General features: G+C 43.0%; 2 protein-coding genes and 2 long non-coding RNA genes across 14 annotated transcripts; 3 read left to right on the top strand and 1 right to left on the bottom strand.

The window, feature by feature from the left end:
* Positions 1-221: 221 nt before the first annotated feature.
* KIF5C (kinesin family member 5C) lies at positions 222-62,754 on the top strand. The gene is made up of 26 exons (XM_068687011.1): positions 222-573; positions 8,737-8,827; positions 12,112-12,185; positions 16,561-16,665; positions 19,086-19,134; positions 20,027-20,082; positions 21,014-21,101; positions 22,538-22,662; positions 23,450-23,554; positions 23,903-24,051; positions 28,155-28,303; positions 31,580-31,755; positions 33,967-34,035; positions 37,751-37,957; positions 39,179-39,325; positions 41,343-41,531; positions 44,420-44,537; positions 45,036-45,112; positions 46,444-46,553; positions 47,336-47,437; positions 48,063-48,123; positions 49,258-49,329; positions 50,123-50,227; positions 52,529-52,745; positions 53,414-53,527; positions 58,991-62,754. The coding sequence occupies exons 1-25, from the start codon at positions 448-450 to the stop codon at positions 53,518-53,520; spliced, it is 2,874 nt and encodes a 957-aa protein (XP_068543112.1). The 5' UTR covers positions 222-447; the 3' UTR covers positions 53,521-53,527; positions 58,991-62,754.
* Positions 62,755-63,958: 1,204 nt separating this feature from the next.
* Positions 63,959-106,094, top strand: LYPD6B (LY6/PLAUR domain containing 6B). 11 transcript variants are annotated; one of them, XM_068687010.1, is made up of 9 exons: positions 63,959-64,159; positions 69,517-69,613; positions 83,808-83,955; positions 92,388-92,488; positions 97,456-97,552; positions 98,856-99,009; positions 100,160-100,258; positions 101,093-101,187; positions 102,684-106,094. In XM_068687010.1, exons 6-9 carry the CDS (start codon positions 98,895-98,897, stop codon positions 102,846-102,848), a joined length of 474 nt encoding a protein of 157 aa, XP_068543111.1. In that variant the 5' UTR covers positions 63,959-64,159; positions 69,517-69,613; positions 83,808-83,955; positions 92,388-92,488; positions 97,456-97,552; positions 98,856-98,894; the 3' UTR covers positions 102,849-106,094. The 11 variants fall into 11 exon arrangements, with proteins under 11 accessions (XP_068543111.1, XP_068543108.1, XP_068543100.1 ...); XM_068686999.1 differs by having other exon boundaries at positions 63,975-64,159; positions 101,057-101,187; XM_068687003.1 differs by having other exon boundaries at positions 63,975-64,159; positions 69,517-69,617; positions 83,812-83,955; positions 101,057-101,187.
* A 1,759-nt stretch (positions 106,095-107,853) lies between these two features.
* On the bottom strand, positions 107,854-110,150 carry LOC137858781 (uncharacterized). Its single transcript, XR_011097993.1, has 2 exons — positions 108,577-110,150; positions 107,854-108,508 (listed from the first exon to the last, which is right to left on the bottom strand). It is a non-coding gene; the product is annotated as an uncharacterized lncRNA (long non-coding RNA).
* Positions 110,151-113,223: 3,073 nt separating this feature from the next.
* On the top strand, positions 113,224-115,247 carry LOC137858778 (uncharacterized). Its single transcript, XR_011097992.1, has 2 exons — positions 113,224-113,883; positions 113,995-115,247. It is a non-coding gene; the product is annotated as an uncharacterized lncRNA (long non-coding RNA).
* The last annotated feature ends 6,649 nt before the right edge of the window (positions 115,248-121,896 follow it).

Here is a 121,896-nt window from a genome sequence, read left to right as displayed (position 1 = left end):
TCAGGTGCAGCTTTAGAGTTATGAGGACAACGGTGGGGGGGCAGATTACCGCCCTACCCTTAGCGAGGACAAAAGGCTAAACCTCCCCCAAAAGAGGGGGGGGGGGCGGTTGTGGGGGTCGATGGGAGCACTTTTGGGGTCGATTTGGGCCGTTTTGGGGCTCCTGACAGACTACACGTCCCGGCGTGCCCAGCGCTGGGCGGGGCCGCGGGACTGCGGCGCGGCCACAAAGCCCGGGGGGCGCTGAGGGGGCGGCGGCTCCGCGCCCGCCGCTCGCCCGCTGCCCTCAGCCCTCGGCAGCCGCAGCCGAGCCGGGGGGCGAGCGGGGTCCGCGGCCCCTCATCGGGCTCCTCTCGGCCCCTCTCAGCCCCCTCACGGCCCTTTTGAGGCCGTCGGTAGCGGGGAGGCTGCGGCAGCGGCACCTGCCCGCCGGGGCGCTGCCCCGCCATGGCGGACCCGGCGGAGTGCAGCATCAAGGTGATGTGCCGCTTTCGGCCCCTCAACGAGGCCGAGGTGCTGCGGGGCGACAGGTTCATCCCCAAGTTCAAGGGCGAGGACACGGTGCTCGTCGGGGTGAGTGCGGCACGGCTCGGGGGGGGGTCCCGGGGAGGGGTCTGAGGGGTCCTGAGGGGATCCTGAGGGGTCTTGGTGGGATCCTGGGGGGGTTCTCAGGGGCTCCTGAGGGATCCTCAGGGGTCCTGGGAGGCTCCCAAGGGGTCCTGGGGGGGCTTTGGGGGGTCTTGGGGGGCTCTTGGGGGGTCCCAGTGGGGTTGCAGTGGAGCCTGGCAAAGGGCGACACAAAGCCGGGGGCCGAGGCTTGCCTCGCGCATCGCTGCCTCACGAAGCGTTTGGGCACGAAGGCGCTTATCAAAGCAGACAGTTTGGTGCAAAATTCAAAAAAAACACCGTCTGAAGTAATTATGGGGAAATGAGGGCAAAACGGAGCCGCTTGCGGAATGGCTCCCCGGTCCCTCGCCTCACGCTCGTGCCTCAGCTCCGGGATCGCCTCCTCCATCCATCCCTACCACCAGCTGCCTCCTGGGCTGCTTCAGGAGCCAGCTCATCCTTTTTTTTTTCCCCTAATTCAAGCCCTCATATGCATCAAAAGTAGATTAAAACGCACCCTGGGATCATTAAGGTTGGAAAAGACCACGATCCTCGGGTCCCAGCATCCCGGTGTTCAGCCATCAGCCCCGGATCCCTCTGACAACGTCATTTTTTCAGACAGGAGAACCCACGATCCCTTTTTTTCCCTGCCTGTGCGAAGGCGCAGGTACAAAATGCATCTTTGTGGATATCGTGCTGCTGCCTGGGAGGACGGCAACCGCGATGCTTTGTGATTGTCTTGCGGGCAGGAGGTAGCGCCTTTAGTAAAGGTAAAAAGGAAATAAAAAAAAGCAGCAGCCGGCAATTTCCTGCCGTGGGAGCGTAGAAAAATCCCTAACGAGAAGCCAGAAAGCGTGTTTGTTTGTTTGTTTGTGTAAGCACATGTACAGCTTTATTTTTATGGGGGTTCAGTTTGGCAGGAGCAGTCCTGAGGTTGCTTGCCATCTTGAAAATCTGTCCTGGAGCTCGGGGTGCGCCTTTCCCCGCATCCACAGAGCGAAAGACGGGTCTGGTGTAGGTGTGCATCGCAGTCCTAAAACACGTCCTCAAAGCCCTGCTCGTTTTTCAGCAGGAATCCACCCGGCTGGGGATGTGGGGACGTTTGTAGCTCCCTGCAGTTCTGCCCGTGTCAGCGAAGGTAGAAATTTTTCCGTGTTCTTTGTCATCTTGGCTGCCGGGGCTGTGCTGTAACTTGAGCTAGGCTGCAAGCACTGCAGTGTGGCAGCGGCAGGCAGCGCGGGTGGCGTTATCTGCTGCTGATCTGCTGCCTCGCAGTGACTGCCTAGCGCCGGCAAGAGCGGCGGAGGGAGGGGGAAGGAGTCCTGGGGCTGTGCAGGATCCTACCAGAGCAGACTTCCTTCCAGAAAAGCAGTGTTTGAGTCTCCAGAAGCATCACAGAAAGCAAAAATAACCCAGAACCGAACGGGTTTGGTTTGTTTGTTTTCCTATAGCATTGGGAAAACACTGCAATGCAGCTTCTGTTTTTGTTGCGTAAAGTATTGGAGAGAAAGGGGTGCTGTTGGAATTAAAACAGGCAAACATAAAACCTCACAGGAGTTCTGTCATCGCATCAGAAAAAAATAAAATCCTAATTACTGAAAGGAAACGTCTATTCTTTTCTGGCATGTGAGCGTGAATACATTTACTTCTTCTTCCTAAGAGATGATCATGGGGAAATGCTTGGTTTCTGAACCTCCCACCATCCTTTCCCATTAGCCTACTTTATGCTTTGAGCAATTTTTGCAACAAGAATTGAAGATCAGAACTTGAAAACGAGCAGCAATGAAGGAAGTTTAACAGCAGCCTTGAGTTTCTCTTTAACGTCACGGATGAAGCTGCATCTCTGCAAGGCCCGTGGTCGTGGCTTTCAGAGCTCTTCAGCAGGAAAGTCCCGGGGCAGCATCCTAACTGCGTCCAAACCAGTTAAACACCTCGGAGTTGGGATGTGACCCACTGCTTTACATCCTCACCTCTTTTATGTGCTTCACACATGCAACGGAGGGAAGCAGGGGTAATCTGAGTAGAGCAAGAAGATGAAAATGCCTTACCTATGTTGGTCTGTGGCTCAGAAGATAAACAGAAAAAAAAACACCGGTGTGTTTTGATTCTACTTCAAGGTTCTCAATGCAGAAGCCTATGATCTGTATCTGATCTTCTTTATCATGGCAGAGAAAGGCGGCAGTGGCAAATCCATCGCTTGTTGCGGTTAGCTCCACCAGCCTCCCCAGCCTGCCGCTTCGTTTTATGTTCCTGCCGCTCCGCAGCCTCAAGGTGACTTTCTGATTGATCCTGCTGGCTGCCGTACCCAGGAGTGCGTTTTTCCTGCTGGCTTCCTTCTCACAGCCTTGTTGGGCTGTACCCAACACCACTTGCAGCCGTCCCTAACCTGCTGCATTTTCTTCTTCCGTGGATAGCTGCACCCGGCGTGTGGGGCTCCTTCCCCTGGGACTCTGGGCTCTGTTGCTTCCAGGTCAGGCTATTTCCAGAGAAACAGCACAGGACTGACAGATCTGGCACCTGGGGTTATTTTTGGGGTGATTTCTTGCAGCACCTTGAGCCTCTCGGTGTCTCAGGAAGAAGAGGAAGCCGATAGATCAGATGAGGTAGCTGGTGGAGAAGTTCTCTGCTTTTTTTACGGCGTGTTGGCTGGAGAATGAAACGCTTCTGTATCTAATTATCAACAAACAAAGTAGGTTTATGTCTTGACACAGCAATGCTTCCACAAAGCACTGAAGCAAGCGCTGTTTGTGTGTTCCTCCTGAAATTTCCTCTGCCTCACCTCTTGAGGGAAGGATGTTTGTTGAATCTTGCCCCCAGGTGCTGGATTTGGGGAAGATTATTCAACGCAGATAATTGTGGACTTCTTGGATGAAGTTGTACGCGCTTTTCTGTTTTCTAAATGGTGAGAAATCGGGTGTGAAAATGCTGGGGAGCCTCGTGTCGCTGTCTCCATGCCGTGTTTTTTCCTTGGGCAGATCCAGCATGGCTGCAGCCCCCGGGACACACTGCGTGGCCACTGCTGTTGGGATTTGTCTCCAGGAATGCCCTCCTGGTCTGATACACGCGGATTTAGCGGTGTTTGGGGCAGCCTGGGAGCTTTGTGTCCTGCCTCGTTGGGGATGCTTTCACCTCAAAGCATCCTAAATGGACTCCTTCAGAGCCCCAGAGGCGTGGAGGTGCGGGTATGGTGTTGCTGATGGGTTCCTGTCCTTCTCTGTCCATGGGAAAGAGCCAGGCCGTCTGTATATATATATTTATATATTTATGGCCTCTTTGGATCTTGACTTCTTATGGGAAGTTCTGGAAATGCATGTGACTGTTGCCAAATTCCTGTTACAATACCGATAATTGCTCCCCTGACAGCCTCGGAAAATGCACGTTTTCAAGCCATGCATTGGAGCCGAAGTGAAAACAGGAGCGCTGGATTTTCCCCTCCTGAGAAAGGAGTATTAAGAGATGAAGGCTTAAATATTTAATAGTGGTCCTCTTGGATGTCTGTGCAAAAAAAAAAGGGATTCGTTCTTTCAGTGCTTCGCTCCCCGCTGGCTGAAACCTCACGCCACCACCTCTCACGGGGCCAGAAGGGTCTCCCGGACACTGTGATCCCAAATCCATCTCCCACTTGCACTCACAACTGAATTGCCCTTGTGGCAGCCTGTGAGGTAAGAACACCTCTCATTTTGGGGCTGAGAGTTGGTTTTTGAGGTCAGCCTCCAGAGAAATCAAGTCCCTGGTGCCCAGGCGTGGCTGTGGCTGCCGGGTCGTGCTTCCAGCCGGTGCGGGACGTGCGGGGCCCAGGGTCTGAATCGGGGTAACTGGGTTAGGGAATATTTATAGCAGTGCTGCTGGCAGAACTCTGCTTTTTTCAGCAGTTGTAATCTCTTGTCTCAGCTGCACGGCTCTGAATTGCTCGAATCTCTGCATTTAGGCCAGCAGAGAGCTGTGGTAACGCTTAAAGGGCTCTGAGGTTTTGTTACCGCCTCGTTTTTGGGAACAGATCATTGCTGCTAAGGAGAGTTGGGGGCTGATTTTGGATAGGTTGCTCTGGAATAGGTGCTTGATTATTTCCCACTTTATGGTACCTTAAATGATGTAACATCAAAGGAAAGCAGTTCGGTGACACAAGCAGACCTAAAAGCCAAGAGCATCTTGCTGTACTGAAGCACAATTGCTTTCTGCTTGAGCAAGACGCCCGCTCCTCCTGGTCACAGGGGATTCATTCTGTCCCTTGCTTTCTCTGTGTGCAGCCCAGATTTTCCAAGTATTATAAAATAACTGTAGCCATTAGCCTCAAACAAAGCCCTTGCCAGCGTAAACAATTTATTTTACCAGTGCCATCTGCGGCTGCTGGGTTTGTGAAGCACCACGCGAGCTCAGAGATGGCTCCTGAGGAGGGAGCAAGGTAGGGCATGGTCTTAAACCTTTTTTTTTGTCTGCTGCTCTTCACGTGCTCCGTCCCCAAAGTGTTGCAGCACTGTGGTGCTGTGTGGGTTTAGGAGGTTTGGGGACCTCGGGGTTATCAGCTGGATACCCACTGGAGCTGGGGAGGCGGGCACCTCTGTGGCTTCAGTAATAGGGATGTGGTTTTTGGGGAAATGGTGCCAAATGGTGAGTGTGAGGGACTGCACAGGAGGAGCAACAGCCACTGTGGGTGCAAAGAAGAGGCTGTATGGGTTGTGGTCCCCGTCCTGACTTGCTGCCACTTGACAGTCCTACGTCTCACAGGTTTTGTGTCTTTCTGCTGGAGAGAACAGGAGCGTGAATCATGATTTATGTGAGAGGTATGGGTGCTGGATTTACAGGACGTGCTTTGGAGGCTGTGGCACCTCCATCTCCGGTGCCACACTGGGTCCAGAAGCAGCTAAGGAACAACGTACCCACCCTGGGGCTGCTCTGATCTCCGTGCTGTGCTGTAGGAAGGGGTGTGTGGTTCAGGTGTGCTGTCAGGACGTTTTTAGCCACAGGAAGGGTGACGTGCCAGGAGATGTGTCCCGTGCTTAAAGAGCAAAAATGGCAGAAGGTCCAAGCAGCACATTTCAGGATGAAATTAAAATCTTTGTTCCTGTGTGTTAGCCAGCTCGGTGATGTCCTTTTCCTTCACGTTCTCTGGAGCTGATGGAGCTGTTTCATCTCCACGTAATGAGATGAGATCTACGAGGAAATTAGTCTAATAAGCAACAAGAGCACCAGGGCCTGGCGCTCGGCAGGGGCTGGGTGGCTTTGTTCCTCCCAGAGGGCTGCTGCCTCCTCTGGCCTCCACCTGTGGCAGGAAACGGGGCAAAATGGGGTAAGAAAGGATGAAAGAATTGAACAGAAGTGACAGGGGGCTGGAGGTTTGGGACTGGGAATGGAAGGCCAAAAGAAACACTGCAGTCTCCCTCCACCTTCCCAGCTAACCAGCTTTTAGACGTGCCTTTCGTTTGCAAAGCCAGGGCCTCGTGTAGCAGCGTGCCATGCCAGGAGCCATTCCCTGCCCCAGGTGCGGTGACAGTGGTGGGGGAGAGACAGCGAGGGGCAGGAGCTCCTCAAAACGGCTGTGCTCAGGCACAGGATCACACCTCGGTGAGGCTGTGCTGCTCTCCGTCCCCATCTGAAGAGGTTTGTTGCCAGCAGCAACTTGTCTGCATGACTGGTGACAGGGTAATTGCTCTGCCTGCCTCGCGCTCGGAGCTCCTGCGAAGGCTGCTCCACGCTCGGGCTGTGGGGCTGGCTGTGGGTGCCGAGCTGCAGACCCGAGCGTTTCCAACACGCGACACAAATGGAGCTGCAGCCAGCCTGTCTGTGAAGCAGGAGGTGATGCCAGCACTGCTGCACAACGCATTGCTCTGTAGCTCTAACTCGTAACACTCCGCGCTGTGTGCTGCCCCTTCCGTTCCTCTTCTAGCACCGCTTTGCGCTGGAGAAGGTGGAGGGAAGCACGAGGTAGTTGGGCTGGGATTCTCCATGAATTCGCTGGTTTGGGTTGTGCCTTTTGAATGGCATTCCCTGAAGGGAGGCCGGGGCAGCGAGGGGTAATGTCTCTGTCATATTGCATGCTTACTGTCCTCAAACGTCAGCGCTGTAAACCTCCAGCGTCCCAGCACTGCTGCAATTTGGTGTCTGCATTTGGGATGAGGAGGCAGGTCTACGTTGCTGGTCTCCCAGGGATCAGGAACACGGTCGACCAGAAAGCACCCGGGGTAAGGTTTATTTTCTGGTCTCTGGGAGTGCGGTCACTCCAGCAGGTGCTGGGCACTGCTACCTTCTTCTCTCAGCTCTTCTCTCGTCTCTTTTTGACCTGTCCCGACCTGAGGTGGATTTGAATCCACGACTGACCGCGCTCAGTATCCCATTACTGATCTCCTGAGCCCTGCAGCTCCCCGCAGATCTGTCAGTGATCCGTTTAACAGGGGAAGATGAACACCACGCTGCATGGAGGGGTGAAGGTGGAGCTGTGTCTTCAGCTGGGGCTGTTTTACGTCGCACCTCTCTTCTCTGGCTGGAACCGAGCATCTTACAGCATCCTACCTGGGACTTCTGCACCAAAACCGCTTTGTTTCACATTTTGAGACATCTTTTGACCCATTTTGTGCTTTGAGTGGTGTTAGAAATGCCCACGATAAGCAGAGGTGCTGGCCAGCTGGTTGTTTGCTCCTGTAACCCCTCGCCCAGGAGATGTCACTGCCAGAGTCCTCTTCCAGCGCTGCTCTAGGAGCTGCCTCGGGATATCTTTGATTGCATTAGTTTTTAGTTGCATTTTTATTTTTTAAAGAAAATCAGTGCATTGTTTAAATAACATAAAATCTGTGCTTCTAAACAACTTTGGAGTGGATGAAATCTTGCGTTGCATTTTCACAAAACACCCAATGCGTCGCTCTCTGGGTTCCCAGCTGCTACTGAAACAACCAGGCTTTGAGTTAGAGGGGGCTGTCTTCTAGAATCACCGTGCCCTTCTTTCTGTTTTTTTCTACAAAAGGAGTATTTGTTGGTCTTTTCTTTCTGAACTGTCCCTTTACATAGTTTTATATACGAAAAATAATATAATTATATACTCGAGTTCTCTTACCCTGTTGATGTAAGGGGGTGCTGTAGATTAGCAGACATGCTGCAGCCTGATAAAACTAGAGAGATTTGGGGTAATTTGCATCCAGCTTGCCTCCAAACCCGAGTGCCTTTCTCCTAGGAGGTGGCTGTGCAGGTAAGTGATGCTGATGATGTGGAAGGGGTCGTTAGGCCCTGTTGTGCTGCAGTGGCTTGGCCATCGTGTGCCAGAGATCTCTAGCTGCGACGTGGATGGCAGCGTATGAAAGTTAATTTAATTAAGCTTGTCAGTGCTTTGCCGAAGGAAAATGAGTGGATTATGAAGGTAGCTCTGAACGATCTTGGAAAGGTCCATTAAAATAGTTAGAGAGGGCTGGCGGCAGGGAACGGCTCAGCACGAAGCTGAAACAGCCGTGAATTGTTTTACCTAAAGCTGAGGTTTGGGGGAAAAGTGCCTCGGAGCAGTGCTGGGGATGTGGCCTCAGGAGAATGGGTGAGCCCCGAGTATTTCTTGTGCTTTTTCCCTGGGTTCCCAAATTCCAGGGGAAATTACAGGGCCAGCTGTTTCCCCTGTTTGGGAACGGTGCAGGTTTGATGGGCCACTTGTAGGTTTGGCCAGCCCCTAGGCTTCCAGAGGGATGGAGGCTCGGGGTCCTGCTCCTGGAGGCCAAGCTGGTTTCTGCCTCTTGCAGGGGAGAGGCTCGGGGCTGTGCGAGGGCTGAAAGCCTGAATTGCTTCTGGGAACACTTTGCTTTCTGATCTGATCAATCCTGCCTTCCAGGCCTGCAATTACGTATTATTTATTTATACAACCTCGTCCAGGTCCTGCACAGAGGAGCCCTGTCCCAGCTTCTCGTGTAGGACCCTTTGACGTGATTTTTAGCTCCTGTTACTTTCCTGAGTAAGCTGTGACGTGGCTGGAATCTTCCTCCTGGTTTTGATCCTCGCTTCAAGTTGTGTTACATTTGGGAAAAATGCTCATGGACAGGAAAGACGTCACTCATTGGTTTAGTGCAAGTTGGACTGAAGGAATTGGGTTTTCATTTAAGTAGGGTCTGCATGGCTGTGTTCAGCATTCCTCCTCTCACCACGTCTCTGTTCTGCTTGCAGCAAGGGAAGCCCTACGTCTTTGACAGAGTGTTACCTCCTAACACAACCCAGGAGCAAGTTTATAACGCCTGTGCCAAGCCGATTGTCAAAGGTAGGTGTTGCCTGCGTTCCTTGCCACTTTGGGGAAGGACAAATGTGTCTACCTGTCTCTCAAACGATTTAAGGATAGGGTAATAAATGTTTAGCTGTCTGTACTGGAGCTTTGTCATTACTAATTCCAGGTGTTTCTTTTTTTTTTCAATGTATTTGTCTGTGTAGAAAAACTAATGCAAAAGGGCTGAAGGAATTGCTGTGGTTGTTCCTCCCTTCCTCTGTGTGTGACTCTCATTCCACCCTAAGACTTGCTTTTTGTGGTGTATGGTAAAACCCAAAAAGCGTGTGCTTCCTGCAGCTTTTCAGTACTCAAAGGGGCTTTAAAACACATGGAGAGCAACTTTTTGCTCAGTCGGATGATGACAGCATAAGGGGGAATGGTGTTAAACGAACAGAGGGGAGATTTAGGTTAGAGGCTGGGAGGAAACCCTTCGCTCAGAGGGTGGCGAGGCTCTGGAGCAGGTTGCCCAGAGAAGCTGTGGCTGCCCCATCCCTGGAGGCTTTTCTTTGTAAATCCAAACAGTGGGAGTGGTGCCGGAGCTGGTCAGGGCCGTGCTTTTAGAGCAACACAAGCCTGTGCTGAACACCGAGGGCTTAACGTGACCGATGTGCCTGTTGCAGGTAAGGGGGATGAGGCCCAGGAGCTGAATTGTTTGATGCTGGGGAGAGGAAATGAGTCATGAGATTGGAGTCAGAGGGGCGCCGAATGGCAGCGATTCTGGCTTCGGCTGGGTGAGCCTTCAGTAACAACTGGTGGGGCTCAGGGGGTGTTCCCATTGCTGGCACACAGCTCAGCTCAGGGAAGGTTGGCAAACCATGGTGATGTTACAGAGGCGTGGAAGCCAGGCAAGGCTGTGGTGGCTTCTGCTGTGCTCACAAGCAACACTCAGCTCTTTGGGGGCTTGCAAGGAGGGTGTGTGCATCACCTCTGGGGGCTGGTTGCCTCTGAAAACGGTCAGAGAAATAAAAACCTGTTTGAGAGCAATTTGGAAGGCCTAAATCAGTGCCCTAAGATTTTTCCATTACCCAAATAGAAAGCCTGACCTCCTAAAGCTGGGTACCTAAGGCTGGTGTATGTAAACTTCACAAAATCCTGTTGGAAATGCAGTTCAAACATAGCTCTGTGTGTGTGTCTGTTAACTTGGACCGTGCAGGTACCTTGAAGGGCAAATTTGGTACGGGGGGAGGAGGAAGAAGGGGATAGGAAAAGAAAGAAGTGGAAAGAAAGAAAACGGGAGAGAGAAAATAGAGGAGAGATGGGAAGGGTGAAGGATAAGTAGAGGGACTGAGGGAGAACAGAGGTTCCTGGATTGATGTTCTCGAGCTCTGGGCTTGCATTTCCTTACCCTGAATTTTCAGCTCGAAGCCTATTAAAGGGAAGGATGTCAAACAGACCGCGCTGTTTCTGTAGACCACTCCAATGTCATTTACTACATGGGGATATCAGCTGAGTGCCTGGCCACTTGAAGCCGTATTTAAAGCTTTTTCAGCCTGCATTTCAAGGTTAGCATTTGTTAGCAGATTTCATTGTCCTCCCAAGGAATGCCTGATGGCTTCATTGTGATTAATGTTACTGCAGGAAGCGCCAGCTGGCCTGGCAGTTCCTAAAACACTGGTTATAATAGCGACGGTGACAACAAGAACCATCTAAATGCATTTTTTAGCTGCAGAAGGCATGGACGCAGGTTTAAATAAACAGCTCGACAGCAGATCTGCCACGGCAGGTCTACAGTGGCCCAAGGTGGTGCTGAGCATGGGAGCTGTGAGGACGTTAGGACACGTGTGAGCAGTTGTGCGTGTGTCCTGGAAGGAGAAAATTACATGGAGATCCTGAGTGATCTTCGTGGGATCGCTTTTGTTCATCTGCTGCTTTTTCCCCGCTTGTTCTGAGCAGGCTGTCGCTACCAGGGGCTGTCTCCTCTCCTCGTCAGCTGGCAGATGGTGAGCTAGCTGTTACGTAGCAAGCCTTGCAGCAAAAATACTCTCTTCCCTGCCGACCACCGACCTTTTTAGTGAAGGACTGCAGGGTCAAAGGGGATGTCTCGACGTGACCTGCACCTTGTGGGGTGCCACTGTTGTGTGCTGTCACCTGGGCTGAATGCAGCTTTGCCTCGGCATTTCAAAACACTTGCTTTACTTTCTTGATAGGCCTCATGGAAAAAAGTTGCATATATCATTTTAATTGACTTAAAATAGACCGATGACTCTAGTTTGTATGACTGGAGACAGCAGAGTCTGTCTGTCCCGTTGCAGGTCCCTCCTTTACTGCTCTCTCGGGCCCCGAGGAGCTTTGCCCAAGCACTGCTGTGTTGTGCAGGAGGTCCAACCTCTGCCTTCATGCAGTCCCTCCCTCCCCTTCTCCATGTAATGAGTTCCAAAATCCTTATTCAGTCTTGCTGTTGTGGAAACGTGGGTTGATGTTGTGGTTCCCTTTGAAAAATATCTAATTCTTTCCTTTGTATTCATTCACTGTCTTCGAAATCATCTTTCTTTGGTTTTTCTCTCTCATTATTTTTTCACATTTGTTCCTTCTTCATTGTTTTGTTCATTTTTTTCTAATGTACCTTGTTCAATTCTACTTCTTATCTGGACCGTCTACATAAGTGCACAGGGAGATACAAATAAGGAGATGATATATATGCGTGTCATACATATGGCATTGTATATAATAACACATAATTTAGATGTGTATATACAGGCCATGGGGTAGTCTTTCTGAGAAGGTTGATGAGAGCAGCACGGATTTAGTACCACTGGTTTTTAGATTGAAGGTTTCTTCTCATTCTTTATTAGCACCTATAATAAGTATTACACTTTAATACAATAAAAAATATTCATTCTGCCTTGATGGAAGTAGATATTCAGCAAAGTTAATTCCTCTTTCTGTCTTGTTCAAGTTGTTGGCTGAACTGTTGGGTGTTAGTGGTAGAAAAATTATGAGTTTGTATAACTTTCAGTGGTATGTGATGATTTAAAATGCAGGTAATTAAGTTTTCTCTTTTCCATGTTACACAGCTATATTGGATAATACGTACTGTCCTTTTTTAAGTTATTGTTATTTGTTCAAGAAATTGAGAGGGACATCAGTAGTTCTGCAATTCTGTAATTTAAATTTTGTTATTTTTTTGCCTTAAGGTAGCTAGTTGCAGTGTATTTTTTCCATTTTTTATTGCACAAACTATTTTCTGATTGAGCTTCGGCATTTTAGAAGACTCACGAAGCACTGGGGGTCCAGCTTGAAGATGTCATTCTGAGTTTTAATTGTTTTCCTTGTTCTTGCAGATGTTCTTGAAGGCTACAATGGTACAATCTTTGCTTATGGCCAGACATCATCGGGAAAAACGCATACTATGGAGGTATGTTGGCAAAATTAAATCACTTTGGTAGCAGAGGTAGAATTGTATGTAGCATGTACTCGAACAAAGCTGCTAGCTGGAACACTGAGCTGTGAGTGGCATACAAAAGGAGACACAGGTATGTTGAGCTTCTGCTGCTTTTTAAGCTGTGGTATTTCTTTCAATACGGAGCTTTTTCCAGAGCCCTCTACAGGTATTTAGCTAAATGAACAAGTGGTGAGTGAAAAGCATTAACTATAGCTTGTCCATATTTGACGTAACAGTTTAGATATGTTGGTTTTTAAATGATTTGAGAGAGATTTGTTAACCCCCAAATGAAGGCAGTACTAAGGATAGAGTTCCCTTGCGTGCAGGACTGTGAAAACACACGCCTTGGTTATCGGTCTTCTCATTTGTGTGCCTCTCCTGGGAATACCACTCGCATGCTGCGGCACAGATGGATGAATTGATGAATTTGGAAATTGTTGCTCTGGGGGAGGAGGGTACCAGCTCCTGGTGGCTGAAGTCCTAACTCTGTTCCTATTTCTGCTACGTGAAGTGTAACACGGTAGTTTTTTTTTTTTCATGTGTGTGGTTTCTTTTTTTTTTTTCTCCCCACTGTTCTGCTAGAGACGTAGATATTCTGGTCTCTTCCTGTACCAGGAGGATTATTCAGACATTTAATCCTAGCATGGGATTGTTCCATCACTGCACTTTGCAAGCTGTGTGTGTTTCTTACAGCATTTCAGTCAATCTATGAACTTGAAACTGGAAATCTACAACGAATTACTGCTGAATGAAATGAAAGGAGGGGAAAAAAAAAAAAAAGAAAAGCTTTCATTTGTTTAACAGCATCAGATGGTTTTGCTACATGATTAACACGGCTGACCTAGCTAACCCGAAGGTTGAAGGAGAAGGAAAGCAATATTCTCCGGAGGCAATAGGCCCTGATGAAATTGCTGTTCAATTGCCACGGTTGCTCCTTTGCTGGAGGATGCAATAACTGATGCCTCATGTCTAATTAAGTCTGTCCTTGCCTCCGTTGGAGAGTGGGGCTGGGGAAATCACTAGCTCAGCCCTCACAGATGGCGCAGCGACTGAGTAATCCACCCGCTCCATGTACTTAAAGCAAAATGTCTGCGGGGCTCGAGCTGGTGCTTCCACTCAGCACGGGGAAAGATCTCCTAAAGCCAATTTATATCCAGAATTACAAGCTGTGATACAGAAAATTACTGTAGAAAAATGTCTGTTTTATTGTTTTGACAAAGAAGAAGCTGTCATTTTTAAAGTGGAATAAAGTCTGTATTTGGTTTTAATCCCTCTTTTAACCCAACATCCTCTTGTAACGTTGCTGTGGCGTGTTGTGGAGGAAAAAATAGTCTAAAGTTGAAGAAATATTAAATCCTGTAGGTAAAGCTGTTGTGGAGGGTTTTCTGTGAAATGGGGAATGCTTCACAATGTCAGTGTGGAGCTTACCCAGGACCTGGTTGTGTAATATAACCAAGAAAGGCTTTCTGACATATGTGGGCCTTTCTCCTCTGCTAGACAAAACGTTTGCCAAGCTGCACAGCAGGATAGATAGCTTGTTAAAAATATATATATGCATTTCCAAGAGGTTACATTGATGGGCTTTACCCTTCTAGCAGAGTTTTCAATAGTAAGGCCCTGGAGATGGTAGTTGTGTCAGTGTCTTGAACTGAAACAGCCCTGAACCAATTGTTACACAGCAGGAGCTGCAGCCTGTCTTCTGTATTTAAAAGTGGAAGTTGATGTTATTCAAATGAGAGGCTTTAATGAGCAGAGATCTCCGTCCTGGTGCTTTGGGGGAGCTTACTGACTGCAATGTCAGCCTGACAGCAGCAGCACATTTCTCCAAATGCCTTCTGAGGTCACAGATAAATCCATGAGAGTTTTCCTCTCCAATTTTCCCAGTGAATAGCTTACTGTTACCTTTCCCTTCCAATTTATGGTCTCTGTACAATTACTGATTTATTAAAAGCCCATTCATCGTGAAGTAAAACCAATTGTTTTTTCAATGTATTCTGGAGTTGCAGGTTTTTAAAGCAGTGGATGTGTTTTTGATTCACTGATGTTGCTACTGACTTAAATAGTGAGAAAGCCCATGAAGTTGCAGATGTGAAGTTACATGCACACCTAATCACTCCTTACAAATCACCTTACTTTTTCACTTCAGTGGAAAGTGCATGTATTACAGAGCTTCCCGAGGTTAGGAGAACATGGAACTGAATACTTGATGAGTTGCCACCTCCTCAGAGCCCAGGCAGTGACTGGGGATACGTTTACCCAGTGCAGCAGTGCCCAACTTGCCTCACCTCTCTGCAGGAAAAAAATGACAAATCTTTGAATTCTCACAGCTCTGGGGCTGAGCTAGCAACCCAAGGCACACTCTAAGAGACCCCTTTCCATTACACAGCAGGAGGCACCGTGTGGCTCCTGTGCCTCTGGTTCTGGAGCTGCCTTTGCTAGCTTGGGGTTCTTGCATCTTACACGGCCTCATAGTGGGGCCACGCCTTTGGTTGCATACATGAACAGTGGAGAAATACCACCAAATCTCTGCTTATCCTAGTTTAGGAAAAGCTCCTTTATCCTTTTGGGGAAAGCTGTCTCTGTGCAGTAACACAGGGTGGGGATTCAGTAAGTTTTGGTAGGACATCAGGGACTTCTCCAGCGAGGAGGAGTGAATGGTGTCGAAGCTGTGCTGTGGTGTCTGCTCGATACCAGCGTTGCATAATGGATCTGAGCTCTGTGCAATGAAGTCTTTGCTGGCAAGGCAAAACAAAGAGCTGGGTTTTGTTTTGAGTGTGCTCACAGGATTTTTTTTCCCCTCCATCAGGGATTTAGTCATCATCCTCTTTTCCAGTTTTCTTGGTCTGCAGTTTGGACACCATATATTGTACAGCAAGGACTTTGTAGCTTTTGCAGAGCTGTATATAGGATGCTGTATGTGGTGTAGCATTTAACTGCTTCCACTGCAGAAGTTAATGTTATTTGTGCAATATGAATAAAATATTGCTGGTTTAGGTACAGCTGTGTGCTGCTTTATAGGGAAGGCAGTCAGCAAAGTAAACGGTTGCTCTCTTTCAGCTCCTTCCCCCCAATATGTGTAGGTCAAAAGGAGAAGCCTAGTAATTGCTTTAAATTCAGTCTTGGAGATAGAGGGAGAGAGAGTGTCAGTTCTTCATGGTTAATTTCCTTCAACTTCAGTTAAATGCTTAGAAGCAGACTTTCATTTCACCAGCTTTAGCATAAAGGAAGGGACGCCCGGGAAGACCACGTTGTGGTACACCAGGAAAGGCTGACTGTGACCCCCCTCAGTCACAGGCACAACTGGGAGACGTCTACATGTGTGGCTTTCTTCCCGTGGTGCTAAACATTTCCTGTTCTTCAATCATTTTTAGCAAATCCCGATCAAATCCAAATTCCCATGGTTCAGAATCATATGGGCACCCATTAGATTTTTAGTAATTCCCTGCCAGGGTTTGGAGTAAGATGCTTGATGGTGCTGATGCTGTCAGTAATACTTGGAGCATTAAAGTCTTGAAGATCAGAAGGTAAAGTATGATTTTGAGACCCAATGCTCTGACGGAGCATTTACTAGAATGCTTCTTCTTGCATATTTATGCAGTTTCAGTAAATTTGTAGAAATAATAGTCCAGTGTATGCTGTAGTCAGAAGAGGTTTTTATTTCAGGTTAGTGTTTTTATTCAGTTTTCAGTACGTGTTAGCTTTCCTGTTGTACCAGAGTTTTCTTCAAATGGAGCAACGCAACTAAAAGGAGCCCTGCAGCCAGGGCACTTGTTGTTTTTATTTAATATTTAGTTCCTCAAAGACCAGAGGAAGGTAGTTGTGCAAATTAGCATGGGGAACGGTGCTGTGTGTAAGGCACAGTTGTCTGGCAGCAGGCCGAGCGAGCTAAAATCAGAATATATTACTCTAATCCCCAAGTCCCCACAATGCAGCTTTCCCGTTAGCTTTTATTGGCAAAAGAAAAGTGCGATGCTTTAAGGCTTCTTGTTTCTGACGTGTTTCCAAATAGCTGATTTGTAGCAGGGAGTACCAGTAATCGTCAGGTTGGGTTGTTTGTGTTTGTTCCTCTCCCTTAAGCCAGAGCGTGGCAATGTGAGTAGCAGCAGGGCAGCGTGCTTCACACAAGAGGTAGGGGCTGCCAAAGCAAACAGGTGCTCTGCTGGGTGAGGAGCGCCAACTTTGAATCATTCTGCCACCTTTTATGTGCACTTACATGAAGCAAATCCCCACGGAGCAGCAGGCGTGTTTGCAGAGCCCCACCATAGGAAGGTGTGTTTGAACAAGGCTTTCTCTTTGCTTGTGCCAGAGCGATGCTTTCCATGTTACAGTTTGCTTTCTGCCTCCGCAGGGGAAGCTGCATGACCCCCAGCTAATGGGAATCATTCCAAGAATTGCACACGACATCTTTGATCACATCTATTCCATGGATGAAAACCTGGAGTTTCACATAAAGGTAATTCGGGATGACACGTTACGTAATGGGCCAGGTGCAGGAAAAGCTGTGCTGGACGTGCGGTCTGCATTATGGTACAGCATTTGCTGCAGAATTTGTCCTTTCTCCTCTTTATGATTCAAACAACTGGTACTTTACTGAGGACATTTATAGGAAATAACCCAATGCAATTAGTAGCCTTCAGAATTTTTTTGAGTGTATTTTTTGCTAGGCCACTGATTGCCGGGTCTCTCACCACAGTTTGGAGGCTAGGCAGCAGGGTAGGAAAGCATCATGAGGACGAGATTGTTTCACTGCAGCTTCTTCAGAGACTGTGCTACAGCTCCTCCAGTTATAACCACAAATACCACTCATCTGCATGGCATTTGAGAGAGTACTGGAGTGTTGTTCCTACCTCAAGCACACAGTGTCCTCTGTAGTGTGTGGGTTTGAAATGGAGGAGAGCTGGCTTTAGGCATTTTTACCAAGAGATGTTCCGAAGTCGTTTTTACGGATGCGCTCCTTAAGATGATGGACTTGGTTTCAGTTTGAACAGCTAATAGGATTTTCCCTGTCCCTGTTGTGATCCCAAACACACGATCTCTCAAATCCTCTGAGTGACCTTTTCATTCCTAATGTTCATCCAGCTCCTGGGGAGTTCTCCTCTGTCCCTCTTGTGCCCAAAGGTTAGAGGATGAATATTTCTGGGCATGAATTTGTTGATAATCTGGCGGAGTACCTCTGCACCAGATAATGATCTCCTGGAAGGACGAGGTCACTTTGTACCAAGAGCATTCACAGCAGCGCCTGTTCACATGCATGCTCATGAAGTACAGACGGAAGAAGCAACCTGATGAAGTATGAATAAACCACTTAAATATTTGAACAGACCTTAGTTTGTAAAATATTGAGCTCCTCAAGAAGAGACACCTATGAATTTTCATGAAAATGGTTTCCAAAGGAGTGACACTGATTTCTTTTCATCATCTGTAAAATGCTCCTGTACTTATTGCTATTCTACATGATAGCGTTTTGATACCGACAGACGGGGACCCCCTTGTACACGACACCAGGCACAGTCAATTCCTGTCCCAGCAGAAGATTATCATTTTATAAATCACATTCTGCCAGCACCGAACTGTTTCAGCGGTTTCCCATCACGGTTGACATCTATGAATATTGGAACAGAAAAGCTGCCTAAGTAGCAGTGAATGAGTGAGCGCTTATACAAGGAGCTGTCACGTAGAGGGAAGCACGTTCTGTCACTGGCAGTGACAATGGAGCCAGACTGCCACACTCTCTTAATAACTAAGCCAACTTTGAAAATTAATATCATTTTTTTTTTCTCCCTCTTTAATACAGACTCATTTAGAACAGGGAAGGGAACTTAACATCTCCTGTGTACGCTGCTCGTCAGCAGTGTGTTAATAGGATAATAAGAAGGCACGTGAGATGAATCTGGGTGAACCAGGTTGGTGAAACGAGTGGTCCAGGAGAGGGCAATAAATGGGACACAGATGAAACAAATGCCCAAAATTGAAACATGTCTTTATTTAATAGCGATTGTCACACAGGAAGATCAACTCGTCAGTTTAAAATCTATCTATATATAAATTTATTTTTATAAGTTTATTTATATAAATATATATAGCTAGGTAGATTTATTTTGCACATGAGATAAAATGATACTTTACTGGGTGGTTAGAATTTACTGATACCTGGACTTTAGCCATTTAGTATTTAGTTAGCTAAATAATCCCTGGATAAATCTCAATTCCGGTGCAGTTCGGCACCACCCCATAGCACATTTCTGTTTGCTTCTGTCAGAGTTGAATGCCCTTTTATGTAGATAGTCATTCATTCATTCTTTCTCTCCTTAAACATTTTTTTTTTGAGGACAATTGTCTCTTTTTGCTACAGAAAAGCTTGTTTCATTTGCTTTTTGAGACTTGATTCAGGGAAGAACTTTTACAATATGCTTCATTGAAAAGTTTAATTTATCGTATGTTACTTGGGCTTGTGCTGCTGGTTTGTTAAACCAGTGAATGTGCTGCGTGCTTCTGTGCTGGTGAACATCACCGTGCCTCTTGCACTTGTCAAACTGTACCCTCGTAGTGGTGTAGCTGTAGCAACACAAAATTAGATGGGTTGCGTGGATTCTGTTCAATATTTATGTCAATTTTGCCTGCATCAAAAAATAATGAGGAAGTTTAGATTTTTCTGAAGCTTTTTTACGTCCTTTGGTGATGAATCATTGATAAATAGAGAAAGGTCAATCCCATGTCAATCATTTAAGAATACAAGTGCATTCATGAGCACGACATAATTCAAAGTATGTGGGAGATGGGTTTTATTTTTAGGCTGGTGCTTTTTATTTTGACATGTATTTAAACATAGGTAGAACCATTTTTTAATTGGAATGTTTATGATTATTTAATTAGGTTTCCTACTTTGAGATTTATTTGGACAAAATAAGGGACCTCCTTGATGGTAAGTTCTACATTTCTTATGCACTAAATGGTGTTTGGTTTGCTCTAGTGTTTTCTTTCCCCTTACATGTTGACTCAGTTTAGTTGAATGATTTAGATTTAAGCTGTGTGACTGGATTTCTGAAAGAAAATTCTGTAGTTTAAGTCATCTGACTGTTGTGAACCTACTCTGGCAGTGCTAGCTTGGTTATAAATCAGTGAGTACAGAGACTTACAGAAGGGGCTATTTCTGAGCCTTGCTCCAGTGGATTTTAGCATACTCTGCATTGGGAATGCATATTCTGATAGTGAAACTGTAATTAAAATAATTTTTAATAGCTTTTTTTTCATTTTTTTTAAATTTAGGATACTTTCGATTCAAGTTATCCTCCCCCTCCCTTTTTTTTGGTGCTTTGCTTGCTTTAGGTAGAGATTTTTGGGAGATACCTCTGTGTCTTTTACAATTTATGTGTTTGTGTATGTGTGCCTTATGTTAATGAAAGTAATTTATGCTTTTCAAAATCAGGCTGAAGCCAGAAGAATACATGCTAATAGTAACACAAAAAGAACATCTATTCAAGTATTTATTTATTTTTTTAATTTCAGTGAGATTTTCTCTTTCTTCTGAAAATTTTGTTGCTTTGAAGAAAACCAAATTGTCCTGTGTTGGTTTCATTAATACAAGCCATAAACCAAAGGTCTGTTCCATAAGGTTACCATCAAAGTATAAGATCTCCAGAAAAATAAATGAGATTTCCATACAGAAATTGTGACAGTTGGTAAGGATTAGGAAATGACTCCACTCTTCATTTACACATGTAATATATTCAAAATGTTCGTGTTTGCCTGTCACGCGTATAGCTGATACACATTACCTGTGGAATATTCCTCACGATCTCCCTGTTTCTTTCTAGTGTCAAAGACAAACCTCGCTGTACATGAAGATAAAAACAGAGTTCCGTATGTTAAGGTACAGGGAGGATTTGATGCTCAGTTTTTCATTCTTTCTCAGATAACCACTGCATGCATTTATTTATGTATTTCCATTTGTATCCCGGTGTGTTTGCTGAGACGATTCGACTGACATTCAGTTTTGAATGCTCAAGGAGCATTAGACCCTGAATTCAAACAGTTTCCTGAAATATTAATGGGCTTGAATCATTTGTTTGCTTTATTTTACTGACTTCAAGCATTTACAAGTTGTTACAGTGGTGTTAAATTTTAAGCATTCCTATTCCCGTTCCATGTTGGGTACCAAAGAGAACATTTTGAAGAATTTTTTGTTTAATAGTTTGTTGCATAAGTGCTGTATTTTGGAACAGATTTTCGCGGTATTTTAGAACAGATTTGTTGGGCTAGGAATTCACATAAATTGCTTTATGACTTCCTGTGACCTCACTTCAATGTCATAAACTTCTTGTGGACATACGTGAGCCCTAATGAAATACATATAATATTGTTCTGGTTATTCTGACCCCGAAGAGGGGAAAAAAAAAAAAAGTGAAATAATTCCCTCACTAATATGTTGCAGTAATGCAGAGAAAGAGGCCTCTTTGTAGAGTGAGAGAGAAGAGCCCTTTTGGATATGTGGTCTAACCCAAATTAGTAATAGGAATATGTTCTGTATAATTCCACGTGTGCTAAGCATAGGGGGGTCTCTTCTGGTGCATGTTAGGATTTGACTGGGTATTGAATTTTGTGAAAAAATATTCTCTCAAGCTATCCTGTCAACTCCTCCTGAGAGTCATACAAAGGCAGATTTTGGTCCATCACCTTGCTAATGATCATAAGGGATGCTGATGATTCTTTTGTTTATCGATCCATGTTAAACGTTCTTTTTGACAGCGTTTGAGTACTGGTATGCCTCTAAACTCTTCTGTGTTTGATTTGCATATTTCCAGGGTTGTACAGAAAGATTTGTATCTAGTCCTGAAGAGGTTTTGGATGTGATAGACGAAGGGAAAGCTAACCGCCATGTAGCTGTTACAAGTAGGTATTCTGTGGGCACTTCCCTGCCTGTAAGGTCTGAGTCATTGTTGCTTCCTAGTGGTACACTGATTCCTAATGGTCACAAAGTGTGTTGAGTTAATTATGTGAATGATCTGATGGTGCACAGATTTTAACATTTTAAAATTAATAGAATTGTTCTTTTTTACAGTTTTACTGATTATAGTAACGTTTGCTACGAGAACTCCTGAATTTAACATACAGCATTACATAGTATCTGTAGAGAAAAAAGCCAAAATATCTGTTGTTGCTTGCAGTGTAGATACTTCAAAACTACAAATAAATGAGCATGTGTTCATATGATCTTCGTGCTACAAGTCAAATCTCAGAGCAATTCATTGATCAAAACAGAAGGCAAAGACTGCAGAGCGATTATTTTTGTTCCAGAATAAGCTCCTGTGCTCTGTGTTTTATCAGTGCTTGTCTGTTTAACTCTGGTGACTTACCCCAGTGAGGCAGCAACTTGGACAGAGTTCCCATGATGGGAAAATTAACAAATCTTCCTAAATGGAAAATAATCACTTCAACCCGTCCCAAGTTTGTTGATATTCTGTGCTACATGCAAGCTGGTAGCATTGCAGTGATGCAAAAGGCAGGCATCTTTTGGCTTGTTTCCCAATTAATGCTTGAAGATGTCTTTGATCAAATCAGGGAGATTGGCAGAACCTCAGCATGTCACTCAAATTTTGCTGATTTCTCCCATTTGCATCACTGGGAAAATGAATGGGAAAAAGATTGTAGTGGAGTTTATAGTAATAGAAATAGAAAATACAGAGGAGAAAGTGATTGATTCTTAATGTGTCGGTTTTGCTACGGTATGAAAACTGCCCAGCTTCTTTTTAGTGCTTTGTAATTCTCTTTATATTTTTTTTTTTTTGCTCAGATTAAAATTCTTTCTCTGTCCAGAATGCTGAATACACATTCTTATCACAGCTCTGTGTCTAAATAGCATCTATTATATCGCATGGGGTTTTGTGTGTGCGCACTGTATTCTCATGAAGAAACACAAAGGAGAGAACCTTTATTTTCTTCTGTATCTATGAAATGCTATGCTATTGTACTTACTATTTTATTTTTTAATACTATTTCTGGTCAAGTTTTGTTGCTTAGGGGACAAAAATAAATTATGTCTTAAGAAAAGGAAGGGGAGGGGAAAACAAAAAAGCTCATTTTCCAAGATTGTTATTTATCACAAATCTGGTTAATTTAGGTCATGACAGGAGAAGTAAGAGCTCATTCCATGGTCCATGAGTGATAGCTGCAGCTCTTGGTGTAGACACTTCTGTCCAGGTCTGGACTTTCCAGGGAATGGACTCTTATTTTGGAGTTTGTTAGCCACAGGCTAGCACTGAAATAGAATTGCCTGTCAGATTTTAATGTCACTTACACAATTCTTTTAAAATGTGATTCCTGTGCAGATATGAACGAACACAGCTCTAGAAGTCACAGTATCTTCCTTATTAACATTAAACAAGAGAATGTGGAAACTGAGAAGAAACTCAGTGGAAAGCTTTACCTGGTAGACTTGGCTGGAAGCGAGAAGGTAATCTGTCCTCGTGAAGTGGGATCACTAAACTCATCATGTGAATCTGGAGCAGTCCAGAACTGTCTTATCTTACACGTTAGCATTAGTATGCCAATCCTATTTTTCTTTGATGCGGGATGCATAAAAGGAACAGATCAGAATTGTTTATTGGTAAGAAATGGAAAGAAAAGCACTAAAAACAATCAACAAAAAGGCAAAAATCTGGAATATATCTTCATTTATAGGCGGGGGGAGGAGAGAGAGAGGGGAAAAATGACTGTGGTGCAGGCTAAAGAAGTGCTCTTCCCACAATACGAGGCTTCTCAACTGAGCCACCTTGGGGCTGCAGTTTGCGGACCAGCAAACCTTGCGTATGAGCAAGGTGATGCTTTTTCTACCCTGACATTCTTGGTTCATGCAAGCAAAATAAAAAGCCAAAATGCTTTTTTTGTGTGTGGTGTATGCAGTGGTACCAGGAGTGCCCTGAGAACGTAGCTGTGGTGTCATTTGCAGTCCCCCCTGTATGGACAGGCTCGTCTAGAATGTGGTCCCCAAGTGCCCTCAGCTGCTTTTCCCTCACCAAAGTAAGGGTGAACTTGACCTTACACTGGAAGAAAGGCAGACGTATTGCAGGCTTCTGATACCAAAATTCATGTAAAATCTCCTCCTTCATGCTGAGGATAAGCTCGCTGTGTTGTTCTTCCAGGAGCATCTTTAATTGTTGCACTACCTCCACCTGCGTTGTAGCTGTATTTGTCCAGACTTGAGGTAGCTAAGCCTGACTGTTGCTTGCTCTCTTTGGTAGGTCAGCAAAACTGGAGCGGAGGGCGCTGTTCTCGATGAAGCTAAAAATATCAATAAGTCTTTGTCTGCTCTGGGCAATGTGATATCTGCCTTGGCAGAAGGAACTGTAAGTAATCCCATTTTGTGCTGTTTCGGAATAACTTTCTATTTTTCTATCTTTATCGTGCACATAAAAAATAAGCTAATGTTTCAGTTCAGAAGGAAGAAAGTCTTAGCTTTCCAACCATAAACCAAAAATGCTTTTAGTATTCTACTAAAGATAAGAGACTAATTGTCAGTGATACCACTTGAGTGGTTATCCAGTGCAATACATCTTAGCACAACCAAACCTATTGCACTTCAGATCTGTGTGCTTCAAAGCCCACAAAGCCTGTCCTTGTTGACTCATGTTCTCTGTTATTTGTGTATCACTATTTTAAAAATTGTTCACCTATCTTATTTGTATTTTGATTAGAAAACTCACGTTCCATACCGAGACAGCAAAATGACCCGAATACTTCAGGATTCCCTAGGTGGCAACTGCAGAACCACCATTGTTATATGCTGTTCTCCTTCTATTTTCAATGAAGCAGAAACGAAGTCGACCTTAATGTTTGGACAACGGTGAGTCCTGCTTGGCATCAAGCTAGATGACATTGACGTGTGCTCTTCCATATATTCTGAAGTAGATGTGCTGAGGGGATTTAGATGAGAAGGCATTTTTAAGTATGGAGGTTGTGGTTTCTGGAGTTGGTCAAAAAATAGTAGTGGAGAGCTTGAGGAAACTGTCTCTTTATTCTCTACGGTACCAGAAAAATAAATGTTAATGTTGGCCAACAACTGCGCTACTTAGAAGCTCTGCTAATTTCTCATGCAGAAAGTACAAAGTGTTTTAGGAGTTCTTTGAAGTTTTATGGGGAAGATAATGGTATTGGGCAGTGTTCTGGGGGCTGACTTTATCTGGTAGTGCTCTTGATGCTTTTAAGATGTGTCTTCTCTTTGAACGGCATCTCAACGATTCTTGTTATGGTTCCAAAAAAAACAGTAATTTTAACTATTACTTAAGAGAAAATGAAAAATGTGGACTCAGAGTACTGTTGACAATTTTGATAGATTGCTGTCACAGCTGGCAGACATTTTTATTTGTTTGGAGTTTCTTAACAATTTACTAACAAGTCATCAGCAACAAGCAAGGATAAAATAAATGTGGAAGTGGTCAGAGAGAACATTTCTCTTGTGTATGTATTCATTGTCAATAGTCACATGAAACAAATCTGGCAAGGTTGCTAAAATAGGTCAGGCTCGTTTCGTAATTACTGCTTTTGTTGTGACGGGTGATAACTCTGATACTTTGGAAAATCACTCCCTTTGTTTTGTATGTGTTTATTTGTATAAGAGCGGACAGAAAAAATACTAGCAATTTGTGATTGTTTGAGATTATTTGTTTAACAGCTTGTACTTTGTCTTTGAAAGTAGGTTCCGTTTTCCACTTGGCATAATTTTTACATTAAAATCAACACCGTTAGGGAGCATTTTATATTGGAAGGTAGAATCGTGGATAAAAGATTAATCTGACAATCTTCTATTAGTTCACCGCCCCACTTTTAGCCTTTAATGTGAGCTTTTCCTGAGATTTTAGTGAAGGAAGATGATTCATTTAGTGCATTCACTAAGAGCACATAAAAATACAGGATGGGCTGTGAAGGGCAAACAGATTCAGCTGGGTGTAGCCCCTCTTAATGAACAGGTTTGAGGATTAGGGCTGAGGCTGCAGGTTAAGGCTGGAGGACAGTTCTGCAGTGCTGTCCCAATCTGGCATTGCCAGAAATGCTGTTAAATTGTCAGCTGCTGCTGGGATTTGTGGAAGGCAGGGTAGGACCCGCGTGCTGCAAGCCAGGTAGCTGTAAAAGGCATGAATTCCTCTGAGCTCTGCTTCCTACATGTATGGCACGTAATGAAATATGAAGTGGTAACAGCTCTGAAATATAACGAGTTGCAGTTCCTGGTGGTGGTGAAAGTTTAAATATTTTGATGGTTCGCAGTTTAAACCTCAACATGTACAATTTTCTGACTTGAGATGATTTCAGACAAGTGTGAATCTCGCACCTCGGTAAAACTAAAGAGCAGTCCCAAAGTTCCTGCTAATTCCTTCTGGATAAGTGCAATTAAGCAGCTGAAGTGGCATTTCATTTTCAATCAACCCACAGGTACTGTGTCAGGTTTCAGCCTGCTGCCTGTTTTGTTGAACTCTGCTGGTAAAGTTTGGAAGTAAAAAGAAAGGTGAGGTGTAAAATGTCACAGTTCAGAGGAAGGGGATTATAGGGCATAGCATGTTTTAGGATGTTTATTTTAAATCTCTGTGTTCATGAAGGGGCTTGCTTTTGGTCTGTAATGGATAACCACGCTCCAGGATCTCTGGGAACTTGTTCGCGTGGGTATGTAAGGAAGTGTGAGTAGGGGAAGTCCAGCTTCCATCTTCTTTCAGCTTACATTTCTCTTGGTTTCATTTCTCTTTTCAGTAATCAGTAGAACTTGCCTTTCTGTTCAGAAGGCAGAATGATTTTCAGACTCACTCTCTACACCTTGAATATCAGAGCTTTGACTGAGCTGACTGCTGAAAGCAGCATGGGGAATTTACCTGCTAAATGAGCTGTCCATCAAACTGGAAGCAACCAACTAGAATATAGTCACGTACTAGATATAGTTAACGCTCTGCTAGGAAGAGGAAGGGGTTTGTCTTGTTAATCCATAAAATATTCCTTATTGTGGACTAGGACGTCAGCTGAAGGAACTGGGAAAATAGTTAAATGCTTTGTGAGAGTGGTTGGCTGGGCTTTAATGCGGTGGCCTTTGTTTTTTTTCCTGCTTAAAAGCTATGGAGTTGTGCTGAAACACGAGGTCCTGGGGAGCATTTAACTGTAAGGAAGGCACACACTATACAAACACAGTGGTGTCTGTCAGCAGCTGAATAGGAATATTGCTGTCTGCGGGAAACGGTTTCATTTACAATCTCTTTGGCTGTGGTGTTTTGTTTTCCTGATGTGACACCGTTAAGGGCTGAATAACGTTAAAAGAAAGGAATATGACTCATGGCTGATTGCTGGCTCCTCCATTTTTCCTAGCAGTGAAGAAATATCACCACTGAAATAAGCGTCAGGAGTAAAATTCATCTTCACGGGCCCAGCTGTGCTAATCAATAAGTGCTCCTCTATTAGCAACGACTTCTTTTTGCTCCATCTTTTTTGTGTTTTTATGTTGTTTTTAATTGTAGTTACTAGTAGATGCTTCATCCATCCTTAGTGTAATGCAGGTGATAAATTTCATGGTGTGGCATTTTTTCCCCACTGCAGTTAAAGGAGTGGAAACCTGAGCCAGGCTTTTAGCAGAATAATATGAAACAATTATGTGAAAGCTACCCATTAGGCGTCTGCATCCTCTAAAATACAGGGTGATTTTAAAATTCTTCTAAGGTAATAAAACTTGTGCACAGCACATAGTGCAAATCACTGGAGTGTGAGGCACACGTATGGAAGCGCTTCCCTGCTGCCACAGGAAAGCTTCAGGATTTTAAGTAACTGGCCATATTTAGAAGATGTTTTGGGATCATTAAGTGGAGCTGCAAAGAAAAGAAAGACCAGGGGCCCTCCCCAAGGAGAGGTAGTCAGTGTATCTCTAGCTGATACTTCGAGCTTGTCCTGTGTATTGGCATTTCAGCCTCTACTTTACAGCACGGTGGTGGGTTTGTCTGTTACTGCATTAATTAAAGGCTCAGTCTCTGATGTGTTTGATAACACTGATTCGTTCTGGAAACACTCAGGGGCTGAGCAGTGAGGAGCAAAGATCTGAAGTTTTCTTTCATGCCCATTTGTTAGTTTTTTTCCCCCCTTTCGAAAGCAGTTTTGCTAGAGGAGATGCTCTGCATTTTTTCTGCTTGTCCTGCATTCGCTAGTGCCATTGTTTGTGTTCAGCTGCAGCTAAGCAGTTTCACAGCAGTGAGTGGTGGTGATTGTTTGATGGGTTTAGGTTTGGGGATTTGTGCCTAGGGTTGCAGTAACCAGTGTTACTGCTCACAGCAGCAGAGGTCGAGCTCCAGCTTCTCACTGCCAGCCTTCCAGCCAAACAATACCCCATTTCCCCAGTGGTGACCAGTGGCTGTCCTCTCCTTCCCTCCTTCCAGTTCCAAAAATGCACTTAAAAATGCTGGTAGGCTTTCAAGAAGGATAAATTTCCATATCCCTGCCTCACTGCGTTCACATCATTCATGCCATAATGCCTAAAATCCAGCTCAGTTGTGGTGACAGAGTTTAAGGGACAGTTGGGACGAGCCTGTGGTCAGATGCTCGGTGGGATACTGAGCAATTTGTCCCAGAAGGAGCTGAAAATAATGAGGTGACACCTTACTTAGCAGAGCAGTAATGACAGGGCTTGGTTTTGTCCTTATTCTAAGAACAGTTTTCAGAGCTTTTCTTCTTACAAGAAATCTAGAGAGGCAGATCCATGCCCTACTGGAGGCTGCTGGATTTCAAGGCAGGAAGATTTCTCCTGAGGCTTCAAGATAGTAATACTGCTGAGGTTCTGAGAGAAGATTGAATTGTGACATTGCATTTCAGAAAATAAACTGCAAATGTTTAGTGGTTTCCCTTTGTGTAATAGAAAATTTTCTGACTCTCTACCATTACGTTGAGATACAAGTTGCAAAGCCACTGACACCTATTTGTGTTACCCAGAGCCAAGACTATCAAGAACACAGTCTCTGTGAATCTGGAGCTGACTGCAGAGGAGTGGAAGAAAAAGTACGAGAAGGAAAAAGACAAAAACAAGAGCCTAAAGAACGTTATCCAGCATCTGGAGCTGGAACTGAATAGGTGGAGGAATGGTAAGTATGGAAAATAGGGACGGGTGTTTGTCTTCGTATTTTTAAGTTACATGTGGTTAAGTCTTGCTTTAAATCACTAATTCTAAACTCACTGTTCAGAGTTGTAGTTCACTTTTGTGTTTGTGAGGTGTATTGAGGAAGCAGAACACGTTCCCCTACTTGTGGTGGAGAAGCCAGACCAATCCTGTGTTATTTCAGGACTGCCCAGCGACCACGTGGCTGCTCAGTTTGTGCTGGGGCTCTCCGGTGCTGTGTGGAGCAGAAGAGGCCACATGATTTAACACTAATCCAGCAGCTCGTACCAAAGCCTTCCTAAACTTACAGCAGGGAAATTTTTACTAGAAAAATCTAAATTCCAAGACTAATACTCATCATTGCCTATATTTATGCAATGTGTGAGAATTATCTAACTGATAGTGTTTTCACAGCATCCAAAACCTTTGATTCAAAACCCTATCACCTTTGGCCACGAAGTTGATTGGTGCTGGCCACAGACTTGTCTATCTCAGTTATTGCCCTCAGCATCTGCTCATGGGCTTCTCCTTTTTTTTTCTCCACCTAGTGAATAATAATAGTAACTGAAGGGCAAAGAAAGCCAAAAACAGGGAAGGCAGCAACAGACATTTTCAGAATTTACCTTTTTATATGCACCAGGCCGGCATGCTGTCAGATGCAGAGTACACAGACAGGCATTGATAATTCTAACAATGATAGTAGTATTAAATTAATAAGGAAAAGGTAAAATTTCATTTTTTTACAAAGCACTGTGCTGCTCAGGCAAGAGAATAAGTTCCATTGTGCTTCAAGGTAAGTAGAATTTATATTTCCTTATATAATTGAATATAATACTAGAATAAGTAGTCCTCTGGTACAGTGTTTAGGAGTGTTGTTGGTTAGAAGAATCATCAGTTGTCTCTTTCTGTGGCTTCTAAGTGAAATTTATGTGAGAACAGCTGATTTTTTGCTTAGCAACTGCTGTTCAGGTTAAGTTATGAGATTAAGTTCCAGTTGCTAAGGAGAAAGCATGTTTTCATGCGTAACATTACATTATTGTTTTTTATATATAAAATCTGGAACTCATACAAATAATTTTATTTCCGTCCTTCCTTTTATTTTTAAAATTTGGAAAAGGAAGAGAAAATAAACCAAACCAAAACCTAATCCCCAATAAGCAACAAACAAACAAATATCCCCCTCTAAAGCCCAAGCAAACCAGCCCTGCACCCCTTTTGCACCCTGAAATTCCAACAAACCCACAACAGCAAAGTGCTGCTTCTCTGGAGTTATTTTTATTTTCTAAATTGTTTGTCATCCAGACCCTGTGTGTTGATGCTTCTAGCAGAAACTCTGGCAAACACGAGGCACGTGAAGTGAGAACAAATCTGTGGTTTAATTAGTAGGCACAAATTGTCTTGCAACAGTCAAGTCTGGTTTTGAGCATCATGGGTGAGATCTCTCTGTATGTAGAAGATAATACCCGACCTTTAAGGGTGCAGAAATTGTTTCCTTCTTTCAGCTCCCGGTGCTGTTTGCTTGCCTATATCAGCTCCTTACCTAATGACTGCTTTCTGCAGCTTCCTCTGGAGGCTCGGACCGCTTTAGCACAGGGAATACTTCCCTTATCTGCATAGTAAAATTGCTATGGAGACGGTGGGTCTGCTGGTGCTGCAGGGGAGCTCTGGGAATTTATGGCACTTTCATGTTCCGCGTTTCAGGCTGTGTTTGCTAAATGCGGCTTCTGTAATTTCCTTCCCATCCTAGAAACATTTTGGGAGAAAAAACTTGTACAGAGCTGTCTTTTGTGCTGTTTAAACAACCCTTAATAGAAGGTTGTCTCTGTTGTTTTGTCTAAATATGCACACACCACCTCTGCCCCTGCATCTGCCCTGCTTTTCTCGGTGGCGTTACCAAGCGATACATTAAATGCATTCAAAACACTATTGATCTCTCGTCTGACCTTCCGCAACAGCATTGTTTGGAAGGAGATTCTGTCAAAGGAGACTCTTTCCAAAGGAAATTATAGCAAAAACTACATCAAATACAAGATAGATGCATAAATATTCCACTGGTGTAGCTTGTTCTAGAAACACAGCAAATAAAAGGATATAAATGCGGCAAATAAAAGGGCAGGTCCCCTGCCCTGCTCTGTTCAGGTGAGATGCGACAATGAACAATCAATTCCCCATTTTTCTCATTGATAAGGTAATAAAATATCATTGAGTCATTAGCAACAGAGCAAAAATATTTTGGGTGTAGTTCTTTTAGAGGTTTCACGGTGCTTGATTCCAAGTTTATTTTTTTTCAGGCTTTAACTTAAAAAAAAAAAAAAAGTCTTCTGAGTTTGTTGGTCCTGCTCCTTCACAGCGTTTTGTTTTACTTTCAGGCCTGGATTAGCCTGCCTTTTTGCTTTTTGAGATATTTGTCCTGCTTGCTTGTTGCCCTGCCAGTGAGATAAATTGTGCCCGCACTGCCTTGGCGAGGATGGTTGGTGAAGCTTTATGGGATTAAATATTACAGCTTTTTATAGAAATGGGAAAAAATCTGTGCAGAAGGGTGGAACGTCACCTTCCCACACCTCGAACAATGCATTCAGCAGCTAGCAGTCTCTCAGCAGGTTGATGAATGCCGATTCAATTTCTGGCCCGAGCAGCTTGCTGTCCCTCTCCGCTCAGCTGCAGCAGCCTTGTAATTGGAGCGCACGAATGTTGTCGGAGAGAATATTCCTTGGAGAAAAGTAGTTTGCAAGAAAACATGGAGGGCTAGCATCCTGTCTGCTGTGCATAGGCAACAGCGGAAAATTGGCCTGTGCTGGTTAATTCTAGCTGGGACAAGGCAGAAGGTGAATGTTGTTTTAAATGCAGCTGGCTTGCTTGTCGTCCTGGTGCTTTAGAGCTTCATTATGGGGGGGAGTTGATATGGTGGTTGGAAATCTGGTCGGAAGGGACGTTTGATTGCCTGTAGGCTGGAAATCTGATTTTTCATCCTCCTTATTTACACTTGTGCTAATCCATGGAGCTGATCCTGTCTGCAGAGGGCTTGAGTGCAAGTGGAGTCAATGCCTGTCTGCATTTTGTGTGTCCAGCTGGGGGGCCACCCGATTTATGCCTCTCACCTTTATCCATGGCCACTGCCTGCCCTGTGCCAGCTCTCGGGGCTGTCCTGGGGCCCCTTTGGCTTTGCTGGGAGCCCCTGAGCAGCTGCACGGGACCAGCCTGGGTTGTCTATGGCTTTGGGCTCCCTGCTCCTTCACCCTGATCGTGGTTTGTGTGCCCGCAGGAGAAGCCGTGCCCGAGGATGAGCAGATCAGCGCGAAGGACCAGAAGAACCTGGAGCCCTGTGATAACACCCCGATCATTGACAACATCACGCCGGTCGTGGCCAGCATCTCGACAGAGGAGAAACAGAAATACGACGAGGAGATTGCCAGTCTCTACAGGCAGCTGGATGATAAGGTGTGAACGCTTATTCTGTCTCCCTTCCCTGGGGGTAAATGGAAACCAAAGCAAACTGGATGGGTGTGCCTGGGTTTTGGTTTTGGTACTGATTTTGTGTCCCAATTGGTTGGAGCTATTCTTCTTCCTCCTGCCAGCCTGCATGCTCTCGTGGATCTGCAAGAGGGATTGCATCCATGAGGGCTTTAGGATGCCTGGAACCTGTGTGGTATAGCTGTGGCTGTCTCTGACAAGTGGTCTCATCCCTGTACCTAAACTTCTGAATTTCCTACACACTAGCTTGAAAGAATGTTGTGAAAATGTAGTGCTAGAAGAACTTCCCAGTCTCAAAGTGCTTGTATATGATTTTTCTGTGATATCTTTGTCACCTTGTGCAGTGTAGGGCACGCTGTTCACGAGATTTGTATGATAATTAAAGATTTGTGGCACTGTATTTCCTGAGCACCATGCACTGGGAGATGTCTCAAAATTCAAAACACTGACTGCATAAAAATGGATCTTGCCCTATCATGTCAGGTATCTGCTGTTCCCTCTGCAGCTTGTGAGCATTCTCTAGGAATCTGGAGGCAAGCTTGCCCTTATTTTAAGAGCCCAATACAGGCTTTTTAGCTCTCCTTTTGTTCAGTGATTTTTGTAAATACTGTACGTCCTCAGCAAACTGTAGCATCATTTCAGAGCCACAGGAGGAAGAAAATAAAAAAGAAACTATCTTAATATGTATTGTGTATTAGAATGTTAAAGAAAAAATACAGCCATCTTTTGGGCCTCTTTTGTTCATCTTGTTCCAGCTGTGAGCACTCTCTGGAGTACTGGTGGCTTTTTTTCGATTTGCACAGCTTGAAATACATTATTGGCACTTAGAGCTATCAGCTACTGAGCACTTGCTGTTAATAGCTTTGGCTTGTGTGAAGATAAGAAGGGGAAAAAAAAAAAGGCATACTGAAAACATTGACCGTGATGAATGAGAACAGCTTAAACTCTACCAAGCAAAAGTTTTCAGCCTCGCCCTAACGTTGAATCAAAACTTAATTTTAATTTTCAAGCGTAATTAGTGGGACAATGCCAGAAAAAGCCTCCTGTTTCCTTGCGTGTTAATGGTTAAAGCTGGGCTGTTCCTGAGTACCCAGGGGATAATGGAGAGCTGTGCTAAGCCTTAGCTCTGCTGTGCCATGGCATGAGGTCCCAGCACAGTCTGGTTGCAAATGCCCAAAGCAGTGTGTTGGTAGCTTGTAAGTACCTGTTAAGGTCTTTAAGAAATTATGGCTTTTCTGGGATGGAGAATACATTCCCTGTAGCGCTCTGTAGGTTTTATACATTGATTAGAAAAACCAGAACAAGTTGGTCATTCTTTCACTTTCCCTCATCAAACATAGCAAAGCCTCTATTAGCCTCAAAGGAGGCAGGAGCAGGTTTGTGTTTTACCTTAGGAAACGCGGGAGACATAATTTGGTGAATTACTGCAGCGCTGTAGAAAACAAGAAGGTATCCCCCAAACAAAACCAAAATATCCCCATTTATTTTTTACATCGTAGGCCACTCTTACATCAGATCTGGGTCTATCTGAATGTTAGCAAGCGGTTTGATGTGTTCTGCTTGTTGGCCATATTTGCTATCAGGAATCAGGCCATTAGCCTGCTTGTCAGTGAAACACACTGAGTTCTCTCAATCTAAAAAATAAAAAATCAAGGGTTTATTTACCTCAGCAAGTTCCTTCACAAGAACAGAGATGGACCCGGTCAGGTGCTGTGCTTGGTGTGCCTCCTCTGAGCCTTTTTGGAGGAAGGGTTTGTACAGCAATGTCGTTTACGTTGTAGTTAGTTAATAAATCTCTCTAATGATCTATCTTCAGCTGAATTTTGGACAGGGTGGCAGTGTGTGGGTGTGTATGTATCTGTAGATCTATAAACGCATGACATGGATGTCGTAAAAGGCTCTTGGTCATTTGCAAGCCTTAAGGTGCAGCTATTGCCACATCAGTGTCTTTATTTATAACGAGGGCCAACTGCTTAGGTCTGTACTAGAGTCAGCTGCGTGCTTGCATTGATTTTACAATGTAGCTCTGTGTGTGTGTATTTTTCTCTCCTGCCACTCAAACCTGCACAAGGTTTGCTGTGGCATTATTCTTCCTCCCTCTCCAGAGAGGGGAAATAAAAGCAATCAAAAGAGAATTGTGAAAAGAAGCTAAAAATCTCCAATTCTGTTTCATTGCAGGATGACGAAATCAACCAGCAGAGCCAGTTGGCTGAGAAACTAAAACAACAAATGCTGGATCAAGAGGAGGTAAGGAAGAAAACAACAAAACAACAACAAAACCAAAAACACACTTTGCTTATGGGACACTTGTTTAGCGATTTTATCACCATTGTTGGCTAACTATGTACATATTATCTGGCTAAAATTCAGTAAGAGGCACTCAGGTTACAGCTAGGTTTAATCTTCAAATTTCCTAATATACTCAGAAGAGCACTGAGCCTTGATAACTCCTTGTAACACCGTACCATCCTGCTGGGAAGTGACGCTGGAGGTACCAAGGTAGGGGTGTGGCCAGTATTTTTCACTTTGGAAGCATTTTTTCTATATGCCTGTATCTTTCCAGGTACGCTATGGACAGTAGGTAATTAACAGATTTCCTTGTTTGACTGTATAAAAATTACTGCTGGTAATAATTATGGATATTCATTATTGTGGCATGGACAATTAGAGAAAGTAACGAGAGAGATCTGTGACACTGAAAAATCTCTTGCTGGTGCTGCCCCAGATTTGCTCTGAAATCTTGGATTGCTCATTTTGCACATTTTGTTTGATTGTTTCTATCCACAGTAGGAATGTTCGTGCTTTTTTAGGTGGGGAAGAGGGCAGTCAAGTCATTTCCTTATCTGTTGCCTGTATATGAAAGTTTGAAGATGTGAAATCTGGCACTAACACCAAATTACAAATAACACCAAGTTACACCTTTGCAATTGAAAAATGATTCTGTCCATGTCTCAGTCTTTATCCTCAGAGAGGGTTTCCAAGGTTAGGTACCTTAACAGGGAGTGAACAACATATAAAAATGTTTGTTAATTGTCATTTGTGGCTGATGTGCTACTTTTGGGATCTTATCCTCACTGCCTCACTGAAGGGATGACCAGATTTATTTTGCTCTATGATTAAGTTCTTTGCTCGCTTGCCACAACTTTCTTTTGATTAATCTGTTTTACATGCTGCCCGTGTCCGTGGCTATTCAGATGTAGCAGCATTTTATGCGTTCTCAGCAACATTATTTTTGGATGTGTATTATTTAGGCCATCTCGCTTCTCCCATCCATCTTACATCACTGTTCTCATCTAAACCTTATTTTTCTCCTCATGGTTTTTCTTGTGCCTTATTTTTTAAGGTGATCTGCATTCCTTTCTTTGTTTTGCATATTCAGGAGCATGTTCCGTGCTGGTTTATTCCCCGTCCCCTTTTGTGTTCCATACTCAGTTGTGGAAGATGAAAAGTTTTCAGTGACCTCTAATCCTTGCTTTACTGACCACTTTTTTCCCCTTTTATTTATTTTTTATTTTTTTTACACATTACAGTCTAGCTTTTCTGACGTACTGAATTCCTTGGAGCTGGTGTTGTACCACTTGTTTGGAAGGTTACACTGGCTCAGCTGATGAACCTGTCCACCTCCTACCTTTGAAAGCTAACGCAGTGTTTTTGTTTTCCCCTTTAGGGGAACTGAACTGAATTTTTCAAGGTTTTGTCTTCCACACACAAGGTTCACCTGCGCTGCAGGAGTGCTGTACCTGCTCTCCCTTTCAGCTTGTGATTAGCTCCTTGATCTATGTGCTGCAGAGCAGCTGCCTCACTGTGCTTCTTCCTAATTAACCAGAGTACTTTTTTCTGCTTGATTAAGCTAGCAGGTTAATTATAAACGTAAGGCCTGCCACAGATGGCACTGTGCTGGTAGTGCTATCTCCTGGTACCTTTTTGCCACTGGCTGCTTCTCCTAGCCAGTGTCTCTGGGGTGGGTGGGCTCCAAGCATTCACCTTCCAGTGCCTCCGCTTCAGGGTGCTGACCTTCAAGTGGTTGGTTTCTAAGAAAATCAGGCTCTTTGGTTCTTGCAAGGACATGCTGATAACATTCAAGTCTCCAAAGTGGGGAGCAGGGAGTCTGTGACAGGGTACTAAAGCTCAGAAACAGATCTCTTCATCACCCCCACACCAGCCGTCCCCATTAGGTGGAATTCCTTTAGTTATGACCCATCACCGCGATGTTATGAGCAGCCTTTTTAAATCAGGGTGTGTTTTTCCATGTTATATCAACAAGAATCTTCTGGGGAGATGTGTTTATGCTCTAGGTGATATATAACACTTCCCTTTACTTGAAGTCGCAGTAATATTCACGCAGAAATTTTCTTAAGTAAATGTAAATAATAGTTCCATCTGTGTTTAGTAGAAAGATTATTTTAAGCTATTTTGTTGTTTAAATATTTACATGCCATCTGGCTTTGGCAATTCAGTGGTTTTTTTTTGTAACTTGAGTGCACTTCTGAGGCTGCAGCATTACCAGCAGATAAATTTCCCTTACATCTGAATCCTCTCTTCGCCACTTTGGGCACGTGCCAGTGTCTGAAGCAAGCTCGTTGGTTTCCTATTTTCCATTAGTGCTCCGAGCCAAAAAAGCAGTGTCGTCTCTGCCTTTTGGGTGGTTGGTTTTAGAGGAATGTTTCTGTTTTGGATGAGATCCCCACTGACCTGCGTGGCCTGGGAGCGAGGAGCCAGAGGGCAGCGGTGGGGCAGGGCAGCACGAGTCCCTCCGCTGAGCCTTCCTGGCTCCTACCTGCAGCAGAGCCATTTGTCAAGTCACGTTTTTGCTATTACGGTGCTTTGGTGAGTGGTGTCTGGCCAGGTCAGCACGTCAGTGATGCAGCCTGCTCTGCTGCCCGAGAAGGCTACAGGACACCAACATAAAATGCTATAATCCGTTCTGTGTAAGGCTTGGGCTTAATGAGTCTTTTGTCCAAACTTTGCTGTTAGGATGACTTCTGAGCACGAATTCCTTCTTGTAACTCATGTGCAATTGCTGAGTTTTGTGTGTTTTTGCTTTGTTTGATGTTTCTGTGTAATATAAGTCCTGATTTTTGTTGTTATCACCAAAAGAACAATGCTAGCATTAACTGGTAGGTGGTACCTTTGGTTTATATACACATTTTTCTGAACTATTTGACTACTGTGGAGTCTGTTTTTCTGTTAAGAACCTGATATCTGAATTTTCAAGACTTCAATGCCTTAATAAAGACGCAGTGGTGCAAGGGCAGGGGGCAGGACTGTGCAGCTGAACTACAATTGCACGCTATCATTGAATCTCTTAGTGGTGTGCAAAGACTAAATTTAAATTTAATACAAGTTGGAAGCTTTCACTAGCATGTATGAAGTCAGTATTTTCTTTAGTTAATACTTTGCAAATATGTATGGCTAATCTGTCATCAGCAGCAAGCTTCAGGCGATCTCTAAAAATAATCATCATAAATTTGTTTATCGAAATATGCCTCTAATGCTGTAACAGCTCTGAGGCTGCCTCAGAGAACCCTTCTTTGGTTCACTTCAAAGCTGCAACTCTTCAACTCCAAGTCTTTTAGTTTGTTGTTGTTTGTGGTTTTTGTTTTGTTTTGTTTTTTTTGTCCTAGCTGCAGGGTTGGATTGAGGGCAAAAAATTATTTTGGAGCTATGATACAGCTTAATATAAGCTTCTTTGCCTCAGCCTTGTGTTGTAATAGGATTTGATTACGATTTTTCTTTTCATTGAAGTTTGAAGCCTTTTTTGCTTCCTTCATATATATATTTATGCTGAAAGCTGATGGTGTTTCTGGTAGAGGGGCAGGAATTCTTCTCTTGCATTCTCTCTTCTGTACACACGCTTGCCTGCTCATGTTTTGTCTTTCTCTTTGTCTGTTTTTGCCCTTTTAAATGTTATCTTTTGAATGAGTTCTTGAGTGTTTATACTTCTGTGGTATCTGGTTTCCAGCTTTTGGCCTCCACCAGGAGAGATTATGAGAAGATTCAGGAGGAGCTGACCCGCCTTCAGATTGAGAATGAAGCTGCAAAAGATGAAGTGAAAGAGGTCCTTCAAGCCCTGGAAGAATTAGCTGTCAATTATGACCAGAAATCCCAAGAAGTGGAGGACAAAACAAGAGCCAACGAGCAGCTGGCCGATGAACTGGCACAGAAGAGTGTAAGAGCGAGCAGTTTGTAATGCTGGTTCCCTCCTCTCCCCCTAACTTTGCACCTCTCCTAAAGATTTCTATAAGATTTCACAGATAATTGCTAGCCCATGCCAGTTCAGGAATCTTTCAGATACTGCCTCCAGGTATGTTTAATAGGTATGTAGGTTAAAGACTGGAGTAGCAGGGAAGCTGTTTAAGCTCTGTATTTGCTGATGCTCTCTCTTCTATCATAATTAAAGGATAAAATAAAGACAATTCAGGAGCTGCTCAATGAAAGCTGCTGGCAGATTGTGGCTCTGTTGCAACCTCTGTATTTTGCACACCATGTCAGCTACCGAGCTGAATGTGAGAACTGGCCAGTCTGTGTTTTGATCATTTCAAAACTGTATCGTGCCAAGAAAGATGTGAAAAGCTACTTTATGCAAACTGCATCACTCCGTGTTCCTCCGAGCTGTGTGCTGTGGAGAAGGGGTATTGTACAGAGCCAGGGAACCTTGAGCATCAGAAAAAAAAAAAAGCTTTCTTCAGCTGATGTATCGATTGTAAGGAAAAAATCTGATCTGAGAAAAATCAAGATTGGCTTAACAAGTTTAGCACATCCTTGTTCCTTAATTCCCTGCACAAACTGAGGAGGTTGTTGTTAAGATGTCTGATTTCATGCGTATCTAGCATGTAAGATTTTGTTATCCACTTTAATAAAACAGATTACTATGAAATCCATTTGGAAAAAAAAAATTGAATTTTATATCCTTCTGTACCTGTTTCTCTGTGATTAACCTCCTTTGACATGTATTATGCAAATAAGATTCTTACAGGATTTACTACGTTTAATAGATCTAAAGTAGCCTTGTTAGCAAGTGAGTTGTGAAAGTGGATTATGGCAAGGTGGCATTGTGTGCTGCCGGAGTAAGTGTCAGTACATTGAGCCAGCAGGCATGTTCAGGAAAATATGAAATAGCGCTTTGTAACCTAGATATCACGGGAGAACTGATGCCCAAAAGTGGCACTATTGAAATGCACCCAAGCGGGGAGAAATTTATAGAGCCACAGCTAACTCCCAGCTTTATCTCTGCTGTTTTATTCAAGCAAAGATATTTTGGATGGGGAATTGTTTGTGAATTTATCACATCCAGAGGAGAAAATCCATTTTGTTTTGCTCAATGAGGTTTCTGTATGATTAGAGAGGATCTGAGGAGGGGAGGGTAACTTTTGCTTTTACATCTTTCCAGACGGTTCTGACAACAACCCAGAGGGAGCTGGGCCAGCTGCAGGAGCTCAGCAACCACCAGAAGAAGAGAGCTACAGAAATCTTAAACTTGCTGCTTAAAGACCTGGGAGAGATCGGAGGGATCATTGGTACTAATGATGTTAAAACAGTAAGTTGGCTCTCTTGATTGCTTCCCCCCAACACGCACCGCCTGCCGTATGAAAATAAGGAATGTGGAGGACGTGTGACACAGCAGCCCTTCTCCCCGGACACTGCTGTTTAAACCCTGGGTAGAGCCCAGTGTGAAACACTGAGGAGATCTTTGTCTGTGTCATAGATGGTCAGTGGCTGTGCACACAATCACCACATTGATTCCCAGCCCAGTGTCTGGGGCTAAACTAATGCAGCCCATCTGGGTGCTGATGCATTTATTAAACTCTGCTGTCCAAGGCCTGGGCTGGGTTCTCCTTCCAAACAATACACGCACAGACCTATTCCATAGTTATCTGGCATGATCCAACATTCCCAGAATCCAAATCATTTTTATCAGAGAGATTTTCAGAATTAGCAAAATTGGTGCTATATACCACATAAATATCTGTGATTCTGTGACAGCAGGACAAGCTTAACTTCTGTGTGTTGGTGAATATCCTTTATAGACGAAAAAATACAAAGGATCATTTTCCTCTAAAGCTGGAAGGTAAGAATGGGGGTGGAGGTTGTTGAAACAGTAGAACCCTTGGTAACTGCATGCGCCTGGAGATGGTGCAAATTTTGGCCAGGTTTGCTTTGAAATTTGTTTTCTATCAGGCTCATGGGTTTGCAGATATGATAGAGAAGGTAGATGCTCCCATTGTCATCCTCCTGATGTTGTAGATGAACAAAATCCTGAGCCTCAGAGGAGATTTACATGGCTGCTGCTAAATGGCACGTTTGGAGTTTTTCATGGCCTGGAAAATCTTTCTGGTGATGTTCATGTCATCTTATTTGTCCACTGAAAACCATGTGGAAAAAAACAACACACACAGTTGGTAAAACTGGTTAAGAAATGTATCCTCAAGATGTATGTAACTTACTTGCAGGGAGCTCCATTTTCATGCTTTTAGTTCGCTCCTCAGATTTTGAGTGATGATCTTTCCTGATCCCTTTCATACTTTAAAGGTAAGAGTGAGTGTGTGCAGCTGGAGTGCTTTGGGTAGCCTCTGAGCATTGTTGATATTCTGCTAAAGCCCCCTTAGGTCAGCAGATGATCCAGTCTGCTCTTACTGCAGAGGATGAAATCCCTGCTGCCCGATGTGTTTATGCAGATTCCAGGACCACAGGACCAAATTTTGCTAGATGTTACAGCAACCTCTGGTGGCCATTTCAATAGGAACTGTAAGAGGAGATCTCTGCAAATGGAGGCTGGTTGATACAAATTTTTATAGGAACTAAGATGTCAGCATTTTACAGGACAGCTGTCAGTGTAAATAAGGCAAGATTGAAAAGGTTTTAGATGAACAATTTCAAATTTGCTGGCAATTAGCAGCTTGCTCAAAGTGTGTCTAATTTCAGACCAGACTGAGGGTTTTGGAGGCAGTAGCATCTTTTAAGCCGCTGGGAGAAGATACAGCACATGTTACCTTCCCCTTGGTGCTAGAAAAAAGGCAAAAATCAGATGAAATTGCTATCCATATGCTTAAGAAGAAGCTTTACAGCTTTTCAGTGGGTTACATGAATTAAGTAGCTGAAGAAAAATCATGAAGAGAAAGACACAGAAATTAAAGGCACAGTGTTAAACCAAGGAAGGAAACGAGGTATAAATGGTATCATATAAATAAGTAGAGCTGAGTGGGATCGGTTTGTTCTTGCCAGGTAAAATTTTCAGACCAATGCCTGTCCTGTAGTTCCTTATTGAAGGAGCACAACCTTTCAAGAGGAGATTTCTTCAAGGAGTATCTTGAAAATGCTCTCCAGTTTCCAACTACTTGAGGGAAGGAAAATTTCCTGTGCCAGTGACGTGAGAAAGTTTCTCCAAGCTATGCTTTTGCCACTATGGAGGGCTTGATTAGTGTAGGTGTTTATTCACTACCTTTAGCTGAAACACTGAATTAATGAAGCACGCCGCGACAAGAAGTCTTAATTTCTCACTTTTGAAGCTATCTATCTCTAGATGCCTTTAAGATTGCAATTTTCTGTATGTTTAGTTAGCAGATGTGAACGGGGTGATCGAAGAGGAGTTCACCATGGCCCGGCTGTACATCAGCAAGATGAAGTCTGAGGTGAAATCTCTGGTGAACCGCAGCAAGCAGCTGGAGAGTGCCCAGATGGACTCCAACAGGAAGATGAATGCCAGCGAGAGGGAGCTTGCGGCTTGCCAGCTCCTCATTTCACAAGTATGTTTGCTCCTTCCTTGTTCCTTTGAGGCAAGGTTTGATGACTTTCTCAGTCTTCTTCCTCATGAAATATGAGTGTTAGGAGTGAGAAATGAGAACTCAGGGCGCAGGGTGGTGTTTCTCGTGCCTGTTTTGTTGTTTTTTTTCTCTCTTCCCATTCCTCCCCCTCAATGTTTTTCAGCACATTCTGTGGTAAGATTCTGTCCTCCTGTTGCAGATCTCAAAATGTTTTCAATGGCATAACAGCGAAAATCCTCCTCAGCAGGATTTCCTCATCATGTATTTGCATTTTGTACCTTTACTTTAAAGCAAACTGAGAAGGGAAGCAGCGATTGTTTGGGTCAAAAACAAGCAAAACACTCAGAGAGCCCCCAGTATCTAGACGGCTAGCGTGCTAACAGCTAGCTGGGCAGCAATCTATATGCATAAAGATAATTCATCGTGGTAAACGTTACCATGTAAGTTAGAAATCCAGATGGCAGGCAGGCTGCACAGTGGGTGGTACGTTCCAGGCGTGCTGCAGCGCCCTGCAGGGGGGAGCTAAGCGCTTCGACACGCTGCTTTGATCACCGCCCGTGTGAAGGAGACAACTGGAGTTTACTGTATGTCATTTGCTACCAGCGACTCGAAGAAAACCTGGAGTGAGGACAGCCTCTTGTCCTGCAGCAGAATGTCTTTATTGAGGGCTGCAGTAATAGCTGTAAGCATGCTTCTCGGTATTAAGGGGAGGCTGGAGTCCTGAGGGTATTGGCTGTCCGAAAATGTTAAGTAAGGCGATGCTTTTTATTCTGTCTTAAACTTGACATGGCCACTAAAGGCTTTCTGCCAATCTGTCCTGCTCCCTTTCCTTGAGAACTTGAATCAGGAAAGCAGATTAAGGTTTGACTCCTAAAGCAGCTTATGTGCATGCTTCTGCTGGCAAAAAAGGCTCAGCAACACGGCTGGGAATGAAGGTATCAGCAGTGTGTTGGTGGGACAGTTTCACTCAGCCATGCTTTCGGATTATGCTGACCCAGTGAAGCAGTAAGTGGAAGCCAGCCTGTCTGTCTGGGCAGGATTGGCATTTTTCTTCCTAGACTGAAGTCCCACTGAAGTCCTAAATCTTCAATGCTCAGAGCTTTTCATAAACGTGACCTAACAGCTGTCTTCAGTACCTATTTGCAGACAGAACATGGAGGTTTAGGATTTGAGTGACTTATCTAAAGCTGAGGAAAGATGTAACATAAGAGGCAAGACTCCAAGGCCACACTTTTTTTTTTTCCTCCCCTACATTTCTATTGTATCTTGACATGGTGAAGAAACCAAGCAGAAATACTCTCAAGCAGGTGGTCCCCTTGCCTTGCCATTTTGGAAGCCCTGCAACTCAGCACATACTGAGGCCTGTGTTTTTAAGAGCAGGAAGAAGCTGAATGTTGTTATGCTCAAAGTTGTGTTAATGGGCAGATGCACCTTATCTCTAAAGCCAAAATTTATTGTTAGCATAATTTGAATCTTGACAGCTTATTTATTATTCTAGATCTAATTATTGTAGAAAGAAAAGGAATATTTTTATGCAGAAGGAGCTTCAATGGCAATAATGATACCATTAAAATTGTAACGCATTTCTTTAGTTTCTATCTTTTTTCCTGATGTTACACTTAAGCTTCTTCTTCTCCTTCTCTGAGTCCTAATTTTGGCAGTTTCATTCTGATGTTGCTGATGAGGGCATTACAGCGAGCATTGTCAGCATCTGGAGCACTGTGCTGAGACGAATGTGACATTTACGTTGCTGATTTCTTCCTCCTTGCTCTAGGGTTCAGTTGGAGTAATTTTTATGTTTGCTAACATGCATTTACACCTTGCTCTTCCTTTACTGGCCCACAGCGGCACAACTAAACTTCCTTTGTATGGTGCCTTTTATACCGTTAGATGGTTCAGCATGCTTCTATATGGTGATAGTCACATAACCACCGTGGTACCATATCGAAATAACAGACACAGGGCCACGCAGCTACTGGGTTAAGCTGATCCAGGAGGTGGTGCATGACTGCTGGGTGCTGTACCCAGAGCCTGTGCTCTGGAGCCTCAACATTTGCAGCCAAACTGGGACTTGACCAAGTCTCTTGTCAGGTTTAGAAATCTATTAGAGTACTTGCTGCTGAAGCGAACAGTTCTGTGTGTGCCCTTTTCTTCCTGGAGACCTCGCTGCCTGCAGGCTCTGGACTGCTTTAGTTTCTGCTAAGGCCTGTGCCTCTCTAAATCTGATCTCTGGGGCACAGGAGTAACACCAGCTCAGAGGTCTCAGCCGCTCTCAGCCAAGGTGAACCTTGAGAAAAATGAACTACAAATCCTTCAGTGACCTTAATAATAGGATGTAATAGTTCCATGACACTCAGTTTACCCCCAAGTTAGAATATTATCATTCATTTTTTGATGTTTTCAGTGTGTCCTTCACTAATTTCTGTTTTGAGTGTAAGCCCTTTTAATTCTAAAGGTCATTAGCAAGAAACAAACCATCAGGATAGCGGGTGGAAATTTGGTTTGAGCTTATGCAGGCAGGTTCAAGCATCCAGAAAGCAAGCTCAGGATTTATCCCAGCCCAGTGTTCAGCTGGTTTCAGAAAGCTGCTGCTGTTTGTGTAATGCCAAGTCATGAGCTTCCAGCAATATTTTGGAATTACCAGCTGTATTGTTCAGTATGTATCTTGGGCTATTAGGAATGGCCTTTAAAAATGCAGTCTGTTTTGATCTGTTACCTCCTTCTCAGATCTCTTGCTCTATTTTCTCCTAGTTAACAGTGCCAGACATGGAGAACTTTCTATTTTTCTCCTTTACCTAGAATAGTACCTGAATTCTTAGGCAATACAATGTGGTACTCACATCTCATTACTATTCCCTTTGTCTTTAAAGCATGAAGCAAAGATCAAGTCCCTCACAGACTACATGCAAAATATGGAGCAGAAGAGAAGGCAGCTGGAGGAGTCACAGGATTCTCTCAACGAAGAACTTGCCAAGTTGCGTGCTCAAGGTACAGAGCTGGGTCTTATGGTCATAGTTTCTTTTACCAACTGTATCTCACAAAATTCAGTTTTGGACAACAGTATTGTAAATACAGCTCACCTGGCACCATTGCAGCATTTGATTGTTCTGTCCTGTTCTAGTTTTGTCATACGTGCATCCCTATTGTCACAGAAATATGATGGAACAGATGGGATTTGAGTTCATTTATCTAGCCCTATGCTTTGCAGCACACAGATAGAAGTCATGGAAGACCTGATTACACAGGGCATGCTTTGACATTGAACTATTGCCTTTGTAGTCCTTTTGTCTGCTTATATTTTGCAGTGAAGTCATGAAATTGTGATTTAGAATATTTAACACATTGCACTTGGACGTTACACTTCAGATAAAACCATAATTAACCCATTCGTCCTAGCCACATCACAGATTTTTTTTTTCAAAGGCTTGATGTAGGAAAGTTCTAGAACTGTTTCGTTAATTCTTAACTGTCTCAAACTTTAAACAGAAAAAATGCACGAAGTCAGTTTCAAAGATAAGGAGAAGGAGCATCTGACCCGGCTTCAGGATGCAGAGGAAATGAAGGTAGTGTTGCCTGCTGCAATTTTAAAGCGGATTTCTCAGTGAGATCATTCATTAGTTGATAATTAGGGTGTAATTTTGTCTTCCTTGCATGTTGCGTGCTTTCAAAAAAAACCTTTCAGCCTCTGTCAGAATTGCTGACTTCTCTTTGAAAACGTGACCTCTTATGATTGAGTGACCTTGGCAATCTGAAATTGGTGAAGTTGCTAGCATTGAGGCTGGTGACCAGATGAAGGAAAAAAAGTAAGTTAGAGCCCGAGTATCTGATGTGAGTGTGTCTTCTGAGACTAGTTTGTATGCTGAGCCAACTTCAGGGAGTACAGAGGTCTGGTGGACTGTGTTTGCTTAATCAGAGATGTCTTGGTTCCTCAAATCACGTGAACAGAGAACTGGAAAATAAGACCCTGTATATTGCATCCTGAGTTGAGAACAGTTTTATGTATGATTGAAAACTTACGTTGATTCACCTCTATGTTACTCTAATTTTACGTCAGTGGAGCTCTCAAAAGCAATTTGCTAAGCAGTGGATCAGGCTACTGGGGTTAATATGATTTCGGAACTAAAATTGAATGTAAAAGAGGCCAGACCACTTTCCCAAATTGTTTGGCAATAATTTTGACCATCTCCTAGAAATGATAATGAAATCTAAACCCGTTTTCTGATATTTTCTTCTTCCTGTAGGATGCAAAGAGGAAACATTAGCAAATAATGTGCAAGTCATGTTTCTGATGGGATCACAAGTTATGCAAAAGAAAAAATAGAGTTGTACAAGGGTAGTGATAGAGGCTTGTCAGCTTGAGAACTTTTACCTCCATTATAAAAACTTAAAGTTATTAAAATAGCTGTACAGTTATTTCTTACAGTTAGAAGAAAAAAAATAATTTATTAGCAAAGGAGATCAATGCAATTTTTTCTTACCGCTTGAAGTATATTTAATCCTACAATTTAAATAACAGGGCTGAGGATAAATAATTCAGAGAGGGGCAGAACATTTTGGGTTTGAATTCTGTCACAGGTATGTCTGTACTCATTTTCCGGTGAATAAACAGAGGAGGCTGATAAAAGGTGTCATTCTTGGCACTTGATATTCAAAGCCCCCTTAGCTTACCCTGTTTTCCATATGCACTATTTTTGCAAGAAAAGGAGCAGTAAGTGGTGTGATTCTGCTGAATGAAACGTGTAGTGGAGTAGCTGCAATTTTGTAATCGTTGTAATTTGATAAGTTTCACTCAAATCCAGAAAGATGGGTTGATTTAGCTGATGTGTAAAAAGAAACCGTAGGTGAGCTACACGATTTCTGTTTCATGTATGGGTTTGTGTTTTGTAATCTGCAGAAGGCACTGGAGCAGCAGATGGAGAGTCACAGGGAAGCCCATCAGAAGCAGCTGTCCAGATTGAGAGATGAAATTGAAGAGAAACAGAAAATAATTGATGAAATCAGAGAGTATGTTCACTCACTATCACTTTATTTGTTCCTGTACTGCTCTGTGACACTGTAGAACTGTTTTATGGTTGGTTTTGTTAGTCTTAATTGATATCTCTATTTCAGAGACTCACGGAAAGTAGTGTCCTTATATAAAACAGCCAACACTTTAACTATTTTGCATTGTGGCTTAAAGGGTTGAGTTCTTTAGTGAGGAGCTATTACAATTCTTTAAAACTGGGGAGAAGAAAAGAAAAGAATACTGTTGTAGTTAATGGAAGCTTGGAGGAGAACAGATTTGGCAAATACAGGTTTTGAGGGCCTCTTACAGATACTCATCCTGTCACAGACTCAAATGTGTCCCATTTTCACATCCTTCATATGTCTTCCTGACGTAGGCATGTAACTTCATTGGATACACCAGCACTTGGAAAAATAAGTTTTTTTTTATTGTTCTCTTAAAAAATAAGAGTTCATAAAATCTAGGCAATCCTGACATGGTGTTCCTGCTTTCCACATTTATAGTGTGGCTAAATGATAATAGGGAAATAAGGAAGCAGGACAGAAAGACTGCAACATCAGCACATGCCCTTTAAGATAAAGGAAACAAAAAAGGAGAGTTTATGGCTCACTGTTTAATTCTCTAAGGTTTTCAAAATAAAATCTATTGTTTTTCAGATTCCTTAGTCTTAATGTTTTCCAGCATTTTGCAGTAGAGTTACTCAGTTTTATTTATGGAGACTTACCTACATGTTTATGATCCTCAGGACCGAGCTGTACAGACTTTTTCTTTTGTGTTCTAGTATGAATCAGAAGCTTCAACTGGAGCAAGAAAAGCTGAGTGCTGACTATGATAAATTAAAAGTTGAGGACCAGGAAAGAGAAATGAAACTGGAAAAGCTCATGTAAGTGAACAGTCTTCTCACCTGGTGTCCGTGAATATATAGTGTCTTTTAATGTGTCCACAGGAAATGCCCTACTGAGAAACCCTTGTGATGAATTATTCATGCTTAAAGTACCATTTCAGTATCAAAGCCAACATGCAGTACTAATGAACGATTGCTCTTTACTCTTTTTTCTTTACAACATAGGCTTTTTAATAATAGATTTGCTAGTTGCTAAAAAGGTGTTTTAGAGCTCAAGTTTTATGAAATATCATGGCGCGTGTTAAAGCCCCCATTACCTAATGCACAGAAAAAAAAAAAAAAAGAAAAGGAAATAAACAAGAAACCAATAACTGAAACAAGATTTTAAAAACAGATTAAAAAAAAAAAAAGTAAAAACCTTTCCTGGAAATGAGAAATACAACTTTCATATATGGACACACAAAATGCCAGCTAAAATGGACGTGGTGTCTCAGCCATTCCATGTGAGAAACCTGCTTATTTGGGACAGTCAAAAGAATAACTACAGATAAACAGTTTGCTGAAATCTGCAGATAATCCACTCAAACTGATTGTTGATTGATTCTCTTCTGTCTCATACGACTTTTACATTTTTGATTTGTGTTTAATGTTGTGATCTTTCTAGACTGCTTAATGATAAAAGGGAACAAGCAAGAGAAGATCTTAAGGGGCTGGAGGAAACTGTGGTATGTCCTATTGAAAAGCTTTTTTTCCCTACTTCTGTCCTTGATGTATTACCAAAACACTTATATCTGTGCTCATGAAAAAGACTAATTTATATCAGAATAGGCTAAATTTGTGCATTTCCTCAAATAGTGAAATTAAATTTCAAAATTTAAGATAAAATGCTACTGTTTCTGTCTCTTGTGGGAAATCTGTCTGTCTATCGGTACTCTGCTTTGCTGTTCCTTTAAATCCCCTAAATATCTTTGAGCTATCTTATATTAAAATTTTGTTCACATTTTTAGAGTTTAATAATTACTGCAACGGGAAGTAAAAATTAAGCATAGCAAATTACAGGAGGGCATGTGCCATTAAAGGCAAGTGGTGTCTCATCCCTGCACAACCACATAAGAAGGCACCAGGCTCTGTAGGCACTGGGCGTCATCTGGATGACTATTTTGAAAAGGAAGGGGTGAGGAAGCTTCTTACCAGCTTTGGAAAGATGGTTCTCTTCAGAATGGCTTTGGTGAAATATGGGATTGGTTGGAACTTGCTTATCTAGATGGTTTTCTTCCCTGCAAATGATTTAGCATTTTTGTCCTTCTGGGAGTAGGAGCAGAGTTGTCCCATCTCATGTCATACGAGTCTGGAGCAAGGTCATTACTTTGCTGAGCCCGAGAAGCTGATGTATAGAAAAAGCTGGGAAAGCCTGGATTTTTGCCAAAGCTTAAAGAGCACTTTCACATCTTAAGTACCTACAAATAAGCACTCAGCCCCATTCAGTGAATTTGCTACGCTGTGAGCCCAGAGCTTTTTCACATAGCTGGCTGTGTGTAACCATGGCCAGTTCTGAGACTTCAGCTTTCATTCAGAACAGATGTGATTTATTTTCAGAGGTGGCTTTGGTGTTGCAGACAGCACACGTCAATGCACTGGCAGGAGGAAGAGTGTGTGCCCTGGCTCTCTGTGAGTGCCTGAACTGGGCTGCTCAAACAGCCAATGCCTGCACGTCCAGACAGGAGCATCTCTATAGGCAAATCACATTAAAGTCCTATGAAGTCCTATTATCTACCGCAGAGGTGGTTTGTTTTGGTTTTAACCCCAGACTATCTACGATGTCTTACTGGCCTGTTGTTTTTCCTGTCATTTGTTTCCAGGCAAGAGAACTTCAGACTCTTCACAACCTGCGCAAACTGTTTGTTCAAGATCTCACCACCCGTGTTAAAAAAGTAAGAATACACTCTTTTGAACCAGTCTTTTTTTTTTTTTTTTTTGCATATGGGTACAAAATATGTTTTTTTTGTTTGTTTGTTTGTTTGTTTTAGTAACAGTAAGTAATAAATTTAAGAGTGTTCTGATGTTTCTCTAGGTTTTGGCTCTAATTTGTTAAGGAAAAGTCTTGGTAGTTAAGTGACATCCAGTTCAGTTACTGCATTCTGAAAGAAGGAATAATGGATACCAGAAATTACTCAATATAACTTGTGCTAATGTATGCTAAACACTGAATGCTGTGGCCCTTTCTTTTTATGGGCTTGTGGCTACACAGCCTTTTCCTAGCAAAATTATTATTTGCCCAAAGACAAATTTCTTAGCAGAAATTCATGCGTTTTTAACTGTTGAAGAAGAGCTATAAGTTGTGTAAATATTAAAAGGCTTTACATTGCTTTTCAGTTCTTTTAAGTGGTTTAGGGGAAGAGTTTATTATTATTATTATTTATTTCTTGAGATTGAAACCCCTTATTTGCTAAAAATGTCTCCCAGAACTGGAAAAAGGGAAATGCTTTTTTCCCCTAACGTCTGTGATTTTCCTGTTCAGGATCCCTACATAATTTTTCAGTAAGAATGATTTATTTTCTTTATAGAAGGCAATACAGCCCCTAAATATCAAAGAAACAGATAAATTCTCTACAATTTGAGGCTCTGGAAGACTTTCCTGTCTTTGGCAAGCTTAAATTCAGAAATGCCTGATCTTCCTCTTGAGTTTCTGTATGGTTTTGCTGAATCCTGGAACTCTCCTTGCAGAGCGTTGAGCTTGACAGCGATGATGGAGGTGGAAGTGCTGCGCAGAAGCAGAAAATTTCCTTTCTTGAGAACAACCTGGAACAGCTTACAAAGGTTCACAAACAGGTAGGGACTCTGCTTCCTTCCAGTGCCTAGTTACTATTTAATCAAAAGCTACTGTGTCTTTTTTGCTCATTAATAGTAAATGCTTCTGAAAATTCAGCCATGGAGAAATCTTGGCATATAACACTGTTCTGTAGTATTACAAATTACTTTTTTTTTTTTTTTTAAACTTACATTTTTGTATGTTTAAGAGGATAATTTTTGAAGGTAAAATGTCGGTACTGTTTAAGGAAATGGTACCTATAGTTCTCAACTAAATTTCTTGGCGTTAGGAGCTGGTGTTAGAGCTGCTCTTCCCACTACCCTTACTTCTTGGCGTGTTGTTGTGGTTTAGCCCTGGCAGGCAGCTCAGCACCTCGCAGCCACTCACTCACTCAGCGGGATGGGGGAGAGCAGCAGAAAGGTAAAAGTGCAAGAACTCGTGGGTTGAGATAAGGACAGCTTAATAGGTGAAGCGAAAGCTGCACGTGCAAGCAAAGCTAAGCAAGGAATTCATTCACTTTTCTTCCCTTTGGCAGGCAGGTGTTCAACCACATCCAGGAAAGCTGGGCTCATCACCTCTAACAGTTTCTTGGCAGGACACCCGCCATCACCCTGAACGTCTCCCCCTCCTCCTCCTTTACCCCAGCTTTTATTGCTGGAAATAAAGGTTTTCTGTGCAGGTGAAGGGCTGATGCCTCCCCAGGATGCTGAGGCTGGCCATCTCTGGGCACGTTAATCTGCTCCCTCTTTCTTAAGAGTTCCTGTTTCTGCACAGAAAGTCCCTTGCTGTGGGTGCCAGCCTGACCACTAGGAGGTGGAAGGGATGTGTGGGAGGCAAGCATGTAGGGAATAGGTTGAGAAAAGAGCCTTACCTTCTGCTTACTTGGAAGTCTGTATACATCAATGGTGTGTGTGTGTTTATATATATATGGACAAGTATATCTCATTAGATAAAATCGGCTCATTTCTGCCAATGAGTAAACTTCCACCCTCTTAAAAGATGTCAGATGTCAGCATCATTGAGCTGTATCTCACTTCTCAGCTGCAGAGTACAAACTAGTAAAAGAGGCTTCTGGTTTCATTTCTGAATCGTAACATGACATTCTCCATTGCAGCTTTCTGAACCTGTTAGAGGCAGAGTGATCTCCAAGATTTGCTTTTTTTATTCCTGTAGAAATGCCAAAAAATGCAGGCACTGCTGCACTCTGACAAGTGTCCATTAAGGTTCAGTATTTTAAGGTTCCTGGTTAACAGATGGTTTAAAGACCTAGTTTCTAAATGCAGAAACCAGGACGTGTTAATAATGTTTTTCATTTTACTGTTTTGCCTTTTTTGCACTCTGTTCATGCGTCTGCTGGTTTTTCAGATACAGATTTTTATAGCTCTCATTAGTGCATATTTACTCAAAAACAACCAAGGAGCCCGTGTCTCGTAAGAAGCTTACCAAAAAAATGACATTGGACTTGACCTGAATATGATCTCATTCTGCTCTTATTTCAAATTCTGTTGGGTAGAACATGTGCTCAACACTTTCAGAAAAAGCACATTGTGACAACTTTTTTTTTTAAGCTTTGTTTCTGTTTTTCTTCTGGCACACGGCCTGGACTAGCAGGTGTAAAACATTTTAATTTTCAAACAATGTGTGAATGTTACTGCATGCTGTCGCTTTGCTGTATTATTTATATGGTAGTTAAATCATTTTCTTCCCTTCGCTCCAAAAGGGGAGAATCGCTCCTTTGGAACAGTAATCTGTTGACTTTTAGCAGCGCTATAATTGTTCAGTAGAAATTGTACCATTTTTTCTAACTGAAATTCTGTTTGCATCAGGCTTTATTTATCTAAAAGTGAATCCCCCTTCTGTTGCTTATAATGTTGGAAATTATTCGGAAAAGTGGAAACTTTATACTCCTCAAACACTGCTAAGAAATCACTTTGCAGTTTTTAAGTATTGAGAGGATCAAGTGTTTGTGAAATGCCAGACACGTCCGTGTTCTGAAAAAAATGCAGTTTCTGTCACAGCTGCTCTGAGGGTCTGGAAAATTGGTTATCACCCTGCAATGGATGGGTTTGTCCTGGAGCTTCACCCTTCAGGATCATCTGTGAAATCCTGTTGAGTGGAATAAACTCTCTTCTTCTTTGATCTTCCTGTGGAGCTTCAGCTGGACAAATGAGCAGCATGATTAAAAGAAAATAAATCACACCTGTTTCTTTCATTCAGGGCATACAAGGTGTGAAGAGGAATAGCAATGTTCTCTGCCTCCTTGTAAGAGGACCTCTCCTGCAGTTTCTCATAGGCAATTTTTGAAACTTCTCTTCTTGCAGCTGGTACGTGATAATGCAGATCTTCGTTGTGAGCTTCCTAAGCTGGAAAAACGACTTAGAGCTACGGCAGAGAGAGTTAAGGCCCTGGAGAGCGCACTGAAGGAGGCCAAGGAAAACGCCATGCGTGACCGCAAGCGCTACCAGCAGGAGGTAGATCGCATTAAGGAGGCTGTAAGAGCCAAAAACATGGCACGGAGAGCGCACTCTGCTCAAATTGGTAAGGACACCCTGCTAAAGGGCTAGTGGTTGCTCACGTATTTCACAGTTGGTTTGTTTGCTCACATTTAAATAAAGAGAGCTTTGAAAGCAGGAGTCCAGGGCAAACCACTGGGTCTGCTTCTCCCCTGTTGCACAAGAATCTTCAGAGTTCATTTTTTAATAGAATATGCCCCACCTAAAGTTTAAAGTGCCTCAGCTATTTAGCTCAGTAAATAAATGGCATAATGGGTCTTGTGCACTGTTCCAACAACCTGAAACTTGTCTCTTTAAGTTGGTGTCTCACTTTCTTCCTGCTCCCCCACATACATCTGCTCTGCTTTCCAGCCCCTTCCTCTCTTTTTGTTTGATTACTACTCATGCTTTAATTTGGGTTGGGTAGAGTCAAATATTCCTTTAAATTCAGTTGTGTGATGTATCTGTGGTGCAATCTGAATCCATACAAGACAAGAAGAACGATAGGACAGGTAAATGGCTCTGCAACCAGCAGAAACGTGATCGTGTGGTTGGCCAAGGTACGGGAACACAATGTGCATGATTACAGACTTAATTTCCAAGCACAGTTTCTTTTTGGTAAACAAGGGGGTTTGTACTAGAGGATAAAGTGAGATATAAAATCTTGTACAAACACCTAAATGTCCTGTTTCATTTTCTTCTTTTACTCTGCAGCCAAGCCCATCCGCCCTGGTCATTACCCAGCGTCTTCTCCGACAGCTGTTCACGCCATCCGAGGGGGAGGGATGTCAAACTCCAGCTACTATCACAGCACCAAATAGACAAGAAGTAAGACCAAAGAAACTTACCCAACCGTTCTTTCTCTGATCACCCAGTTTTCTTGTATCTCAGTCCTGCTTTTAGCAGTACTTTTTTTTCCTGGTTTCAGGGGGAATCTTTAGCCCATGGTTTAACCGTGAAAATTAGTGATTTAAGTGAGGATTGCCTTGTTTAGAGCACTTTGCAAGCTGCCGCCCAGAGTTTTTATTTTAATGACTTATCACTTAAAACTTTTTTAATAAACTGAAATGCTGTTGCAAATCTCTACTGAAATTAGCACAGAGAGGTGTGAAACTCATGCAGTAAAAATAGAGTTCTAGGGGCTGCTTCGCTTTCTACTTTCTCTGGCATGATGACGTTATCCTTGTTGTGATATTCCTTACGGATAAAGACTTCTAGTAACTCACCCTGTACTAGGAACTAGCTCCATGTAGGTGATAAGTTACCAGTCACCCCTGTGCCTGTGCAGGAGCTGCCTGTGGACAGACCACGCCTGCAAACTAGTGAGGATTTTTCCTGGGCATAGCTCAAAATGGAAAGCATTAGAAGCTGAAAACATCGTGCTTTAGGGTGAGATGCTACTTGAGCGTTGGATCCATATGGTAAACGTGCTTCTTCACAAGCATTTAACTTTTTCCTCCTGCCCATCAAGCACCGGGGCAGCCCCCAGCCCCAGCTCTCTCCCTCTGTGCCCCTGAGCAGCCGTAATCAGATGCCTGGAGAGCATGGAGCCCTGCAGCCCAGAGCAGGGGAAAAGCAGCCTTAAGTGGCAGCAGCACTGAACTCTCCAAACTTGAGTGTCAGAATTTGGCAAACTTTACTTTTACTTCTTTTGCTTTGTACTCTTACTCAGCTCTCTTAGCTAAAAATATAAATATTTTGCTTTAGTGCAAGGGCTTGAGGGTTTCTGGGTCTTCTCCTAAGCAAAAATCTTGTCCAGGAAAGCAGAGCTGCTTCATGTACTCAGCCTCCCATTAGATGCTCATCATTTCTGAGATATTTTACATCTGTAGTTATTTTAGTTGATAACTTTGTTACAGGCATATTAAGAGGTGGATGGTAGTGAGTGGCTGTGAGAAGCAGCCAACAGACTGCTAGAAAGTCTTTCCAAGTCTGGCTTTTTTCTCCTCCAGAGGATTAATTCTGTCTTATGACTCTTTTCTGATAATACGTGGTTTCCTTTAGGCATCTGGCATTCTTGGGTGTGTTTTTCTTTTTTTTTCTTTTTTTTTTTTCTTTTTTGAGAATGCTTCATGTCATGCATGCATGCAAACCATCCATCACATCAGTCAAGCTTTTATTGTGTTGTGTGGATTGTTTCTGTTCATTGTGTTTTCTGTGAGCCCTGTAGCTGCAAGCAACATATTTTTGCTGTGGATGAATTAGGGCAAGTCTTTGCTGAGTGCTTCAGTGCATTAGTTGATTTTGAGCTGAAATTTGCTTTTCCGTCTCATAGGAACGTTAGCCCTTATCTACTTCTCTGCATTCCCATGAATGAGCAAAGGAAAAAGAGTGTGATAAAGGGGTCTATAAACTATTTCCAGCCATACATAATAACTGTTCTGCGGGAAAAAAAGCTGCTACCTGCCTAAGCTGGGCAGGGCTTTACTATACCAGCTGCTGTGGAATGAAAACTGGCAGGCTGGAGTAGGCCACACACTAGGGGTAGGCACACGTCAAGCAAATAGCTGTAGATTAATAAAAGTCATTAACAAAGCAAATAAATGTAAAGCTAGTTGGGCATATAATAAGATAAGACTTTAGATGGTAATAAAGACCAGTCAGAGTCTCTCTTTCAAACGTTTTAGATGCTGAGCCTTGAATTTGAGGTTGGCGGAGGAGATCCAGGCCGCGCTTGGAGCACGTCGCTGAGTAGCTCATGGACAATGGGGGTGGACAAAAAGAATAGGGAAGGTCTTAGAAGAAGCTGGCTAAACTTAGGGATTTATGATTTCTGAAAAAAATAGGGGGAAGAAGATCTGAAAACCAAATGGAAATCCTGCAGATTGGAATGAAGCCAGTTAAAACGTGTGTGTTTCTTAGCTGATAGTAATGCTCCTTTCTGGCTTTTATCAGACTGAAACTCCTTGCTGCTCAAGATTCAGTCTAACACTTAGCTGTACAATGTCATATATTCTGTAAATAAGACAACAATTTGACATGTCATGCTGCCGTTGCTTCTTCAGAGAACCATATTTTTTAGGCTTTATTTTTACTTTTTTTTTTTTTTTTAACCCAGTTAAGGTCTAGATTTTTTTTTTTTTTTTTTTTGTGCAAATGTAGAAGGATCTCTTGAAGATACAGTAAATTAAAGCTGGGCAGTGATTAAAAAAGGTCAGTTCTCATTGGCTTTGGTCCTTTGATTAAAAACATTGTTGGCAAATTGCAAGTATTTGGCTGCCAAATGATTTGGGGAGTATTATAGTAAGCTGGGTTCTCTAAGCCTGCCGGATGAAAGCCCGGGGACCTAAATTAAGAGTATTAGTAAAGGTGCTACTTCTGCAGGGAACATTTTATAAGAGTTATTTTCATAACATTGTTGGCAGTCCCACCATATGACCCGTGCTCTTGAAGAGCACAGTTCTACCCAGGTAGGTGTAGCACAGAGCTTTCTTTTCTATTCCTTTAGCAGCAGTGAAATAAAAATCGCTTTTCTAGATAAATGTTTGCTGTCAAGTCACGTGGCCTATCTCTGGAATGAAAATTTCATATCAGGACGAGGGGAAATTTGTCTTAGGTTCATTCATCATTCACAGTAAAGATAATAACCACTTATTGCTGCTGGAGTGGTCAGTGATTATGAGTTATTAACCTGAGCAAATGACCCCATCAATGACAGCCAGCAGTGCTTTGGCTGTTTGTACAAAGTTTGCTGGTAAAGTTTGTTCTGCAGACGTGGGCAAGCCTCCGAGGCTGGTCAGGGCCAAGTTCAGCCTGGTTTGGGCCACATTGCCTGGTGCCGATCAGCATCGTGTAAGGAGGTGATTTCTACCCCCAGAAGTTTAGCGTTTGGATAACAGCAGATGGGAGAGAAAAAAACGTGGGTGTTAATAAAATGTCAGAAATTGCAAATTGCTGGTAGCTGGCTTAAACACAAGACTCGGTGGGCCAAGGAACGGCTCTCTGAGGTAATTCCTTATGCTGTCTGAATCGCAAAAGTTTTTCAGAAATACAAGCTGCAATGAACTTGTTACCTGGGGCACACCTCAAAGCTAGATCTGATGGAATTAGGAGAAAGGGAGTTTGCATTGGTGTGGTGAAAAGGTAATTGCTGCAGTAGGAGTCCTGATGGGGTGCAGTGCAGTTCTGTGAGTCCTGATGGGGTGCAGTGCATTTCTGACCCCTGCCAGGCAGTGGTCATCAGCCGCCTCCACAGGATGCCCGTGCCAGTGTTTGGCCACCCTCAAATAAAGAAATTCTTCCTCATGCCCAGTCCGAGCATCCCCTGGCACAGCTCTGTGCTGTTCCTGCCATCAGTCCCCATGGAGCAGAGCCTGGTGCCTGCCACTGCAATTCCCTCCTCCAGGGGGTCAACAGCACCTCTCAGCTCAGTGTCACTGGCAAACTTTATTCTGTTTTAATAAAAATAGCTGAAATACATTCTCCAGTTTCTGAATTTTGTGGGGAGAGGTATATTGAAAAACCTTGAGAGCATGATACTCCCCATTTGGGAAGAGCTGCAAGTTGTGTCGTGTGGAAAGCTGCTTTGGTTTCTCTGCTGCTCAACTACAGAGCCTAGTTGTATACTGTCATATTTAAAACTATATTTAGGAGTAGTTTCTAAGTGCAACTAAATACAGTGCAGGCTTCAAAGAGGTTAATATATATTTTTTCAAACAGTATGTATTCTTATATACATACATGTACATGGTGATGTTTTCCATGTGGCAAAGGGAGAGGCGAGCCATGGTGCTGCTGCACTTCTGCAGCCCGTGACTTGGTCAGGATTTTCTCCAGGTGGAGCAGAGATCATCTTTAGGTCTGCTTTGGTTACATCGTGGACTGAATGTGGCCCAGGCAAGGCAGGACCAAGGTGCATGGGAAGGATATGCAGTAAATGGCTGAGCAGCAGGCCAAAGGATAACGCTGATACCGATGATACTGACCTGCAGATCTTCATCCACCCCTGAGCACACTGGTGGGTGAGCACTGGGGGTGCTCAGGTGCCCCGTGCTGCCTGTCCTGCCCTTCTCATATTTGCTCAAACTCAACCGATGCCTCATTTTGAAAGCGAAGAGAAGAAGTGAAATGAAGATATGCCAACAATTGCAGTAATGCTCAGTCGTCGCTCGCTGAAATTATTAAAGCGACTTGTAGGGGATCGGAATTTGTGAAACACGCTGTGCAAACAGGCTCTTGACTAAATGGCTTCCCTTATCCTGAAGTCTCTGGTATGTTCCCAGCACCTCCCAGTCCTTGAGCAAGATGAATTACTATATTTAATCTAGCCAGACCACAGATTAATCTAGGCAATAAGAGGCATGAATTAATAACCAGCTTGGTTTCCTTGAAGATGTTAACAAGGATGACAACTAGGAGGAACTACAATTGCCACTGCTAAATCGGGGTAAATTTAAAAAAAAACAGCGAGGAGGTGATTCTTTTTAATACTTTACTCTTTAATACCAAAAAGTTGTGTTCTAAATTATCATACAAGAAAACGTTTAATTAAGTAAAACATTGCTTTTGTAAGACTGATTTTATACTAGCTATTTTAAAAAAAGAAGTGACAGGCACATTCAGTTACTCATCTGTTGCTTTCCATATGGCTAATGGGAACTGCATAACAATTTGAAATGCAACAGTTTTTAAAAGTCTGTGTTTCAAATTACTTATTTAATATTATTATTTATTCAAATACCTACCAGGATATATGCAAATAATATAGATATCAGGAAAGTACTTTTCTGCCAGGAGACCTGTGCAGCTGAAGGATTTTTCTCGATTTGTCATTTTTTTTGTTCCTTTCATTTTATAATATGTTTGCAAGCTCGATTGCAGTTACATTCGTTACTTGTTAATTAAGATATGCACACATCTGTTCTTCAGCACGTCCAGGTGACGAGCAGTAGAGAGGAAAATCCCATTAAAAGAACAAAGAAATAAAGGGGAGGGGGGAGAAGTCAGACCTTTAGCTCGTGTTTGAGGATGTATTTAGACACGACATGAATGCTGTGTTACTGGTGGCAAAAGAATGAATTTCATCAAGATAATTGTTTCATTATGACTCTGCCAATTTGTGGGCTGGAAACTTTAAAATTAGACCTGACAAAAATTCCTCTCCGAGGCTGAATGAGCTCATGTCATGAATTATTAAAACTGTGCTTCCCCTTGCTGTTGTCGTGGCTGTTTGTGTGCCGCGCGTCGAGTTTCCATGTGGCGTAGGTATCAATTATTTGCGGCGTTGCGTATCTGCCTTCTCATCTAAAACATCCACTAATTATCGTTACCTTTCTTGCTCTCTTTTGACAGGTCAGTTCCACTTAGCATGTTAAGGACTGTCATTAAGTCACTAGTTTCTTTTTTCCCTCCTCGTCAACCCGATCCACGTCCCGTTCATCCTGCGCTTCCTACAGCCATCTGCGATGCACCGGTCCTAGGTATTTTTGAGCTTCGTAGGATCTCCACGTGTACAGAAGTGTTCGGCTCAACTCTTCTACAGATACTTGTACAATGTATTTAACATAACCATCTAAGTAAGGATAGGAAGTCTGCCACTCAGAATCGCTCACTGACTGCGTTTGACCCCTTGGCGCTGGTTAGGTTGGGGCCTCTCCACTCAGATCGATGCTTCTCGAAGTCCTCTCTTGCATCAGTAAATCCCAACTCCTGGCATCAAAGAATTAATTATTCAGTGACCAAGTGCCATCAAAGGCAGGTGATTGTGCTCAGTCATGACTGATTTACTGTATAATATACATATTATTTTATATTTTTAGGGGATGAAAATGTGCTGCTATATGGTTTAATTTTACTGCTTACATTTTTGGAAGTAAATTTCCCCAAAGAACCATTTGTAATATCCTGATAAAAAAAATCTTTGGACTGTACAAAATAACCTTTATTGCAGTACCTGGTAAAGATCAAACGGGATGCAGAGAAATCTGTTAGTATAGGTCTAGGTTTTTGAAGTGTGGTAGTGACATGAATATATCTGTGTGACCTATCTTAAATTTAAGATCTGATCTGCTTGTAGTTCTCCCTACGGTGGTGGGTTTTCCTGGAGTGTGATGGCTAGCCATGTGTTCGTAAGCGTTGTTCTCTCTGAGATTTTGAAAGCTTTCAGAATGCTGCAGAAGCCTTGTCTCGGGAAAGCCGACAAGCATCCCCCGCTCCCCTTCCCACATGCCTTCGGCAAGCCCCGATCTGCTCACACCGGAATTCAGAGGCGGCAGCGAGCAGCCCCCTGCCGGAACAGACGCTACCTTAAAGAAACAAAAAATCCCCTCAAAGCCCCAGGCCCTGCCTTAGAAAAGATATTATACAGAGAGGGTCCAAAAGGAGGTGAGGGTTACGTACTCAAGCTGTCCTTTGCAGACCAAATTTGGGAGTTAGATGTGTTAGGAGATGAAGAGCGTATTGCAAGGGGAAGAGAATGTATTTCCTGCTCGTGTATTGCCTCATTGCAACGTGCAAGCCATCCTACAGATAGGACACCAGTGCTCACCAAGCTAAGGATGAGACCACCTGCCTTCCCTGGACCTCTCCGGTGCCAGACGGAAAGTTTCCACCTTCTCAGCAAGGGGGCACTGGAATCCTTCAGGGAAAGCTCAGCCAGCAGGTAGAAGCTATTGCTTCTCCTCCGTGCCTACTGCTTCTGCCACACACATATCCTCATCCTTCAAATGCACGGTAGCCAACCCGAGCTCTTAAGGAAGCGTGGCTTTTAGGAAGGTTACAGCCGAGCATAGCCCTCTAGTCTTCTTTTGCAGACATTTGCTATTACTTAATTTGAGACTTATATATATTTTTTTTAATTTCTGAATGTGTTCACGTTATTAGACATAGAACTATTTAGGTAATGTAGAGCCTTTTTGAAAGATTGTGAATTGACTTTAGTTTTTTTTTTTTCTACTGAAGTTATTTAGGTTCTTGCAAAGTAAGTTGACTTAATTTAACTTTTTTTTTTTTAATGTTGCACTATGTTGGGGAGCATTTTGCTAAAATATTTAATGAAGTTGCAAATTTGCATGTATTTAATTTATTTTGTATTTTTCAAAGTTTTATATTTTCTTTATGTGCATGTGCACTGCCAGGAAAATGAACTGTGAACTTGCCATATGCAATCTTTAATAAAATGACTAATTCAGAGCTACTCTGTGCTATCTTATCAGCTGTTCAGAGCTGAAATTTCTACTATGAACTCATTATCCTCTTGTTTTGGTTCTAAAGCAGTTGTCTTAAGAAAAAAAAAAAAAAGAATACCAAATTCTTAATTTCTGTCAAAGATTTTGTATTGTAGTATAGCTTCTGCTCTGTCTTGACTTCAAAGTTTATGAAGGAATTGCATTTAAATGCAGCATTAGCTTAAAAAATTTCATAAGTTCCTCGCACCATCATCATTAGTTACATGTGACAGTTTAGACAGCTTTCTTCAGCTTGAGGAATAAGTTAGCTTTGACATCTCTTAATTGCGCTAGTGCTGATCAGCCAGTCAGTTCACCTAGCTAAAATAAAGCGAGTTTCTCCAAGTTAACTTCTGCATCAAGGCTGTAAGAGGACTTTCTAAAACTGAAATGACGACGAGATGCATTAGGTTAAATCCTCAAAAAGAAATACCTAAGACACTTACTCAATTGGAAAATACTACATCGGTCAATTGAACTTATTTTGCTTCTGGATTCTTGTTTTGTACGCCTATTTTAATTAGGCAATTTAAGTTTGTATTGCTTACTGTATATTCAACTTTTGTACCATTTTTAAGTCTTACACATTTTATACATAGAAATGAAAACCACACATCTGCTCTGCAGAGATCAAACCCTGTCTTTTGCTATTCCCACTACCTGATGCTGTCTTTCTTTGCTCTTTGAATGTTGTGTTATATTTATTCTTAGGCTAATTTTAAAGTTGTGATTTATATAGCGCAAATTAAATTTGTTGTGCATGGGACAAATTTTGGTGGAGACACTGTTCACAAATGGAAAACGTACTTCAGATGAAACTAAAATGCATATTGTTCTTTTTGCTAGTAATAAAAAATTACTTCCTGCTCACCTCTTAATGATATGTTCAAATATCTTGTGTTTGTCCTTGAATTCATGTTTCATTGACTTGTTTTCTCAAAAGCAAGGAAAGTTAAACCTAGGAGGATCTTGGCTGACACATTTTAAGTTTGTATTTTACTCAGCAAGGGTGAAATTGGATTATCCTGAAAATATTGAAAGTGTTTTTTTTTTTTTAAATAAGTCAAAAAATGGTGATTTCCGCCAACAGACTATATGAGTAACTTTTAAATATAATTTTAGAAAGCCATATAGATTAAAGTACACATTTGTCTGAAATTTTGGTAAATAAGGATTGGAGGTGAAATAAATAATTTTAACATTGTTTCATTTGGGTAAAAGGATATTTAAACCAATTGCTCATGGAGGTCCAAAAGGAAGAGGCCTAATCAACTTTCCATTACTAGAGGAGGAAGACCCCGTGTAAATATGATGGCAATGTATCAGCTGGATATTAAAGGAATTAAAAATGAAATGGGCAGGATAATCTGATTCTACCCTTGCTTTGATTTTCGTCTTTGCTGTGCCTGTATGAACTGAAGTGCACCGGACGAGGTCTGCCGTCCTGGACGAACACCGCTGCACGCCTTCGTCTCTCGCTCTCACAATCTTGTCCATTTGAACCACGTTTCGTGGTGGGAGAACCGCAGGGGTTGAGGCATTCTGTAGAATTATACATGTCTAGTTTGTAAAGTGTGTAACGTGTACTGCAGATGTGTATTCTCTGGGCTCTATGTATCTTTACAGTAGTGTTCATTTTAGGAAAAAATAAAGTGTGGACACGTTTTGCTGGTAACAAGGGGAAATTTTTTTGCCATTGCATCGAGCAATGCTGAAATGTATTAAACTCTTGGTAGCAGATCTGAACCCTTCTTCCCCCATCCCATGGAGATAAGTATTTTATCTTCGTTCTAAAATTCTATCAGAAATGGATGGATACACTGGCAGACTGCATGATGTATCATTTGAAAACCGTTACAGTGGAAAAATAAAACTGAACTAAACTTTGCAGTGTGCGTGTTGTGTGACAGTACCTACAGCGGCTCTCCACGCCTGGCAGCTCAACGGAACCACACGTTGAGGATGCTGACAGGATTTTAGCCTTTCCTCTAAGTGAAATGGGAGGGAAATGAATGCAGGATATTATTTTTATTTTTTTATAATTGCATCTTCTCTACGACATCTCTGTGGAAGTCTTCTTCCTATTCTTTTTCAGTAGCCTGCAGGGTGACAGGGTGACTCTTCCACTTACCCTTTGCATACATTTCCATTTTTATAGAAACATTACGCACACTTTATATACAGTGTAAGGGAGTTAAAAGTTCCTGCCTGTCACCTCCCTGAAGTTATACTTGGGAGCTTCATAAACTGCTTATTTTCTCAATTACCTCCTTTTCCACTCAGCAATGCAAATGTACGGCAATCCAGAATGTCTACTGAAAGGGATTGTGCTGCGTTTGTTGGTGAATAGGTTTCTAATGAGGATGATGTGGATTTGTACCATTATTTACGTCTGTTTGTGTTGCTTCTGCTCAGGGCCTGTGAGGGGGCTGTGTACAAGGAGGCCGTGTCGGCCAAATGCTGATCACCAAGAGCAAGGCAAATACCACCGAGCAGCGATGTGTTTATAGATGCAGTAATTAAACAGATTAGTATGTAATCATGCTGATCAACCCAGGGTGCTGAATAGGGACAGAGCAGCATCATAGCTGATGTGGAAATCAGTTTGCTACAATTTGGAGCGCCACAGTCAATTATTTATGGGTCAAAATGACTTTATGGACATAAAACTTTCATTGTGTAGGCCGAATGCTGCCTCCTCATGCTGGCTGAGGTACTGGGCATGAGCTGAGGAGGGATGGCTCTGTCAGGGAGGAAGATGAGGAGGAGGAGGAGGAGGCAGTCCAGGTCAGACAAAGTTTGTGCTGGGGAGGGCAGGCAGATGAAGGCAAACACCGCAGCACAGCCATTTCCCCGTGAGTCAAAGGGATCTTTGTGAGATCTGTTGAGATAAAGCCCGTGCCTGGGGGCTGAATTCAATCACAGGGCAGCGTGCGAGCGGAGCCCTGCACTTTCCTCATCAGCATGCTGGATCGCCCCGGTTAATTAACCCTCAATCAAAACAACGTGAACTGCCGTGTCCATTTCCAACACTCAGCCTGCGCAGGAGTACAGGGAAAAGTAAAAGGGGGTTGAAACATCTAGAAAAAGCGAGTTGAAACCCATAAAAGTCCCTTTTTGCCCAAGTGCGCACGCTGTCTCGGAGCACCACAGCTCCGTGAGGGCCGTCCCGGGGCGGGCGCGGGGGTGTCCGAGGCGCTGGCTCCCCGCCCCGGCCCCACCTCCGTGAGGGCAGCCCGCCTCCTGCCCGGCCTCCACCGGCACCAGCACCGGCACGGAGGTGGCTGGGGAGCGGGTGAGTGCCCCGGGACGGCTGTTGGTGGCGGTGGTGGCGGGGGAGAAGGGGAAGGAGCCCGGCAGAGAGCGGCGCGGAGCGGGCGCGGAGCCCCCTGAGGGCGGCGGGCTGAGGGCTGAGGGCTGAGGCGCGGCCGGGGGGCAGCCGGCTTTGGCTCCCCGTGAGGGCAAGAAGTGCTTCAGGCTGCCCCTAGGAGTTAAAAGCACGGTGAAATGTGGCTGTGGAGGCTGTCATGGGGCGTGCTTGGTGCTTACAGAGCGGTGTTGGTGAGTTTCTGTACGGGCACCACAGGGCAGCAGCAGCTCGGGGTGGCACCACACGCGCCAGGCCTGTGGGTGCTTTGGGCAGCTCGGTGCCCAGAGCCAGGTGAACACGGTTTGTGGGGCTAGAGCGGGTGTGTGAGGCTCGTCTGGTTCAGTCCTGAGGGCACCGTCAGGAAAATCCGTCCCTACGGCTTCCCATCCATCAGGGGTAACGCGGGCAGAGCCCGGCACCGCGCGGGGATCGGGGAGATTGTGCACTGCAGCCTCCTTCCTAATGCGGGACTGGTGATCCCAGGTGCTCAGGGAGTGAGTCAAGCCTCCCTCCCTCCATAAACATGTTTTTGTTTAAAATAAGCAAATGTTAAGTGCTGAGATTGCTGTTTCGCAGGCTGGGTTCGAACCGCTAAGGTTAGAGTTTCCAACCTCCCTGCTTAACTAAGAAATGAGCTTCCCGTCTGAGCGCTGCCTCTCAGTGAGATTTTAGGAAAAGCACAAAAAAACCCCACACCATAAAGTTTACGATGACGGAGAACAAAGTCCTCCCTCGCCTCCGAGAGCGGGCGCAGCAGGCAGGCGAAGGAGAGTGGGGAAAGCCGCGTCCTCACCTCAGCACGGACCTGCAGGTGGATGCCAGAAGTCATTGCTGACGGCCACGCCGTGGGGTGGACGAAGGGAGTTGTCCTGTTTGTTACAGCAAGGCTCGCTGATTCATGGATCTCTGCTCTTTTCCTCTTCCAGGCGATCCGCAGTTATTGTAGCTAGCTGTGCTGCTGGTGAGACTTTCCCCCTTCCCGTCACGCATTGCTTGCTGTAAGTCAATTAGTGTTCCCCAGCATGGTAATTGCAGCATTCTCTTCGCAGCCGGTCACGTCCTGTAAACGACATCCCTTGCAGAGGGGTAATTGTGGGCCTTTTGCCTGAACCGGATTTTGTCAGGGCTGGATCTCCAGCACTTGACATTCGGCGTTCTGGCTGTGTGATACCGACTGTCAGGAGTCCAGTAAATCCCGTAAGCAGCTTATGTAGGCTGGATCCCGGGTGTTGATCCTCGAAGCAGCGGTGCTGCATCCCACCCCCGGCTGGCAGCGGATGCTGGACGCGTTATCTGGCAGCAGGGAGCGGGGAGCTGTGGTCTGGCTGCTGGGGCGGCGCGCAGTTGGCAAGAGCACGGTGCTGCAGGGGAAAGAAGCTGCCTTACAAGAACGGGCGCCTTTTCCTGCACCCCTGGGAACTCCAGAGCAGAGACAGCCGTATCTTGCTAACTGGTGGCCTGATACACGCCAGCCAGGCTGTTTATGAAGAGCTCTTCCTGCCTCGTTCGCCATTTGCCCAGGCTTCAGCTGGGGGAGAAGAGGTGGGGAATGTCTCCTCCTCCTGCAGTGTTGATGCTGACGATGAAAGTTGTGTCGGTTCAATAGGAGAGCCTTGTCGGAGACCAAGAGCTGCTTAAGTTGCAGTGTAGAAGCCACCAAGGCTGATGTGTGAGTAGTGCGATGCATCCTGCAATAAAGAACTCAGAAACAGAGGTGAGAGAGAGAATGACAGCAGCTGGCATGTCAAGGAAGGGAGGCTTCATAGCTCTCAAGGAGAGCAAGGAATTTGAAGAGTGGAAAATTTTCTGAAGTTGTCTTTTCTCAGCTACAGAAATAATCCCACCTCCCCTCTGCCTTACCAGATTGAGGCATTCTTTAGAACAAAATTCTTAAAACAAATTTTGCTCATAAATTCTGATCGTTTAGAAATTTTCCTGTTTTTTTTTTTTTTATTATTATTATTTATTTATTTTAAAGTCTAAATTCCTTAGTATTTTCTTTGCTTCCTTCACATCCATAACCTGAGTTCCGTGGATTCAAAGGGAAGCCGTGCGTCGTGTGTGTGACTTAGGGGACTCCTGGGCATTGCTGGCAATTAGCTTCCTGTTAACTTCTGTGAGATTCGTTGGGATGTGAGGCTTCATGGCCCAGACAGCAGGCATCTGACGGCAGGGCTGGATATTCTGGACGAGGATCCTGAAGCAGAGGCTCGGTGTCACTGCTGGCAGGTGCTGCTTTTTTGGCAGAGCACGAGGGCGGCAGCCCCCGTTGGCTTTGCAGTGGCGCCGCGCCAACAAAGCTGGAGCTGGAGTTCTTGCCCGGAGCTTGGGGCTTTTTGATGTTTGAGCTGCAGGCTTTGGAGGGGAACCAAAGCAGGGGAAAATGACATTCATTTGGTGGGGGTTTTTGTCTAGATTTTGCTTTGATATTTAAATAAATCTAGACTGCGCTGTGCAGCCTGTGAAATAATTGAACAAATCCCGTTGTTAGTATCACCTCACCGACCTGGAAGTGGGACAGCAGAGGATTAGTGTATGGGTGCTTTTGTTAAAAGAACCGGGTTTTAGCTATGTACTAACTTGCTGAACGGTTCTAGATCAGTCATTTATCTTCTTCTGCCTATTTCTTGTCTCATTAGTATGAATAATGACAGCTTTTCCTTCTCCCTGCCTTGCTGCGAAGATCAGTCAGTTATTTCTGAAGAGCTGTCAATGCTAACAGCGGGGCAGCGTGCACCAAACAACAGTATTTTAGCCAAGAACTCAACCACGCTGAGCCTGCCCACGTTTCTGTAACACGTAGCAGTGCTGCCACTCGCTTGGTGTGCACTGGGACCTCGGCAGCGGGGATGCTCCATCCTCCAGCAGGCAAGGAGTCTTCCTCCTTCATTTGGTAAAGCAGCAGTGTTGCATTCCAGTAAGCAAAGTTGGAGGAGATGCTTGAGTTATCAGGTGTATGAACAGATTGAACTTATTGCTCAGAATTTGACAGTCCAGTTATTTCCACTCTTTTTTGGTTTTGCTCCTAAACCAGCGTGTCTGTGTTTACTTGGCTGTGTCAGTCAGAGTGGCCTCATGCCTCTGTCACTGAGTTGCCTAAAAACGTTGTGCTGGTGGTCCCAAAAGATAGAGGAGCTGAGCCTGAAATCCTTGGGCCTGTTTTGGGTTATAGAGACTGAAAATGAACAGCAGCTGTAGGAGCACTGCTCAGTTTGTCTCTGTGCATTTGCCTGAGGTGGAACCACAAGATATTGTGATTTCTGTCTGTTACTTAAAGGCAAACAAACAAACAAAAAATCCCTAAAAACTCGCTGATTTCAGTGGTCTGCAGGTCACTGGTATAATAATAATAATTTCTGATACTGCTTCTGTGGTGCACCCATGGGCTGTGCCTTACCTTTAAGGGCTTGTGGACTTAAAGGGGGGAAGAGCGAGTGTGTAGCCTTCAAACTTCGGGGTGGGGAGTGCATTTGGGAGTTTGGGTGAGCAGGTTATGATATCAGCTCTGTAAAGCTGCCTCTGGCGGCGGTGAAAACCCGGTGCTGCAGGGAAGCCTGACATCCTCTGCTACGCGCTGAGCCAGCTGGGCAACGCCAAAGCCAGGCGGCTGGCAGTGAGATTATCTCCCTGACCCCTGCAGCTCGTGCCCTGCAGTGCAGTGATTACCCTTCTCGCCGCCTGAACACGCAGGAGTACAGGTGGTACCAGCTGCAGTCATCTAATCCCTTTCCTGAAAAAACGCTGCCCCGGCTCTGTCTCGATGTGAACAAACCTGTTGCGGCAAATTGCCCTGATTCCCAGCTCAAGGCAGTGCTCGGCAGTGGTGCTGACAGCACAGGGAGCAGCAGGGGATGCCAGGGGGTGAGCACATCCCCTCGGGTTGGCTTCGGGTCCTTCAAACCCTTTGTGGTGTCTGTGTCGGGTACCACAGCACCTTACAGCACATCCACACGGCTGTTTGTGGTTTTCCTGTCGCATTAATGGCTGCTGGGTTTCATCGTGTCTGTCCTAGGGGTGCTGGTGGTTGGCTTGGGTTTTGCTTTATTGTGAAGAACATCCTCTGATCACAAACCGTAAAATCTACTCTGTGCCACAGTAGTTACACTTTATGTCACGTTATTTTGGATTAAAAAGTAAATCTGAGGGATTTATGGCTTTAATATGTGTGTATTATCATCAAAGCACACATCAAGCCTAGTCTAAAGTTACACGTTGAGTTACTGTGAGATTTATAGGGGCTGTTGTTAAAGAGATCTGAAAATGGATTTGAAAATTATCACTCCTTTATTAGGGCAAAAAAAGAAAGGGATGACAAAGTGTTAGGCTTTTACAAGAGTATCAAGGGTATTGCTGTTTGGTTCAGGCAGGATTGCTCGCCTCTTTCTTTGTAATGCTCAGACCTGTTTGCCTTCATCTGTGCTAGGGGAAAAAGGCAGGAATAAAACTCAAATCTGTGCTACCCATGGACGACAGCTGACCAGAGAGGAGGAGGATCAATAAAACATGCAAGTACACACAAACAAGGCAGGCTTATTTAGGGGAAATTCTGGTTTTCTCTCTGAAACCATCCAGGCTGTGCCTGAATATATATACATATATATATTCATATTATATTCATATTTATATATATAAATGGTATATTTATACATAAATGATGTTGTGATTCCCGCCTGCCTCTGCTCTGGGGGTTTGGTACCATTCTTTTGCAGTCAGATTCTTGAAAAGATCCAAATTCAGCGTGTTCAGAAACAAAATTCCATCCTTTCCTTTCCCCACTGTAATGAATTCCAGATTGGGAGAGATTACCGGATTTACACAAACACAACACAAAAGGATTCTCACTAACACAAATTCTGTCACGTGTGGAAAAACTCAGCCTAGGTGTTTTAAATACTGAGGTAGAGGAGAGCTGCAGATCTGCACAGACTTGAAAATCTTTTTCTGTGAAGTAACAGGATGCAGTTAATAATTACAGGAGAATTAGACAAGAGGAAAGATGTGTCGAGTGAGGTAGGATTTCTACTTCATTAGCTGTAGGAAATGAGGGGTTCAGAGTGCAGAACGGACACCTTGCGACAGCTCTGTACCGGGCTGAGGGTGCTGGCTGAGCTGTGAACTGTCATACAGGTGCTGTGAGAGATTTGTGGTCGTAAGGGTTTGAAGCATACAGCTGATTTCACTAAAATATGAATTTTTTGAAAGAGACTGGGTGCCGAGGAGCTCGGCGGGTTGCATTTCAAAATCCTGATATCAGTCTGATATCATTTATTTATCTCCCACAGAACCAAAATACGACCAGTCGGTGGTAACAGAGCAGCTGCCATCCCAGATGGTGCTGTAAGATTTGGACTGGAAGCCCCAGGAGCTGGAAACACGAGGGTGAGTAGGAGCCACCGCTGGGAATTCGCCTCCCGTGGCTTGTGAGCTGTCACTCGTGGGTGCCACGGGGCAGGAGTGGCAATGAGCACTGCCTGGTGGGCTGGGGCAGCAGCAAGAAGGAAAAATCACGCGTTGGGCCAAATAGATTTATACTTTCCACCTGCTCCCCGTTCGCTTGGAGCAATTCCTCAGCTATTGGGAGCCTCCTGCGAGAATGCAGCAGCGGGCTGCACTCCCTTCCTGACCCACCTTGACTTCAGCAACGCCCTGGTGGTTTGACAAATAGCTCGCTGTCTGACGGGAAGGAATTGTTTGCTGTAGTTCAAAGCCAGGTTTCGGAGGTATAGAAAAATATTTCAGTAAGAATTGATGGAGGGAAAGAAAAGGTCTTTGCTGACATACTTCTTTTTTTTCTATGGGAGTTGCTTTTCCCTGCTAGGAATTTGTGACTCCACCAGTCCAGTAGGGTAAGATTTAACAAAAACAGACAGTTCTGGATTTTTGGTAAAAGAGATGCTTCTTACCTTTCATTATTTATGCCCAAAGATGCACAGTGTAACAGAAATTGCATCATTTTAATGCATTGCACTTTTCCTGTATGAATATAGGTGTGTTTAACACATGCAGCTGCCAGAGCTTGTACCTGAGCTGATCCGAGGGATGCTCCAGGCTCAGCCAAAAAATAGGACAGGCTTTTCTGAGGGACCCATTGCTTTTCCAGTCTCACACCTGGGAGAAGAAAAGGCAATGGAAGGAACCAGAGCAGCGTGAGAGCTGCTGAGGGACTACTGGGAAGAAAGAGCAACTAACCTATAGCTTTTCAGCTTTTTTTTTGGAAAGAAGTGACTTTTGGGGCCAGTTGGCTTCTATTTTGCATTTTCAGTTAGTGAAAATGCAGAAATTTTATAAAGTGACCAGAGCTTTCTGGAGTGTTAGACTTATCATAATAATAATGGGTAATGTGAACCTTCTGTATGTTTTATATTCTAGCTGCTCTTGGATTTTCAAACCATTTTCTTGCAAATAAGACCTTTTAAGCCTCCAATAATGGCAGTTGTAGGGTGGAATATTGTCTCCCCAAAGGCTGAATGACCAAACTACCCTCATCGTGAAAGATGCTATGTTCTCACTTCATTTTAAAGCTGCAGAGAGCAGGCAGCAACCCTTCTGAGGCCTTCACTCAACTCAACATAAAATGTTTGAGCTACACTATGGGATCTTAAACAGAGGGCAGCTGTTAGAGTCAGATCTGAAAAATCATTACAGAAGTACAACAACAGTAGGTACAGGGAATCAAGAAGTAACAGGACCACTTTTTGTTGTTTTTAAGGGTTGTTCTGTCTCGGAAAAAATGTCCTGATAATGTCACTGGGCACATGGACGTATTTTTGAACATTGTTTGTACCCCACTGTCATCCTGGGCTTTTGAAGGCTGATGATTTTAGGCAGTGAAGAAGAAGGAGGAAATTTTTGCTCCTCTCTCTGCTCTGGGCAGCCTTGTGGTATTTCTGAGGACGGCTCTGACTGAAGTGATCAGAGATGAGGAAGCACAGATGGTTTTGCTGTTCACCTCAAAGCCTGGGTGTCTTAGGAAGGATGCACTCAGGGTCCCTTTCAGTCCCTTCGGGTACTGAAATTGTCCCAATCGGAGGAATTGTGCTGTAGCTATTATAAATCCTGCAAGTGGGCAATTAGTGCCTGTGGTTGTTGCTCCCATGGCTGGCCATCAGCTCGGTGTTTCCAAACCAGGTTTGATCGGGGCGTTACAAAGACTTGCTCCAGGTGAGAGTCCAGGATATGGCAGGCTCTCTTTGGATGTCTGCTCAGGAATGTGGTGCTGATAGATCTCTTATTCTGGTACGATAGTCTTTCCAAATGACTTTTTTTCTGATTTTATCAGTTGTTAATAGCCTACCTGAGTACGTTTAGTTGTGGAAATCTGCATATGCCCGAGGACTTTTGATCTTGTAAAGCACAGATCAGTTAACCCGCTACTTATTTTTAGGGTTTGTGGGTTTTTGAAATGCATTTCCATCTCCTCTAATATTGCTGAGAATAGAGCATTGCTTCTGTGGTGATCAGAAAGCCCCATTTGCATCAGGCTTTTTGCAGGGGGTTTCGTTTACTCTGTGTGGATATAACACATTTTTCCTCTGTAATACCTGGATAGGTGGAAGGGATAAATTTATTGAAAATATACTTGCATACGTGGCTTTTTGAGTTGTCAGTGCAGTTTGACCACCATGGCGACATAATTACGTGGTAAACAGTTTTAAGAAGCGTGTGTAATTGCAAACGAAATCTTTGCTTATACACTGAGTTGCCAAAATAAAGGGAATTGAGATGTGCTCTGAATTGTCAGAATACACTCTTAACTGGTTAAATCCATGTTTACAACCTTGCCTGTGGTTAACCACCACGAGATAAGATCGTGGGCTGCCTTGTTGTGAGTGCTAACATGTAGAGGAGCGATGATACGATTCACATTTAAATTACTTTTCCTTGTGCTTTATTTTTCTATTGTCTTTGGCTTTGAGAGGAGCTTCCTGTGTTGTGAAGAACGTTATCAGTTTATTAAGTGGCTGCTGCTTACAATAATCCGTTGTAGCTGTAAAGGTAAAAATTGGCCTTCAGAAACCTTACACCATGCTGGTTTCTTGCGGTGCTTCCACAGGAGAGGCTGCAGTGGTTGAGACTGTTCTGATAATGTGCAAAATCACGTCTGGACACATGCAAGGTATGACTTGAAACTTGGCAGTGTGTACACTTCCAAGTCAACATAGCTTAAAAGCAGCCACAGTGCTTCTATTTAAATACTATTTCAAACAGAATTTATTTCAAGTACTGGGTCTTGTCCCAGCTATTAGCAAAACTTCTTCAACTTTCACTGCAGCTTATCAGGAAAAAGTGAGGTTTGAGCTGGAGCATTCGGGGGATGTCACCTGTGTCATCGTGCTTTAATACTGGTTATTTTACCAGAGAAATCACAGTGTTTGTACGTATGTGCGCACACAAAACTAGTAAGAAATGCATTACTGGTATTCAGTCAAATCAGCTGGGCAGCTGAGCGAGTTGTCCTCCCCCAGCCCGTAGCCTGCTGCGCAGGTGTTCTGCAGAACAAGTCGGAAAAAATGATCTTCGAGCTGGGTTTCCAGGCAGTCCTTTGTGGAGCACAGTTGTTATGTATATCCATTTGAGAAAGCACTTGTAAATAACGGATTTTGTTACCTCGAGCACTTGGTTATTCCCCAAAACAACAGCAGGAACAGGAATTGTACGGACTGTGGTAAGTGTAAGTGACCTGTTCCAGCCCAGGTGTCCCAAACCCCATCCAGCCTGGCCTTGGGCACCACCAGGGACGGGGCAGCCTGGGCCAGAGCCTCACCTCTGAGTAAAGATTTACATCTCCTCCTTATATTTAATCTAAACCTGCCCTCTGTTACCTTAAAGCTGATACCTCTGGTCCTATTCCTGCACCTCCTGACAAAGAGTCCCTCCCGAGCCTTCCTGTATAGGATTTACGTTTCTTTTGTAGCTGCTGCACTGCTTCTCCTTTGCCTGCAGTAAACAATCCGTATATATATCTCTATATATACATATATATTGTTAGGAGGAGGATATTGAGCTCTTCTGGCACTTGGATATAGCCTGGCTTAAGTTATTTATTTATTTATTGACACGAGATAAAGCAATCCCTTCTATATTTTATGGCCATTGGCAATCCTGGATTTCCTAGAATTCCCTTGGAATTCCACTGCTTCCTTGGTGCCTTCTGTCTCTGCTCCTTCTTCACGTTACATTTTGCTCTCTCCCGAGCTCAGTGTGCTAAAGCAGATGCTGAAGGAAGTCTCAGCACTGCTACAAGGTTTTTCGGGGCCCCGCTGGGAGGATTCCTGCTGGGAGATCCCACTCTGACTCCCGGCGTGCGGCGTTCCCACAGCCAGGCTGGAAATGGGTGTGGTTGCCACGAGCAGTAGCAACAAAGGCATGAAGCTGAGATTGCCTTCTGTCAATGGCAGCTCATCAAAGGGCTAGGAAAATCCATAAAACGAGCAATAAAATTACTTTGAAAGTCTCGGGTTTACTCATTTTACTATTGCAGGAAAATGCTCGTAATGTATATACACATAAAACACATTGGTTTGTATTGTGAATATGGTGCATGTTCTTTGAAGAAGTAGATAAGGGGAAATCCCTCAGAGCTCCTATAATAACTCTGCTCCCATAAACTGGTCATTTTCTTCTGGGAGAATATTACAGCCCTGCTCATTCAGGTTTCTTTAGCCGACTTGTTTCCTTTCTGTGTAAGGGATGCTGTAGATAATCAACTTCTAAGTCTGCTTGGAAGAGGGTTTAATTGTTAATCACTATCCACAATGCACAGAAGTGTCTGAATTAATGTGGTGAAATGCTTTTTTCCAGGACTGCTGCATGATTTTAACAGTCTACTGTAATAAACACTGATCGTAAAGCTCTGAATTGTAGCTAAATCCATGAAAACTCAGATATGCATTTTAAAAATAGCCCCTGAAATGATACAGAGATCACAGCAATGCTGCTTGGAGCCATAACATCGGTATAACAGTGGTTGTGTTCTCTGTGCCTCGTAAATGCCCTAGCACATGGGAATCTGCAGCAGCTGTTACGGGACTGTGCTCTACCTGTGGGAAGATGCCTGAAGGCACGCAGCAGAGGGAGGCTAGGGAAATACAGGTTTTTAACCCATCCCTCTCTTGGAAGTGTGGCACTTTATGCTGGTTTACCAGAGGCGTTTCTCCTCGCTACAGATTCAGATTTTTATATGCCAGAGTCGTCGGATAAAAGAGCTGATAAGTGAGACAGAGACCGGAACGCAGATCTTCCTCCTCTCAGCGAATGCCTGCTCTGCATGTGTGTGTGTAGACTTTGTGTCTGCAGGACGCACTTTTGATGTTCCCTGCAAGGCGTATCGGTTTCAGCAGCAGAGATCAAGAGCTTCCCGCTGCAAACGACCCCATCGGCTGCTGATCAGAAGGTTTATTGGAGAAAACTGCCTCCAGTTCTGTCACCTCCACCAGCTTCTTCCCCAGGGAAGCAGGAATCTGCTCTGAGTGCCATCTGGAGCGAACCCCTCGGATGAAGCCCTCGAGAAGGGCTTGTGACTACAAGTGAGACTGAGCTGGAGATAGGGCGGTAAGATGCTGGGGCCTGCCAGAGCTGGGCGTGCCTGAAAGCACAATTTCACGTGATTAGGGAATGGAAAACTCCAGGATCCTGCTAGGAGCTGAGAGGTGAATGTGGAGATTACCGTTTTTCAATCTATTGTGATTCTTCTCATGTTTTTTGGAAGCGTAAATGGCATTTGTGGATTTAAAGGTAGGTGCTTGGAAAGGCTGCTGCCTGAGCTCGATGCCAGCCCATCGCATCAAAACCAGCTCAGCTCCCTAAAATCCTATCACGGAGATAACTGGTGGGGGTGAATCTGCACATAGGGAAGCCACACGCTTTATGGCCAGTACCAGTTCCACCACAGGAATGGCTCAGCGGGAATTTGGTTTTGATTTTTTCCCCGGTCCGTGTGTCAGCGAAGAAAGACTTCATATTGAAGGACAAGCAGATGGTGCCTCAATGCATTTCCACAGCCTGAGAACTGACAAAGATCACCCAAATGCCTCTCTCTGCTGGACGGGTTGACCCATCAGTGCAGCGACCAGTGGTTTAGGAAGCTGCAATATTTATATTCAATATCTTAATAGCAAAGCCTGAGGCTGCGAGTGTGTCCTGCAATGCAATACCCACCTGTATGCCAGCCACAGGGGAAGTTCATTGTGCCTGTAGCTGTAATAGTGTGTTAAATACCAGGGTTATTAATCTTTCCTCACCTCAGAAACATGCACCCCGTGTATTAATGCGTTTCTCTGTGAGGTTTAATTGCTCAGACTTGTAACAACTCAGAACTTAAGATCCTGTTTCCCACTGCGACTTGAGTCTTGGGAAATGGATTCTATTTAAAAGCAGCAAATTCTTGTCTTTTTTACATTAAATTTTCAGTGGCACACAGAGCTTCATCTGCGTTTGCTCGGAGGGACAGTAGTCAGGAACAGTTTTTGGAAGGTGCATGATGATCATCGCTCTGCAGTAGTGCCACTAGGTCCGGAGTTGCAGTGAGAACTGAATCTGGCTTGTCCTTGTATCGGTCTGATCATGCCATAAATGCAATGAATGTATTCCACTCGGTGGGACAATCTGTTAAATCCAACGGGCGGGCCTGTGGCAGCGAGCTTTGGTGGTCTGGGATCTGAGTGAGGATGACTAAGGGAATGTGCATGTTAGATGAAATTATGTTTTTGTTAATCACTGTTTGCTTGTATGACATACGTCAGCACCAGCCCCGGAGGTAAGGAGATGTTTTATAGATGAGTGGAGCCTGAGCCTCAGACGAGGGCAGCGCTTTTCCAAAAGAGGTAGAGCCAGGAGTGACGCCGAGACGGGAACTCCAGGATCCTGCCTTCCTGCGCTTGGCTCGATCGTGTCAGCACCACAGTCACTATCTTAAACAAATTACTGCAATAAAACACCTCGGTGTTTATCTTCACATAGTAAAGAGAGGCATTTCTTACAATAAAATACGACTCAACCTGTAGAGGAAATAATAGTCCCTAAATTAGCTTCAGATGAAGGCAAAATATCTCTCCTATTACACGCTGTTGGCTTTCGCGTTGCATAAACTAAAAGTAACAATGAATATTTTTAATTTTTTATTTATTTTTTTAAGATTAGAAGAATTTTAAGAAGGTTATGAGAATCAATCTGTCATCGTTTGTCTTCTGAGGAATGCATGCAATGTTTTTTTAAAAAAAAGGAAAAAGAAAGAAAAGTAAAAGGAGAGGGTTTTGTTGAATGACGTTGATCTGCTTTGGAGTTCTTGTTTGTTTTTCTGCTCATTAAGCTCCTGACATTGAAACGGACTTGAAAAGGCTGAGAACTCTGACATTCGATGTAGATTTCAGGTATGTCATCAGCTCCAGTAATATAATATATACTGAAGTTGATTTTTTTTTTTTTTTTTTTTTTTTTTTTTTTTTTTACAGCAAGAGCTAATATTTGGAAGTATTGCTTTTCTTCCGTGCTTCTCTTCACTTTGAAGTGCAACACTCAGTGTAATGTCAGCAGGCTTACAAAACAAATTACGTGCATAGTTTCACTTAATTTTTGAAAATTACTTTAAATTCCTTTAGCCTATAGCAACAATACTCTTGTGGCTCACCGCATATTGTTAAAAATTGGACAGGGCAGGAATGTGTGGAAAACTGGAACCCATTTGTGAGGAGTTCAGGGTCGGGCTGCTGATGCACCCCATACCTTCTGGAAATGAAGGTGCATGGGGCTTAAGTAGATTTGTCTCTTTTCTGGCAAATGACACGTAACTCGAGCTTTTCCTGATCCATCAGCACTGCAGAGCTCTCTGCATCCATAATCATGCTCCTGTGTTGCAAATAAGCGTTTCAGTTTATGAAGTGTATATTTTAGTTATTGACTCCTTAATCCTTGCCTAAATGTGCAGGTGTTCTGGGATGTGAGTGGTGGGGAGAGAATGAAAAGACCCATTTGTCCCGAAATGGATTGTGCAGGTCTTAGTATTTTCAGCTTACCTGGGTTGTTGCATCCTGCTTGTGCTTGGCGATGTTTTCTTTTAGGTTTCTGTTGATCTCAACATTTTACATACTTTATGCTTTCATCACTTTAAAAAAAAAAAAAAAAGGCAAGTATTTATTCCTATTGCTAGGTAACTGAGAGCAGTACTGCTCTGAGAAGAAGGCTTTTTTCCAAATGTGGTTGCAGGTTATGAAAACAAAGCAGTCATTCCCCAGGGATTAGTTGTCCTGCAAAGACTTTTCACCATGCTTCAGCCTGTGGTTTCTGCCCTCTCAAAGTGCCAGGAGTTGATGTGAAACCCTGTGCTGCTGCCACTGCTTGTTTAGTGTCATCGTCTTCGTTTTACTCGTCACAGACAGGCCGAGAAGCTGTTTGTTGCAATGTGTGGGCTTTTTCTCCAAGCCTGAACAATTGTTTGCCTAAAGCGAGCATTAGATACCCTGTCCTACTGGGCACAAAGCGAGTATGCTACCTCTCTCATTGCACAAAGGGAAACATTTTCTCGTGAATTCTCATTATTTTCTGCCTGGTTCCAGCTCAGAAAATGAAGCACTTGCTTAAAATAATAACCAATAAAAATGTGGGCTTCAAATGAAAGCAAAGTTCTGTTTCTGGGAAAAGAGGGTCCTTGTGGGACGTGTTTTAAGTGCAGAGTATGACCTACAGGTGTTGAATACACAGTAATTCCACTTGGCTTTAGTTCATTAAATTAGCCACCCTGCTTTCATTAGCTTGCTGGGAAAACTGCAAATGCATTGGTTTGTGTCTCCTCAGCAGTTTAGCAGGACGGTGATTCTTAGTGGACTTCAGGAAGAAGTGTCTATCAGTGTCTATCATTAAACTCTGCCAAAAACTTATCAGGTGCTCCATAATGACCCCCTGTCTTCTGGAGATGCTTTGGAATGGTAAAGAAACTGCTAACAACTACTGACTCTCATTTCATAGTGATCATTGCAAATGAGAAAAACTTTTTCTATTTTTATTTTTTTTTGTTTTGTTTTGTTTTTAATGGTTTCATCTGGTATATCCGAGGACACTTGTCAAATGGGATTTTTCAGGCATGGGCACTTAAAACGTTTGTGTGTGGCAGGTATAGATTTGTCACTATTACATTTCCCAGATGTGGTGTGGTTTTGGGATATGTTGGCTTTAGAACTGGTGGTGCCCTCTCATGGTACAGCACTGTGCCAGCTCAGTGAACTTGGTAGGGGAATTTAGTCAAAACAAATAGATAAATAAACCTAAGGGGGTGTACATTCTGTGCCCTTTTGGGAAAGGGCACAGCAAAGAAAATCTGTCACGATAAAAATTGTCATTGGTGTCACTGCTGGCCTTCAGTCCTTCTCAATAAAACAGTCCATTGGATGCAGCATCTGATAGGGAAGATTCATGGGACAAGAGCCAGGCTCCAATGGATAATTGAAGTTCAAATATTTCACTGCATATCTCACTGGTAACTATTTATTTGACCAGCATGTACTTTTCCTAAATCCTGCCACAGCTTCATCAGTGCTGGTCTGTCCTAACAACTGCGTACCTACGAGAGACCTGAAGACCAGCTGCTGTGGTAAGAGGGCCAGAAGTGATTTTTTTTTTCACTTTAAATTTCTTCATTTGGATAATCAAATTTAAGAGATTCTGGTGTGGTACACCCACGTATAAATGCATCATTTTTCAGTACAGACTGTCTTGGTTTTTGTTCTGACTTGCTCCCTCCAGCCATGCTTTCATAGCCACTCACTGCCTGGGTTTCCTTGCCATTTGTTTCCTTCGTATTGTTACGGGTTGTTGATGACTTATATCATCTCCCTTATATCAAGTGAGAGTCATCTTCATGTACTTAAAAACTGTGCCTAAGAATATTCCTATTGTTTCTTCCACTTTTTTTTTGGACTCCAGATTTATGGAAAACCGCTGACATCCTCAAAAAGGAATCTCAGCTGTGTTTCTGTGCCCAGATGCTAATCTGGTCGATGGGAACAGTTTCAGGTTTTTTGTTTGCTTGCTTCTTTCCCACTTTATTTTTATTTTTTTTTGCAATTACTAAGGTTGTTACATTCTCGAATTCTTGGATATTTGAAGTTCCTTAAGCTAATTGTGAGGATCCTGTTCAGAACTTTATCTCTGCTTATCGTTACCTTTGTACATTAAATCACTTCTTCATGGTGACTTTACAGCCTTCCCTCCTCTATTGTAGGAGTAAGTCTTTCACGCTCTTTGTTGACTGACATAAGGCGAAATGAAGTTTAAAATATTATTTTTAACGTGAGAGTAGGATAAAGGAGTGGTTAGCATGACTTACTCAGGCTTATCTTCTTTATGCAATTAGGTAGACACATTCTGTTCTAGAATTTTATTTATTTATTTATTTGAAGTTAGATTCTGGCCCTATAGAGGTTGATGGGGAATCTTACTGTTCGTTTCAATGATTGGGAATTAAAAGAGTCAAAGACCCTTTAACTTTCCACATATTTGTGTTCTTAGAGTAAAAATAAGATTATTTTTTTTTTCCCCAGTTTCTCCTTTCCCTAATGTTTTGTGTTTTATTTCTTACCCTTTTCTGTTCAAGGTTCATTTCAGTTCTAAAATAGAAAGAAAATGGGGACGGGAGCACAAAGGGGACGATGTACAGCAGCTCGGCCCTACCTGCTAACAGGTGTAAGCTTCAGCTTCAAGGAGGCGATTCACTATTGCCTTCTTTGTAGTTTCTGTGTAAATTCCCCTACGTTTATATTTTTTTCGAAAGGTGCAAGGGTAATTGAGGGTACTCAGGGTGAAGTAGTTAGCAACAGGCACTGCGGCATGAGTTAACAATTGCATCTTCAGTCAAATTAAGACCACTTCAAAATAGTTGTGGTGTAAGAGGAAACATTTGGAGGGATACTTCCCACTGGGGAGAAGCAGACCTGCTGCGTGTGCCTGCCTACTCTGCCCGTGCCTTCTTCATGCACGCATCCCCGGGGAGCCGGGTGAAATTTTCCTAATTGCTTGGAAGTTGTTGTACTTCTCTGTGAATCCTTCAGTTCTTGTTTTGAATGGCCCTCATAGGCAAGCCCCGTTCTAAAAAGTGGTTGCTCCGGATATCCACCCTGTATAAAATGTGTGTCTGGGTTGGCTGCTTCCCCAAACCTTTGGGGCACTGTTGTGCTATTGAACCAACATTTCTCTCCTGTCTCCATTCTTTGTTTCAGTCTTCTTGCCTTACCTGGCTGAATAGTACTTCCTTGCATGTGGACTAACGACAATAACCACGCTCAGCAACGATTTCTGCAGTATAATCAGGTCAAAATCACAAGCCTGGGCCTCACAAAACTGTTTATTTGGGCCTACTCACACAGCCTTCCATAAATCTGCAACCATCGCCCCGTAGGCTTCTGTACAGTGCAATTTGCATTCATCTGTGTCTAGCATTTATATCACCTAGGTGTCTAAAGGCGGGCATACCTGCTGAGCATTTATTGATCTATTACCAAAGCACGCGAGGAATGCGAACCGGCTACCCAGGAACCGGCTGGGAACAGCAGGGAAAGCACAGAGTTTATTTTAAGGCAGACTGCTTGGGGGGTGAAGTTCACAGGTAGCTTTTTGACAGCATACAACAGTAACCACGTTGTCTGTTCCTGCTCGTTCCTGCGCTGTGTTTGCATAGGCATTTATACAGCTGCAGAGCAAACAGCCCGGAAAGGTAAGGCAAAAAGCAATCCCATGGGCCGTGCAGCGACCCCTCTCCTCCCCGCGGCCATCCTGGCTCTGGCACGGGGCTGAGCCCGACTGCAGGGGCTGCAGTGGCCGTGGGATGGCTGAAATAATGTGTGGTTAGCACGTTAAATAACGTGTGGTTAGCTGCGTGCAGCTCTGGGTCCAGTTGGGAGTTCGGCCGGCCTTCGTGGAGTTCATCTTTGGAAAGCTGTGGGAGACTTGGGTCTTACATTTCCTGATAGAAAGGATTTATTTTTCCCCCCCCTGCTGTACAGATGGTGTTGAGAGTGCGGCGTACAAACAGAGAATAACATTTTGAACTCTTTTTTTTCCGTTTTGAATTCTTTATTTTTCTTCCCTCTGGTTTTATATTTGGCTTTGTTGGGTTACGCAAAACTAGATCCACTCTGTATTAAGACGCAAGGATTAAAAAAAAAGGGGGCAAAAAAACCCCTAGAAGAGTGTCAATACATTTGCAGGCTGGTTGTTTAGAAGTGGAGGATGTCTCAAAGGTTTCTGTGCTGGAGACTGGAAAAAACCGTGTCAGCAACATAATGGGAGAACGTGTCACGGTCGTACAAGGTACACAGCCCAGCGTTAGTTTCTTAGCAGCTGTGACAGTTATCATGATAACTAAAGCCTTGAAACCCCTGTTCAGCATTTTTACAAGCAAAACCCTAGACTTAAAGTAGACAACTCTGCCAACAGTCATACTTTTGTAAGTAAAGGGATTATGAAACATAAGCGCCTGGATGCCGATTTTTACGTTGTCTGTCAAACCTGAATAAGCAGAGACTCTTGAGCTATATTGGTTTTTACACTTTATATGCGAGAGTAAGTTTAGGGTGACTTTCAGAATGCAGGGTATGTAGGGTATGTTCCTGAAAAGAGATTTTTAACAAACCCTCACAACATCTGGTTTTCAACAGCAGCTAAGCAGAAACTTCTAGCTTTTGACACCGGTGAGTTGTCAGGGGAATTCGATCCACTCTCCCTAAAATGAGAAGCTGTTCCTGGGTCGTGTATAATATTTTGATGGTATAAGGAGGAAAGAAAAAAAAAAAAGAAAAAGATTTTGGCCTTACAATATGTCATTTATGTGTTTTGCCAACGCAGGACAGAAGTTCAGCACAGGCAAGGGTGGTGTGGTCTCTCCTGACCTTTCTGGAGGTGCAGTCCCAATGCAGTTCTGGAGGTGCTGCTCGATGCCAGCTTGACCGTGTGCCCAGGTGGCCTCTTCTCACAGATAACTGGAGATAGGAGCAGAGGGAATGGCCTCAAGTTGCACCAGGGGAGGTTCAGGTTGGAAATGAGGAGACATTTGTGCTCAGCAAGAGCAGCCAGGCGTTGGGACGGGTTGCCCAGGGACGTGGTGGAGTCACCGTCCCTGGGGGCGTTCAAGGAAAGGTTGGACGTGGTGCCTGGGGACAGGGTTTGGTGGTGACATTGGTGGTAGGGGATGGTTGGACCAGAGGGTCTTGGAGGGCTTTTCCAACCTTAATGATTCTGTGATTCTGAGATATGTGGAGGACTGCGGCGGTTTTGGTGGTGTCGTATTTTGGCATGTTATATTTGCTGTCTCCACGGAAGTTACAAAAACGAGGCTGAAAAGATGATGTGAAAATTAATGACATCCTTCTGCTCGTGCATGTTAATGCTTGGCAAGTAATAAACCCTTCGGAAGCCTTGAGAGCTTCTACCACCCGTGTGGGTGGCGCGGAGTTATTTCAGACATTTTTACTATCCTTTATCACCTAAGTAGATGTGTTGGTTGATGTTGGTAGCATGCCTCTGTAGTGACAAGTGTTGAAAGGAAGATGAAGAAATGGAGTAAATAGTTTCCAAGGCTTGTGATCTTTTTCTTTTCCAATTTCTGAGTTGTACAGATCTCTCAGCCTTGTGTTTGTGATTCAGAGGTGTACAGATGCCCCCGAGAAGGTTACCTTGTCTTGGCTTGGGTAGCAGTTGCTTTCAATTCAAGAAAAAATTTCTAATACAACTTCCCTTTGGGTTCATTTACACATATCACAGCAGTCTGGCTTTGTAGTGGCAGGACTGTTATTGGTGTTATTTATAACAGTTCTCAATGGTGAAATAAAGAGAAATGACAAAAACCTTTTTTTCTCTTTATGGTGCTGGTGTAGCAACGTCTCTACTGCGTCTTTATCAATTTATATTGGTTCTCTAAGATAAATAATAATTTATACCTCATACAAACTTAAAACTTAGCCAGAGTACTCTGAGAACGCAAAATAAGAATGATAACCTATTTTTTGAAGAAATTATCTTTGCTTTCTTAATTCCATTAATGTTCTGGATATGGAAAATGCATTTGCTGAAAACACATGAAGTACCTGACTCGTGTCATTCCTTTGGACATATTAGAGTCCTTAATGCCATAATCCAGAAAATTCCATAATCAAAACTTCTGCTCAGTTTTCTGCTCAGTCTGCCCTGTATAATTTTGTGTCACAAAGCCTTGGTATTCCGAGAGAAAATTAACCAAACACTGACTAGGTTCAACCTTGCTTAGCTTGCAATACGGACACAGTAATGGGATGCAAGAGTGAATACAAATGCCTGTGGAGGAAAATGTGTCCATTAAACCTGCAAATTCAGTGTTGCTGGTCTTAAAAACGTTCAGGAAAAGGTGAAGAGTGTTTTGCTGAAAGGTTGTTTTGGGAACTGTTTAACCTTTGACTGTTTCCAGCAATATTTAACTTCAGAGTGGAAAAATCAGTTTCATGTGTATTAAACACAGGTATTTCATTAAAATGCTGTTGATATATATCTTTTTTAATGTTGTTCGGATGACGAATTAGTCAGAAAATGCAGACATGTGCCTTTCTATTTGTTTTAGGTAGTGTGGATGGAGTTCACAGGAGATGAACACGAAAGACCAAACTAGAGGATGCCTTTTGTAAGAGGAGCTTCGAAGAGCTAACTGTGAGGATCATAACCAAGTTATAACTGTGGAGGGGGCACAAAGTGTTTCTTCAAATTAAAACGTAAGTAATAGAAGTGGGTGTTTCAGGAAAGGGGGGAGAGAGCATGGTCCTGAAAGTCTCAATGAGAAGAATAAAATTTCAAAGGACGTTGTTTCCAAGTACACCTGTGAATGCACTCACTGAAGGCAGCGATTTAGTGGTTGATAATTCAGGGATGAATTCCATCTGTTTTCTAGTGAATACAGCTCCGGACAGCACCTTTAGCTCTTGTTTGCTACAGAGTCCAACTTCCAGCCTTAAACATTCTGCAATTTTTGTGGGATTCTGAGTTGGAAGGGATCCATGCAGATCATCGGGGCCAACTCCTGACTGCATGCAGAACAACAGAACACTTAAACCACGTATGTAAGGGCGTTGTCCAAATGCTGCTTGCACACCAACAGGCCTGGGGCCATCTCTACTTCCCTGGGGAGCCTGTGCCAGTGCCCGACCACCTTCTTGGTAAAGAACCTTTTCCTAACATCCAGCCTGAACCCTTCCTCACAGCTCTGTGCCATTCCCTCCCTCCCTCCCCTCCATGAGGGAGCTGTAGGCCGCAGTGAGGTCTCCCCTCAGTCTTTTCTTCTCCAAGCTGAACAAACAAGTATCCTCAGCTGCTCCTCATAAGTCATGCCCTCTATTCCCTTGTCCTCTTCATGCATATATCCCATTTAATAGGCACTCACAAGAGGCTCATTCCAACCTCTGTGCAAGGCAGCTTTCTGAGCCCTGGAGGTATTCATGATACAAAGCAGGAGAGTTTTCACGTGGATGGGATTCTTAAGCTGTATGTATAATTAAGTTGGGATTATTTTTTATCACTCCACCCCTCTTTTCCCCACCCCAGTCTTTCAAGCCTTTGAAGAGAGGCCAGCCTTCTGGCGTGTCTGTCATAGTTCTCCTATTTCTGGAGTGCTTCCAGTGTCAGAGATTTCTGACAGGTTATAGAATTTTATCAAAACGGGACCACAAGGTGATCATATCAGCAGAAGGGCTGCATCTCTGCTCTTCTCCGTGTCACCAGAATAAAGCAGACACAAACATATATAGTCTCCAAGCTGGAAGATGGAACCTAAATTTGCTGGGATGGGCTGTCTTCCTCAGATGTGTACGTGGGAATGTGGATGTATTGTTTGAATGTGCATGAAAGCGTACGGTAAGTGTTTCAACTTTCTTTTGGTGCTGTATTGAAGCTGTCAAATGCTCTCAGTATGTTACAGCTGATGCAAGCTAAGGAAGATCCCACTTATTTTTAAAGTTATTTATTCAGAGCAGCCATGGAGGAAAAGAGGGATAATGTCTTTGGCACAGTTTTCTACCAGTGCTAAATTCTGACCAGCTATAAACACTGAGCACCCAGCCCTAGCTGGATTGAAGTGCATATGGGTCCCTGTGTTCATCAGCTGGACGCTTTTTCTTCTGTTCTGTAGGAAGACCCATTTGTACTTAATTTTTCTGCATTTTTTTCTGCAACTGTGGGCAAAATAAACCATTTTCTACAATAGGTGTTTGAGCTGGTTGATTAAATCCCAGCTATTTCTGTTCTTTAAGGAATAGAAACAATTACACTAATTTGTGTATGAGCTTTTCCAATACAGCACAATATTTAAGGCTTGACTGTGTGTTTCAACAAACTTGCTTCCTTTGTGATTAAGTGTAGAATTGAATTCATGTCTATAAGTCTAAAACATTTATGACTGTCAACAAATACATCCCAGTCTTTCATGGGCTGATGTATTTAAGGAATGCAGTATAACTTTTTATGATGGGAAGAGGAGAAGGCTAGTGGTTTGACTTACATGATAGAAATTTGTAGTAGAGCAGGAAATTGGGCCTGTATTTTCCAAATCTTAGGCTAGTAATAATATGTTCATTTTTCCTTGTTTGATACAGAAATAAATGCCCAGTTATTGATTTTTTTTTTTTGAGGGTAGTTAGGTTTTACTGTGAATAACTTTTAAAAATATTAATTCCTTGTGATTTTTTGTCTTTGGAATCCATTCTGGAGAGGCTAGTACAACAGTTAATTAGTTCTCTTGCTTCTAGTTATTGATTACTCAGACTGCTTTCAGTAATCTGTGTTTGGTTCAGTTTAACTGGTCCTTTCCATTGCCTTATCTCTTGCCTTTGACTGACTGACTATTTTATGTACCAATTATTTTTTTTTCTCCAAATGGGTAATAATGCAGCCTCATTCTTAAGGGCTTAAGCTATAAAAACTTTGTGCATAAGCTGGTGAGTTAACTTTTGACCCCATTTTGGCTAACAGTAGCAACCATCAGCAGCTGGAGAACTTTATCTTTCCAGCGCAGCTTGTGGTGCTTACACAGTGTCAGATAAGAGCTGGAGGAATTCTGGATGAATATTGAGTTGGTGCTTTGCTTGCTACAGGGAAATCATTGCTGTAACTTTGTTTTTGGATTTTGTGCCTTGCTATTGGTCTTGCTGTGCCTCTGGTGGAGGGAACCCACCGAGCTCGGTCCCCAGGCCTGTGGCTGCCATCTCCATGTGTGTTTGGTTAGATCTGTCTCAGTGGCTCCCTAACCCCACCCTTGAAGTCATCCGTGTGTATTTCAGACCTGCAATCCACCCTGCAAGGCCAGAAGGAGATGGGACAAATTAAAGGTCAGGCCCAGACACACGCATTTCTCCCGGTGGAATTACAGGATGAAGCAAGTGGGGTGATGCACGGCTAGACTTAGAGCGAGGAAACATCAAAGAGGTACTTCACACTGGTGTGGCAAGTGCAGGAAGTGACATACAGATAATAATTGCAAATTAACATAGTGCTCCTAGGCATCTGGGTTGGAGCCTCTGCCTGCACCCAGCTGTACATCAGCAGACCCGACCGGATCAGCAGTCCTCGCTGTGACTGGGAGGACCTGGGGTCATTCCTCATTTACACGCTGTCTGAGGGGCGGTGGTTGCATTTAATCCTTCATCTTCTTTTGCATTAAAAACCTGGTAAGTTGGTGGAAGGAGGTTCTGAAAGGAAACAAACAAACAAACAAAAACCAGGTGGCACCAAAGCTCATTGCAACTTCTTCCTGGCTTGCAGGAATTGAATCGGAATCAGTCTCTTTTTCTGGTCTGTGCTATCTGGGGGCAAACTGGAGGAGCACCTGAACTGTGCTGGGTCGCTGCCTGTGCCACTTATGGGTGCTGCTGCTGCTCTGTCACCTTCACAATTCGTGGGACTCAGACCCTCAGAACTGTAACAAAAACTAGATTTAAGCACGCTTGCCTTAAGTATTTATTGACTGAAGGAATGTGCGTGGGGAATATCATCAGTACTGAGCACAATAATTACCCAAATGACTCCCCTGCTTGTTTTGCTATTAGATTACCTGTCCTTCAGGAGCCAAGGGTTTGAAGAGCGAGTGGCAGGAGGCAGACAGGGAGGGAGGAAAGCACTGTCTCTTGCAGCATGCTCTACCTTGTTAAAGCTATTTCCCTCTTGGTCTAAGCTATGTTGCTTTCTGCATCCAGTTTTCATGGACATTATTATGTTTTTCCAGTAAAGTACACAGATTTCTCTTGAATACAGTGTATATTTGAGAGCCTTTTGATGCAACATCCCTTTATACTGATAATAAAAATGATTTAAAGCATCAGCTAGGAGCGATTTGGGAATGTTGTGTCTCTTTTTTCCTGCTGCTGCTTTTGAATGCCTGAAGCCCATTCATGATAGTTAAGTGAGAGCACAGAATTGCAGCAAGAAAGTTCTCTTATTTCAAAAGACTGTTGAACTTCTTTTTTTCCTGTAGTAAAGTTTATTGCTTCCTATATGTTTGCGTGCTAGTACTAAAGGATAGCTTGCCACCTGCTGTGTAATTTAGTTCTGTAAAATTCTTCAGCTTATTCTCTAAAATTTGCTGGTTCATCTCACTTCCTAGCTTCCCAGCCAATTAACTTGTCCTGGCCCTTCTGTCCATATTTTTCTTTAATTGTCTTAATAAGGTTTCTTAATGCAGCCCGTTCTGCATTTCTTTTCCCTGCTTTCCCTCCTCCTGCCTAACCTCTAGCTTTCAGTGCAATGATAATTAAGAGTCTGAAAGGATGTTCTTTTTGAGCCTTTCCATGTTTGGGGGATTTAATACTGTATATATGGAGCTCAGATGTAAAATGTGGCTCCAGGTTGACACTTGGAATACAAGATCTGAGTTGAAAAGGTTTCATTTATGTTCTTATTTTTTGTTTACATGCAGCTGTAAATCCTTGAAGTAGGTAATTAATTTTCTGTTTGTGTCAACTTCTGCATAATCCATGCAAGTAGTACATTAAAAGTGTCAGAATGGAAGTTACAAGCTGCGAGGTTCCCCCTCAAACTCTTTATTCCGCTGCTGATGTTCACAGAATACGTTCTAAGGAGTTGCTGGATGTGCAAGTAGGATATTTCATATGGATATTTCATATCTCAAACCACAATTTCTGGAAATCATCTCTAAAAAGATGCATTTCTAATCACTGGATAATTAGTGTATTGCATGACGTACATTACGAAAACGAATACAGTTAACAAAAGGAAATTTAGTATGCTATTAGCAGTAATGAACATCTAATTTTTCCTTCAGTTTAGGTATAAAACTGATTAGGTTGCAGTGTAGGTCATAAGTCAGTCTGTTTGCCTCTCTCTCCCTTTGTAATGCACCCAGGCTCATTTTAGAGGTTGCCTTTCCCTTGATTGCACAACACATACTGTGAACCAAAAAATGTGGAAGGGACAATAAAGATCAACAAAAGTCTACAGTTTCTATGAAAAAGGTTTATGTTTTTCAGCTTAGAAAAAGCACCAGCTGAATCAGAGGTGTGGCAGGCAACCAATAAATCATGGAAAACGTGGGGAAAGTAAACAGAGAATGGTTATTAATGGTTACCCGTGGTTTGTCGCAGTGCAGGGACCAGAGGCCATCAGGTGAAGCGGGCAGCTCATTTCAGAGAGAGGGAGGGAAGTGCTTTTTCAAAAGGTACGTGCTTTAGTTTGCAGTTTATTGCCAGAGGATGTTGTGACTACCAGAGCTCTAGATTGGTTCCAAAAGGGACAACTCCTGGGTTGGTCAATTAACTAACCTGGGGACGGGCAGCTAAGCACCAAGGCAAGTACGCCGTCACCGCCCCAGGAAGTCCCCAAAGTTTGCTGGTAGTTTTTTTTTCCTTTATATAGTTCGCTTTTTTTTTTTTTTTCATTACTAGTGATTTATTTTTCTTTTGTCTTCACTTCCAATTTATCCTAAGACTGGTTTGATAACAACTTGCCTGCCTAAAATACACTTAAGGTTATACAAAGGATTTTCTGAGTGACCTTATGAAAAAACACGTGGTGCCTTTGATTGTGAAGAGTTAGAATGTAAGCTCCTGTACACAAAAGGAGTAAGATTTCTGCTTTCCCTAGTGAATTGCTTTCTGTTTGGAGGGGAATAGTAGTAAGGCAAGTTTTCATCTGCATTCATTTGTGTGGATAGCTTGCTCAAATGGCATCGGATAGTTCTTGGAACTGGCCTATGCAGTATGGGAAGCACAATAAAGAGAAACAGCTACAATAAACTATTTATTCACCCTTTATGTTGAATTATGCATCTGGTTTGGAACGCAGTGTGCAGACAGTGCACATATTCTACATGTGTTCCAGCTGGCAGGCTTTAGCAATAACCAGGGAAGTCAGTTTGCTGCAATGGGTGCAGGACTGGCTGTCTGCTCCGTTCTGAAAGGGAGAAGTATCAGCCCATGTGGAAATGGGTGGGAGGATCTGAATTTAGGAAAAATTAAATAAAGAAAGAAAAAAAAAAGGCAGAATGTTTTTTGGTGTATAGTCCACCCCTACCAGCTCATAAAGCTCTGGAGAAACTCTTCTGCAAAACCACTAATGGGATTTCAGGTACAGGAACTGGCTTCTAGAATACAATTCCTACTTTTATGTTTTTACTCAGGGTTGCCATAGCTGCCAGGGACGTATCGCTTTTAGCGAAGGGGGAATTTTGTCTGCTTGATGTGCCTTTCTGTTTAGCATTACTGTTGATTTGCGAGCAGGAAATGAAGGAAACAGAAATTTTGCCAACTTTAATTTGTCAAATTAAATCCTGCGCATTACAGGCTATATGGAAAGTAAATAAATCTCCCCACCCACAGGCGTTCATATTGCTATTTGTTTCTGCACTTTCAGTTTATTTAAGAGTGTGTCATCTTTGGGGCAGATAAATGCAGAAGCAGAGAGCACTTTGTCTTTATTGTTCTCCTAATTGGATGAAAACTCTCTGTTGGGTCCGGCTATAAATTGCTTCCCACGTTGTTTTATTATTGCATTTATTATCGCATTGACTTGACTGAAAGGAGTAAGCAGCGAGGCTTTGAAATGTACATTCCTGTCTCTGCTCTGCAGGAATACCCAGAAGCTAAAGAGGATTTCTTCTCACTGAGCAGGACTTCAGAGACGTGAAGGTGGGGAAGACGTATTTGAAGGGAAATAACCTGACTGTGCTTGGAGAGTGTGAAGAAGAGCTGTAGAACAGGAGCAGTTCGGTCACATGAATTAGAAACTTAGGTATCTCCTCTAGCAAGCGGGACAATTTCACTGGCTTGCTAGGGAGTTAGGTGGGAGGTAAAGCAACAAGAAGTGGCCCTGGTTTGGTGCTGTCCCGACACAAATGACCAGAACTGGAAACGGATGGCTCTGTCTTGCGTGCTGTTCCAACTCAAAAATCCAGTGACTCTTTTGGGAAAAATACTATGAAAAAATGCTGTGAAATTCTATGCATCCATCCTTGAGAATGATGCAGAGCCCAGAAGTGGTGGGGTTTAGGATTTAGGGCTGCAGGATGGTGGAATAGAGATCGCCTTCCATGCAGTGATGTGGTTCCTCTTCTAGTGCATGGGTGTTTGCGGGAAGGGCAATGTGAGAAACGCCACCAAATGAATTGTTTTCAACTAATTCTAATTAAATATTGCTTAGTACCAAGTTGCGTTGAGAGACGTGGAAACGTTGGTGCTCCTCCTCCGGAAATTTGAGCCGTGGAGGAAGAGGAGAGTGCAGCACTTGGGTTTGGTAGCTGAAGATACGGCGTGTATGTCAACACGGCTTTTGTGAGCCCGTGAAAGGGAGCTTTTTGTGTTTGTATTGCCCCTCCCCTCGAAACGAGGGCACATCACTTTTCTCTCACACGGCAGCAGAAAGCTGGCTGAGGCTGTTCACCTAACAAATCGTGCCAAACACTGCCTGGAAGTAACAGCTCTCAGCTACCAGGAACTGGGATTTGCCTCTTGCTCTTTTCAGGATTAGAGGTGCTGATGGGATGCAAATGCCACCTTACGCTAGGTCAGATCGGATCGGTCAGCAATTTATTGTTTAATTGCTGAATATTGTTTGTTTAAATATTGTTCTGAATATTGTTTGTTTAAAGCATTTCAAAACGAACAAATGGCTCTTAAGCCTTTCATTGATTGAAGCTGTGTAAGGAATTAAAACATACTGTGTTAGTCCTCTGAGGAAAATAACGCCTTTTTCTCTTGGCCACCTTTCATCTCTTGCTTTGCAGAGTTCACGTACCCTGGATCTATCTTCCAAGTTAATCTTTAGATAAGACAAAGCTGTAAAATCTGTGTAGATAACGTTCTGTCGTATATATTAATAATTTTCTAAAAGGCATCACCAAAAGTACTCTCCTCAGTGCCAACCCGTCAGCTCACTCTTTGGTGGTCAACAAAGAGTGAAGAGTCCAGGTAGAAGGGGCTGCAGAAACCAGGGTACCACCAACAGACAAGTGGGGTTTTCATCATGTCTTCTCCATTAGTGGCTGTATCTCAAGTAGAATATACTAAATTACCAAGAAAAAAAAAAATCCTCACCTTCTGTCAAGAAGTATTCAAGCCATATTTGAAGCATCCATTCCTTTGGAGTGGTGTGGTCTTAACCTTCAAAGAGAAAAACGGGTGGAAATTGTGAGCACAATTAGAGCTCACCTACTGAGAACTACGTCTGCAAGATGAGATCGTTGTGTCAGCTTGTGTAGGGCAGAATAATGGGAATTGCTCAAATACTTGATGGGTTTTTAGCAACTGCAAGCGTCTGCCTTAGTAATGTGGAAGAGTAACGTGGAGGAGAGGGGATTTTGGGCCCCAAACATTTTTCAGAAGTGTTATCAGTGACACGATGATTAATTCTCTGCTCAGAACTAGTTATGTTGCAATGCTGCTCATGTTAGATGTGATGTATGACACTGGGCTGCAGTGCAGCTTTGTAAGCAATATGATTTCAAGCGTGGTGTTTTATACATTAACCGGATAGCTACTCAATAGTAGATCCTGCATTGACCTGACAGTAATCAGAATTTCATTCTTTCCCTAACTCCAGCATGCCTGCAATGAAAGTCAACCCTTTTTGTAGACGTAAGCACCATGTGGGCCATGGAAATAAACCTTGGAAAAGATTTCTGGTTTCAAAGTTGTATTTTTTTTTTCAGTAAGGAGTTGAACGTGCTGCGTGCTGCAAGAGGAGAGGTCCGAGGAGATCAGAAAGTTTCCAGTCTCAGGGATCGCACAGCACCAGGAAGCTGATGTGAAAGTGAGACAAAGATAGTATCAGACAAGTAGCAGCACTATACATTTCACACATTAAGCCTGCCAACATAAACCCATGGCTGACTGCGGCTGCGTGGGTTCCCCAACTGCAGCGCGGAGCAGTTGGTGCTGCTCTTTTACAAAGGTTCTTCAGCTCAGAATTTGTGTTAGTATATATGCGACACCAAACCCTTTGTAACCTGGGAAAATGGTGCAGCTGAGACTGGAGGAGAGGGCACGGACTGACCTTTTTGTCCTCATTACTCTTCCCAACCAGCTGAAGACCAACAGCAGTGAGGTAATGACCAGGAGTAAAGAAGGGCAGGCTGATGTCAGTGAATCTACCCCATACATCAGTGCTGACTTAAAAAAAAAAAGCTTTAGGTTTTCTTCCCAGGTTTATAAACTCAGCTGGTGCGTAGCTTAAATCTTAGCTTTAAGATACAGCTGAGCATGAAGCTCGTGAAAAATGGCCTTTGTGATGCAGAAAGTGTTGTACCTTCTGATTTGTCTGCTTCACCCGTGCCTTCTTAGGTTCAAACAGATTATGAGGAATTTGAGATCTGAAATAGGGCTGCATGTAAACTCCTAGCTAGCTTTTCTCCTAGCTAAATATTTTCTGTGCAAATTTTAATTTTTAATTTGAAAAAGAAAGTAGCATTTATTTTCCATGTGGAAATCAAGTAGGTTCTCGTTTTTACTGCCTGGTGTGTTTTATGTTTTACAGTCTAGAAGGGCATCTGTAACTTTTTGACATATGTAATTGTGAATATTGGGCATAGTTTGTGTTAAAATAGGATTTCTCCTGGAAAAGTGAAAAAGCATATCTCTGAGGTTGAATTTAACTCAGTGCATTTTCCATTTAATACACTATGGTGCTGTACCAAAATATTCTGCAAAATTAATGTTGTTAAACCAGTATTTGCAGAAGTGCTGTGAGGAGCTCAGCAAAAAGCCTAAAATGTTAGGTCAGCTTCAGTATCTACTGATGCTTGTGGTTCCTGCGCTGCTGGTTATAATAAAATGGATGAACTGTGAGAAAAGCATAATTCTGTCGGTATTTTAAGCTTTGTTAAGGAGAAGGAAGGGGAAGGAGAAATGCAAAAGTGTGTTGTCATAGGTAGGCAAATTGTATGTGTACAAGATGGCAGCAGTTTTAAAACAAGTGTAGATCAGTCCTTTCATCTGATTTTACTGCAAGGAAAGTAAAAGCACTGCTTATTCCTCTAATCTCTTTTCTCTAGAGTAGTATTAAGTTCCCATTTCCAGTCTTGCACAGGTGGGAGAGAGGGATTTAAAACCATTTCAGATGTGATACATAGAAGTTGTCACAAGCTGGAGTGTGAAATGCATAGCTTAACAAAGTGCAGTTGTCTGAGGAAATTCTATATTTGCAGAAGGGAATAGGAAATTTATGTCTCATTAATGGATTTTTAGATAGCATAAATTGCTTTTCAAGGATGATTGAGGATTCTGAATTTTAAAATAAATGTCAGAGCTCAAAACTTGTCTTTGCTGAGCAGTTTTGTCTATAAAAGCAACGATATGTAACATGAATTGCAATGCAGCGTTCATTCCATGGATCTCCTTAGTATGAGCCTAAAAACAAACACCTGCAAATCCTTGCAAATCCTTCACTTGAGTGGTATTGCTGAGATTTATCACATTAATTAGACATCAATTTTTTCAAACCCATTGCTGTTGCACACCTTGTGTCAGTACTCAGACACCTCCATGTCTCAGAATGTGTTTGCATCACAGCTTCCCGTGCCAGCATTATACCCCAAGCTAAATGGTGTTGACGTTACCAGACCTGTATGTGTTTTATTTGTGTAAGACCTCAGATAAAGAACTCTATAATTTTTGGTAATTAAGACCAAATTTAATGCCAGACATGGTGAAGTATGCTGTGGGTGAAGGTAAAGAAGCGGGTTTAAAATGATCTTGATGGCATAAATTCTATTTTGTCAGTGTTATTAGTTGCAGATATGTGTCAGGGTAACACAAAAACTGTTTTCCTGTGTTATTCTGTTCTAATGGTAACGTGCTACAAGGAAACTTCAACTTCTTGGGTAAGGAAAGGTAGAACTTGTGTACCAAGCAGTTTTATTTTGCAGATCTGTAATAGTATTTTGGGGCTTTTTAATCTTTTCATTTCATTTTTTCACCCTTTAAATAAATTTAAGTGTGCTCTGCCTATTTCCCACAGAAAATTAAGCTTTTCTCTCAGTCTTTCCACCTATTTATTCACTCCCTGGGTTTTGAAATGTAGTAAATGCTGGCATACAGATCAAATGAAGTGGTCTCTAGAGGAAAACATGAGAGTGGCAGTGTTTGTCTAGGACATGAGGGAGCCAAGGAGCTATTTTTCCCCTTTTAGGTAAGTCAGAGTGTCAGTTTTACCCTTTCTGACTTGAGGTAGGGAGCACCTGATGATGTCAGGTGTTATAACTTTTGCAGCCCTTACCATACATACCTTTATGCCTATGTATGTCTAACTCCTATGTCCTGAAGTGCTATTTAATAAGCTTTATGTAAGCATTCACAATTATCTAATAGCACCTGAAGATTGCTTACAAAATGACAGGAGGAAGTTTCATTTGCATTGCATATCTGATGTTAAATCTGCTAATCCTCCATCGGCTCTGCCAGGAAAAACAATGTAGACAGACTTGAATTTTATTAAAATCAGAAATCGAGCATGCTGCTTCCTACTCCTCCTTTACACGCTGCAAAATCAAGTGTCAAACCTTACAGAACACATCGGTTGATGCTGCCGTTGTCTTCATGGGTTTCTTGAAATGTGTCTAGGTTGCAGGTTATTTACAGAGCCTATGCTAACAGCCCGTCCCTCTCGGGTCCTCCTCCCTCACCCCCTGAGTGCTGTCTCCACGTTTTGTCTTGTTTACATAAGTTAATCTTCCATATAGTGACAGGTTTTTCCTTCATTAACGAGAGTTCCTAATTGTGCCTAATGAACTGTTTGCTCATACTCTGAGATAATGTTGTGTGAAAGCAGAGCAGAGATAAGAGGCTGTGAAGAAAATAAGCATTTTTAAGATTTTGGATGATATGAAAGCTATTATTATTTTATTTTTTTTGGCCAATATTTTCCCATTTTATTTGAAAATGGCTCCTGGTGCAGCTGTGTAACTACGGCTACTTCAAAGAACATCCATTATTTATTGGCCTGCTTAGCAAACAAGGACACCTTTGACTACAGCAAACTGTGAGGTCAATGTGCTGTGCCTCCCACCACCTGAAGACTAGCTTTTCTGTATTTATCTCCTCGAAAATTTTCCATTTGGCGTGAGTGTCCCTAGGGAAAGCAATAGGAACGTGGGGGAGAGGGCAGGAGAGAGCCTGAGTCTGCAGAAATCTGGCACACGTGTCCTTGTGCCTTTTATGTGCTGCCCAGGTGCATCAGGTAGGGTTACAGCCCAGTTTCCCCATAAAGACCATTTTTTTCCTCAATTGAGTAGAAACTGCGGAAAATGTAGTGAAGGGGATGAACTTTGCAACTACTGTGCACTGAAATGCACAATGCCCTGTCTTCCTACAGAGTAAATCTGAAAAAATTAAGCAATAAATGGGATTAATGTGAAAGTGAATGGCTGTATGGGGTCACACCAAGCACCTCACCGTCTTGTTTGGGTGCCAATCATGAAAAATCGATAGGCAGGGTTAGGAAAACCTCGATGTAGGGTATGGCTGCAAGGATGTCCTCCACTTCTGCGGAAAAGGAGGCACTGCAAGAGCTGGCTAATTCAGTGGTGTGTAACTATGTTTTGTATTGTATGATTGAGGCGTTTTTGGTTTTGGTTCACCACGTGAGGGGTCTCCCCCGTGTGGGAAATGAAGATCCCTTGAGCTAACCTTTGTGCACCTCTAGATGTTATCTTTTCCTAAGGCTGGCCGTTTTCATGGCAGGTATAATTTTATAGAAATATGCTAATGGTGTAGTTTGCTTCTGGTACCTATTTAATTTTGTGATTACATCAACTTGAGCACCTCAACTCATCTGGAATAATAGTTGGAGTATTAAAAGGGTTTGGTGCGCCATGGTGATTCATTCTCTTGGTCAGAGCATTGACTCCTAATAAAAAATAGGTTAAAGTGGAAGTGTGGGACTGGTAATATGGGGAATTATTGTCTAAAAAGATGTTGTCTGTGGAACTTGGAATGGGAATTCTCTGGGACAGCGGAAAAACGTCAAGTCATGATGCACAGGTTTGGGTCTCAACAAATTCAAAGCAGCATTAAGAGTAAGTGTACGCTTGTAATGGTGATGAGGCAAGTCAAGGGGGTTATAAACCATCCTCAGTCCTGTAAAATATCACTGTGCAGCACTCATGCTTAGCTGGAAAGAACTGTACCTATGTTTTACATTTATTTTTGGACTTTGCAGTGTTTTTAGGATTTGGGCTGTCGTTTTTGTGTTCCTATTTAAGTAAGGACTGAACTGTGGGGGACCTGTTTACTACATAGCTTGCTAATAACCTCAGTCTGGAGTCTGATGATCATCTTCACTCCTTTATATTACTCTGCTGCTGCTTAGTGCTTCTATTTTGGTCACAGTGTGTGTTGAAAGATTTGATAGATATCTCTAGATTACGAAATATATGTTCGTCTGGTCCCACCCAGCTAATTGCCTGAAAAATATTTTTCCCTTGCAAAAAAAAAAAAAAAAAAGGTAAATGAAAAGTACACTTCCTCATGGAAGGACTCAGTAGGCTCATTGTTTCTCATTGTCTTTTATAAGACTGGGGTCATAGGAAGGAGGCAAACTGTACGTCTATATTAGGACAGAGCTCATTCAGGTACTTCTTTGGGTCTTTTGTTAGAAACTCTGAAATACGGTAGTTTTTGTATCCTCATTTTTAATATGAATAAGACAAGCAAACAGTAATTAAGCTGATTATTTCCTTCAGGACAGAATTTTGATGATCAGTTGCTGTTTGTTTTCCACAGGTTCTTTCTCTTAATTCTGCTCTAGATCCTGGGCTGTAGTCAGAAGAAGTCTGGAGCATCCCCATAAAAGAGTCCTGGAGGTGCACTGTAAGTAGAGGTAAGCTGTGATGTTCTCAGTATCTACTGAAATCTATCCAGAAAGCCATGGTTTAAAAAACAGATCCTAAACAGGACGGGTGAGCTCCCAAGGCATAAAGCTGAACTTTCTCTTGATTGCTTCATAGGCAAAAGTCTTTCAAGTAATTCCTGTATGCGTCAATGGAAAAACAGGAAAAAGAAGGAAGTCCTGTGATTTCTCTGCCGTGTCTTGTCAGGAACATTTTCATTTCAGTGTTGGGAACCGTTCAGAGCTTCCTGCATGGCCTAGCGTACGTCAACATGGTGCAGGGGGATGCAGAGAGATTTCTGAATGAATTCACCTGGAACCGCAAAGCAACGTCTCAGGTTTAGCAGGAGCCTCCTCTCGAGCTTGTTTATCCTGCTAGGAATTTGCATGGGCTGAGTGCCATTTAATATGATTCTACTTTTTAATATCTGAACTAGGTCCAGTATTGCTACATTTCACCATACAAACTTGTCTGTGTGTGTGTGTGTGTGTGTATACATCTAAATATAAAACTGACCAAAAATTTAATGGGATAGTTCTTCCTCCCGGAAAAACCTTGCCAAAGAGCAAAAAGGGCCCAAAGAAATGCACAAAGCACACCCAAAATGGTTGTCTCATCTCTCTGAATGTTCTATTTACAGTTCTCCAAAATGTGTGTATCACCACCAAGTATCTTGCTTGACATTTCCTTGGTATGCAAAGGGAATAAACCTAATTTACACTCATGATTTTTAATGCCGTGCCACTGATAAATGCACTTAGATTTAATTCAGTTGGTGTCGCTTAACTGAAGTCAACAGGCATACACTGATCTATTTCACTTAAGGAATTGGATCGGTTAAATCTTGGGTTCTAGGCTGTTCATGTTCAAAAAAAAAATATATATATATATGTTCCCACAATCTGCATTTTGCTTTGTTTAATGGTGTGTAATTCTGTCTGATTCAAGGAGGACATAAAGGATCTCTGTCCTGATGTTGATTTTTAGGAATGCTTACAAGGCATCTATCCATGAGACTGACATTGCTTGCAAGGGCAAATAGATTAAAGAAATTATGTTCTTAAATTTGTGGAAACTTAACTACTTTGTACAGGATCTTGGCCAGCAGAAGGCAGTAACTGCTCAGCTTTGGATTGTTCATCATTGTTAATGAGGTAGCTTGCATTAGCCATCTTCCCAGTAATGATTTGCAGACTGAATTTTCAAGGTTTCAGACTTGGTTCGTAGGAAGTTTGTTGTTCATGTGCTCAGTTGTTTATGATTCCTCCTAAACATGTTCCTTTTCTTTCCTAGGCCTACGAGTTTTGCTTTTCATGAACAACAACGTTCAGCATGTTGTTATTCTGTCACGCGCTGGTTGGAGCTTTTCTTCCATTCTTCGTCCTTTCAGGGAACTGGGTTTCAGCAAAGAACATCAACTTCTACAATGTGAGGCCTCCAGTAGACCGTAAGTAGACGGCTATGCTTTTCTTGTGTGTGCAATTGTAGCTTAACGTTTTAGTTGCCATATTCTTTCAGTCCTTTGTTTCTTACAGGATTTTCTTCTTCAGACATGAAATGCTAGATTTGAAAAATAAAACTATTGCTTTTTAATCCGTAGCGGTTTATTTTATTTCCAAGATTTTATGTTGACTGAATGAAAACAAACTGTTGCATGCATTGCTAAACTAAAGAATGCACCAGAGCAGTAGTTTTCACATTTTATATGCTTTTGTTATACTTTCTATCTCTGAAATGACTTCCTACAGAAAACATTATGCAATGGATTTCTTCTAAATAATACAGAACAGGTGTCTTTGTCCTTTATCTTGTTGGGGTTTTTGTAAGGGAAAGAATAGGTATGCAGTCTGCAATTAATTCAAGCTGAAGGTAATTAAAAATGTTGTGAGACCTGTGAAGCCAGTTGTCACTAATAGCATCATGTTTTTGCCTCTTATCTAACATCAGAAGTATTCCCTATACCTTCTCTTAAGGGAGAACACTTTCTTGATACAGATCTCAAACACTCTGGACAGCTAGATACGCTAGGTACATATGTGCATCTAGGAAACTGCATCTCAAGTTCATCTGTATATGTATGTCATGTAAATAAGCTTTTAAAGTAGTCCTCTTGATCCCTTTGTCAAAGGGAATGAAATTTCCAAAGCTGGAGAGCAAGATCTAAAGCTGCTTTTGAAGATGTAGTTTTTTCATCAAAAGAATCAAAAGCCATTTCAATGCAGATTGTGTTTGTGTGTCTGTACAAACATACATGCAGATGTGTTATCGTGTACATACATATAAGATGCTCCCTCTTTCCTGCTTTTCCCACCAGTGTTTAAATGGTGTTCTTGACTGTGAGAGAATGGAAAGAGGAGGAGGCGTTTTAATGATCAGGCATAGCAAAAACAGTTAAAGATACGGAAACTTTCAACAAAACTTGTTTCATAGGTTTTATTTATCTAGCAATGATGAATATGTAGGTGATTGTGGCCATTAAAAATATGTACATGCATGTAATATGTCTGTGTGTGTGTGTGCAAACACAATACTATTTTAAATGTTTGTTTTCTTTTTGTTTTAATTTGCCAACTTACTGTATTTTAATACTTTCAAAGCCACTCCATTTCCAAACAGTTTTAAGTGCTTTACCTGCGATAATGCGGTGGACAACTACAACTGTAACAGATGGGCTGAAGATAGATGGTGTCCCGAAAGTAAGTGTTTCTGCACGAAGGGGATTCTCCACAATGGTTGAATTTGTTTCTCCCTGCCTCAGCCATCTTGTAGAAGTCAAAGTGAAAAGGATTAACATACCAACACAGTGATGCCCTTATTAGTAATAATGAGTCATATGATTTTCGCTGAGGGGAGTATTCTGACCATTTCAGAGTGCAAAGCAACAGTGCAAATATTATTTTATATAGATATATGTATGTGTATGTATATAGATATATATTGCCATGTGCTTTCTAGGAATTACTTTTAAGGATGTTATTAAAACATTTAAGAATTGCCTTCCTTTTTGGTTTCCATCCCGAGATACGATTGTCACTGTAGGCTTGCGTGTGATAAGCAAGACCTGAATGTCTAGGGACCATACTTGTATGAGGGGATGATGGATACTGAGAAATGAATGGAAATATGCTTCCTCATTTTTCTTCACAGTGCTATTCATAGTAACAGTGGGAAAGGGGAAGAAATGAACTATTGGAATGAGGAAGCATGTCTGAAACAAAGAAAAAAAGAGTAGAGAAAGGAAGATAAATGTGTAGATTACAGTGCTAATTAAGTGATAGCAGAATTTCTGGAGGTTTGAAGGATCAGTTAAGCTTAAGATTTCATCAGTAATTAATTTCTTGCAAAATGGTGTTTTGATCAAGTTGAAAAATGGCTTTAGACAACCCAAGTACGTCATTTTTATGGGAACATTTTGCTAAACCGTGTGAAGATTTTTAACCCTGTAAAAGACTGCATACTGTAAGAAAATTAACATTTTAAAATTTATTTTGTAGGTACTCAGTACTGTCTGACAGTTCATCTCTTCACAGACCATGGGAAGAGTACGTCAGTCACCAAAAAATGTGCTACTGGAGAGGAGTGCCATTTTGTAGGCTGCCATCATCACAGAGAAAGCGGTCACACAGTAAGCACTGCTCTTGCTGTAGGAGCAGCACATTGGTTTTGAGGTTTCCATTTCACTTCTTGTTTTTTCCTCTGAGCTGAAGATGATGTGCCAAGATGTATTCTCCAGTACTTAGCAACAGAAATTAAATTTCACCACCTGAAGCGTAACTACCCCCTCCTTCCTCCTGTCCTCTGTGTGTGACAGCACGTAATAACCGCTTCTAGAAAAGCACCTGAGCTTTCTGGTGCACTGACAGTGTGCATCCAATGCATGCACCTTGGTTTCTGAGTAAGGCACCCAAGGAGGCTATGCAGCCTGCATTGATGCACCTGCGATGCTGTGGGTGTTCAGGATTTTTAGAAGTAAATCTGATCCCCTATCTGATGCTCTACCTGCTAAAATACTGGGATGCACATTCCATGTTGGTTGTCTCCACAAGTTCCTACTGCTTGTAGGAACAGTGGAGTTTCCTTTTGTACATTGGCTCTGAAAAGACTTTGGTGGCTCTGAACAGCCATGCTTGGCTACCTTACTCAGGGAATTAATTTTCACAGTGGGAAGTCATCAAAAACAGAGTAAGACTAGCAAGAGGCTTGGAACATACTTTGTTTTGTTCCGCAGCCATTCCAAAAAAGAACTCCTGTGCTAAAGGAAAATACAAGATACAAAGAGCTGTGCCAAATAAACTGTGGAAGGCAGAAGCCAAATGCTTTGTGACATTTATCAGAAGAATAATTTCCAAATGGGAGCCCATAAAGTACTATAAAGAAAACTCTAATTTGTTACGTAAGATTGATGGCAGAAATCTAGAAGAGGTAACAGGTGATTTTCTGTAGCATAAAACCTGCTGAAATTATAAAAGAAAAAATCCTATTTACAGACCTATTAAACCAACATCATTGGAAAATTTTCTTGAAAAACTAGGCTGACACCATCCTGGTGCCTTTGCTATGATTAAGGATTGTAACACTGCTGCCTCATTTTTATAAGGGAGGTTGCAGTCTTGAGTCTTTCTGCTGCTACTATATTCCTTATCTCACTTTGTAAAACTCTTGGTTTGTCCAGTTTCCTTCTTGCCCTGTGAGACTTTCAGTGGCACTGGCACGATCTGAAAAAAAAACACGTATTTTGATAAGTGTTTTATCAAACACTTTGTAAGTATTTTGATATTTTAATAATCTTTCACTTAGAATTTCTCACAACTGTGGACATAGGTGCAACCTCCTTTTTCTTCAGTCATTTTAGAATTTTTAAATTATTTTTAATTTTAATATGTAGTGCTAAAATATTTTGGTGATAGTCTGACCTTTCATATGCTTTTGCAAAGGAACTATATATCATAAAGTTGTTATTGAATTTTATGCAGTTTTGAGATAGTTTTTAAATATCATTTTTTTTCTAAAAGCTTTGGATAGGAGCTATTTTTAACATGAAAGATTTGAGACTCCAAAGACGAAGCAGACAGCATCCATGCCAAATTGCCCCATGTCCAGTGATCTCCTTTTTCTCAACAGGAATGTGTTTCTTGCTGTGAAGGCATGATTTGCAACGTAGAGATCCCAACCAATCACACAAATGCAGTATTTGCTGTCTTGCACGCGCGGAGAACGTCAGATGGCAGCAGGTGGACAGTGAACATCGCAGTGCTTGTGTCAGTCGTGATGATTGCCTTGTCGTGATGCAGCATCCTCCTGTACCTGTGCTCGAGAGGGTTTGCCTTTCCGTGGGCTGGCAGAAATGGTAAGAAGATTCAGTATGTGCCAGGAGAAGCCACTGATACTTCTCAACTACATAAAATGTAAGAGGACAGTGGGAAGACACGTGTACATCGTGAAGTCCTGGGATATTTTAATGAAGATACTTCAAATGGTCTGCAGTATTTAAAAAAAAAACAGACACAAATAGAAAAAAAAAAAACACACAATCAACAGCAAACCCACTGGTGACTAGGCAGTGGGGTGAAATCAAGTTATTATAATTCACTATTTTATGTTGAAAAAGCATGTATGGTTGGTGTGTTTCTTGAACAGTGAAAAGTGTCTGTAGACAATCCCTTTCCTTGGTGAGATAAAAGGGAACTCAACGGACTGTGTGCCAACCTGTATCTTAATGGGAACTGGTTTTAAACTTTTCACTGTACATAAATAACATGGACTGTCTTGTCTTGATCCACAGGTGTGTGTAAGCTTATCTTGAGTTACGGTTTTCAGAGAAAACATACACAAGGGAATTTTTTCTATTTTGACCAGAGCTATAGTTTCTATGGGAAGAAATGCAAAATAGTACTTCTTATCTCTTTTCTATACAATGGCTCACACTTGAATTATAAAACAATGTGAAATTGTGTAGAGTTTCTGTCCCAAAATCACGAGCTAGTTGAGCACCTAAGATGGAATTTTCATCTTCCCTCAATGGGATTATTTTCTTGCAGTAGAATCCCAGCCACTTCAGCTGCTCACCTCAGCTTCTGAATGCTTGTCTTTTTTTGTATTAATGCAGCAATAATACCATGGATTTCAAATTGCAGCTATTGTCAAGCAATAACTTTTTCATTAAAATTTTAAGTATGCACTTGTTATAAATAAGGAGAGGACTCTGCTATGTTTGGTCTCCGTTTACCGAAGATCCTCCCAGAAATGCTGTTTTCCTTGCTGGATCAACTGGTAAGAAGTCAACACTGGATACCCCAGGTCCGTGGACATCCCTTTTATCTAGCATTGCCACCCATATTTGAAAAGTTTGGGCCAAGATTCTGTTTTTTATTACAGTATTGTGGTGTTTAATGCTGCATACTTGCATAGCTTGATTATTTGAATCCTGATCATTTAGATGACTGTTCGTCGGCTGGATAAACGGCTGCAAAGATGGCAAATAACAGAGTTTAGGTTACAGCTGGATGTACTAAACCCTTAATACTCTACCGTATGTTCTTATGTTATTTACACTGCAAACTTGCTATCATACAGACCGGCAGGTACAGATTTTAGATGATTTCTCTCAGTGTGGTTTTATACGATCCTAAATCCTAACACATTTTGGCTGCTCCTGTTGGCCTAATGGTGTTTCTTCCAAATCCCCACCATTTTCACAAATTTCCTCTGACAACCCTAATATATATGGCAGCACAACTAAGGATTTGACCTAACAAGGTTGAAAAATTGCATTTCATTTTTTTTTCATTTTGTAAATAAAATTGTTATTCATTTATGACTATACCGGTATGATTATTCTGATCTTTTGTCGCAACTTTTTTCTTATCTTAAAGGAGATGGTTAATATTGCAATAAACTGTTGGAGTGTTTTTCAGAGAGGAGGGACTGTAAAAACTTAGTTTTACAAAGAGATGCAAAATTGATCTATGAAAAATTCAAGTAAATTCAAGTAACCCTAGAAACTGGGATTTTTAAGCATTAATATTGGCTTACGTATTAGCTCTTTTAAGTCACCAAATGTGTGTAAGCTAACAATTGAAAAAACAGTTTTTGTAATGTTTTCTGTTTTGTGTATGTTGTAAAATGGCAACGCTTTTTAGATCTTATAAATATGTTTAAAAAACGGTCTGTGGTTGTTGACAGGCAGTTGCAGAGTTACAGAGGTGGGATGGAAACGCTTTTTCCTTGCCAATGCACAATAATTCTTGCTGTCTAAGTCAAGGCTTTTCAGGCTGTGGGTTCTGATGAGCAATGTTGTGCCACCCAACTTGCCAAGCTGCCAAGGATGTTCTGTGGAAATACTTCTTTTGTTCAAAGATCATCCCTAGGTAACAGATCCATAGCATTAACCTTGGCATCAGACGTAGCTACGGACATAATTAAGATTGTTCCTTACTTTTCATCGTTAGATGTCATCTTTTCGCTACATGATCTACAGGTTTCTGGAGCTTTTCTCTTAGGGAAAATCATACCACGTTTTCTCTGTGCTCAACAGGGAGTCCCTGAGTTGGAACAGGATGTTTTGGGCCATGCTATTTTTCCCGTTTTTGCCTCTAAGCACTAGGTGCTTCCATAATTCCATTTCTGGGAATAATTACGGCAATCTTAATGAGGCCTCAAAGTGCCCTAGAGTCTTATCTGAGTTTACTGTAAATAACTTAACAATAATCTAAGCACTGACACTTGTTTACACTGCAAATGCCATTTCAGAGCATTTGGGAGTGCCAGGAAGACCCTGGAAGGCAGCCCAAGGGGTGGGCTCAGGCACAGAGGAAATGGGTTTCAGGTTCTCTGCAACAGCCGGGAGACCTTTGGGGGCTGTGTGGATCAGTCGGCATTTCTCTTGGTCGACCTGATTTATTTTTTTCTGTTTGCCAAACTGAAAAGTTAAGAAACTTGCTTATAATTTAAATGCTTTTACTTATTTGCTGAAGAATTGCCTAGGATAAAAATAAAATTAAGAATTCCACTGACGTGCCAAAATAGAATGCTTGATTTTAATTATCCTTTTTTAAAGAAACTAACAATAAAGGCAGCAACCTGGGTTTATGAGAGGAAGTGGTGTTGCCAAAGGTTTATTTTTTAATGTAACTGAATTCCAGAAGTGCAGGATATTCAAGATCAATTCCAGTCGTCTTGATACATCACTACCTTGGTTATTGCAAAGTTCAGGTCTATTGTTTCTAGAAAAACAAATATGCAAAAGCTGTTAGCGCTGCACAGAAAGGCTGAAGGAGTATGGAATTTGACACTATCACATTTAACCTTTGCTGCTTTTTATTTACATAAAAATCTTTGTTTCTGATTATGTTTCTGATTTGCGTTTCTGACTTTGTAGGATAAGCAATGTGCATTAATGATTAGTGCTAAAATCCTTCACAGCACAAATTTTTGACACTCCTAATGCTCGGCTATGCAGGCAATCTTAATTTATGGTAGAATTTGTTTATTTTATTAAATAGATTGAAGTATCACCCGTATTTTCTCTTCAGACATCTATCATTTAGGAACTTTCAAAAATATTATTCAAGAAAAATAATCTCTTAGGGGCTCCATAATGTATGTATGCCATGCATCTCAGTTTTGATTAATATGTGTGTTACTTGTTAATGCCTAAATTTGCCATGCAGCTTTGGAAGAGCCATTTGTGTAAATGCAAGTCCATAACTACATGCAGAGCAGAAAAGTTTGCTAACACTTCTGTGTACTCCCAGCCTCCAGCAGCAGGGTGCAAATGTTGCATTCTGCTCAGTAATGGGGCAGGGGGTTGTCTCTAAAGACAGGAGGCACTGGGTAAAAACCGTGGGTGCCAAACTCATGGGCATTCATGGGCAAAATGATCCCTTTGTAGTGCCCTTAGAACCGATAAGAATCTTATTTTTGTTCACAAATAATGGTTTGTAAATCAATTTATGCAGTTGAGGAAAGATAAATGTTGTTCTGTGATGTATATGTATAATGATTATTTTTTTTATTATTATTTTTTACATTGCACCAGACAGTCTACAGAAGACTTATTTTTAAAAGTTTAAATACAGAAACCCTTCTCTATTCAGTGTTGGTTTGTACAGTACTTTCTTACTCTCTGCTGCTGTTTTAAATCTTCTCCAGAAGTGCCACTTAAATTAAAAGTACCGAAATATTTGCTGGTGGAAAAACTTTGTGGCAGAAGACGACAAATCCATTTGCTGCTTAAGACAAACTGGACCAGGTATGAGGAAAGTTCTTCGATCCTTGTGAAAATAATTTTTTACTATTTAATTAGAAGAGTGTCAAAAAATTAACCATACTTTTACACTAGCCTCTTAACTTACCAGAAGAGCTCTGAGGTCTAGCTACAGGTTAAAATTCCAAATCAAGGCAACGAACAGCACAGAGCCAGCTCTTTAAACAGGATAAAATGTTGATTTGGGATTTTATAGCAAGTAACTTAAAAGAAATTTAAAACTTCAAAGAAAAAGAGCTACAAAACCCCATTCTAGCTGTTCCCACAGAGCCTCTCTGTTTGCCTTGATGCTGGAAGGATCATGATGATGTTCGATTTGGACTCGATGATCTTGAGGTCTCTTCCAACCTAGAAATTCTGTGGAAGAAGCACTCAGTGTTGCAGCACATGCTGTTTGCAGGTGTTTCAGGTTGAGGAAACGGCCAGCAGCTGCAGGAGCAGGAGGAGCACATTTCCTGCCCCTCTTCACCTGGGGATGCCGTTCCTGCCTTGTACTGCAGCAAGATAACCTGGAGCAGAAGCAATTTGTAGAGCGCCTGAGGATCCTCCTGGTCCTTACATCTCCTCCACTTTTGGCTTTTTTCTGTGAGGTGCAGAGCAGAAGGTAGGGGTGCTGTTGTTGCTCACTGTAGATTTTGGGGTTCACAGGTGCCTGTTGGATGAAGGGATGATGTAAGCCACTATTTTCTTGAGCAGTAGATATCTAAATATCTATATTTAGATAGATGTATAAATAGGTATTTCTGAACGTATAGTGATACTTTTGATTTTTCTTTCTCTTTTTCCCCTTGCTGAATGCAGGCAGCATGCAGGTCACTAGGAAATCAGTTATCAAACACATTTCTTTGGGTTTGTGTCTTTCTGTGATGGACTAGTATTTCCAGCCTGATGTGCAGTTTGTTCCTTCCTGTTTGATGATGGGGGGGACAAAAAAGAAAATGCTGCCAAAGAACCCTGTGATACATAAATGGCTTTGTGAGGTGTGCTTGGTAAAGCCTCATTTTTCATGATGTGGAAGGAATTTAAATAGAGTGGGGTGCTGGTCCATCAAAGCTGGTGGGATTTTTACCATGGTATCCAGTTAGCACTGGGAGCTGAACCAGGGTGTTTATGGCCATTGCTCACGTGGGGGTGTTGCTGTGCAATTAGATAACTTGTATTTTTTGAGTAAATAACAGAAATATGTAATTTGGCCTGCAATTTTATGCTGGAGATTGGCGTGGTGGTGGGCTGTCTGCTTGCTCTAAATGAAAGCCTAAATGTCATCCCTGATGAAATGCTGCAGCCTTTTGCATGGATCTGACATGGCTTTAAGAAATAACGAGAGTTAGCTGTAAGGATTACTCTAACATTGATGAGATTAATGCTGCAGGAAACGCTTAGGAGTTCCAAAGCTGGCTGGATTTCAGGACAGAAAATGGAGTAACCTGAAAGCTGAAAACTCCAGAAAATGTCACAGAAATGACGCTGTTCTTGGGGGTTAATTTGAAGATTTCTTCTTCATCTATAGCTTGTAGCAGTCACCTTGCAGACCATGATTCCTGCTGGAGGAAAGGCCAGCTCTCTTCTTGCCACATCCTTCTTGTCCTCCCAAGTTCTCCAAGCTTGGGCTCTGGCATCCCTGTGGCTCTGCAGAGGCCTTTTTCTGAAATGTGTTCTCTGGGTGTGCTCTGTGATCCTTCTGGAAGGGAAATATTCAGTGTAATGAGGATTTTAGTTCCTGTGGAGCATGTGGGGACGCGTGCTTACCACCCCCCAGCCTTCCCAAACTTGTCAGGCATCTGCCCCTTTGCTGCTGTGGGGTCTTCATTTCCGTGCTGTGCCAAGCTGTCCCTCCTCCCCTTTGCCTTTCAGAGTGGTCTTTTTGGAGGAAAACAGAGAAAAGGCCTGGGTTTTTCATTTTTGGTTGTTTGTTGTTGGTTTTGGCTGATTGGTTTTGAACTCGTTTTAGGGTGAAGGCAGCTGTGAAAAGCAGCGGGTGCCTCAGCCTGTCAAAGCTGTTCTAGGGGGCTAGGACATCAAAATGTAAACAGCTCGGGCAGTCAAAAGACAAAATCTCTGAAAGGAATGGAGTATACGAGTCTTTTGGGCTTGCAGATGTTTGTGTTAGAAGTTTAGTCTGCAGCTGGGGGTCATCGGAGAGATGAGGTAGGTAAGGTTACATCGTGGGGTGGGTGAATGCACCTACTGCAAACTCATCAGCTCTTGGGTAGGGCGTTAAAAGACCAAGTGCTCACAATCCCCTTTTGAAGATTAGAGTAAGATGTAAGATAAAGTGTAGAAGTCATATGGAAATTATTTTTTTAATTAAAAAAAAGGTTAAAAACAATGCTGATTTTTTTTTTTGATCATTGTTTTCATATTATCTGTATTCCATACTAATATGCATGGCATTTTCACAGGCTGGCTGGGACTTTTAAACCAGTGCTGTGTATGTGCTTGTAAACTAAAGGAGGTCCCGGGTGCTGTGTAAGATATCTCGCAGGGTCCCCTGCCTGCTGTTAGCCCCTGGTGGCCAAAAGCAATCCAGTGTGGTCACTGCCTGTGTGCTCAGACCCCGTGCTCGTGCTGTATCAGGAGTTGTTTGAAAACTGATGCTGGTAAAGGTAAAACCTTGCTCTACCCAAATAATCTCGTGGTGAGCTTGGTTAATGTAGTCCTTTTATTAGATATGGGTCAATTCTACCAAATAATGCCGCGTGCCCCCACCTGATCTCTATCAGCAGTGACTTGCCTGTGTAGGGATGCCTGGAGCTTCACTGGGAATGCTTCCCAGTTATTGCATGAGGAAAGCGTCCTCTGGTGATGCGTTTCTTAAAGGTACTTTTTTCTTTTTAAGGCTTTGTCATTTTATAGAGGCGCTGAAGATCAAGAGAACATGATTATATTCTATCATCTCCCCATAAGCACCTTGTAAATGCTGCTTCTGCCCAGAGCAGTCCCATTTCAGGGCCATGTGGGATAGCTCGTGCTCTCTTTGGACCTGGGGCCTCTCCAACTATCTCTGCTGCTTTCATGATTTGCTACCTAGGTTGTATGAAATGGGTTTTCAATATAAGGCTTTGTGGTGCCTATGCAATGGTGAGATGGGTCACACCCAAGGACCCCAAAGATGCACAGATGAGTAAAATCCAGAAATGCAAATGGCAATGTTATTTGTATTTATCGTTATTTGTTCTCAAAAGGGTGAATATTAAATGTTATCTTAGAATCATTTAGGTTGGAAAATACCTCCAAGATACTAGAGGCAAGCATTTTTTAAGCATGGGATGCATTTCCTCTATTACCGAATCCACTCCACATTTCAAATATTTAGCACTGCAATCCCGTAACACTGCATGTTCATTTACTTTGCCTATTATCTGCTGATGAAGAGAGACCGCACTGATAACTGATTAAGAGCTGTGCTGAGTGCGAATGCTTTCCCTCTGTTTGAGGGTCAGTCGCCATGCAGAGTTGGTCTGCTCATGCTGGCAGCAAACCAGATTTTTCAGAAATGCCTCATGGAGAACGGTTCATTAATGAGCTTTCACTGCAGAGCCCCCCAAAGTGGGACGTATTCCTCTGGTCTGGGGAAAGTTGTAAGCAAGAAGTAATTCCTGGAATTTTTATTTTACTTTATTTATTTTTTTGTCAGAACAGATCCTCTACAAAAGTGACTTCTGATTTTTTGGAAGGAAAATGATTTGGCCTTGGTGCGAAGTGTGGGACCTGAGTTTGGGGGGAGAGGTGGGGAGGTGCTAGAGAAATTGTTGCAAAGCCTGCTGCTGTTCGTGGTTCACTTGTGTAGTGTTAGGTGGTGGTGGTGGGATTTGTCAGCGACAAGAAGTAGTGCTGAGAATGAAATTTTTATTTTTTTCAAAAAAAAATAGTATGAAAAAGATTTGGATATCATTCTCGATAAAATGCTAAAGTAGGAAGCGAGTTATGCTCCATATCTCCTCCACAGTTAATACTTTCCATAAAGCTGTAGGCCAGTGAAATCACTTTCAACCTTCTGAAGTTGTCAGGTTGGGATTTAGGGACCCCTTAATTGGTGCCTTAGGACTTCAGCTGCCTGACCCACAGGGACAACACACATCCAAATACACCTGGTTATCCAGGGAGCATCCCTTGGTTCAAGGGACACTTGCTGTGCCTGGTTAGTGTCTGCAGGTTGGCACTGGTTCAAATTTGTTGAAAAAACTAAAAATCCTTCTCCTGGAAACCATATTTTATTAATGAGCTCTTCTATTATGCTGTTACTCATTACTTCTTACCAGCTTTTCTTTAGTCTTTGTGTAATGTCTCTTGATCCCCGTGAGGAAATGAACTGCTGCTGTGCCCCAGAGTCGATAGGACCGACTGAACTGGAGGGGGGAAAATGGGACAATTCAGAAAACCACATCAGGTTGTCAAGAACTGATGATGATCGTTACTTTCTTAAAACCAGAGCATCCTTCTCTACTCACTGTCCTTCAGCTCCTTACGGGGATTTCATCCTGAATTGCTCAGAACTACAAGTGGTGGTAGCTCAAAGGAGAGCTGGCTCTTTATCATTATTTTATTATAATCCCATAACTAAGCTTATTTGTGCATTTGCAAGCCAGTTTATAGGGTTCACTTCAACCTAATTTTTGTTTCCCTTCTGTGTTTTTTGGTGGGGGTCCCTTCAAACCCATGCTCAGGGAGCAATGGGTTTGGGGAACGTTTCTTGTTCTCCGCCTGTAATCCTGGAGGAGGAAAGTCTGGGGAAACGCTCCCCTTTGTAGGGCGACTGTAAAGGGCTACAGCGACATGAAATCCTGTTGGGAAGCTGCTTATTACAGAGGCTGACAGAGGTAAGCACCGGGCTCTAAATCATTCCTGCCGTGGAGTGTTAATTATAGGTTAAACTCCTTGCGGGTGTTACATGACCTTGTAACTCTGGGTTTCGTGCATTGGTATTTCTGGTCCTTAACGCCTTGTAGGACAGCACCTTAGCCGCTGGTCCCGTATAGAAAGAGCCCAGCAGGCTCTATAGGGAACCTGTCTATTCCTCTGTGAAATAAGAGAACACCAAGTTTTGTTATGTGGGATTTTTCTATTTTAAAATATTTTTTTTTTCTGGTCTGTGTTTTAATGGGATGCATTAGTGCAGTCAGGTTTAATAGGAATAATTTAAAACATTTTTTTCTACCTTGCTTCACTTATGATGTACAGATATTTTGGGTGGGCTGTCTTCCATCACTTTTCTGTTTTACTTGGTATTTTACACCAGAGTCCTGCTTGTATGCATTGTGTATGTGCTCTTTACACTTCCATGCTATGTTGTAATGGCTGGATGCTACCTGAAGTGAATTATCTGGTGTTTATGAATTTAAGGTGACTTTAAAATTACTTTAACTCCAGACTTGAAAAGTTAGTATAAGTAAAAGTACCAAAAATAGAGATTCTGGTGAATAACTGACTCAAACTTTTTTTGGGGAGAGTCTGTATGTGACGTTTAGCATGGAAAATCTGTCAGTAACTGCAGCAGAGGTGCAAAACTTGGTTTTGATTTTTTTTCTTTTGCTTACAGTTGTGTTTATTTGTTTAATTGCATGCTGACCAAGGCATAGAGCCACTTGTGGGAATTAAAATGTCAAAGCAGTGTTTGTAGTGGATGCCGCTGTGTGGCTGGGGTTGCTGGGGGTGTTGGCTTCTCTGATCCCCAAATATTTTGCTTTTGGTGACACTGCTGCACAGGTGAACTTCATCCCTCACCGAGAGGGTTCTCCAGCTCTCTGAAACTTGCTTCTATTCACTCAGAAAATGCTTTGACAAGCCAAAGTTTATAAGCTTCTCTTTCAAAGTAATATAAATCTAATACAGCTCCTGCCATATCTGTCAAACATCAGCAGTGCTGGGGGCTTTAGGGGGATGACATGCAACTCACGATTTATTCCTTTCTGATTGTGAATCATTTCCAGAACTAGCTTTTTTCTGTTATTGCAGCTATAAATAAATATTCCATTTATACATGTAAGACCTGTCAAGAAATCCTAGACTTGGTCTTGACACGCAGCCACTCTACTTTTCTTCACGTAGACTATTAATAGTTTGCTAATGAGCAAAGGCTCTAAATCACATTTGTAGGACTCCGATTTTCAGCAGCTGAAACGCTGCCTCCCCGCTAAATTGTGTTTTAAAAGTTTAATTTAAATGAACATTAAGGTATTTGAGGACTGGCCAAGACCTTGTGCTGTTTCCCACTTGGCTGGCATGCTGCAAAAATATGCACAAGCAGACATGCATGCCTTGAAACACTTGGCAACTCTAAACCATTGATTAAGATTTATGTCGTCTTTAACATATGTTTATATATCCCTTATGGACATAATTATAAGCAAATGCATTACATGAAGGAATTTAATTTATTTTTTTTTCCCTAGTACAGCTTGCATGAAAGTCGGCCCGTCAGGTTTCCGTGCCGATGCCTGGCAGCAGTGATGTTTCAGCTTTATTTGAACTCACGGAGGTTTGAGAGAGCTCGTGGGACTGCCCCATGGTGAGGGTGCTTCTGAGCTCTGTGAACATCGATGAAAAGTTTTGAGTTCATCTGAAATGTCACGATCAAGGGCTTTTGGAACTTCATTTCCTGGGCTTTATTTTTTTTTTTCCTGATTCAAAAGCTGTCTTTTCCTATAACCAGTTTTCCTGATAAATTTGTGCTGAAGTTCTTTGCGGTCAGCTAGGAAATGAATCTTCAGGAGAGGTTCTCCAGGGGGATGCTGGATCAATGCCTTGAGAGCCGTGGATGCTTTCTGCCTGTGGCTGCAAACCAGACCTGGAGGGTCTGGGCATTCTCCATGGAAAAACAACAACTCTTAATGGGGAGGATGTAGGGGAAGGCTGGTTTTGGTGGGGTCTAATTAGACCTGGAGCTGTTCTCTCTTTTTTGACCTGTGTATCCTCTGAAGTTTCCCTCACTCCCCCTTTTTGCTCCTCTTCTCCACCAGTTTGTGTTCCAGCACTTGGGAAAGGAGCTGATGTTTGAAGATGTCTCTCCTTGGATGAGCAGCAGAATAATATCTAAACAATCATTAAAGATGCTGGGTAAAAACAGAGTTTTCACACTTACAATCTACCCTCACCCTACAAAGGTTACCTTTTTGCAATTTCTTGCTCTTACAATTGAGTAGTGTGTATTTGCATTGAGTCCAGCAGTCTGTATAAAACATGAGCGTTTGTCTTGCACCTCTGAGTGTCTGAGTGCAGTCACGGTGATCCTCCCAAATCCCACGTGTACCCCAGAAGACTTTAACTCGTCCAGGTTTTAAAGCGGTTCTGGGTCCTCGGATGACAGACGCCCTGGAAGCGATACTGCCCAGCTCTGCGTGCTGAGGTACAGCGCCTTTATACAAGTCCCTTTTCAAACTCTGGATAAAATCCGTATTTGAAAGCTCTTTGAGAAAGAGATTGCTATCTTAGTTTTTTCTTTCTTTAGTAAGTGAGAGCGTTTCTATCTGCTCTGCTTAAGAAGTGGCATTTCATTCATTTATCACCTTTATCTTTCCCATGGCCCCGTCCCAGGGAGCTCCTGATTAATTCCAGCAGCGTGGAGGTCTCCCCTTCTCCCTTTCCCTCCTTTGCATTGCCTTGTGAGCGTAATGTGCCTCTTTCATTTCCTCATGTCACACTTCATGCCATCGTCTCCATCCTGCCTGTTTAGCCTGCCACGTTTAACCACCAGCCTTACAAGAAGTTGCTGAGAATTTATAGGCGGCTGTGGGCAAAGCAGGGCCCCCTAGGATAAAGTACTGCTGGAAAGGTTGAGCTCTCTGCTCGTAGAAGCCAAAAGCAAATGAAAGAGGACACCCCAATTTGTCGTGCTGGCCATCTGATAGTAGAAGCTTCCCCAAAAGATTGGCGTGGAGAAGGCGAGAAGCAGCAGCAGCGTGAGGCAACTTGACTTAGAGACACCTCCGGAGGATGAAAGAGCAATTTGGGATACTGAAAGCGGGGCAGCTCCGCAATTCATCACCGAACTGCGGGGTGTGAATGGGATGTGAAACCCAAAACCCTCGTGGCTGAGCTGATGTCTGCACTCAGCGTGGGTGCACGCGTCCTGGCTGTGCTGCCCCTGGACTTGGCGTTACGGGGAAGCCTCCTGAGATGCCTTGACCCAAAAGGGATGGATGTCGAGAGCAAAGCCACGCCGTGTGTGAGGATTTTGGGGCTGCGTGGGTAACTGAGCCTTTTTTCCATCTGTCAGCAGCGCAATCTCAGCAGTCATTATGCCTGCGCTTCACTGCAGCTGCTGTGGAATTTGCTGTCCTAAGGCAAGTAATTTCAGAGCTTCCTCAGCTGACCTCCAACCCTTGCTGCCATTAACTCCTGTAAATCTCTCTGGTATGAATCCAGTGCAGGTAGATGGCTGGAGATAGGAAAGTTGACTGAATTACACTTTTTTTTTTTTTTTTTTTTTTTTGAACTGAAAATAAATAAAAAATTGAGGGATTGGACCTCTGGAGGAAGATAATTGTTAGCGATATGGTTAAAAGAATAATCTGGTGGCTTAAAGTCCTTGATGGATTCAGAAGCTAATACACTAAGTAAAATGGTGCAGAAAAAAGTAATTTCATTGGGGAATTGTTACAGTTGTGATGAAAAGCTTCTGATGTTTAGGTTTGATACAGCAGTCACCGATAGGACCCAGAAAATAAAGGTACAAAATGTTTTCATGCTCCCTGTAGGGAACACAAAAGATTTATGCCTAGGCACAGCCCCAGAGCTCAAGGAAGACCTTAAGGAAGAAGGGCATGGGTGAGGTGTGCAAGGTGGGGATGTGCTCTCCTCTTCATGCCCCTGCTTTGCCCTGCCCAGATCTGGAGGACAAAACCTGGAGGCTCTGACCACGGAGGATGTTCTCCCTTTGGGTTTCAATCTTATGGAGGACATCTAGGTGTTAATTGAGTAATAATTTATATTAACATTTTGGAAACCTTCTCAGACTGAAGGCCCTGTGTTGAAAGCATGCATCTAACATCTCCCCCAGCGTATCTTGCTTTTCATCAACTCCAAGCAGAGTTTTACTCCACCATAACTTGCCCGAGGTGTTTCTGAGAGGTGATATCAGTCTCCCCTGGGAGAAGCAGCCCCCATTAACAGCCAGACAGCCTCTGGCTGATGCATGGGCCAGGCACCATCCCAGGCTCTTGCTGCGCCTTCCTCCACATCTCTGCCTGGGCAGCAGTGGGATGGAGCCACCATCTGGGCTACAGGAGCAGCCATCGCTCTTTGCTCCCACACCTCATCTACTTTTATTTGTTGATTCCTTGAGGGATTCTGTGGCCTCTGTCTGCTTAAATTTTACCTGAAACCCACCAGAAGTCTCTGTAGGATGTCATTGTTAGGCTCCGTGGGCACTATTTCCATGGCATCTGCACCATGGGCCACGCTGACGAGTTGTGCTGGACACAAGGACTTCATTCCGTGGTTCGGGTTTGTTTTTTCTCCCCCCTGTCCAAAAGCTGGAGGTAAACATCCATCACAGAGGGAAGAATCCGCGTGGGGCCTGAGGCTAGAAACGCTCAGGTTTCCCTGTCAGATGCGGAGCGAAGCAGAAGGACCCTGACAAAAACAAACCTCCAGAAAACGAGCTGTTACGCAGGAAAATCCCTCTGCAGAAACCCCTCCGTTTCTGTGCTACGCTCATGACTTGCTTTTATTTTTGAACTGGGAAGTTCCCCTATGGCACGTGTACGTGTGTGTGGTCTCCTGAAGGAGAGGAGCAGCAACAATCCCCGTGTCCCGTTTGTTTCTCCCAACTGCAAGCCACAGCCTTGTTTTGTGTCGCTGGCTTTTACGAGACCGTATTAATTATTTATTAGTCGCTCTTAACCAGATCACCCAGTGCACGTGCACCGGAGCTGGCTGTACGTAGCCGTGTCTTGCCCTGATACCATCCAGCGCTGTTCAAAACCCTGCTGCTCCCTGGGATTAACCAGTAATTGCACCTCTGGCACAGCTAATAAGGCCAAACGGGGAAAGGTTTGCAGAACATAAAGCACTGGGGGGAAAAAACACTGCACCGAGCCTTCTCAATGCTTGGGTTATTCCGATTCTCCTTCTGCAACTGCTCAGTATTTTTCCTTTCTATCCTCCTCTATAAAGTACCCAGCATGTGCCAGAGGTGTGTTACGAGGTTATGTTCGAAGGCACCTCGTGTTAGAAGGGTTTTAAAGTCGCTCCTCAGCAGAGCTTTTAAGAACATCTACATTCCTCAGAAATTTCAAAATGCACCTACGAGACCTTGCCAAAAATATCAAAGCCGATTTTTTTTTAGCCTGGGCAAGGGGTTGTGAAGTCAGTAAGCGCACTTTTAAAATATTATCCACGAACAATAAGAATCGTAATCATTTCTATTGCTAATAAACCCCTGCGGTTTTATTGCTCTGGCTGCCAGAAATGCATTAAGGAACGGATTTTTGAGCGTTTTAATCACGAGGCTAATCCTGGCTGAATTCAAATAGGCGAACTAGCATGGACATGCAGCTCACGGTGCGAATACAGACAGGGTAATTTGTCTCACGTGAAACGTGGGGTCTTGGTGGTGTTTGTACCCCTCCCTCTGCTGAGCTGCTTGTCACCAGCCCTAACACAGAAGCATCGGGTCTGCCTGAAGACCCAGTAAAATGTGGTGCTAAGCATCTCTGTGCCCAGTCTTTTTTTCTGTAATTTCATAGCTAAAGGTCAAATGATGCTGCACGACTAATATGGGGGCACTGGGATTGTCCCGATGGCTAGATAAGGTGACTACCAGCACGCTGTGCTTCTGTTTTGTGCCTTATGGGGTAACTAAATGCGAGATGCAGTCTCCTCTGAAGCTCTTAAGTGCACAGCAATTACATAAAATTTGCTCAACTCTTTCTTGTACCCGCTGAAATCTAAGCGACGAAGAATGTGGCGTTGGACGTGCGGATTGATGGAGCCCTCGATAGGCGCAGCCGCTCAATAGCTCTGTGTTTCCTCGCTGGATTTCCTCAGTATTCCCATTGTTAGGGTGCACTTGATAAATGCAAGGAGATAATGCAAATGGAAGGCTGGGATAATTTGTTTATCTGAAGGAGAAATAGCTAGCAAAGGCAGCAGGACGCTGGTCAAAATTGGTATTTTTGGTTCTGAATAAAAGCTAAAGCGAAGCAACGTTAATTTTCTAGAGCGTTTTTTGGTATGTGGTTATGCTTTAAAAAAATAAACTTGATACTTGTTAGGAGGGGCAATGCAAAGACTGCTTATTTCCAGAAGTAATGTAACTCTAGCGTTGGGAACTGATATGTATGTAACAATGGTGGTATTCATGCTGGGCTTCGGAGATTGGAAATGAGCAGTTAAATAGTCCTGGTTTTCTCAGACCCAGAAAGGTGGACTATGCTCTTTTCCCCATTTATATAGGGAAAGATATTGGGGGAAAAAATAAAATTGTGGGTTTTTTTCACCCCCAGGCAGAGAAGTTTTGTCCATTGCTGGCTGGCAGACTGTTTCATAAGCACTGGGAGTTCTGAAAATCAGGCACAGAAACCATATACAATGTACCTAGCAGTATGCTGGACCAAAATTTTGCTTCTGCTGACCTCATCTAAGCTGCCTATTGGTGTTAATCTTTTAAATTTTATATATATGTGTGTGTATTCAGTAAAATACTAGAGAGAGAGATGGTCAAAGTCAGTATCCACAGCAACAGGTAGCTTTTGGAGAAGCATTTTGGAGCTGGTACCGTAGGAAAGCCCTGACTGAACGCAACGAGGTTTATGTTTATAGTTTATCCTTTGCATCTGTCTTTCTAGGGCTAAAAGCTCAATCCCTGATTCGGTGTGGCTTTGAGCCATCTCAAACAGCGTTCAGCATGTTCTGTTTGGTTCAGTCCTGTCTGATGTTTGCTCATCGTGCCTTCAGACTCTGCTCTTCATGCATAGTTTTCCCCTGTTCCTCACAGAGCAAGTACCTGCCCAGGCCTATGTCTACACACCTGATGGGTTTAGCTTCACCTTCTTTCACTTTGCTCCTGTTTGCATTAACTTATCAGCTAACGCTACAGCTTCACTTAGAATGAAGGAAAAATTCCCCTTTCTGATATTCTCTTCCTGAGAATCTGGGGTTTATAATCATCCCCCTTCAAAACACTGAACTGGGCAAAGAAGGGTTCCCAGTTTTATAGGCAGGGTGAAGGAGGACGTGTCTATAAGAAGCTGTAGATCTGTTCTATGCCCTGGGTTTCCTTCTTGTTTCCTGCTCAGTGCCCCCAAATCCTCCTTGTTCTCTGAGGAAACCTGTTGCAGGTTGCTGTATTCACCACCCAGGTAGGTCTGGGTACCGCATCCAGCAGCGTAGCCCCCATGAGAGAAGTTTGACCTGGGGAGGCAAAAGCAAGGCACAGGTGCATTCAGAAATGTCAGAAAACCTATGTATGGAGCTGCAGGAGCACAAAGGCACCGAGCAAAGGCTGGAAGCGAAGGGCCCGAGCTGACAGCTGCATTCTTGGCTCGCTGCTGGAGAGCACGGGGCTGTCGCACAGCTCCCCAGCACGGAGCCAGCACAGCTGGGAGCTGCAGCTTCTGAATCATGAGGGGCTGGAGGAGAAAAGATCATAGAATTGTAGAACAGCTTGGGTTGGAAGGGACCTTAATGATCACCTAGTTCCACCCCCCAAGGTGCCATGTGGGGCAGAGGGGTAAAATATGACCCCTTTAAAGGAGATGAGATTTTCCATTGATGCTGTGGTTTAAATATGGGTGAGGTATTGGTGTCTATCTTATTGCTGTTGAGAAATTGTGGTGAACCTTCTTTTCTTTGCCACACTGCTTGGAAAACAAGGACCCAAACTGATCCATGCATACGGCCTGGTGGAGAGGATGCTATCCTGAGCCAGTTAGGTGCCTTGGTTATATCAGTCTTGCACAGGTTGCCAAATCCTTGGGTGGTTCAGAACAGTCCAGGACAATGTGCAAGAGCCTGCCAGCAGCAGAGGGATGTTCCTGTTTCCTGGGGAATCTCTGTATCTGAACAAAGCATCCCTGCAGCTATGATGAAAATACCTTCTCCTAAGCCAGTGCTGTGTAAGGAGGTTCATTGTGCATGGAAAAGCTGGCCGTGCTTGGGCAGGAGAGGTCTCCTGCTTTGCCTCGAGCTGTTTTCAGAGATTCCAGCTCTGTGTGATCAATGTGTCTGGCTTTTGGCGCAGCCCAGGATAGCTGTCAGCATGCAACACAGGGGCTGGGGTGTAAGCTCACTGCTGCTTGTAGCAGAAACCGGAGCTTTTGTATAGAGAACGCGACACACAGTGAGGTGTGGGAGGGAAAAAAATCTGATAATGGGATGAGATGAAATACGGTTTCCTGGGAACGCCTTTTTCCTTCTATACACAGCTTTTGGGCTCTAACATCTGGAAAAAGGAAGGTCAGCTGGGGACAGGGAGGCCATGAACATCTTCCCCGTATAACACCTTGCCATAGGAGCCAGTGGGTTTGTGTTTTAAGACCAGATTTGGGCAGGATCTAGCTTTACAGAAATGTGCTTTTGTCATAGCCTAATTAATAACAAAAAGGAAAGAAAAAAAAAACTCTTTGAAAGTTCAGAGGCAATAATCTTTTTCAGCAGGCTTCTGGAGCTTAGCCATTTCAGCACTCATCAAAAATCTCCAGCTGGAGATCAGCAGGTACCAGCTCAGACACCAGGAGGCTGACAAAGATTTTCGATTTGCATGTACAAATACATGCGTTGGTCTGTAGGGCTGAGGTCAGTGTGGCACTTCTGCAGTGATGCATTTGGTTGTGGGGTAGCCTGTCCTTGTCTTGAGGATTTATGCTTTGCTCTTGCTGAAGTCTGGGAAAATGCCCATTAGCTTTTAGCCCAGGAGAATTGGATTAATTATGAAATTTTCAAAGTATACTTTAATAAATTTCTCCATTAATATAATTTCATCCTTGTCATTAATCATGTCACATTAGCAAAGTATGCTCTTGACTTGAAGGAATTTTGTTTTACATTTCCCCTCTCCCCAAAATTTCTGCTATAAATAAATCTTAAAGACAGTTATGCTCTTTCCAGCTTTTCAGATTAACAAGATAAAGTGTTTGCTGATGAATTGCAAAAATGAGTTGGAGCTCTCGAGCACTACTTGGAGGCTCCCACATCTATGGAAAGGGGACAGACTGATCATTGCAAAGCTTAGCTGTGTCCCAGCAGCGAGAGGAGATGTTCCTCATGGCATGCAGAGGATGCTCCCATGACATCCTGGTGTCCATGCAGCAGGGCACAGCTGCAGTCACCCCCTAGCAGGTGTCGCTGCCGTGCTATCACAACAAAGACCTGAACCATTTTTTTTGCAGCCTTTGCTTCACGTGAGCTGGATGAAAGGAATGCCTCAGCCTTCCAGCTCCCATCTCCAGGTGACTCTTTTAGAGAGACGTGATTATTTCAGCCCATTCTCTTTAGATTTTGTATTTTGTGAATGTTTGCTATTATTGCACGTTGCTGTTTGGTATATTGGGGACCTTAAGAAGTTTCAGCTGGATGGGTGCAAAGGCAATTCTGCTCCCCATGTTCCTCAGGGGTCCTCATCTAACCTGGACTGCAGGACTTCACTGAGGACAAGGAAAGCTTTGCCTGTGCTTCACTTCTCTGTTAGATTTTTGCTCCTGTCTGGCTTGAGTAGCTTTTGCTGTGGTGGGAAGTGTTTTAATGCTCAACCCAGCCACTGTGAGCTGGCTGAACAGATCATCGCTGGGTGATCTTTGAACTTGGCCTTTTGTTCTGTCAGAAGATGTCCTTAGGTCAAATAGCTCCCGTTCATTTGATCTTCCTCAGTAGGTCATGGGTTTTAGACCTCCGTTCCTACGCTCTGCAGGAACATGCTCTGTTCTGTGTAACGCATTTCACAGGTTTCCTTCAAGAAACCACACCGGCTGGTTTAACCATGATATCTGGCTGCTCTGAGCAGAGCCGATGGCATCTTGTGGTCGTGCTGTGGGGACCCCATGTAGGTTTTGGGGCATCTGGGCCAAGCTGTGAGTGCATCTGCTTCTGAGGTGCCTCACGCCCAAGAGAGCCGGTGCCCAGCCTTTCTCC

The sequence above is a fragment of the Anas acuta genome, chromosome 6, assembly GCF_963932015.1.
Source record: "Anas acuta chromosome 6, bAnaAcu1.1, whole genome shotgun sequence".
In the NCBI taxonomy this organism is placed as follows: Eukaryota; Metazoa; Chordata; class Aves; order Anseriformes; family Anatidae; genus Anas; species Anas acuta.
The sequence above is the reverse complement of the archived record's forward strand: the minus strand, read 5'-3'. Positions and strand labels throughout refer to the sequence as shown.

Coding starts and splice junctions, on each gene's coding strand:
- KIF5C (XM_068687011.1), top strand. CDS start 448: ATGGCGGACCCGGCGGAGTGCAGCATCAAGGTGATGTGCCGCTTTCGG. Junction 45,113..46,443: donor AGGATGCAGAGGAAATGAAG/GTAGTGTTGCCT, acceptor TGTAATCTGCAG/AAGGCACTGGAGCAGCAGAT. Junction 46,554..47,335: donor ATAATTGATGAAATCAGAGA/GTATGTTCACTC, acceptor TTTGTGTTCTAG/TATGAATCAGAAGCTTCAAC.
- LYPD6B (XM_068687007.1), top strand. CDS start 98,895: ATGTTGTTATTCTGTCACGCGCTGGTTGGAGCTTTTCTTCCATTCTTC. Junction 100,259..101,056: donor AGATAGATGGTGTCCCGAAA/GTAAGTGTTTCT, acceptor TTTATTTTGTAG/GTACTCAGTACTGTCTGACA. Junction 101,188..102,683: donor ACAGAGAAAGCGGTCACACA/GTAAGCACTGCT, acceptor TTTTCTCAACAG/GAATGTGTTTCTTGCTGTGA.